Source organism: Astatotilapia calliptera, chromosome 14 (genome assembly GCF_900246225.1).
Source record: "Astatotilapia calliptera chromosome 14, fAstCal1.2, whole genome shotgun sequence".
NCBI lineage: Eukaryota > Metazoa > Chordata > Actinopteri > Cichliformes > Cichlidae > Astatotilapia > Astatotilapia calliptera.
Window position 1 is genome coordinate 25302024 of NC_039315.1, and position 144179 is coordinate 25446202.

The window sequence follows — 144179 nt, forward strand, 5'->3', positions numbered from 1 at the left end:
ACATGATTTTCATGCAGGACAATGCTCCATCACACGCGTCCAAGTACTCCACAGCGTGGCTGGCAAGAAAGGGTATAAAAGAAGAAAAACTAATGACATGGCCACCTTGTTCACCTGATCTGAACCCCATTGAGAACCTGTGGTCCATCATCAAATGTGAGATTTACAAGGAGGGAAAACAGTACACCTCTCTGTACAGTGTCTGGGAGGCTGTGGTTGCTGCTGCACGCAATGTTGATGGTGAACAGATCAAAACACTGACAGAATCCATGGATGGCAGGCTTTTGAGTGTCCTTGCAAAGAAAGGTGGCTATATTGGTCGCTGATTTGTTTTTGTTTTGTTTTTGAATGTCAGAAATGTATATTTGTGAATGTGGAGATGTTATATTGGTTTCACTGGTAAAAATAAATAATTGAAATGGGTATATATTTGTTTTTTGTTAAGTGTCCTAATAATTATGCACAGTAATAGTCACCTGCACACACAGATATCCCCCTAAAATAGCTCAAACTAAAAACAAACTAAAAAATACTTCCAAAAACATTCAACTTTGATATTAATGAGTTTTTTGGGTTCATTGAGAACATGGTTGTTGTTCAATAATAAAATTATTCCTCAAAAATACAACTTGCCTAATAATTCTGCTCTCCCTGTATGTGTTTAAGTGAACACAGAGCAAAGCATTAACGGATACGAAGGACAGACATTTAATCAGAGAGCAAGGACCCCGAGGCTATGAAAATTTAAAACACACCTACTAGAAAATTGTAGTAGACACTGTAGAAAATACACACAGTTGTGCAGAGATGCTCAAAATTCACATGCACGTTTCAACTTACTGGCAATTACAAGGAGCTAAACACACACTAATACACTTGTCTGTGGGAAACACACATTCAGGTGCACATGTTAACCTTGGCTAGAGAGTTAAAGTAAGAATCCTTGAGTGAAATCCTAATCTTATCAACTCATAACACCTTCAGCTGGCAAGCAAGTACAAAAAGAGAGCAGATTTAGTCTTCTGTTGAACAGATACATACACACCCCTAGCAGTGTTGTAGCTGCAGTATATATGGACAACTGGCACACGGCATCGCTTAAAGCTGTGTTGTTGTTTCCTCTATATAGCTATGTTTAAAAAAATAAAACAACACAAATAGGCATCACATTTATACTGATCTATAATCTATCCTGCTAATTTATGATGTTGTCTCTTGTTCATGTTCACTCTCATCTGCATCAGTAGAAGATCTACAGCCAGCTTTTGGGCTTTTATGTATCATCTGCCGTAACAGGTCTGCTAAGTGATTTTTAAATTCTGAAACAGTGAAACAAGACCAGGGATCAGCAGCAATTTAGTTTGCGCCTTTGTTTTATGGTTATTCACTAAAATAGAAAAAAAATGTGTGCAGTGCAGTGAGACTAATATGGATTTCTTTTGAATTGGAGTCGTAAAAGTCTGGCTTAGTGCAACTGCTGTGTGTGAATAATTTATAGATGCTGGAAAATCCACCAAAGTTATAAAATGCTGCATGAAAAAGGATTTTATTATTTGACGTAGAAATTATTGAATTTGATTGGAAAATCTTCCCGCCGACTCTTTGAGACCCAAGAAGAGTGCTGCTAATTTCGGAATTGACAGGACAGGTTAGCCTCTGTTGCTGCGCCCTACGTAACGAACCTCCACACACGCTCACGTGCACATTTGCCTTTCTTCAGAACCTGTTCCAGTGAGTGACATCGTTAATCCACTTTTCTCCGCGCTACACCTTCGTCTTCTTCTCTATTTTGTCATCTTCCTTCCTCCTTTTCAATTTGCTAACATCTCTACTATACCAAACGCCTGTTCATTAAAGAAATTCAGTTTAGCGTCATAATATAAGCCCTTCACCTCAAGTCTGTAAGTTAGCCTTTAGGTTTTTAAGAGATCCTCTCCCATTTTATAATTTCAAATATGCATTGCCTTATGTTAATATACAGCAAACCTCTTGTCCAACCCTGTCAGACTGCTTGCTAACCAATCTTCACACCCCAAACGAAAAAAGAGTGTTCCAGCTAAAATTTACAACCCCGTGCATCTTAAGCTTGTATGTTTATTGCCTGAAATGGCAGGATGAAATCAAATTCATTACAAGGCAGTGCATCATTCGGAGCTGCCTGCCAAAGGCTTTATGTTCGCGCCGCAGCTTCCCACCATGGAAATACTGAGCAATAGGTAACACGGTGTCTGTTTGCTTAGCGCATTAATTTCTGAGGGCTCCATGTAATTCAAGTGTCAGACGAGGGCTGTTAGCAGGGGTTTGTAAATATTTTCAGCTGGGGACTGAAATGTAGTCTCTCCCTGTAGTTTCCCAAGCTCATTAAAACATATTGCTTTTCTTGCCTGTTTCCCAATTTGGATCTAGACCTGGAGCAGCGTCAGCCAGGCCAGCATTGAATGTGTAGCACATTATGAGTTATGAGATGCGGCACGGTGCGGGTTTAGGATTAAATTCCCTATATTATCTCCCTCTCTCTCTCTTTCTCTCTCATTTTTTCTTGTCTGTGACAAGAAGCCTTTCTGGCCAGGAAGCAAAACTTGTGTATGTCAAGCGCTTGTGTTTTTTTCCCCCCCTCTTCATTTATTTCCACCTCAGTCTGTATGGGCTCCTATTCATTGCTTTCATCCCTCTCCTAAACCTACACCCCTTCTCCTCCCCATCCTTCTATATTATGCATCATCTCGACCGCCTTCCTTCTCGTCCTGCTCCAGTGCTCTAGATGTTCACACTGAACTGTGTAGAATAGGATTTTTGCTCCTGTCAGATTTACTAAAAAAATCGCTCTTCACTTCCTTCACCTTCCACCTTTCTTGACTTCATCTCTCCTAGTTTTGCCATCCTTCTTGCCTTTATTTCTGCTTCCACAATACACTTATCTTATAAAACTCCATCTTCATGCATTCTGTCCTCCTGTGTCTGCTCCCCTTCTCTCTCGTTTTACTAGGCTCCCACGGCCCCCACCTCACCCGCAATAAGAGTGACAAGATAAGAGATTGCATTTCCCCGCTCGGCAGTCCGAGCTTGAAGAGGGTGTCATGTTTAAGGGGGGGGACTACCTGACATCACACATCAAACCTTTGTAACATTTCAGTGGGCTTCCTATTTCTTTCCGCCACATCTTGTCAGGCATCAGCCTATTATTGACAGATTGTGGATTAGAGAAGTGGAGGGGGGGAACCCAGTGCTTTCTGCAGATTGCTGCTATCTGTGTTTGCCGCTATCTACATTAGAGAGAGCTATGGGACAAATGCTCGAGGAGGCAATATGATTTGCTTTGCTTTGCTTGGATAGCAGTGTATAAGCAATGTCAGGTTGTTGTACTGTGCAGTCTTGACATAGGCATGCAGAGAGGTAGGGCTAAAGGGGCAAAGACGATAGATGAGGATGGATGGATTTAATCAGAGCATGATAAAAAAAATCTGATGTGCGAAAGACAGAATGAGATTGACTTTAAGTAACTTGTAAACTGATAAACTGGTATATCTGACGGCTTTTACAAATACAGCTCAGTTAACTCAGTTGTGCTTGAACTTTTGGCTATAATGCATTCTCTTTGTTAAACTGACTGTAAGAGGTTTACATGAAATCTACTGGATGGATTGAGAGTAAAATGACTTCTAAAATCCTTACCCTTCTAACTGTGCCCCTGAGCTTCATCCATCTCCAAGCAGGTCTGATGTACAGTTCAGGAAGGCTGTCCAAATTAGGGAAGAGTCACAACAAGAAGTGCTCTAAGGAAATGATCACATTGGAAATTTGTTTCTACCATCTAAAATTACCCATGAAAGCCGCTTTAAAAACTGCTTTACTGTGGTGCTGAGGTCCCTTAGCTTTAAAATGTAACTAAAGGTTAGCACACATCCCGAAAGAGGAAAGTCTCAAATTAGAATATCAATATAAAGCACAGAGATAGCAGGAGGCCAGACTATACAAACACAGACGAACTGTTCCTGTCTGGTCTCTTGTGATCTGGATCTAAGATGTCTAGAATAAGGCAAAGAAAGAAAGGAAGAGAGAGGTTTCAGAAAAGCTTGTCAACCACTACAGAAAAGAAAAACTATGTTTTTATGGTGTCTCTTATCATTTAAAAAAGCAATCTGCATCTGACACTGTTGATGCAAAAAAGTCTGGATTAAACTCTGGAGTGGGGCTTTGCCGATGAAACAAGCGGTTTGTCTGCACTACGCCCAAATGAACATCTGAGCCCAGTATTAGCCAGGGTGGATCATCTCGCATGTGGGCTGGCTTGCTTGAGTCCAGGGATTTGCTAATGTGCTCTGGCATAAAACACAATCATCCTAAAAAAAGAAAAAGAAGACAACTGAAGTGTTACCCAATGCCGATGGCAAAAGTTGAGGAAAGGAAAATGAGAGAATCTGGTTGGCAGGTGGGTTTGAAAAATTCAGAGAGAAAATGATAAAAATTAGGAAGGAATGTGAGGACTGACCGATCACCAGGAGGGGAAGAAACACCAGCAGGTAAGTTTAGTAGGAAAATAGGCATGCAGGATCTGGAGCGTGAATCCTCATGCAGCAGGAAAGAAAGAAATCTGTTAACTATAAATGAGTTTACCTTAGATAAATAATTGACCAGTATTCATAAAGTAATCATAAATGCCAACATGTACATTTTAGACAGTGAAGACTTTACCATGTCCATCCATCCATCTTCATCCGCTTTGTCCGGGGCCGGGTCGCGGGGGCAGCAGCCTAAGCAAAGAGGCCCAGACCTCCCAGACTTTACCATGTCTTTGCTGTCAATTCTAGACCTTGAGTTTGTGTGTTATGTGTATCTGCCACTGGCCAAATCCCCTTTAAATATACTGCGATCTGTTCATACCATTATCCATTCAACAGCTCAGGAAGTAGTAAATGTCTAGTCGCAGGTGTCACAGCTTGGCCTAGATCTGCTTGAGTTTGGCCCAATGGAAAACTTCCCCCCACCATATCCCAAAATAGGACTGTGACTGCTATCATCCCCAAGAGACCAGTGGAAGCCATCAAAACACATCAGAGTTAAAATGCTTGAAGTGTCCAAAGAGTTTAATATCTAGGCAGGGCATCAGTGGGCACTGCCAATGGTGCCTCTCAGTCAGAGCCAGAATGGTGGAGATGAGAGATGGTTCACGACTGCAGTTTCACTAAATGATTGAATTTTGAAAGCAGAGTGGTGACACTGTGCAGAGAGATTGCACTGGAACAGCATCAGTCACAGTGCAGATGACAGAGTGGATGCTTGGTAAACAGCTAGACCGAGGACATTTTGGGGGGTGGGGTGTAAAGTATAGAGGTAGGTGCAAAGGCAGAGGGAAGATGGATGGCTAGATGGTAGAAAGGGGGGTAATGTGAAAGCAGGAAAGAAGGAGGCAAGGGAATGAGGACAGATTGAAGAAATATAGGGATGTTTAGTGAATGAAAAGAGGTTGAAAAAGATGGCATGAAGGAGAAGTAAACACAGAAAGGAAAACTGGTTCAGAGAGTGTGGGCCCGATATTTGTCACAATCTCAGTTGCCACAATCACACTCGAGTATGAACGTAACTGTGACTGGAGTGGAATGAGAGTGGAAACAAGCTGCACAGCCTGTCCTCAGATTTTTAGTTGAGACCAGTGTAATATTAATACAGTCGGGCCATCTGGGGACATCAAAGAAGCTAACTCCTGACGAAGAATGATTCATAAAAAATGGAACTTAAATAAAACCATAGTTGATTTATTTTAAATTATTTTTGTCTTTAGCAGAGAGGACAATTAATAAAGCATTTTAAGAATAATTCAACAATGAGTAGATCCATTAATTATGATTTCTTACCTGAAGAAAAACTCACTCAGCTTCTCATTCCCACCTGAATCCAACTTGTAAAACTGTTTTTTTTTAAACACAAATGTCCTCTAAATGTCTTGAAATAAATTATTCTTTATTTTTGTGACCCACTCGACTTTTAGAGGCTCTTTGCTCAGCCGAGCTACTGCTTGTTCTTCTTCTAATAGTTGTTTCCTTACATTTCACCCTCTGCCCCTTTTTTCTTTGCCACAGGTTGTACGCGTCCTTTTCGGCGTCATATGTTAAGCTAGGACACACCGACTGTCTAATCCCTGGTCTCTGTAATTGGATCTGATGGAGCATGCCCAGATGAGAGGTGATATCTCCAAGGTTATATTGTGACGGGTGCTTCCCTTATGTTTATGTTGTCTGTCATTATCCTTTAGGTAAGAGGGGCATTTCTTGGAACCAATACTGTTAGACAACTGGACGATATCATGACCTTAAAGTTAGCTTTTAAGAGCAAAGTTTGAAGGAGGAATTAACATAACATCATAAAACAATGACCATGACTGTATGATTTCTCTAAACGAATTGAGCACACTGTTAAAGCAGTCCATAAAGTCGATCCAAGCTCATGTCAGTGCCACATCAGCTGATAACCTTGTGCACATCCTATTGACAAATGCTGCATGGGGCACAGTCTAGCCTCAGAACAGCTACAGCTGACTCTGCAAGCCCCTCTGCAAAACTACCTCTACCACAGTTTGTATTGAGGCCTGCTCTGCTCTGTACAAGGGGTCTTGCTGCCTTTTAGTGCATTGGTAGATCCCAAATCAGAGCTAAACAGTCAAATATAAAATTACTGTAGATGAACTCACGCTCCTGTTTTGAATAAAGTGGTCCTGACAGAACTATAAACATAACATTTAAGCCAGAAATAAAAAGCTCCGCTGTTGCTTCTCATCATTCTCTTTCACTATATATCTTCTGACACCTTTTATTCACTGGTATATATGCTATCTAAATCAAGATGTATCTACAGGGACAGGAATATAAAAGAGTTAACAGAAGAGGTTAACTTTGAAGCAGTATTACCCTGTCATAATCATCTTCATATTTTTACACACCCACGCAATATAATCCATAAACCTCTTTATTATAATTATTAGTACTGTAGATTCAGACCTAAAATAAAGCACAAAACATTTTAAGGCTTAAAATAAAATTTAATCTTCCTGAAATACCCTGACCAGTTTTTACCCTTTAACTGTAAGTTTCGGTCTGGGATGCCAGAAGCCACTGCAGAACCTCCTGCAGGTGTCATGGGTCTAATTTAACACAACATGTGACGGGAAGTGCCAGCCCTATAACCCTGGTGTGTAGGAGCTTAAGTGTGGGACTTAACACACTCAGTGCTGTAACATTCAGATAAGACGTCTGGTGAATAGGGCTTCCTGATGGTCTTGTGGATTTATAGTGGCTGTGTGATGTCCTCTATAGTCACCATCTGGGAGTAAGTACATCATTCCCTGAAAATCTGAATTAGGATTCAGTATGTGAATGCAGTGTCTGGATGATTGCACAAAGGATTGTAACATTAAATCCTTTGTGTTCCATGTACTCTGGCTTTTCTGTCTTTTCTATCCCCCCAAAAATGATTAACATAGTGTAATATTTTATATTTTCAAATGATTTATTCATGATAATAATCTTACAGGGGCTCTGGTGTCGAATGTAATCATTTCTTTAGAAGATCTGTCAGAGTGACTCTCCAAAGTTTTTCACCGACTGCACAACTTCAAGTATATGAGATGCACAAAAATAAGACTTGGCATTGTCTTTCACAACCTGTTTAACAATAACACAGGGGAAATTTAGCAGGTGCTCAGATCCAGAATGATTTACAATATGTGGAGCAGTTCAGCAGCAGAGTAGCAGCAGTTTGGATTAAGGCGAGCAGGTGGTAAAGGAGGAGTGTTAGGGCCCAATACAGATGCAGCTGAATAACTAAAACCTGTCCTATACGTGGTGCTTAGTAACAAAATAGTGCACACGCATGAAAAGCAATAAAAATTAAGTCAATATCTTTCATTTTACAGGAAGACCTGTGACTTTAGTAGCCACATTTTATGTTTATTACTCCTATTATTGTTGCAGTCGATAATTAATATTGTGCAATCCATCATCTCTCCTCTGGTTTTTACTATCTTTCAAGCTATAGAAACGAATAAAGCAGAAATACCTTGAAAAGTGTGAATAAACATCAGTGAAATCTCATTCTACTAGTTCCTGCTGTTAGTCTTTTCTGTATTTTTTAAAATATTTTTTACATATATGTTTTAAAGGGTTAACGCAAGTCATTGAAGACAAGGATGCCTACTGAGAATTTGAGACACACTAGAAAGATATAACGCAGTTGTCAATAATGACCGGCAATTGCCTGGTTTAAAAACAGACTAAACCATTGTACATGAATTGCATGTATAGCACGGGGACACACAGAGATATTATCTTGTAAACAGATAGTCTGTCTTTGAGAGAAAACACAGGAGCGGCTTCTGTGTCCTGCTGGCGCAACCAGATGGCTTTAAACATGATGTCTCGCTGTGTGTGTGTGTGTTTCCTCGCCGCTGATCTTTTTTCACTCTTAGAATTCATGTGCATTCACCATGACTCACGAGGATATGTGGAAAAGAGGAGCTAATAAAAGTAACATTGCCTGAGTCTAATGAGAACTTTGGCTGAGTTCAAAGGTTAAAGGGTGAAAGATTACAGTTAGAGGGTGCCTAGTCATAGTGTGCATGTGTTCATACATGTAGCATTTAACAAGAAGCCATAAATTCCATTTCTCCACAGACTAACTGAAATCCTCAGTGAGAGTATTTAGTTGGCAACTCAGAATAAGTTTACTTGCGCATCAATCTCATTTCTGAAAGTGACAGTGTTAATTTGCATGTGTGTCCGACCGTGTGTGTGTGTTTTGGCAGATCGGGCATGTTAGAAAGTAAACAAATCAGGGGAAACTCAAGTCCCTGCCTTATCATAAATCATACTGAAACTGCTTAGCTTCTTACTCTTACACACATAAACATATCCGTCGGGTGCTCAGTGAATCAGATGGCAGTGAGTTTGTGCACCCAAGTAACATTAGTCCTAAAACACATCGTGTGATGTTTTAGGAGTTGGGTAAAACTTCGTCTTTTGAAAAGAAAAAAACCCCCCAAATATTATAATGCTGCATTGACACAGACCTTTAAATTAAGCCCCAAAATAAAATGACAAAAATAAACAAGTAGCTCAACATCTGTCATTTCTTGTCATCCCTCATCAATCGCTGTTGCTCTTTTTCACCTCAATCAGTCTACATCACGCATAGAAAAATATGGCCACCAACTGTAGCGCTTTTGTCAAGGTCCTTTTCATCCGTTAATTTGTATCATTTTCACTTGTGACATGGGCTCTGAATTGATGGAGGGTGGGGGTGGGTGGGGGCTTTTCAAATTAATCATTTGAAGCCATAAAAACCTCTTCTGGTGTCACATTTACACACGAACACACACAGCTGTGCTAGTCATGCACATGCACAAAGGTTTGTATAAAGCTACAGTCTCACTAGGGAAAACAGTGGTTGGAGACAGCAACCGTGTGCACTGAATTTGCGATCTCATTCCCTTTATTGCTTCGAAGATGGGGACCAGACTCCAGTCAGAACCTCATAGGTTTGAATTAGAAATTCTGACCCCCATAAACAGTCACGTAATTGCTGTAGGATGACAGTTTAACATACAGTGGGGCAAAAAAGTATTTAGTCAGCCACCGATTGTGCAAGTTCCCCCACCTAAAATGATGACAGAGGTCAGTAATTTGCACCAGAGGTACACTTCAACTGTGAGAGACAGAATGTGAAAAAAATATCCATGAATCCACATGGTAGGATTTGTAAAGAATTTATTCGCAAATCAGGGTGGAAAATAAGTATTTGGTCAATAACAAAAATACAACTCAATACTTTGTAACATAACCTTTGTTGGCAATAACAGAGGTCAAACGTTTACTATAGGTCTTTACCAGGTTTGCACACACAGTAGCTGGTATTTTGGCCCATTCCTCCATGCAGATCTTCTCGAGAGCAGTGATGTTTTGGGGCTGTCGCCGAGCAACATGGACTTTCAACTCCCGCCACAGATTTTCTATGGGGTTGAGGTCTGGAGACTGGCTAGGCCACTCCAGGACTTTCAAATGCTTCTTACGGAGCCACTCCTTTGTTGCCCGGGCGGTGTGTTTTGGATCATTGTCATGTTGGAAGACCCAGCCTCGTTTCATCTTCAAAGTTCTCACTGATGGAAGGAGGTTTTGGCTCAGAATCTCACGATACATGGCCCCATTCATTCTGTCCTTAACACGGATCAGTCGTCCTGTCCCCTTGGCAGAAAAACAGCCCCATAGCATGATGTTTCCACCCCCATGCTTCACAGTAGGTATGGTGTTCTTGGGATGCAACTCAGTATTCTTCTTCCTCCAAACACGACGAGTTGAGTTTATACCAAAAAGTTCTACTTTGGTTTCATCTGACCACATGACATTCTCCCAATCCTCTGCTGTATCATCCATGTGCTCTCTGGCAAACTTCAGACGGGCCTGGACATGCACTGGCTTCAGCAGCGGAACACGTCTGGCACTGCGGGATTTGATTCCCTGCCGTTGTAGTGTGTTATTGATGGTGACCTTTGTTACTTTGGTCCCAGCTCTCTGCAGGTCATTCACCAGGTCCCCCCGTGTGGTTCTGGGATCTTTGCTCACCGTTCTCATGATCATTTTGACCCCACGGGATGAAATCTTGCGTGGAGCCCCAGATCGAGGGAGATTATCAGTGGTCTTGTATGTCTTCCATTTTCTGATGATTGCTCCCACAGTTGATTTTTTCACACCAAGCTGCTTGCCTATTGTAGATTCACTCTTCCCAGTCTGGTGCAGGTCTACAATACTTTTCCTGGTGTCCTTCGAAAGCTCTTTGGTCTTGGCCATGGCGGAGTTTGGAGTCTGACTGTTTGAGGCTGTGGACAGGTGTCTTTTATACAGATGATGAGTTCACACAGGTGCTATTCATACAGGTAACGAGTGGGGGACAGAAAAGCTTCTTACAGAAGACGTTACAGGTCTGTGAGAGCCAGAGATTTTCCATGTTTGAGGTGACCAAATACTTATTTTCCACCCTGATTTACGAATAAATTCTTTACAAATCCTACCATGTGAATTCATGGATTTTTTTTTCACATTCTGTCTCTCACAGTTGAAGTGTACCTCTGGTGCAAATTACTGACCTCTGTCATCATTTTAAGTGGGGGAACTTGCACAATCGGTGGCTGACTAAATACTTTTTTGCCCCACTGTAACATAGGGGCTTGCCAGCTCTGCTTTTATGCAGGAATATAACCAGAACACAGCCAGATACCAAACAGCTGAGCTGCAAAGGGACACACCGTGGGCAGGTTCTGTCTGAGAGTGACTTCAGTCAGTCCAAGTAGGAGATTGTTGGAGACACGTTGCCTCCCACCAGGCAACCTGTGCAGTTCCCTTGCGACTGAAAATGTTCACCCAGAGGTAGATAGTGTTTGCATGCTCAACCTCTGGGTGACGAACTGGATGTCGCAGCTACTTGCAATTTGTCATCAAGCATGAAAAAAATCAGTGTAATCACGGAGCAACCGCTGGTTTTTCCTAGCTGCAAAGAGGTGCCGTCCTGTTTTTACTCAGTGTGACTGAAGCATAAGCTCTTCTTTATACCTGCCTAAAAACTTTAATCAAATCAGTGATGAAACACAGGGGCAACATTGAGCTCAAATGCTGGAAGGTAAATTAATAGGCAGGAGAGGTCTGAAAAAGGGGCATGAAAACAAAAGACAGCAGGAGAAAATATATGACCAATAAAACAAAGTATGCAGACAAACTCACTTCAAATAATCACCTGTAAGAGGTCTAAAAAAATGAAATCCATGTGATGCAAAATTCTTTCATTCCCAATATGTCAGGTGCCAGAAACGAGTCGCAAACCATGAAGCAAATCGAGTACTTGTAGTTGTTTGCGAGTGTGGAACTATCCATGGTGCTGATCTTCCTCTACACTAGAAATGTCCTTAGCAAACGGGTTTTGGCTGAGAATTGAAAACTCTCCCCTGTGAAATACACAAAGGAAAAAGTCACATGAAAGTCAGAGATCTGCAGATGAAGGAAAAAAAAAGACTCATTGAATATTTATGACATTAAAGCAACACAGAGCTATTTTCCTTACCTTTGGGGTTACGGAAGCTAAGGGAAACTCAGTTCCAAAGTTCAACCGGAGTTCAAAAACATTTGACTTTTTGCTTTAAGCAAAATCCATGTCAGGAAGAGCCAGAGGTTTCTTTAGGGGGGTTCAGACAAGAACAATGCTGTTAAAATCCCAGCTTTGTTCAGTTTCATTCTTTTCAGCAGCAATCTCTCCTTTAACTTTGAGGTAGTGTGCACTAATACACTCACTAGAAGACAGGTGCGTCACAGCTCCCCAGAAATGTGCACATGTAAGTTTAATTGAATGTGTGAGTTTTCGCTCATGCATGCATTTATGTTTGCGCACGTGTGTGTAATGTGTGTGTGTTTGTGTACACGCCCTCCCTCCTCCACAACTCCACTTAGTGTTACCGCTGTGAAAATGAAACCCCACTTCTCATTCAACCGTGGCCAGTTAAATAAAGGGGTAGGCAACGTGTTATCAACCGCTTGCACGCGTGAATGTCACAAATAGTGCCAACACGCTGTCACTCAGCTCTGCAACTATGAATTGTACCGCTGCAGCTTACCCATCACTTGTGATAATGATGAATAGATGACAGAGGGAACGTTCGAGAGGAACAGTATGGTCGTGAACCTGGCGTAGGAGGGAAAGTGTGTGTGAGTGTGTGTGTGTGTGTGAGGCTAAAACAGTGACGGAAAAGTTTGTGTAGAGCAAAATCATATGTGAGAGTAAATGAGAGCACCAAGTCAGATAACAAAAGGCTATAAATAACAGGCAGTTGAGAGAGAAGTGAAGGGAACGTGAAAGAGTTCATTATTTGATGAAAGCACAGAGTGAACATGGAGATAAAAAGCAGAAACTCTGAGAATGGCCTACCAAGGATGAAAGGATTCTTTGGCTTGCTCTGTCTTGGGGCTACAGTATATGTCAATCAAACTTAGATGTCAGTCATCCCGCCCACACTTTTTGTCTGTGAGATGCAAAACACGAAGTGCCACATACGTGTGTGAACATCCTGCTGGGCATGTTGCTTGTATAGATGAAGGTGAATCAGCGTGCTAACAGCTAAAATAGCGCACTTATTGAAAAGTATTAGGAGCTAGAGAGAAGGATGGAGGAGCTTCAGGAAAAGGGAGAATCCATTGGGGTAGGAAGCAGAGAAGAGCAGAGGGATGAGAAAGATATAGGATGGTAATTGAGAGAAAGCTCGGCATTCCCCTAAGAAAACATAAGCACCTGAGCACAGAGCAGAGCGAGTATAAACACACATTTAGACAATCAGTTCAATGCAATTCAATCAAGTTTTATTTTATACAGTACCAAATTACAACAAGAGATGCCTCAAAGTGCTTTACTTACACATTGTAATGGGGAACTAGCTTATTAACCATATACTGCCTTGATGCAGCCCATATGGAAAAGATATATATAAATCTTATAAAGTTTGTATCTGTCTTGTGTGAAACTTGTATGAAAAGCATATAAGAGTGAAAACAGATATAAGATCCCTTGAAAAATTATATAATGAAACTTGTATGTTTTGGATACTTACTAAAACAATGTATGAAAGTAATGTGAAAGTGGCCACTTTCATGAGTAATCACATATAAGTTTTTACTATTTCTTTTCCATATGGGAGATCTCTAAATTTAATACACGCATTTCCTCTCCCTGGATACAGGGATTGATTGTTTGTGCAAATGTGTACACAAATGTGGAGAGCAGGTTGGAGTGTGTGCATGCGTGTGTGCGCTATTGAATGTTGATTTTAGCAGCATGCCTGTATTTATATAACACATCTCTATCTTGGGAAACATGCTCAGAAACATTCTGGTGCAGTACAGGAGAGAGTTTGTGTGTCTGTGTGTGTTTGTGTGTAGAGTCCAAGCAACCAGTTAGAAACCCTTGTGTGTTTATGAGGCTGGAATGCATTAAATGTTTCTGCACTCACATTAAACTGCCTCATCATATAGCTACATATGTTTTCACCCATTGTAAGTGTATAATCAATCCACACACGAGTAAGTGATGTGGGCGTATAGGTGTGTGTGTGTGTGTGTTTGTACTATCCCAACTATAAAATCACTATGAGGACTATATCTGTAGCTTGTTTCCATTCGCCTTCATTTGTATTCCATTATAAAGTACATACCGCTTCTCTTTCAATTTCAAATCGCCTGGCTTTGCTCCGAAATTGGATGCCGTGCACTCTGTGTACTTGCCCTCTTAGAAAGCATCGGCTACAGTATTAATAGAGATTATCTCTTGACACACCAAAGTTATTATAGCTGTTGGATAACGGCCATTGTCTTATGTGAGGAAAGAGATTTTTTTTTCTGTACTTTTCTAGAAGAACTCTATCTGGCTGATTGAGCACTACTACATGATTTCATTATATCAAACTGATATCGTATTGGTATGGGTTGCAAAACTTGAAAAGCCAATAATTCCATAGTGTGAGTTTGTCTGTACAAATTGACTTGGCTAACAGGTTAGTTGGCAAGCTATTGAGCCTTATGAAGCTGTAATTTTTAAACTAGATAATTATGGTGGAATGTAGAGACAGGGGAGGAACTAAAAAAATATACATGAGTTTATTTGTGTGTGTCGGTGTGTGTATGTGTGTGTGCAAATGAAAGATTTAGACAGACGCACTATGATTAGGCTGCAGTTTCTTCTAGCTGTTTATCCCCATTACTGCTGCCAAGGAGCTTACCAGCTAAATTAGGCAAATTCTGGTCGCCTAAACAAATTACTCGCTCTATTTGAGGAGGGAAATCAAATTAAGAAATTAGCACAGATCCAACACTGTACCCTAGCCAGTAATACCATTAGCTCTTAGTTTAGATTTCATCTTCATTCCATCCACTAAGCTCAGGAATTCTAATACTTATGGATTACCTTAACTTTGCCAAATGTAAGTAAACTCTTAAGTTTTGATTAAATAAAAAAAAAAAACAACAACTTTTACCTAAAGAATCTTGTTAAACTGGTCAGTGTGTCAGTGCCTCTTCCCTTTTGTGTTCTAATTTCCCCCCCTCTCTATTCAACCTCAAATACTAATTGTTTTGGAAGTCCTGCTTTAATAATAAAGGGTGAATGCATAGTGATGGACTTGCAATGCTTGCAGCAGCCATAATTAAAGTTCTTGTTTGACTGAAAATGAATTAAAATCACAGACTGAAACTGCCCTTGAATAAAATCAGAAAAGCAATAAAAATGCCTCTTTTTGATTTCATTGTTAAACCTATTGAAACATCTCTACTTTCCCTACATTAGTGTGGCCTTTACAAACCTATGTATGGCGCGTCTTTGTGCATTTGAACACATAAATTCTTCAAAGTTTGAATAAAGTGCACCTGAATGTGCTTTTACAGTATTTGCACAAGCCTGCGCATTGTATGCAGGTCTACCAGGTGAAATGATTTTGTTGCTGCCATTTGGTTGGTCTACTGATTACTGCAGGCCTTTGTACAAAAGCATATGAAAAAAGGTAACATGGAACCAAAGGATGGAGGAAATGATTAGATCTGAGTAAAAAAAGAGTAGTAAACTTATGAAGAAAGATAGAGGCAGAAAGGGAGTGGGAGACAAGAAATCACCAGCCATACGTCATCTGCTTCCCTCTCTTCTCTTTTCTTTCCCCACTTATATTTAAACTACCATCGCTGCCCATCTCTCTTTTCCCTATTGCCCTCCCTGTTTCTCCCAACGCACTCTCACCTGAGCAAGATTAATCGTTCCAGTCGAATCACATTACCTCCAAGCCCAACTCCAAACTCCCCGCCCAACACACACATACATGTGTGAGAGAAAGTGAGAGCGAGAGAGAGGGTCCGTGAGCCAGAGACAGAGGGAGACGGTGGATGGCGGGTGGGGAATTGAGGGATTTGAATGCATGGATGGTCTGCTCATTTAACTCATCACATTATTTTAGCCCTGTGCTTTATTACACTTAACTGGGACACTAGGCACTCAGTCAAACACACCCACACTCACACATACACCCAGACACCTTCACACATAATCCTGTCTACACATCTATCCTGAACTGCAGGTTTGCCATAATGTGTTTATGACGTTGCATGTTTAATTTGTGGAAGAGGATGATTCATGGCCCCTGATAACAATGCTTCATCATCCCCATAGCACCTATGGCATAAAGAGGGTTTGTGCAGGGCAGGAAAACTGTTGTTAATGGGATGGTAATCATCTCATAACCTGGAAAATGGGCAAATAGGCACAACCCCTTATGCAAATGTGCTTGTGCATTTATTTGTGCATGTTTATTAATGTTCACGTGCATCCCCCCATGCATAGCTGTGGGAAGGTGTGGCATCCACATTGTTTGAGCCTGAGTGTCCTGTTTGGTGTGTGTGTGCGTGTGTGAGGGTGAATATTGATCTATTGCTATGTGCTCTATCACCCTGCCAGGCATAATAAGGAAGAATGGGACACTAAGCAGGTGCTCACCCACTGCTGATTTATAAAACATATGCACCGGAGTAAACACCTCAATCACTCCAAGGGGCAAGGCTATGGGAAATAATAACATTTACATGCTAGAAGGATAATGCATTCTTAGTTTATTTTTTAATGCATGTGACCTCTTAAGGTATACAGTATTCTTCTTAGTGAAGGTGCAGTGAATTGATTCTGGGATTATCTATCCTTGGGAAGAAAATAATCAATGTATAGGCTAAATGGGGTCAAAATAGCCAAATGTGAACTTGGCAAGGCTTTGATATGAAGGAGTGTCTCAGCAGCTGCACTTCAGGCTATTTTTTCACAACTGAAAACAAAGCAAATGGATTCAATGTATTATTTCCTTCATGCTTACTTATCAATCCACTTGGATAAAAATGTGAAAATACGATTTTCTTTAATGTCTGTAAACTAGCATCAGACATGTACAAAGTTCCAGCCACAAATGTTCTTGTGCTTATAAGATCAACGTCTGTTCTTCTGTCAGTTCCAAAGTATACTTTCATCTATACTTGTGTATGATGCATTAAGACCACCAGTGTTGGTCAAGTTACTTGAAAAAAGTAATCAGTAACTAATTACTTCCCCCAAAAAGTAATCCAGTTACTTTACTGATTACTTATTTTCAAAAGTAATTAATTACTTAGTTACTTTTTAAAAACACGAATTACAACCTGAATAGGTGATAAAACTTGTTTTATTAGTTTTAATCTTTTAAAAAATGTAATTATATGCAACATTCTCTGACTGGAAGAAATTTGTTTAACATTTAAACCTATTTAAACCTGCACATTCCAGCACATAAAATAAAAAAATATTTTGTGTTTACACTCACTCCTTCAAATAGATGCAAGTAAAACACAGCAGAAAATAAATAAAATCAAAGACTAGCGGTCTGAAATGTGCTGTTAGCATGTTAGCAGATCGATGCTACTGTGAACTGAGGAGCTATTGTCTTGATGTGAGCTTCTACTCAGGGTTTTTTCTTCCAGTTCAGAGAAGAAATGTTTTTGTTAAGATACTGGATGTTGTGTTTTTCTCCACAATTTTAATTATTAGCTAGATATATTATCAACAGGGATGAGTCAGTGAGTCAGTTGGGCTCGTGAATCGTGATTCATGAGTCAGTAAAGTGATTCTCGAGTATTGAACGATTCGTTCATGATTCGCGCATCACTAAAGGAGGCAGTGGTGGAGGAACACAGAGTGGTGGAGTTTGAAATATTACTCTTTCTGGGTCACAAAATAAACTTTTAAGATATTTTCATGCGTGAATGGTGCTGTGTAAACTTCAAATATCTGCTCGATTCATCAAGACGTCACATATTTACGGTGGCCCCTAGAGACAAAGCACGTACAAACTCCAAAACACATGCAAAATCCAAAACACGTACAAAATCCAAAACACGTGCAAACTCCAAAACACGTGCAAAATCCAAAACACGTGCAAACCCCAAAACACGTGCAAATTCCAAAACACATGCAAACTCCAAAACACGTGCAAAATCCGAAACACATGCAAATTCCAAAACACAACAGAAGTGCTCCAGGACATTAGGGGCAGTGTTGAGCTTTTGTTACCCAGTAACTACACAAGCCAGGAAGTACCAATGACCGGATTTGGGGTCTTCATTTTAAGCCAATTACGTCACAGCGATACAACAAAGGCTGTCCCAATTCAAAGGCTGCTCGAAATGCGTCCCTCAAATGCGTCCTTAATTTCCCTGAATTTTAAGGATGGGTCGGTGTAGCCTTCATGGCCCGACATATCCCAGACTTCATAGCGCAGCAGTGGTGTGGATAATTTTGTCGAAAAAACCCCAAAAAAAACGGCGGAAGTGGAGCGGACGAAGAGTAAACTTTCAGAAGTAAGTACTGAATATTATGTCACTTATTTATGCGCAAATGTTTTTATAATGAAGAATATTAAAACATTACTGTTGGCCACATGTCGGGAAAGTTATGTGACATTAGTGATGTTTGTACTAACTTGGTTTTAAGGCCTTTACTTCAAAATATACGCCCGTTCAATAGTTGACTTTAATCTTACAGAGAATGTGATGATTTTGTGAATAATTAAAGTCAGTCATATATTTCACAAACACAACAAACTGAAAGTCAGTGATGCTGCTCGGTTTGCAGTCCTGAATATCACGGCACAAGCAGGATTCACTGCACTGTTAATGTTAGATATGTTATATTGCTGCCTCTGTTCGGTGGTGTCGAGCCAAACGGACTTTAACCCTTTAAAGCCGGTGGGAGCAGGCACGCTCTGTTTTGCGCAACTATTTTTAAATCCCGGTAGCACTGCAACCACGTAAGCTAGCGCAATAATTTTTTTTGCATATGAAACCAGAGGAGTTGTACTTACATCTTATGCCATCAGCTTGTCCTAAGTCACAGTTTCCTTCCACATATAGCTTTGCAAAAACTGGATAAAAAGCACTTGCAGCAACAAAAACATAATATTCCAGAAACGCGCTTTGCCGATCCGATCAGCTGTTTGTAACACTTCCTACGTCCATCAGCGCGAACTATCGCATGTCCTCCATGTCCTGCCCGAAACCGGAAGTGACGTCATTTTGCGGAAATATAGTATTTTACCATCAGGGCCTTATGAGCCTATAGTGGTGTTTTTAAAAGTTATGTTTGAGTTTATGACTTTCTGTGTCGTTTCTGGGATGCTTAGGACTCATATTGCACTGTTGGAAATAGTTTATTTTGATGCATATGTTGTTTTTTGTGCAAATTTGCATTATAATATTTATTTTCGTTTTTCCTGCAGTATATAAAAATTGGTGTATTTCAAAAATAACAAAAACATAATATTCCAGAAACACGCTTTGCCGATCCGATCAGCTGTTCATAACACTTCCTACGTTGGAATAGACGTCAGCGCGAACTCTCGCATGTCCACCATGACCTGCCCGAAACCGGAAGTGACGTCATTTTCGTGGAAATGTAGTTTTTTACCATCAGGGCCTCATGAGCCTACACTGGTGTTTATAAAAGTTATGTTTGACTTTATGACTTTCTGTATTGTTTCTGGGATGCTTAGGACTAGTGATGGGATTTCCGGCTCTTTTTAGAGATCCGGCTCTTTCGGTTCGGCTCACTAAAAAGAGCCGGCTCTTTCTGCTCCGAACCGGCTCTTCAGGTTGTTTTGTTGCTTTAATTAATTTATTGTTAACAGTAATATAAAATTATGCACAAAAGGAATTACTAACGTAAAAAAAAAGTGGTTTTATTTATATATGTTTATATATAAACATATGTGGTTAATATGACATGCAGCCTAACAAGTTACAGAAGACGTGCCTACACGCTAAGACTTAACACGCACAACATGCAAAGAGTGGAAGCCGTATCAACAGGGAATGGTAAGTAATAGCACGCTAAGCTAACCAAGCTACCATTCCGGCTACTTGAGTGCTGCATGAGGGAGTACAGAGGAGCAAAAAATGTTGACTATAAGCGCGTAAATGTAGTTTGAAGTGACTCAGGAACAAATATAAGAACACTATAATGACATATACTTAATTCTAGATGAGTAAAAGGTTTATTAAAGTGTAAATATGTCGATTTAAAGTCACCACGCCGTTTTGCTGAACATACTTGTGCATCCGCCATCTTTGCCAGCCGAGTCGTAAAGAGGCCTGTGTATGCGCGCGACGGACGGAAGACACCGAGGTACGGGAAATGACGTTCATTTAGGCGAGGCTAAAAAAAGATATAACAGACTTTTTTTGGACTAAAATTACAGAGTTATCGTACCACTTTACGTTCGGTAGGGGACATTATAGTTTTTCCCTATTTCTGTTGCCTATAGTTCTATTTGTATATTTGTAAATTAAACTAGAGGGTGAAAAAGTGAGGGTGACAAGTGCCGCCCACTGGTACGAACAAATAACTGTTATCACGTGATTGCACGGGAACCAGAAACGACCCAAACAGAAAACAAGATGGCATCACACCCAGGAGGATGTGATCAAGGTAGTAGCAGCTATCATCAACAAATAAAATACATATATTTCGACTCTGACAGAGTCGGTGGGAGTCCAATAGACACAGATAATGTGGCGCTTTAACAGTTAGCAAGCAATAAAGCAGCAAACTGAATGTTAAGTGTATCGTTAACATGGATAGGGCTTAGCTTAGCAAAAGTAGCTAAACGTTAGCTTTGCGTTAGCACTGCGTTGTGTAGATGTTCGCGTTACAAAGAGTAAGCAAACGCGTTTGACCAAAAGCGAAAGGTACACATTTGGAAACAGCATCCGTTTGACATTAAAAAAATGGCAAATTTCCTCACCCAGTAAACACCAGTATGTGGGCCCCACATGGGCTATGGGGGTTCCAAGTGGGGATGGGCTTACAATGGGCATCCATCTGGGACCCACCTGGGTTAACCAAGTAGGACCCATCTGAGACAGCCCAGATGGGCTATGTTCTATGGGCACCATATGGGTAATATATGGGAAGTTGCATGAACAGGCAACTGAGTTTAACGACCTTAGGTAAGTATAATTATTAGTCATGTGTAAATATAAACATGAATTAAGATGAAATAACTGATAATAAATTATGCCAGAGGCAGCATATGTATATTTAATTAATAACAAAATATACATATAAAACATATTAATATAAGTGAAACACAAAGAACAGATGTGACTTAATAAAGACGCTTAATAAAATAAAATAAATGGTTTTACATTTAAATGGGAAAAAAAATTCACTCTATGTAGGAGTGCTTTTCGAAATCTCGCGTTATTTAATGAAATATCACGAGGTTTTCTTAAACCCGTCACCCCCATTCTGGAACATTCTTCATTTCGCGCCCTTGGACAAAGCTGACAGTTAAGCTGGCAATTTTTGGATTAAGTGCATCTTTGATAGTGATGTGCGGATCGATCCTGAAATATCGATTCCTCCGATACCAATCATTTATGTTCTAGAATCGATTCTCACATTAGAATATCGATATTTTAGTAATTTAGAGTAAATTTGTAGTTTATCATTAACAGGAACACAGTGGAAAGAAACTATAACATTCGGATTGTCTACATTCAAAAGAACTACTTTCTCTTCCGCCTTTCATAGTCATGTGCGTAATACGGCTGTATAAATGTCTCGCAGCCCCTTGGCGCGCGCACTCACAACAATGGCTGAGCATAATTGGAGTCATGTGCGAACGTATTTTACCTCCACAAAAGCTGAGACGTGGTTTGCGATACATGTGGCAAAAACATGAGGTGTTGTGGCCACACTATGGAGATATTCAAAAGGGCTGTTGGGGGGGGATAAATACATTTTACAGTGTTTATTTATCGGATAAAATACGTTAAATGTCCGGAAACAGCGGGGTGTCCAAATTCAGAGGCTGCTTCTACCTGAGGACCCGGCCTTCGCGGTCTAAAGAAAGCTGGGTAGTAGGTCACGAGCTCCCTCGGTGGAGTGAAACTCTGCCGTCTGCTCCTTGCTATCTAAAATATAACTGGGCACTGACGTAAACTCTCGACCGTTTCACTTTGTTTAATTAGTTTTCTGTTTGGCGTTTATTCAGCTGTGTGAAAACCCCGGAGGAACCCTCCCGAGGGATTAATAAAGTTACATTTTATTTAATCTAATCTAATAACTTTAATCTCATCCAAACCGATTTACTCACGAACAAATAAAACACTGAAAAAGCCAAACAATAACATTTTTAAGTTATCAAAGTGACTTATGTTTAACCCGAGTAGTGAAAGACCGCGGGGGTTTGAAAACAATGTGTGAGTCAGCTCAGATATTTGAAGTTTACACAGCTACATTCTCACCTGAAAACATGTTAAAAGTTTTTTTGCGACCCAGAAAGACAAATAAGAGTAATATTAAAACTAAGTCGCTGCCGCCGTTGTTGGAAACTGGAATTGGCTGGGCCGCGCTATGAATTCTGCGATATGGTTTTTCAATTTTGTTGTCCGGGTGGAAAATCGGGAGATTTTCGGGAGGGGCACTGAAATTTGGGATTCTCCCGGAAAAATTGGGAGGGTTGGCATGTATGCCACAATTGTGGCAAAATCACTAACCTTGTCAAACACCTCAGAGTAAACCATATCACAGAATATGACGAGCGTATTGTAACGTTGGGTTGTGTTGTGTGGTTGAGAAGAGGCGGCAAAACACCTAGCAGGCTAGGCGGAAGGATACACACCCACACTGGTATCAGTAATCCACGGTGGTTCTTTAATACGCATTCTTCAGCAACCGTATAAAAGCCCGGCTGAACGGCTGCGGCTCAACAACAAAATGCCCAGCGTTCATACAACCCAAGCGCTGCAAACAAAACAAAAAAAAGGGTCTCGAAAAGAAAACATAAGTCCGTCCCTCGTTAAGCACGAGCGTGAAGGCATGTGTCCTCATAATCACAGAGAGAGAGAGCGAGAGAGCAGTGGCACACACTGATAACACCATCAACCCTCGACTTGGGTGTCTTAAAGGGACACCACACCATAACGGCTGTTACAGTATGTTGAGATGAACTGAAGAGGAGGAGAGGGACAGGTGCTGCTAGGGCGAGACAGACGTCTCTCACGGGTCCTTTAGTGCTGCAGGCAGGCAACATTTCAAATAGCACACAACTTCATTTTTTTTTTTATTTCTATATGATGAACCCTACATTATTAAATTCAAATTCAAATTTTATTTGTCACATACACAGTCATACACAGTATGATATGCAGTGAAATGCTTACACAACTGCTCGTGACCTAAAGAAAAAAAAAAGGCTATGAATAAGATAGGAAATAAATATGAAAATTAAAAAGGGTCAATTTAACTAGGAAGGAATAAAAAAAAATATAAAAATGAAAGTTAAAAATGAAATAACTGTACAACAACAAATTAGAATGAAGGGTAAATTTAACTGGGAAAGAACAAGATAAAATATATAAATTAAAGTTGAAAATAAAATAACTGTACAACAAAATACACAGTATAGAAATATATAAGAATGTATGAAGATTATGAATGTATTATGAATGTATTAAGTGATAAGAACAAGTAATCTGATGTCCTGTAATCATTATGATGCTATAATTTCGGTATCGGATCAGTATCGTCGATACCACCCTGAATATTACTTGGTATCGGATCGGAAAGGAAATCAGTGGTATCGCACATCACTAATCTTTGAGCTACGGACTTATCTGCACTAAGGGTAAGAACTTTTTTGACTTAATTTGAATGAGTATAAATGAAATGTTTACAAAGTTATGATGCTGCAAAGTAATGTATGGCACAAGTGCTGGCGAACTTTTTCCTAGCACTCAAGCAAGGCTAAGCTAGTTGAAATTTTTACGTAATGTTGGATTTAGCCAATTTTCACAGTTTGAAAGCATTGTCTGGTGTCCTGTATACTGCTTAACTAGCACCAAAATTAATCACTGCGTGTACTTAACATCAAGTTGTACTTAAACATTATCTTGGTTTTTCTCTATGATTAGTATTAATAAAGGACTGTATTAGACCAAATTAACGAAGTTCAAATTTTTTAAGAGGAATACGGGAGGGTATTTTCACTATCAGAGCAACCAAAACTGCTTTGGTGTTGTCTTTATTAGCTCCATTCCTCAGCTTTTGTCCCTGTGTTAGGAGCATGCACAGCAGTCAGAGAGGCAGATCAGTGAGCACTCTATTTCTGTAGAAGACATCATCATTTTTCTTGCCATTGTTCTCATTTTTCCAGAAAAAGCAAATAAAATATAGGTGTTCTTGATTTGAGGTGTTGTTGATTTGTTCCAGACTGGGAAGAGTGAATCTACAATAGGCAAGCAGCTTGGTGTGAAAAAATCAACTGTGGGAGCAATCATCAGAAAGACCACTGATAATCTCCCTCGATCTGGGGCTCCACGCAAGATCTCATCCCGTGGGGTCAAAATGATCATGAGAACGGTGAGCAAAGATCCCAGAACCACACGGGGGGACCTGGTGAATGACCTGCAGAGAGCTGGGACCAAAGTAACAAAGGTCACCATCAGTAACACACTACAACGGCAGGGAATCAAATCCCGCAGTGCCAGACGTGTTCCGCTGCTGAAGCCAGTGCATGTCCAGGCCCGTCTGAAGTTTGCCAGAGAGCACATGGATGATACAGCAGAGGATTGGGGGAATGTCATGTGGTCAGATGAAACCAAAGTAGAACTTTTTGGTATAAACTCAACTCGTCGTGTTTGGAGGAAGAAGAATACTGAGTTGCATCCCAAGAACACCATACCTACTGTGAAGCATGGGGGTGGACACATCATGATATGGGGCTGTTTTTCTGCCAAGGGGACAGGACGACTGATCCGTGTTAAGGACAGAATGAATGGGGCCATGTATCGTGAGATTTTGAGCCAAAACCTCCTTCCATCAGTGAGAACTTTGAAGATGAAACGAGGCTGGGTCTTCCAACATGACAATGATCCAAAACACACCGCCCAGGCAACAAAGGAGTGGCTCCATAAGAAGCATTTGAAAGTCCTGGAGTGGCCTAGCCAGTCTCCAGACCTCAACCCCATAGAAAATCTGTGGTGGGAGTTGAAAGTCCGTGTTGCTCGGCGACAGCCCCAAAACATCACTGCTCTCGGGAAGATCTGCATGGAGGAATGGGCCAAAATACCAGCTACTGTGTGTGCAAACCTGGTAAAGACCTATAGTAAACATTTGACCTCTGTTATTGCCAACAAAGGTTATGTTACAAAGTATTGAGTTGTATTTTTATTATTGACCAAATACTTATTTTCCACCCTGATTTACGAATAAATTCTTTACAAATCCTACCATGTGGATTCATGGATTTTTTTTTCCACATTCTGTCTCTCACAGTTGAAGTGTACCTCTGGTGCAAATTACTGACCTGTCTTCATTTTAAGTGGGGGAACTTGCACAATCGGTGGATGACTAAATACTTTTTTACCCCACTGTATGTCCACACGTACAGGGGTCTTTTTGAAAACAGAGATTTTACCTTTTTGTTTAAAAACAAACAAACAAACAAAAAGTCCAGTCCACACGTGCAGTTTTGAACAAATATCTCCGTCCACATGTAAACGCTAAAAACTAAATGTTGGCCAATCAGAAGTCTAGAAGCCTAGGAGGGAAAGAGTAAACAGGGTTTTGTGCCCTCACAAAACTTTAAGTACTTCTGAAAAGTTTTTGTATTTTTCTGAAAAGGCAGCTAATTTTGTGTTACTTTTCAAGTGCCTTCATCATTTCAAATGTTATTAGCTAAAGACAATATTTTGGCTGATGTAGACTCGCAACTTAGGAATGAACAAAATGCATACAGCATAAGTAGTTTAATTAAAAAAAAAAAAACATTTATTCAAAACTGATGTCGGGATTTTGGGTTGTGAGAGCGTCTGTGTTCAATGTAGAAGTTCACTCTGACGCCTCTGTCTTTCTAAATGCAGGGACAGTAACTGCATGTGTATATGTAAGCGTGTAAACACTGCAGATGGTAAGATTAACAGCAACAGTATTTATTTATTGTAGAAATTAATCTCATGTAAACAATAACGTGGCGTACAGCGTGACGTCAAAAACGGCACACATCTTTGACGTTGCGTGACTAAATCTGCGTTTTCCTCATCCATACTTAAACACAAAAACTGAGTTTTCGAAAATCTCCACCCTGGCAGGAGTTTTTAAAAATCTCTGTTTTCAGTGACCCAAAACGCCGTTTACATGTGGAGGAAAGGCCCAAACGCATAGAAACTATCTGCGTTTTCAAAAATACCCATGTTCGTGTGGACGTAGCCTGAGATTCTGGCGTTTCTGGCAAAGTACATTTAAATTTAAAAGTCAATTCAGGATTTTAATGAATCCATAGCACTTAATTCAAACTAAAATCGATTTTAATCTGACAATCTGTTATTGAAACCCACCCCTAATTGTGAGTAAGCTTGAGAGATGGTTCAATTCAATTCAGTTTTATTTATATGGCACTAAATCACAACATCAGTCGCCTCAAGGTGTTTTATACTGTAAGGTAGACCCTACAATAATACATACAGAGAAAAACCCAACAATCATATTACCCCCTATGAGCAAGCACTTTGGCAACAATGGGCAGGAAAAACTCCCTTTGCAGGTGCTGTGCATAGTTCAAAGGCTGCTTTGCTGAAAGATGGAAATAAATCATGAGCTGAAAATAATAAAGATTGATGCACTAGAGCTTATTATATAGAAGCAGACCTTTGCCCACATTGACTTCTAAATATCTAAAGAAAAATATCTATCTTTGAAAACTGTAATGCCTTTTTCAGCTATCCATTGGACTCAACATGCCTTGGAATTTACTTTGTTTTACATCTGTCTAAACAAATGCATCTTGTATTACTTGATGAATTAAAACAGAAAATGGTGCTTTTGCCAGTGAAGTCTGGATATATGGCATTGCCACTGCTGTACTAGTTGGCTTCTTTTTGCTTTCTCACCAGCATGCATCCATTTGCAGTTGTTGATTTTCTGGATGGTGGAGGTGTATCCATAATTCCTTGCAAGTGGTTTACAGGACCAGCGGAAGATTCTTGTTTCTGGCCACCAGGGAGAGTCAATATCAATAAGGCTGTAAAGGATGGAGTTACTCCAGATGCAAACTGGTCACAGTACAGAGTTCGCATCTTGGGGAAAGCTGGTAAGAAGCATTTTTGTTTATTGCTACCAAATATTCTGTCATTAAAGACAGAACAAAAAATTTCCCTGTAATTTCACTAACAACATTTTGTTGATGTATGTCAAAAATTTACAGAAAACTATGAAAATGCCAGGGTGAAACTGCGGAGGTCTGAAGCAACCTCTGATCTGCAGACTGAGTCAGATTCTGGAAGCAGATTGGGAAAAGGGAAGCGGAAAAGGAGGTAATTATGTTTCTTAAAAACGCCTTAAAAGCAACAATTTATCGTGGTGATTATAAGAAAAACAAAAAAAAATTGACAGTGTCTTTAGCAGACCATTGCTGCTCACCAGATTTAGATATGATCTTAAAATAGCACTTTGTAACTTTTTGACTTTTAAAAATCAGTTTTAGACTCCTTTTGATGCCGGACTATACATTAATGTTTTTAGTTTGTAGGACTAACCAGTAACTAAATTGTTTGTGGGGTTTTTTAATATTTTTTAAAATTCATTTTAAGGCCAGTGATCCAGTCAAGCTCGGATGAGGATTGGGACAACGCTGCGGAACAGCCAGAGACCTCATCACCATCAGCAATGGAGAATAGACATTCAAGTGAAACTCCCCACCAGAACATCACTCATCCATTTGTTCAGCTACCACCACCCTCAACTCCTTCACCTGTGGTTTCACAACCAGTTCCAAGACAACTTGTACAAGCCACCAATACCAGCATGTTTGTACGTGTTCTAACCCTCCTGGAAGACATTAAGGAGACTCAGAGGATCCAAAGTCGAATGCTACAGTCTCTCCTCAAACAACGTGATGGACCAGTTGCTGCAGTATTACCCGAGGGTGCTGTTTTTCCTCTCCGGACAGTCGCAGACGTGGAAGTAGTGGAGCAAAAACTGATAGACCCTGTCTTCCTGAAAGAAGTGGTAAATAATAATGATGTAATAACAATAGTCATTGATTAATGCCTCAATCTGCGTTTTATGCTAGCAGTTATGACGGGCGATCGTGGCTCAAGAGTTGGGAGTTCGCCTTGTAATCGGAAGGTTGCCGGTTCGAGCCCCGTCTTGGACAGTCTCGGTCATTGTGTCCTTGGGTAAGACACTTAACCCGTTGCCTACTGGTGGTGGTCAGAGGGCCCAGTGGCGCCAGTGTCCGGCAGCCTCGCCTCTGTCAGTGCGCCCCAGGGTGGCTGTGGCTACAATGTAGCTTGCCATCACCAGTGTGTGAATGCGTGTGTGAATGGGTGGATGACTGGATATGTAAAGCGCTTTGGGGTCCTTAGGGACTAGTAAAGCGCTATATAAATACAGGCCATTTACCATGATCAAGGAAAGTTGGTGTTTGTTCAAACATGGTCAGTTCAATGAAGTAGTGGAAGGTGAGCTTCACAAAAGTTGCTGTTTTTGAAAATAAAATAAGTTGTACTTTACAAGTTGTGCCACGCCAAACCTTAAGAAAATACTTTTGGTGGATCAGTCATTTAGCTCTTTGCATTTAAGCCTAATTACTGTGTAGCTATGCAGGTTTTCTTTTAGGTGTGACTGATGGTACTACTGTCAGTAAAATTATTGTCCTTGTGTGTCCTAAGGTTGCTGTTGTGGCAGAGATCGGAGGGAGCACTGTTGATGAAGCCACCAGAAGAATGATGGCTTTCATTATGGACAATGCTCTATCCAGGCAATATAACTTCGTTGGGCACCATGGAAAGCGGGAATTTCGAGGGCTTAAAATTTTTGAAGTGCTATATGGTAAGCTCATTAGTTTGTAAGATATTTTGTTGATGTTTGAATAACAGATGCTCACTTCAGCTGTAGTCAGTCTTCCAATCAATTTAATCACTGACTTAAGGTTTTTATACTTTGGTTCAACATTTATGTGACATCTTATGCTGTGTCACAGTATAAATATAAGTATGTAACAAAAAAAAGAGAATTACAGCTGTGTCTAGATTCAGTAATAAAGTCTCACTTTCTTGTGGTCAATATCTGTGCTTTACAGGCAGCTTGAAAAAAAATGCTCTTACAAGCCAGATTACCAGAAAAGAGGCAGAAAAGGCAGCATCTAAGTGGTTTATTGGTACAAGAGATAGAGGAGGAAATCGCATGGCAAGGGCTAGGGCTGCTCAATTAATCGAATTTTAATCACGATTACGATCTGGGCTTTCAACGATCATTAAAAATGACGGAGCCGATTATTAGCCCCTCCCTCATTTATCCGCAACACCTTAAAGGCCGGTCCGTGAAAATATTGTCGGGCATAAACTGGTCCGTGGCGCAAAAAAGGTTGGAGACCGCTGATTAAGAGGACCCGAGGGAAGCTCGGAAAGCTAAGCAGAAGTTATTTGGAGAGGAGAGAGTGACTGCCGTTGGCTGAAAAGAGAGGTAAAAAAAAAACTTCAGTGGTGTTGCACACTATTTTATATTATTTTTTAAAGTCATTGTTAACCCTTTAAAGCCGGTCGAGCAGCACGCTCCGTTTTGTGTAACTATTTTTAAATCCCTGTAGGACCGGAACCGTGTAAGCTAGCGCAATAACCCGGAGGAGTTGTACTTACATCTTATGCCATCAGCTTGTCCTCGGTCACGGTTTCCTTCCACATAAAGCTTTGCAAAAACTGCATAAAAAGCGCTTGCAGCAACAAAAACACAATATTCCAGAAACACGCTTTGCCGATCCGATCAGCTATTCGTAACACTTCCCACATTGAAACAGAGGTCAGCGCGAACTACCGCATATCCGCCATTTCCTGCCCGAAACCGGAAGTGACGTCATTTTTTACTCGTAGGCCTTAAAAGCTTATACTGGTCATGTTTGACTTTTCTGAATAGTTTCTGAGATGCTTAGAACTCGAATTGCACTGCTGGAAATAGTTTATTTTGATGCACATGCTGTTTTCTTTGCAAATTTGCATCATAGGATTGTTTTTTCGTTTTTCCTGCAGTATATAAAAATTGCTGTATCTCCAAAATAAAACTATGAAGACACTCAAAATAAATTTCCTGTTGTTGTAAACTATTTTTTGCAACTTTTTTGTATTTAAAGTTTTGAGGGATAAGCCTCTTAAATTTCTCCAAGTAGAAATATATGTAAAAAAAAACAAAAATGATTTTCAATTTTTTTTGTAGTTTATTGCACTTTTTTGCAATTAATGTAGTTACTATGGACTTAATGCATACATATTATTAAAATATGGGCTATAACAGTTGCATAGCAAATTAAAATGCTCCCACAAATGGCACTACAACATGTAAAAAAATAATATAAGCTCTGGCGGACTTGGTTCTATAGTAGGTCTTAAAGGGTTAAATAAATATCGTCAAATAATCGAGATCTCAATTCCAGTGAAAATAATCGTGATTATCATTTTTGCCATAATCGAGCAGCCCTAGCAAGGGCACAGTGTCGCGTGCAAGAGAGGTATACCTTAGTGACTCGGTTTAGATAGACTGTGGAGATGAAATTAATTAGAAATACTTTATTATTGAGGGAAATTATGTTTGGGTTGTTTTTTTTGGAGGGGGGGGGGCTCATCAGCTCAGGTTGTTCTGGAGGGTGATGGCTGCTGCCAGGAATGACCACATATTTCTCTCTGGTTTGCAGCATACTTGAAGACGGCTCTCACTAAACCATTTTTTGGTTCCTCACTGTGTTACGGTATGTGAACAATTTCCAGTTATGTTTAGCAGTTTGTGCAATATTCTTCTTTGCACAATCAGCTCCAGGAACTCCAGCGCCAGCCTTCTTTACCAGTGTGTCACCAGTGTGACTTCAAACTCACAGACTCTGATACTGCTGCCCTAACAAATGGCTGGGAAGCAGATTGGAATTTCCACAAGAGACTTGTAGAAGATATTCCACATCTTGGTGCAGACATTAAAGTAGTAGTTCCCAAACTTTATCTGATGGCCCTATTTTTGTTTTACATGAAAATCTTCGGTGCCCATCCAGCACACACCTCAAGAAGTAGAATCTGTTCTCTCCTTGGTAGATGTAGTCGTTGTTACATTTCCAGTCTTCTCCCTCGTCTCTCAGCATGTAAACCGTGCTTTGTTTACTCCTGTTCCCCCTGAAATCCACAATCATCCATTCTGTTTTGTGTTTACTATGAGGTGATTGTTTCTGCACCATGCAACTGGTTAACCACGTGCCTGTTCTAAGCTTTGTCCATCACTGAGACACCCCACAACACTTATCAATGTAACTATGTAGATGTCTTTTAATTTGATTTTTGAGTGCCTACTTGGTTAATCCTTTTGTAAATAGCTTTTCTGTTACCATGGATACTCATGGTCTTCAAAGAGTTCAATGTAGGAGGTCAAACAACTTGTTCAGCACAACTTTCAAAACAACTCCAGTAGTATTGCAAATCTGATGTTATTTGTGAAAAAGTGCACTTTTTTTCAGGACCAATGGATCAGTGAATGAGTGAGAAGCTGTGTTTCAGTGCATTTCTTTTTCTTTTAAACTGTATAACATTGATTTGTTATTGTTTTGTGTATACTAGGGACCTTTTTTGTCAAAATGTTCTCTAAACAAAAAAAAATATTTGTATAGTATATAAAAAATTACTGTTATACTGCATACTGTTTTAAAATTTCATATTAATCAGTATTAATAAAAAAGATAAACTGACTTTGTTGTACAGGTGATTTAAATTTTAGCTTACTGTATTATCCAAAATCCCATCTGGGCAAGCACACTTGGGGCCACCATGGAAATGGAGGACAAAAATAGCTGGGTCCCAGGTGGGTAACCCGTGTGGGCCCCAAATATCAGACCCGCTTCTATGCATATGGGCCCCACACATGTTTTTTTGATTGGATCTGGTTTGGGGCCCATTATTAACCCATCTGGGCAAACACATTTGGGGTCACCATGGAAACTGAGGACAAAAGTAGCTGGGTCCCAGGTGGGTAACCCAGGGGGGCCCCAAATATCAGACCCGCTTCTATGCATATGGGCCCCACACATGTTTTTTTGGTTGGATCTGATTTGGGGCCCATCATTAACCCATCTGGGCAAACACATTTGGGGCCACCATGGAAGCTGAGGACAAAGGTAGCTGGGTCCCAGGTGGGCCCCAAATATCAGACCCGCTTCTATGCATATGGGCCCCACACATGTTTTTTTGGTTGGATCTGATTTGGGGCCCATCATTAACCCATCTGGGCAAACACATTTGGGGCCACCATGGAAACTGAGGAAAAAGTAGCTGGGTCCCAGGTGGGTAACCCAGGTGGGCCCCAAATATCAGACCCGCTTCTACCCATCTGGGTCCCACACTTGTTTATTGGCTGGGCCTGATTTGGGGCCCATCCAGGGCCCGCCATTAACCCATCTGGGCAAACACACTTGGGGCCGCCATGGAAACTGAGGACAAAAGTAGCTGGGTCCCAGGTGGGTAACCCAGGTGGGCCCCAAATATCAGACCCGCTTCTACCCATCTGGGCCTCACACTCGTTTGTTGGCTGGGCCTGATTTGGGACCCATCCGGGGCCCATCATTAACCCATCTGGGCAAACACACTTGGGGCCACCATGAAAACTGAGGAAAAAGTAGCTGGGTCCCAGGTGGGTAACCCAAGTGGGCCCCAACTATCAGACCCACTTCTACCCATCTGGGTCCCACACTTGTTTATTCGCTGGGCCGGATTTGGGGCCCATCCAGGGCCCGTCATTAACCTATGTGGGCAAACACATTTGGGGCCACCATGGAAACTGAGGACAAAATTAGCTGGACCCCAGTTGGGTTTCCCAAGTGGGCCCCAAATATTAGCCCTGCTGCTCCCTATTTGGGCCCCACATATGTGTGTTGACTGGGCAGTTACGGCAGTTTTTAACGTGAATTAACTTAAATTAATACTATCAACTAAATAACTAACACCAAATTTGATGTATTGCCTTTGTATATGTTACGGACAAACAGGTGTCTAGAGTTGAGTTCAACAGGAGATATAAATAATTTACAAAAACAATAGTTTTAAAAACGTGTTTAAACTAATTGTTACGAAAAAAAATACGTACGATGAAACTGAGAATTGACGTATAATTTTTCTGTCATCTAAAGTGATCTCATAATAATTTGGCGCAATGCTTATTTATCAGCATTTGAGTCATCTAATGAGTGTCTACCTTTGTCTTTCATGGAATTCCGGAGATCAGATACTGGAAGTCGGAACTATTTTGTTACAGGAGTGAGTACACACTACACTCTTGGGTAGCAGTTATATGTGGAATATATCATTTTTGTGAAGGAAATCAACTTGATATAAGGGGTTGGGTGTAAGGAGTTTGAGTGCCTTTGTTGACTTGTTTCAGAAGGAAGAGCTGATCGCCTACCAATTGCAAAGCTGTTTGTTTGATCTTCTAGGTTGCATGTCAACATAAATAGTGAATCTCATGTTGACCTTGGCACATCCGTCAGAGTGCTAGTGTCCTAATGCTGGGTTAAAAGTGCTTTGGCACAGAGAAAATATGTATCATATGTGAACGAGGCTTGTTGTAAGAAAACACATTCGACACTCAAAGAGAGTAGTAAAGTGCTATATATAAGTAACAGTCCATTTTGAAAGTGCTAATGTGCCAAGGTTCAATGATGACAACCAGCTTAGGTAACCAGATCATCTTAACCCCTTCACTTTGGTTTCTTGCTGTTGAACTAGAGAAAGTGTAAGATGGCTTACTGTTGTGTATTTGTGCTGTATAGTTTCATCTATGAGCGAGTTCAGAGGCAAAGAGATGGCAATAGTGCAGTGACGAGAGAACAGCTTGATGGAAGCCAGCTGACTGACCCAAAACATAAGAAGCTTGCTCAGTGCCTGCAGCATATTGGAGACGAGCTGGATGGAAATGTAGAGCTCCAAAGGTTGGTAACTTGTCTGTGTGCCTCTTCAGGCAACTTTAAAGGCGTGGAGTATTATGATATGCATGTTTGTTCAACTATAACTGTAATAACTAAATTATTTGCTTACCATTATTCAATCTTTTTCCCTAGAATGATAAATAACTCTTCGCTTTGTCCCACAAGAAAGGTTTTTATGAGAGTGGCCTCTGAGATCTTTTCAGATGGAATATTTAACTGGGGCAGGGTGGTTGCACTGTTCTACTTTGCATGCCGACTCGTTATCAAAGTACGTGAAACTGCTATTGCCGATTCCCCCGTTACTACCCTGTGTATATAAGCCCTGTGTTTTCCCATGCTCGGTGTCGCGTCGTACCCTCAGATTATGCCTGTGTTCCTGTTCTCCGATTTCAGTGGTCACTTCATGTTTTGTTTTCATACCAGCAATAAAGCTGAGGTTTTTGAGTTTCACGTTAGTGTCTGAGTCCTGCGTTTGGATCCTCCTCTCCGCCTGCCCGCACACAGAGCCCTGACAGAAGCACAGGGCACACGGCCTTTATTTCCTTTCTTAAAGAATCATGTATAATATGTGTTAAATTGTGTGTGTGTATATATATATACTAGAAAGCGAAAATTTCAGAAGAAATTTTAAGTGTGCCTATTAGTGATGGGATTTCCGGCTCTTTTTAGAGATCCGGCTCTTTCGGTTCGGCTCACTAAAAAGAGCCGGCTCTTTCGGCTCCGAACAGGCTCTTCAGGTTGTTTTGTTGCTTTAATTAATTTATTATTAACAATAATATAAAATTATGCACAAAAAGAATTACTAATGTAAAACAAAGTGGTTTTATTTATATACCGGTATGTTTATATATAAATATATGCGGTGGCCCCTAGAGACAAAACACGTACAAACTCCGAAAAACATTTCTAGCATGAACTGAACTTCCAAAGCAGAGCTACTAGATCACTTAAATTACACAATTGAAAGCATGTGTGTATTGTTTGTGTATTTATACACAGGCACTCATATATATTCAAATAATTTAAAAAAAAGTTCATTTACCTGTTACTACCACACACCAAATCCGGTTGTTGGTACTTGCTGGCTTGTGTAGCCACAAGATACCAAAAGCTCCACACTGCGCCCAGCATCCTGGAGCACTTCTGTTGTCTTTTGTACGTGTTTTGAGTTTTTATGTGCTTCTGAGTTTTTACATGCTTCGGAGTTTGTACGTGTTTTGGAGTTTGCACATGCATCAGAGTTCGTACGTGATTTGAAGTTTGTATGTGCTTTGTCTGTAGGTGCCACCGTAAATATACTTTTATTTATTCACTCCACATAAAATGTAATAAATAAATCATATAATACAAAAATCAACTATTCACATTTCAACTTTTAACTATTTAAATTTTCAGCTTTTTCCTTTTACAAATTTAAAGTGAAAACAACACAAAACACTGCAAACCACAACCCAATTAAATATAAATTAAAATATCAAAACAAAAAGAACATGCATATTCTCTGTCATATGGGCCTGGATGAATAAACTTTCTGAATCCTTTATCATCTGCAACCGAAAATAGTTGTGGATGATTACTATACCTTTCTAATGTCACGTTTTTGTCCCTGGCTCTCTTTGTCTCTCTCTCTCTCTCCCTCTGGCTCTGTTCCTGCTACTGAGTGTAACTACCGCCCCTCCCCCCTCTGCCCAGCGTAAAGCACAAGGCTCACGTGCAGGCGAGAGAGAGAGGGTGAGAGAAAGAAAAAGAAAAAAAACCCCACGTCGCGGCTCGCGATAAGGAGCCGGCTCGCGTCGTTCACGTCAAAGAGTCGGCTCTAAGAGCCATTTCGTTCGCGAACGACCCATCACTAGTGCCTATGCCGCTGCTAATCAGTGTAGTTTGCCTTTCATACGGCTACAGAGAGCAAAACTCAGCAGAGCAGCCATTCTCCACCATGAACTATGGTAAAAACAAACACCGCTCGCGCCTCACAGATGACAGCTTACAGTTTTGTGTAACGATGAGGGGACTTCGTACAGCCCCGATTTGCAGACGCTGTGCACAGAGGTTCATGAGCAGAAGTCGCATTGTACCACGGCAGACCCGACAATGTTAGCATGAACATGCTTTGAAGCATTACGTTATGGACCACTTTTCACACATGGTTGGTGTACCCACACAGCCAGCTGTAGCTTTTCAACGCACAGCCCAACACACACCAAAAAAACAGCCGAGAGAGCACAGACTTTACGCCCGTGGGTCCACCTCCCCTGCAGCAGCACTGCAGACCACGCCCTGCCACACACATCAAACAGGTAAAATAAATATTTATGCACTTTTATATTCACTTTTTGTTTTTTGTTATTTTACACAGTGTTCTGAATGATTAACAATGGTCTACAGCCAATCTTGTGTATTATTATACAAGCTTTGGTTGTAAGATTCAGATAACTATTTAATAAAAGCTAAATATTTTATATGAGAGCAAGAAAGAAAAGTATATCTTCGTGTCCCCCTTTCCCTGTTAATGCCCTACCTGGCCCCCTGGCAAAAGCTTTGCTAGATCCGCCCCTGCACAGTTACCAGCTGTCAGCTACACAAAAAAAGGAGCTTGGTGTTATTTGTCTCTCAGAAACAGTTCATAACTTCCCTTCAACTCATTCATGTCACCTAAAAGGTAAACCTGTTTCTCCATCACCAGTTCAGCTCTGATGATTCAGTAAGGACATCTCCTGGTTTCGACCAGCCCTTTTTTACAGCTGTGGCTCCAGCAAACATCAGCTGATACTAGAAATTAAAATCAAATGAATTCTAACAACAGCTGATCAAGCTTAAACGTGCTGCTGTTGTTTAGCACAATAAACAAACGAGAGAAAAGCCGATCATTGATCGGTTTCATGATTGAAGTTTCAACAGGCGAGAGAATGACATGGGAGCATGTCATAAAGTTCAACATCAGTAACTTAGCGCGCACACAGCTGTATAGAAACTCCGTCGTGCTAGCTAGCACGCAGTACGAGTTATTGTAAAAAGTCAACACAACGAAAATAAACTACACCTAAACTCGGTTTATATCTGACACAAATAGAGTGCGCAGTTCATAACTTCTTACCTGAAATTCAGTTCACCTCACGCTCTGACCGGCAGCCGCCTGCTTCTCCTGCCTTCGGTTTCCCTGATCCACAATTGAGAACTGTTGCTAATATGGGATCTCTTGATAAAACGAGCAGATATTTGAAGTTTACACACCTACATCCTCGCCTGAAAATATCTTAAAAGTTTATTTTGCGACCTAGAAACACTAATAAAATACATATTAAAACGAAATGGTGGCCGCCATTGTTTGAGTCGGTAGAGGCGTGCCATGACTTGTGGGATATGGAGTGTTCCACCAAGCATACACCCTTGCGGTTACCGTAACTATTCAACGGTTCGCGCAACCTTAAAAATTCCAATGGTTCCTTAAAGCAGCGACGCTGTGCGCGCCGTTGATATTCTCGTCATTACGGTAATCCAAATACGGGTAGACAGGCCATACCACTCCCGACATACCACTAGAGAGAGCCAACACACCACAAATGAAGTTTGAAATCTGTTTTTAGGGGGCCAAAAGTTAACTAAGTGCGCCTCTGCCAAGAGGCACACTTAATTAGGTGAGAAGACATGTAAATAACTGCAACTTGAATCTGTACTGAGGCTCAGTATTTGACACAGAGTTCATGTTCATGTATTAACTATAATATTGGCCATATTATATTTAAAAATTCAAATTCAAATTTTATTTGTCACGTACACAGTCATACACAGTACGATATGTAGTGAAATGCTTGGACAACTGCTCGTGACCTAAAGAAAACAAAAAAGGAAAAGGCTATGAATAAGATAGGAAATAAATATGAAAAATTAAAAGGTAAATTTAACTAGGAAGGAATAAAATATAAATTAAGGTTAAAAATGAAATAACTGTACAACACAAATTAGAATGAAGGGTAAATTTGACTGGGAGAATAAGGTAAAATATATAAATTAAAGTTGAAAATAAAATAACTGTACAACAAAATACACAATATAGAACTATATAAGAATGTATGAAGAAATATAAATAAATATATACACAATAACAGCAGCATATACACAATAACAGCAGCGTGATTTAAGTAATGAAGTGAAAACAATGTCCAGAATGTCCAGTGTGTGTAAGAACTGTATGTGTGGGTCAGTACTGTGTGGTGGTGTGATTGAGAGACCGTATCGCCTGCGGGAAGAAGCATTACATTACATTACATTACCAAAGTGATATGACTTTAGTCTCATGAAAAACATTAGCTAATTGTTATTTACTAGCTAATCTTAAATGACTGTTCAGTACAGAAATGAAGCCCAACAATCATGTTTTACTGTCCTGTGGTCTCAGCCTCAGATACTTATTAAATCTCACAAAGCTCTTGTAGAAACAAACAAACAAATGAACAAAATATGTTCTTCTTCATTTCTGTCAAACAAAGTTGTATGACACGTTTCCAGCGGTTAGTATCATGGTTGCTAGGCAACCTGGGAAGCGCGATGGAGACTAGACTGTCCCATACAGCCCATGTGTTTGCAACAAACTTGCCGTTTATTTTGCAAATCGAGCTCAACACTGCCCCTAGCGTCCTGGAGCACTTCCGTTGTGATTTGGAGTTTGCATGTGTTTTGGATTTTGCATGTGTTTTGGAGTTTGCATGTGTTTTGGATTCTGCACGTGTTTTGGAGTTTGCATGTGTTTTGGATTTTGTACGTGTTTGGATTTTGCATGTGTTTTGGAATTTGCATGTGTTTTGGAGTTTGCATGTGTTTTGGAGTTTGTACGTGTTTTGGAGTTTGTACGTGTTTTGGATTTTTCATGTGTTTTGGAGTTTGTACGTGTTTTGGAGTTTGTACGTGTTTTGGAGTTCGTACATGTTTTGGAGTTCGTACGTGTTTTGGAGTTTGAATGGGTTTTGGATTTTGTACGTGTTTTGAATTTTGTACGTGTTTTGGATTTTGCAACGGTATAAACAATGAAAGGTGGTGGATTAGCCAATTGGTCATGATCAACTGTGGGCTGGACCAATTACAATACATCCGTATTGAGGGGGAAAGGAACGCGATTAGTCCTGTACTTCAGCTACAATGAAAAAGACACAAAACTGGAGTTATTCTGTCTTTGCTGCACAGCTGCCTCTTCTTCTCTTTCTCTCCCTCTCTCTCCTGTTGCTACTTCAATCATGAAACTGATCAATGATCAGCTGATCATCTCTCTTGTTTGTTTATCGCCCACTTTGTGCCAGAAAGAGGAAACCAGTGGATGTTGCGCTAAACAACAGCAGCACGTTTAAGCTTGATAAGCTGTTGTTATAATTTATTTAAAATTAATTTCTAGTATCAGCTGATGTTTGCTGGAGCCACAGCTGTAAAAGCTGCTGCTCATGATATCGGTTTGGATATGAGGTGAGAAGGAAACATGAAGGTGATACAAATCATACATATATACCATAAAGCCAGTGTACGTCACTGTCACAACAGCGTTTGTTTTAGTTCAAAGGCTTTATGGTTTTTCCTATAATACCTGGTGGTGTAGTCGGTGATCTTTTGTCAGTTCAGCCTTATATATATTATATACTATATATTATGTTTAACCCGAGTGACCACCCGGTCAGCTGGTGGGTAACAGGCATCTCTGAAAATGTTTAGAGCACTTGTGCAAACATGTGATGTCTTGATGAATCAAGCAGATATTTGAAGTTTACACAGCAATAGTGATGGCCTGCTTGAAGCTGACGCTCTGGTGCGTGTGTCAAAAAAATCAACACACTGCTTCAGAAGCACTGTGTCGAAGCTTGATTCGTTTGGCCAGAGTCAGGTGATCAGTGACGTCCGAAGCTTCATTTAGAACCTAACTGCTTTGGTATCTGATTCAATGGTTTATAAGGAAGCGAATCATTCGCGGGATTTGTGGAGTGTTTGATGGTGACAGATAGCAAACTACTGATATTTTTACTAAGAGATTTGGAGCAAGCGAGGAATAGAGGAGTTTCTGCTGTGTGGAAGTATTTTGAGTTGATTTTGGTCAATCGGCTTGGTTTTCCAGCTTTGTGTTCTTGTTGTTTGCTTTTGTTTTGTGCGTGTTTATTTTATCTGACAACGGGAAAAACTTAAAATGTCAAAAATCTACAAATGGAAAAGGGTTACCTTAAATGCATGTTTTTAATTTGCAAGTTCATAAACATTTTCCCTTTCCAGTTCACAATCAATTCTACCCCCAGGTCAAAAATATGTATAGGAAAATTTCCCTAATGTAATATTATTTATAAAAATACCCATCTAGCGATTAACTGCATAACTACATGGAGGCGGGACCTCACAGCAGAAGCATACTCCATAATGGTTGTGTCCAAATTCATGAGCTGCATCCTCCTGAGGACCCGGCCTTCACCGTCTACGTGGGCCGGGACCTCAGAAGGTCGGGTAGGCCGGAAGTAAACGACCGTGAAATTGGACGGTCTAGCCTTCTGATTAGCGTCACCGCTGTCTCGGTGGAGTTTAATAAACTCAGTCCGCGGTGATCTGAAAATGATGTGCCGGGAGTTGTGCCGTTCTTGGCCGCATCAGTAATCCTCGAGCTCCCGGCTAGCTATGGAGCTGGTGGGTAGCAGACGTCTCCGAAAACGTCAAAGCACTTTTGCAAATATGCGATATCTTGATAAACCGAGCAGATATTTGATGTTTACACAACTACTTTCTCGCCTGAAAATATGTTAAAAGTTTATTTTGTGACCCAGAAAAATTAGTATGAGTAATTTTAAAACTTAGTAGCGGCCGCCATTGTTGGAAACTGGAGTTTGGCTGGGCCGCGCTATGAATTCTGGGATATGGTAGGCCACGAAGGACACACCCAACCCATCCTTCAAATTCGGGGAAAAGGAGGACGCATTTGTCGGCTGCATTCAGAGGAGTCTACAAATTTGGACAGCCTTCGGCGCGTTGCTGTGACGTAATCGGTCTACAAATGCGGACTCAGTAGGATGCAGCCCATGAATTTGGACACTACCAATGTGTTGTACATTATTATATGTATATTATATGTAACGTGGTATTTTTCATTTATTGTATTTACCAACATCAAGACGTCACAAGCAAAGAAAGACCACACCATGGTGCATGTTTAAACAAGGAAAGTTTACTGGTCAAAATTATTTATTAAAGAAATAAATAACATTTTTGTCACCCCAAAAAACACACGTTTAAAGCAACACAACGGTGGCCCAATATCAGACAGAATTCCATTCTGTAGAGTGGGCAATCATTACGAAGCAGTTGGTTTTAATTGTGGATTCAAGCTGCTCTTCTTATTTTTGGCCACCAGATGTCACCAGAGAAGACTGTGTTGAAAAGCTTCAAGTAATGAACCGTTTTTCAATACAAGCTTCAATGCTTCAGAAAGCTTCATTTGGCCATCACTACAAAGCAACATTCACGCATGAAAATATCTTAAAAGTTTATTTTGTGACCCAGAAAGAGTAATATTTCAAACTCCGCCACTCTGTGTTCCTCTGCCACTGCCTCATTTGAGTTTTGGACGAAATAGATTCTGCAATATTGCATTTCGTCACTTCGAGCTGATTGGAGACCAAAACAGCCAATCAGATTTTTTTGAATCCAAGTCTGTGATTGGCTGGTTTTGTGGCACAAATATAACGGTGTAGAGAAAGAGTTGAGCGCGCACGGGCAGAAATGTTGAGAGCGCAAGCAACACATTGCCAGCAAGCGCAAATGCAAAAACTGAGCGAGTGGGGCTGCTATTGTGCGTGTGTATGGATAATAGCAAACACTGAAATACATTTTTTGCACGCAGCAATGAAGTTTGTTCACTCAAATTTAGCTTTTCTTTGCTCAAAATAAATTTCGCCTCAAAATGCAACACTTGCAACTGCAAATTATTTTTACGTGCGCTCAATTTTTCTTTACGTGCGCTCAGAATAGTGGCACAAAAATAACGCCATAGGAGGTTTGCCCTGGTGCAGGTGTGCCGCAGTGGTCAGTAGTGATGGGATTTCCGGCTCTTTTTAGAGATCCGGCTCTTTCGGTTCGGCTCACTAAAAAGAGCCGGCTCTTTCGGCTCCGAACCGGCTCTTCGGGTTGTTTTGTTGCTTTAATTAATTTATTATTAACAATAATATAAAATTATGCACAAAAGGAATTACTAACGTAAAAAAAAAGTGGTTTTATTTATATATGTTTAAATATAAACATATGCGGTGGCCCCTAGAGACAAAACACGTACAAACTCCAAAACACATTTCTAGCATGAACTGAACTTCCAAAGCAGAGCTACTAGATCACTTAAATTACACAATTGAAAGCATGTGTGTATTGTTTGTATATTTATACACAGGCACTCATATATATATTCAAATAATTTTAAAAAAAAGTTCATTTACCTGTTACTACCACACACCAAATCCAGTCATTGGTACTTGCTGGCTTGTGTAGCCACAAGATAACAAAGGCTCAACACTGCGCCCAGCATCCTGGAGCACTTCTGTTGTCTTTTGTACGTGTTTTGAGTTTTTATGTGCTTCTGAGTTTGTACGTGTTTTTACGTGCTTTGGAGTTTTTACGTGTTTTGGAGTTTTTACGTGTTTTTACGTGTTTTGGAGTTTGTACATGCTTCAGAGTTCGTACGTGATTTGAAGTTTGTATGTGCTTTGTCTCTAGGGGCCACCGTAAATATACTTTTATTTATTCACTCCACATAAAATGTAATAAATAAATCATATAATACAAAAATAAACTATTCACATTTCAAGTTTTAGCTATTTAAATTTTCAGCTTTTTCCTTTCACAAATTTAAAGTGAAAAGAACACAAAACACTGCAAACCACAACACAATTAAATATAAATTATAATATGAAAACAAACAGAAGATGCACATTCTCTGTCATATGGACCTGCATGAATAAACTTTCTCAATCCTTTATCATCTGCAACCGAAAATAGTTGTGGATGATTACTATACCTTTCTAATGTTGTTGTCCCTGCCTCTCTTTCTCTCTCTCTGGCTCTGTTCCTGTGCTACTGAGTGTAACTACCGCCCCTCCCCCCTCTGCCCAGCGTAAAGCACAAGGCTCGCGTGCAGAGTGAAGCGGAAAAAAAGTGCGAGAGAGAGGCTGAGAGAAAGAAAAGAAAAGAAAAACCCCACGTGACGGCTCGCGATAAGGAGCCGGCTCGCGTCGTTCACGTCAAAGAGTCGGCTCTAAGAGCCATTTCGTTCGCGAACGACCCATCACTAGTGGTCAGTGGAAGAATCCGGGAGTTTCTAGGTGAATTTTCCATTAGGTCATAGCGCACTCGGTGCTTGCTTGGAAGTTTAGGGGTTTTTTTGCTGTAAAAAGAAGTTTTCTTCCCACGCACAACGGACACTAATGTTTTTGTCACTTTTTATGGAATCAAACTCAAAGTAAGGTCAGTACTTCCACGCTTTAAACGCTGCAGGCTCATACTCTCTCCCGCACTCGATATTGTTGATCCATTGTTGATCTGCACACAGCTCTTGTCACTAAAATCGCACTCGCTTACGTCACTGTCGTGAGACATTCTCGCAAAAAAATTCACGGTTTTAGTAACGCGGTAACGCAGTGTGCTTACGGGAAAGTAACGGTAGGGGAGAGTGAGGTAAGATGAGCCACTTTTTACTCATGTTGCCCTGGATGTGAGAAAAAATGACACAGAAATAGAATGATAACATATTCCTTTATTTCAGGATGTCTCCTTTCAAATGTAATGATCAGAATCTATGTCTGATGACGCTGCCCAAAATAATGACCTATTAAAAAAAAATGCTCCTTTGGCTCAACTTGCCCCAGATTAGGGGTAAATTGAACCTAGTCAGTGGGTAAACTGAGCCATCTTGGGGCAAACTGACCATGTAGTTTTTAAAATGTAAAACTGATCATATTGTGAAAACAAACCATTTTAACAGTTGTAAACCTGTGAGAACAAACCTGGAAACTGGTGGTTTCTAAACAAACCACCAGTTCAAAACCATTTATTCAAAAGAACTATTCAATATTCCAATGATCAAGGTTGCAGGGGAATATGAACTGTTGCTCCCTCCTTGCAGTTCCTCCAGCCTGTTGAGGTTGAGGTAGCTTCTTCAGCACATCCTTGCGTGGGAAAGATGCCTCATCATTTTCCTTGAACACAAACGTGGGTTTCTTACTGCTAGTGATCCCTCGGATTCTTCTGAGAAATCTGGCACTCACTTCATTGTCTGCAAAGCTGTCAACCAGGCCAATGTAATGGTGGCTCCTGGATTTGGATGCAAATCTTACGATGACAAAGTCACCAACTACCAGGTCTGAGACATCTGGTTCACTTCTTTCATCGCTGGAACTCAGCGTGTCAGAAGTGTACTCAGAAGTGTCTTCAAATGGGATGGGAACATCACTCTCCTCAGAGCTGCTTTCCACTGCAATTTTTGTCTGGGTTTGTTTCCTCTTCCACATTCCTTGCTTTTTGTGGATTATTTCTTTTTTGCCTTTCAGTTTATTTGTCCTTTCTTCATGGGCTCTCTCTCTCAATTGCCTGCTTTTCAGGTGTATCAGTCAGGATTCGTGTCTTCACACGCTTTCGATTTGTTTGTTTCCTGGGCTGCTGACTTTTGGGTAAGGGTAGAATATCAGTGGGAGACACATATCGAGCATGGTTGGGGTCACTTCGTGAACCACATGCATGTACAGGGTCTGGTAAAAATCTGGAACTGCTCTGCAAGCTTCTTGATATGCTCTGCTAGCTCCTTCTCCACCTCCTCAGAGAAGACTCTCTTTGCTGAAGCTGTTCCACTATAGCCAACCGATTTGACCTCCTATGTGTCCCTCTTTTTAATATATCTCCTGAGGGTTGACCTGTCAATTTGTCTTTCTTTAGCCACTGATCTTATGGACTTTCCTCCCTTGACTTCACTCGCTGCCCTTTCAATCTCCTCCAGGGGTGTTGAGCCCCAGCTGGTCTTCCGTCTGTAGGTCCTTGGCATGATATCTTTTCTATAATAGTTAACATATGACAAATACAACAAAAGGGTTCAGTATACTGAACTAAAATACTATTTAATAAGTCAGAGCCTTAAATAAATTTCAGTGCCTTATGGTGGGGTAGGTTGAACCATTGGATCAATTTACCCCATAGCCTTTGGCTCACTTTGCCCCATAGCCACCATTTTGAAAAAAACGGGCTAGCTTAGCAATTTAGGCTAATCTTTAGAAAACTTCTTCAGATGATATTATATTTTAGAAACCCACCAACATGTATAATATATCATTTTAGACACAGATACGTTTGTTTTAATATTACAGTCAATTTACCTGATATGCAGAAATTTTACTTTGACAAGCAAAAAACATTTTTTTGTGTAATACAGACTTACCCCTTCTCCAATGTGCTCCTCTTTAATATAGCAGGATGGAAATGATGAGTACTTCCTGGATTTATGGTCACATGACAAAACATGTACACAGTTACCTAGATACAAGGGGTGGTTCAACTTACCCACTGGCTCATCTTACCTCACTCTCCCCTAATCTAATTACCGTTTTTGCAACCCCTTACTTTACTCGTTACTTGGAAAAAAAGACTGAAGACCACTGAGAGAATAGATTTACTTTTTCTGACACTCATTTTGCTGAATATAATGAATATAATATGCAAATGGGTGCCCCTCCCTGAGCCTGGTTCTGCTGTAGGTTTCTTCCTGTTAAAAAGGAGTTTTTCCTTCCGACTTTCTGAAATTGGAATTAATATATTGCTGGACAATACCTTTTTTTTCTTTTCTTTAAAGACATAATCATAAATAATTGTATATGCAAGAAGTCTAACTTAGTCTTTGACCTTAAGTACTCAGGGTGTTTTCCTGTGTGTGTGTGTGTGTGTGTATCTGAATAAAAAGGCAACATGATGGACTATTCTGGTCCAACAGCTACTGTCCACTCTTCTCTGTTATATGAAAAACACTCTTCCCTTTCTAAGTTGTTTTTCTCTCACATCTCCTATGTAATTTTTTGCTTCTCATTCTACCTCAACATTGTCCTCTATTATCCATCAGTATTCTTTTTAAATTAAGACATTCCCCTTTTACAACTGCCACTGTTGTGTTTGCCCCTCTCCTGTCATGCCTTTTTGTTCCCTTCTCAGTGCAACACCAACATGTTCCTCTCTGACTCTCTCTTTCCTACCTTTTATTCCACCTCTGACATGGTTGTCCATCTCTGCTCCGTGTCTTATAATCCTGCCAATATATCAAAGGTAATATAGTTTTATTTGACATGTGTCCTGGTGTCATTGGTCACAGATAGACAGGGCTACACCTGCTACAGACACTTTGTAAAATGAACAGGCCCCTCAGGACGGAAATAGATATTAACATATAGATCAGACTGTTGTTATATTGCATGCTATAAACTCCTAATGCACAGAGTACTATAGGTGTGGATGCACTCAGAATAGCATTTGTACTATGGAAATGTTACTCACCACAGCTAAGGTTTCTATGGATCTTAACCTGGTGGCAAATGCGAGATTGAATAGGCATGCTAGCTATAACTTAGACTGCGTGAAAATCATGGCAAAACTGCATTCTTTCTGCTTCAATGTTTACATATTAATATTGTTAATGAGGATTAGTATAGCATTTTGGAGATTCACCTCCTAGTAAAGCTTTTGAATTTTCCCTTTTTCTTTGGCTGTTATTTAGTTTTTTGTTTTGTTTTTTTAAATATTTCATTAACTGTTTAGGGATTGCAGTCAATGCCTGCCTGAAGTCAAGAACCAATGCCATCACCAAATGCTGTGTTTTCTCCCTTGAGATACTCTGCAAGCCCTTTACTGGAGCTTCCTTCTATTGCTGCTTGTTTATGGGTCTCTCTGCATTCAGTTTTTTTTGCAGTATCTGAAAAGCATGGTCTGTCGGGTTTAGGTCAGGTAAATTGGTTGCCCATTAAAGAATATGCATTTATTTGCCTTGAGAAACTCTTGAGTGCTTTTCGCAGTTGGCTTTGGGTAATTATCAATTTGCACAGTGAATTGCTGTCTAATTAATTTTGCAGTATTTCACTAAACAGAGAGAACAGCCTTGTAAACGCCAAAATCCATCCTGCTGCTTCTATCAGCTGTCACATCATCAATAAATATGTTGACCCGATTCTACTGACAACCATGCATCCCCATTGCCTGCACAATGTTTGACAGATGATGTGGTGCTGTGATACAGGTCATAAGCTGTTTCTCTCCTTTCAATACTTTTCTCTTCCCATCAATCTAGTGCAAATTAATCGTGGTTAAATTTGTCAAAATATATGTTTTAAAGAATACTGCAGATTCATTGTTTACTGCTAAAGTGTAATCTGGCCTACTTACTCTTTTTCATGAAGGTGGCTCTTGATTGTACATTCTGACAACCTCCTCAAGTGTTCTTGTTATGAATTTGTAATGATCCACTTCGGTTGTTTTCTGTGGTCTTTTAGACCTTTTAGTGTTGCTGAGTTGCCCAGTGCATTCTTCTTTTTTAAGAATTTACCAGATTGTTGATTTGGCCCCTCCGAAAGTACTGTATTTTCACTTTCTCCCTCTGATAGGTTTATTTTGGTTTGTCAGCCTAATGATGGCCTCCTTCGCTTGCACTGACTTCTCTTTAGACCTCATATTGAGAGTTCCAGTAAACAGCTACCAAATGCCAGTTTAACACATCTACAGATCTTTTCTCTGCTTATTCCCAAGTGGAATAGTGAATGAACAGACCTTACCTGGCCTTGCACCTTTTGCTCAGTCAATTTTTCAATAAAAATTAAGGCTCTGGAAATGTGGGACTATGAATAAGAATGGCTTTAATTCCTAAAATCTTAATGCAGTATTTTTGTTAACCTCCTTGAATTAAATCTTAAAGTCTGTGCTTGACATCACATCTTGGGTAATTTAAAATCCACTCATGTGGATCCACTAAGGCAATATATGAAAATGGTCATTGTCCAGAAATGGACCTGGATGTATGTTACACTTCTTTATACATTCAGTTAATCAGCAAAGAAATTATTTGTGAGACTCATATGGAATTTTTGCTTTGCATATGAAATTTTTTAACAAAGCAGTTTTGGGGAAAAAAAAAAATTAAAATTTCAAAACCTGTTGACTATTCTGGCGACTTCAGTCTCTTTCAGGATGTGTGTGTTTTCTGATGTTAAGTGCTCATTGCCAGATCATTTTATACTGACTGTGATTTGTATTTATTTAATATGTCTCACTACGCTAAACCTGTTAGTTTAAATAGTTGAATTCACAAGATTCAGTACTTCCCGCTGATGTCTTCGACAATTTGCTTTTTTTTTTTTTTTTTTGCTTTTTTTTTTTTTATCTTTAACCTATTAGTACACATTTTTGTTTCATTTTTCTTCTCACCATTTATGTTTCTGATTGCTCTTGAATACGGAGTTAAGAGTCTCACATGCCACACAAAAGGACAAGACAGTGACAAGAAAGTGTTTCGTGTTTTAAATATGTCTGTGAAGGTTCTCAGTCATCCAGGTCATCGTAGTTAAAGGAGCTTGCAAAGAAAAGCGTCTGGACTTCTTTAAGTTACTTGAAGACGTTTCACCTCTCATCCGAGAAGCTTCTCCAAGCATGACATCCCGGTGCATTTCAGACCCAGCAACACGCTCAGACAAAAACTGGTTCACCCGAAAGACAAAACGCCAAAACACAGACTTAACAATGTGGTGTATGCTGTACAGTGTATCCTGTACAGTGCAGCGAGGAATGCCCAGACCTCTACATTGGAGAGACCAAACAGCCACTTCACAAGCGCATGGCACAACACAGAAGAGCCACCTCCACAGGACAAGACTCAGCAGTCCATCTGCATCTTAAGGATAAAGGACACTCTTTCGAGGATGCCAATGTTCACATTTTGGACAGAGAGGACAGATGGTTTGAAAGAGGAGTGAAAGAAGCCATCTATCTCCACTGTGAGCGACCATCTTTGAACAGAGGCGGTGGTTTACGACACCAACTCTCTGCCATCTATAATCCAGTTTTGAGATCCCTTCCCAGACGCCTTAACGCCCACTCACATCCTGGACCATCTGATCTCAGGAATTCGCATGATAAGGTGGGGCCAGGTTTCACAATGAACACACCCGAAACTCTGGCTGATTGGGACCCACACCCAGTTTCACACCTTGGCTCAGGCGATTAGAGGATCATCAGGGGTCCTTTTGTCCCTCTGTGGGGGGTTACTCCCACTAGGTTTATATCTGGGACTCTCCACCATTTGACCTTAGAACTGAAGAAGCTTCTCGAATGAGAGGTGAAACGTCTTCAAGTAACTTAAAGAAGTCCAGACGCTTTTCTTTGCAAGCTCCTTTGACTTCGTGTTTTAAACTGCATAAAACCTTTGGGATTTAATCTGCAAAAAGGGGATGAGAATTAAAACAGACTTCACCCAAGCTGTATCTTTGTATGGATAGCACTCTGCCCTTATAATTACATGATGGCTGCCTGCACATACAAATGTATTTCAAATTCACGTATGACTCAGTAGACAATAAAATAGTTTATTTAAACTACATCTTGAATTATTCATGGTATAGGTTCCTGTCAAAAGGTAAATTTCCCACTGTGCATTCATTTGTATTAACGAGCACACATGAGTACATGTTCATTTGTCTGTGTTGCTCAGCGTGAATTTGGTCAGTGTGTGTTTTTGTGCATAAACATATCTGTGCGTGCTTTGGTAAGTACATTGCTCACTAATGTGTGTGTGTCTGTCATCAAATTATTGTCATCAGCTCAGGATAGTCATTTAAGCTTGACCTCACGTAATGGGGTTTGACAGCCAGTGGCTAAGACAATAATTACACAACACACAGACAGCCTGTATCAAAGCGTGCTGACTAGAATAAAAATCATCTCTGAGCTGCTGTTACTAAAGAGAAGCAATTATCTGCACACAAAAGTAGGCTGAGGAACAAAAATCTGGAAAAAGGAGGGGAAATTTCAATTGGTTTCCCCCCCTTTTTTAGAAAGGTGCTGATATTAAATAACCGAGTTGAATACTTGGCAGTAAAGGTTCAAGGGGGAGTTGCTTAGTTGTGACTTCTCTTGGATTTTCAATAATACAGTGGCTCATCTGTCCATTTTTACCTCTCCTCTTTTCTCCTCTCCTCTTCTCTCCTCTCAGTAGATGTCACTGCAGTTCCATCACCCACCAGGCGAGCCGACGGATTGCAATGCATCGTGGGACGTAGACACCCTCAGGTTACGATAGCAGTGACGAAAGGGACTGGAGGGGAGGAGAGAGGTGTGGAAATGATATAATGAGGGGAGGAAGAGGACTGATAAAAGGAAAAAGAGAGGAGACAGTCCGGTAGAAACATTTCATCCTCACAGGTAAGCCCTGCACATGCAACGTGCACATCTGATCCTAAATCCCAAATGTATACAGTAGCACAAAATTGCACGCCACAGCAGTTGATGGTGATGACCTGTTCAAGCACACACACTCACACACATACGCGTGCACACTCACATATCCCAGTGATGCAATTAACTGTCATGGCCCATCTCCTATCAGTTGTTAATGAAGAGATAAAGTGTTGTGGCATCAGGGGAAATGTGAGTGAAGATAGAGGTGTTGTTGACTTGCCTCTGTCAAACAGATAGCAATCTGTCAGCTCTCCAGTGCTCCACCACTTCTGCTGATTGGACGCCACTATAATTACTTTATTCAATATGGGAAATGAAAAATATCACTGCTCATCAAGTGACATTTCAAGCGCTGTTTTTACTTTGCTCAATACGTGTAACTTTTTTTTGTATGTCAGTTTGGTACTTCTCAACAATCCGTTTTTGCTGTATATGTACCACGTTTATTGCTAATGTGTTCTGCCTGCCTGTCATGCAGTTTCAGAACAGACTAAATGCTGAGAGAAGTGATTTTTCATGGGTTAATCCCCCACTTTTCCTCTAAATAGTTGGCCTCCTCAGTGAAAACAACCCTTAATTGAGTCCAACTGGCACTGTCTCTGTTCTGTCTTCCCTGATGGTAGACCATTTACCAGCAGATTGTTTTAGACTTGGCTCTTCCCCAGCAAGTTGGGAAGAACTCTATCGCTCCTCTCAGGAAAGATCAGCTGCAAATTTTTGAACATTTTTAGGAAGTGAAGCAAGACTGTGAGGTTGGGCAAAAAAAACGTAAGCGCCACTACTCTATAAGCATGATCCCTTGCCAAATTCAGGCTCTGGGCAATAGCCTTGCTCCCTGCCTTTCTTCATCCCATTTTCTCCCATGGTGAGGGAATTTCCACATCACAGTAATTCTACTAAACATAATTACACTGCTTGTTTATAGCGTATTTTAACTTTGACAAAAGCATCCCTGGAAGAATTAGTACAATTATGTTGGGATGACTTCTCTTTTAACATGCGTTTTCTCTCTTGGGTAAACGCATTGTTTGAATGTTGGGTTGCACTCACTGGATACTGTTAAATTCTTTTCAAGTACCTGTTTTGGCAAAAAGAGAGAAAGAGACGTGAAACATTAGTGAGGAGCAGAGTAGGTTTGTGTGCGTGTGAACCTGGTTTTCCTTTTGTGCAAGAGCAAGTCTGTGTGTCGAGTGTATGCCTGTGCAGTTGTAAGCATTTTTATGTGTCACAGTTCAGCAGCAGACAAGTGGAGACAAGCATTAAACGCCCTCTTCCTCTACTAATCAGGGATTAGACAGTGTTAAAGAGCATAAGAGAGAACCATAAAACAAATGAGTGTGTGAAAGAGACTGTTGAAAACGCCGATGAGGAAAGGAAATGAATGGCTGTCTGATGTTTTGTCTTAGGCATTTGATAGTGCCAGTGTTTGATTTCCTGCAATTTCTCAGTTATTACGAGTTTCATTTCCATTTTGACTATTCGTTTCAGCCAGTGACCATCAGAAACGTTGCATAAGTGTTTTGAAACAAACGAAAAAGAAAATAGTAAAGCAAAGAATTTTTTTGATAACTCTCACCTTTTTTTAAACTACATGTTTATGAACATCAAACAATGTCATCAGATCAAAGAAACTTAAAGAAAAACAATACTGCCATTTATTAGAGACTGCTTGAAAAACTGACAGTGGCAATTAGACAATGCACACTTTAATTATTGTAAGAAATAACGCATTGCACAGATATAATGCAAATGAAAAGCATTTACCTCAATTGATTTAAATGGATAACGTAAACTTTTATTTGACTCTTCCTCAAGGGTAGTCAGTGTTGTTGCGTAGTGAACTGTCGAGTCCTCCAAAACTAACATTGTCCTCAGTAACTATTTCATCAACTGATTTGCTGTTAGAAGAACACAGAAAGGTTTTTTTCTCTCTCAATCTTCTGATTATGGTAGCCGCAGAGAGTGTGCTGTGACTGGGTTGTACTCTTTGTCCTTCTTACCTCATTGCCATTCCATGGATGAGATCGTTATCTATCACAGTTGCTTGAATTTTATCTGCAATTACTATTATTGGTCTTGCTCTTCTTGTTGCCCTCTTTCTCCTCATCAAAATTCACATGCACTCCTACATGCTTATATTAATCTCATCATCCTCCTGTCCCCCAGATGGTTTCCATCCATTTTTGTACTAAACTTCAACTTTCTGGTGCTGCCTGTGCACTCTGAACTAGTATATATTGGTTTAATTGCATCATTGCCAACAGGTGTGAACACTTTTGCATCATTTTGTGTAAGCAGTGACAGCTGTGCTGTAATTGTGTTTAACTTATGCCACCTGTGGCTACCAATGTGCATCACAAGTGTGGCACAGTGAAAATGTGTTTTAGCGAGTGAGACTTTGTTTAAAGTTTTGCAGAAAGAGTAAATTAGATCTGCAAATTGCATCTAACTAGATGAAAGCTGTCAAGGTTTGCCAAAGGGAGCGACTGATTCAATAAATGGGTTCACAGCATTGAGAACTGGCTTCAGAGAATGGTATCTGCTGTTTTATCAGTATGGCTGCTGTATCCATTTTTATGAGAGCACAGTTTAAAGTCAAAAAAGTAGTGTACATGAAATTGTAGTAAAGCAACCAACTGCAACGGTCAATCAGCTACAAGCAAGTGAAAATTTCCAGTGAATTACTTTGCAACAAGAATGATTGAGTATAGTCTTTAAAATGCATTCACGAAAAAATGTTTCAAATGTTTTTTGCACAGTAGCCCAACTTGGTACTGGCAAAGTCAAATGATACACTTTTCTTAAAAACACATGAATGCCAAACACCAGTTCTCAACTGTCTCAGGTGGAGAGGAACAACATTGCACATGCTAAGTGGGTTAAAATGCCTGAAAGCCAGCATGTGCTGGCTGAGCAACTTTTACTGGAAATTAATGAGGTGCCATCTTGAAACGCAGTAACAAGTTCTCTTGTTATGTCTTCAGAGTCTTAAAAAGAGCTGTGTAGTGTCCTGCCATCTCAAAGAGCCATAAAACTTGTGGATGTTTCACTCACACCAGTTAAAAAGGATAATATTTCATTGTCTCACCAATACTTGAGGCAACACACCCACACCAAAGCAGCCACTTGTGTTCTCTTTTTGTTTTTTTTAAACTCAGTGCTATTTTTGGTCTGAAGACTTTCCCATAATATTCTCTTACTTCGAATAAATCATTCTGCCACACACACACTGCCATTCCGCTGCTGCTTCAGCGAATGCAAAACTTGGGAAGCGTATTCCACATGTGATAAGTTAATACAACTGGGAGATGGGTGCTAGCGTTTTTGTTGCACGTACATAAATAGGGATTTGATGAGAAGTGATAAAAAAGAATGAAAGAAGCAGTTTGTAGGGAAAACGTGACAGCGGGAGAGCGAGTGAGACAAAGATACATGCAGAAGAAAGGAGAGAAAGAGCTAGAGTTGAAGAAGGCGAGTCTTCCTGGGGATATAGGAATGATTAATGTGAAGCTGTCAGAGAGGTGGAGAGGGGAAACCACAGTGATGGGGGAAGAGTCATGGCCAGGTGCAGAGAAAAGAATATGACAGAGATAGGGGGGGGTGGGAGAGAGAGAGGGAGAGAGAGAGGGAATCAAAACGGGCTTTAGAGAGTGAGGAAAATGTGCAGAGAGAGAGAGCGGTGAAAGCATGAAAGGGGTTTTTAGGAAAGACTGCTTAGAGGGAATGAGAGGCAAAAAAAGAGGTGCAGAGTGAGTGGGAGAGGATGAAGGTGTGAAAGAGGATACAGCAGAAATTGCTGAGAAACAGAAAGGGAGGCAAAGAGAGCAATACAGAGACAGGCAGGGACACCAAGATGGAAAAAAGACACAGCGGTACCTACTAAGATGAGAGACTTGTGATAGAGTGTCTTACGGTTTCTGTATGAGAGCCTACTGTGTGTGTGTGTGTGTCTCAGAGAAGGAGAAAGAAAGAGATTAACTATCTGAGCAAAATTAACTTGTGCTTTTTTAAGGCTTTTTTTTCCCTTTAATGTTCAGCATCATAGTGTTTGAGTATGCGTGTGTGCGTGTCTGTGTGTGTGTGACACCTTACTGTTAATTAACCTGAAATTATATTGGTCTGTAACCAGCTTTAGTGTTCAGCTTCCCCTTTGACCTTGCTCTGCTTTTTTATCCCATTCTATCAAATGTAGAAACCACTTCCTAGTTGGTTCACCAGTCATGGTTTACTGTGTGTCTTTGTGTGTAGGTGTAACAAGGTGTAGCAAGGCTAGAATTTGTAGACAGGACCGTAATGGGAAACTCAGTCATAACAGCTCTATTTGTTTAGGTTCCACTCAGTAACTGATTGATTTTCTATGAGAAGAGGTGAATCCATCAATGTGTACTTTGAAGCAGTATGAACACAGGTAGGCGATGATGGTGTATGCACATACACAAAAGGTCAGTGCAAATTAAACACCTGTATTTGTTACCCTGAAGATTACTGTAATTTCATGATGACAACTGATGATGACACACGTGTCATATGTTGTTGTAATGGGGTAATGTGCTGAGCCCCAAGTGGCCAAAAAACTCTATAACTAACATGGTAACTTTTTCTTTTTTCTTTAACTTACCAGCTCAAAGTAAATGCCATTTATACAGGGTATTCATTATACAATTATAAAATGTTGTATAAAGGGCTTGCCTATAAGTCTTGCTTTCATTAAGCAGTTCTGTACATGTGACATTTATAAAATGTTCCAAGGAAATATTTTAATTGGTTAAAATAAGAATGGGTTTAACTCCTTACAGCATGCTGTTTTGTGTGATGATAAGTCCAGATGAATTTCTAGTTTGATTTGTGCACACCTACATATGACTTTACTATAAATTTAAGCAAAGCTGGTCAAACAAGTCCTTCTCTCCCTCCTGGGATCAATATTTCTGCACTTTGGTTTGGTTTAATCTCATAATCCCCAGACATACATTTCACCATTCTATGTACCCTTGACATTACTGACATTAATGGCCCTCGATACACCTCATGTTCATCATTATTTGCTGTGATGTTTTAAGTGGCAACTAATAACTGGCACCTTCTGTCTGTGAGCTTCCTTCTGTGAATCACCACCTTGTCATGTTTTTTTTGTGTGTGTCCCAATAATCCCTGGGGTTATGTTGCTGGGGGCTTATGCCTCAGGTAGGGTTTCACAAGGCAAAGTGGTGATAAGCCAGACAAAGGGCAATTCACATTACACGTATGGGAAAATGAAAAACATCTAGAGACCATTTTTACTCTGCCCAGGACAGTTACTTATGCCCTGCCACTGAACTTGGCTTCAGGAGAGTGCTTGAGGGAGAGTGTCAGTTTGCTGAGCTCTAGCTTGAGGGAGCCAGCCTGGGGTCAAACCAGAAGTGACATGGGTCCACCCTTCTGTGGATTGTTGTATTCCCACAGTCACTGCCTATATGTTGGGGTTTCTTCCACTGGGCAAGAGGGTTGTCTGCACTTTTGTGCCAGATGAAAGTTCAGAGTACTAAGCTTTCTTGGAGTCACTACTTATGGTGCTGGAGGGTGCCCCACCTTGTGACTCCATTGTCACTGGTCGGAGACTTCAACATGGGCAATGGCAGTGAGACCTGGAGTGGCGTCATCAGTAGGAATGGCCTACCTGATCTTAATCTGAGTGGTGTTCTGTTTTTGGACTTTTGTGTCAACCACAGTCTATCCATAAAGAACACCTTCTTCAAGCATAAGTGAGTTCTTTTGGGCTCCTGGCACTGAGACAACCTATGTAGCAAGCTGATCCATTTTGTAGTTGTATCATCAAATCTTTGGTCATATGTTTTGGATACTTGGGTGAAGAAGAGTCCACTGACTATTACCTGGTAGTTAGATTGGGTGGTGGGAAAGACACTGGACAGGCCTGGAACATCCAAACGTATAGTGATAGTGGGCTGCCCCAGTCTGTGAGATCATCCATTTCCACCTCCAGTAGGTCTTTGACAGCATTCTGAGGACGCTGACGATGAATGGACCATGTTATGCACCGTCATTGTTGAACCAGCTGCACAGAACTGCAAGGTGGTTGCACCGAACCGAATGATGGACACTGGAAATGAAGGGAGCCATGTAGCTGAAGAAGGAGTCCTATTGGGCTTGGTTAGCTTGTGGGACTGTAGGGGAAGCTCACATCCTTTGGGAATCTCTTCAATACTTTGAGGATCTCTTCAATCCCACTTATATGCCTTTCAGAGTCTGGTGATGAAGGGGATAACTCGGCCATCACTGGGAATGAGGTCAGGTACTTAAAACTTCTCAGTGACAGGCCCCCTTGGGTGGATGATTTGCTTTAGAAGTTGTAGGGCTGTCTTGGTTGACACACCTCTACAATGTCATGGGGTATCTGGCTTATTGTGTTGAATTTCGCAAGAGTTTCCCTGTCATTAATTCTGTTTATAATATTTATGGACAGAATTTCTAACTAGAGGCAGGTGGTGTAAGTAGGTGTCCTCAGGATCTTGTCTCTGCTTTTTACACATGGTGGTGGTCACCAGCTTGAACTGAAGTGGTTCATATATGAGTGTGAAGCAGCAGGAATGAGAATAAGCACCTCCAAATCTGAGATAATGGTTCTTAGTAGGAAAAGGGTGGAGTGCCCACTCCAGGGAGAAGGACAGCCTCAATACACAATGAGAAGTTCAGTCATTCAGAGGGACTCAGAGTAGAGCTGCTACTCTCCTGCATTGAAAGCAGCCAGTTGACAGGGTTCAGGAATCTGATTAGGGAGCCTCCTGGGCAAGGTGTTCTGAGCATATCCTACTAGGAGGAGGCCCTAGGGTAAACCCTGTACACGCTAGAGAGATTATGTCTCTCAGCTGACTGGGAATACCTCTGTATTCTCGTGTATGAGCTGAAGTAATTGGTTAGGGAGAGGGAGGGCTGGGCTTCTCTGTTTAGGCCACTGCTCCAGCAACTCGGCCCTGGATAAGCAATAGAAGATGGATTAATGCAGTGGTTCCCAAACTTTTTTTGCTAGGCCCCCTTTGTTTTACAAGAAAAATGCCCCCCCCCCGCACGTGCACGCACACATGCACACGCACAAACACATCCTCCAACCACACACACCCTTATTTTGCTCCATTGCTGTTTATTTCACAACTCAAACATTTAGTATACAATTAAGCAAATGCAAGTAATCTGCAATAAATTACAGGTAGTAATAAAATAAACTACTAACTCTTTTATGCTACATCCACATCTACACAAGTATTTTTGACAACGCAGCTGTTTCGTCCACACGTAAACGGTGTTTCGAATCACCAAAAACAGAGATTTTTTAAAACTCCTTTTTTACGTTTACGTGTGGACGAGGAATACAGAGTTCGTCATGCAACGTCAAAGGTATGTGCCTTTTTCCATGTCACGCTGTCTGCCACATTATTGTTTACATGAGATGAATTGCAGAATGGCAGATAGAGACAAAATACTGTTAATCTGACTATCTACGGTTTTTACAGGCTTACATACACACACGCAGCTACTGTCCCTCTAGAAAGGCTGAGGCGTCACGGTGCGATTATTTTACGTGTAGTTGTTTGTTTTTTTCCTGTGTAATAATATTCAGCATTGCTATCAATTCATTTTCAAAAAATGCCTCTCTGTGCAAAATAGGTTTAAAAACATAAACAACTGTGAGATACTGTTAGTCCGTGATTTAGACAGGGGGAACAAATCATGGCAGGATCAGCCTGATGTTATTTGTATCCCACTGTAACTTTACTGTATAAAGAGCTAACATCTCCAAAATGTCAGGAGTAGTTAGTCATTAAACAAGTGTTTGAACTAAAAATCAAGAATGTGGGATACTGTTTGTCCGTGATTTGAAGAGCCCAGCGAAAACCAATTCTGCAGGGGAGACCTACCTTGGCACTTGTGCAGGTAAAGCCAAAGGGAAGATATGCTTCACCATATTTTCTAGTCTTTGGCTTAGAATGAAGTTGGTTTGGAAACATATTCAGCTATGCTTCATCTCCTGCTTTGCATTTCTGTGGGCGCCCTGTGCTAGCAGTGTCCAAACGTTTTGTCCCCCCCCCCCCCCCCCCCCCCCTTTTCATACCACGCCCCCCTGCAATGGGGGCGGGCACCACACTTTGGGAAGGTCTGGAATAATGGATGGATGTACAGGTAGTGCTGTATGACTCTGAATCCAAATCCAAAATAGTCCATAGTCAATTCAATTTTATTTATATAGCGCCAAATCACAACATAAGTCGCCTCAAGGCGCTTCATAGATACAGAGAAAAAAACCCAACAATCATATGACCCCCTATGAGCAAGCACTTTGGCAACAGTGGGAAGGAAAAACTCCCTTTTAACAGGAGGAAACCTCTGGCAGAACCAGGCTCAGGGAGGGGCGGCCATCTGCTGCGACCGGTTGGGAAGACAGGATAAAAGACATGCTGTGGAAGAGAGACAGGTTAATAACAGATATGATTCAATGCAGAGAGGTCTGTTAATACATAGTGAGTGAGAAAGGTGACTGGAAAGGAAAAACTCAATGCATCATGGGAATCCCCCGGCAGCCTATGTCTATTGCAGCATAACTAAGGGAGGATTCAGGGTCACCTGGTCCAGCCCTAACTATATGCTTTAGCAAAAAGGAAAGTTTTAAGCCTAATCTTAAAAGCAGAGATAGTGTCTGTCTCCCGAATCCAAACTGGAAGCTGGTTCCACAGAAGAGGGGCCTGAAAACTGAAGGGTCTCCCTCCCATTCTACTTTTAAATACTCTAGGAACAACAAGTAGGCATGCAGTGCGAGAGCGAAGTGCTCTAATAGGGTGATATGGTACTACCGTATTTTCACGACCATAAGGCGCACTGTGCTAAAAGGCGCAGTCTCAGTTATGTGTGCCCTTACTGTATTTAACACACACATAAGGCGCACTGGACCATAGGGCGCATACAAGTACCGTATGCGTATTTAAAAATAAAGCGGGAGCAAACGTGAATTCGGTACCTTACTCACATTTCTATTGCCGGTAATCGTCATCATCAACAACACACAAGCATACAAGTGTGCATATTTAAAAATAAAGCAGGAGCAAAACTGAGTTTGGTACTCACATTTTTATTACCAATAATCGTCATCATCAACAACACACAAGCATACAAGTGTGCGTATTTAAAAATAAAGCAGGAGCAAAACAAAGTTTGGTACTCACATTTTTATCATCAATTAAACCCATCGAAGTCCTCATCCTCTGTGTCTGAATTGAACAGCTGCGCTAAATCTCCATCAAACATGCCAGGTTCACTGTCTTCACCGTCAGAGTCACTTTCCGTGCCGTGCGGCTCCTCGGAAACGATGCCGGCTTTTGCGAAAGCTCGAACAACAGTGCCAGCAGACATGTTAGCCCAAGCATCTACAATCCATTGGCAAATTGTGGCGTAACTCGCCCGGCGCTGCCTTCCACTCTTAGTGAAACTGTGGTCTCCACCGGTCATCCATCGCTCCCAGGCCGCTCGCAGCCTTACTTTGAACGGGCGGTTCACACCGATGTCCAGCGGTTGGAGTTCCTTTGTCAGGCCTCCCGGAATGACAGCAAGCTCACAGTTCATTTGCTTCACAAGTTTTTTCACATCGGCTGTGAGATGGGCACGCATAGAGTCACAGATCAACAGCGATGGTGATGCGTGGAAAAAACCACCTGGTCTCCTTACATACACCTCCCTCAGCCACTCTTTCATCATTTCCTCATCCATCCAGCCCTTTTCATTTGCCTTAATGATGATTTCTGCTGGAAACTTCTCTTTAGGCAAAGTTTTTCTCTTAAAAATCACCATAGGCGGCAGTTTCTGTCCATTAGCATGGCAGCCAAGCACAACAGTAAAAGAAGACTTTTCATACCCCGTTGTGCGTATCGCTACCGTGCTGGTCCCCTTCTTCTCCACAGTGTGACTCACCGGGATGTCAAAAGTGAGCGGGACCTCGTCCATGTTTGTGATGTGGCTGGGCTGGATGTTTTTGTCGCCGATGTGTTTGCTGCAGTAGGAGCGGAAGATGGCCAGCTTTTCCTTATAATCCGCTGGAAGTTGCTGCGCTATCGTAGTCCTGGTCCGGATGGAAAAATGGCACCGTTTCATAAAACGAAAGCACCAAGACGGACCTCCTTGGAAATGTTCAATGTTCATCTCTTCAGCTAGTGAAACTGCTTTTAGCCGAATGGTGACCGTCGAAACGCTTCTCCCGCTCGCTCTTTGCTCGATGATCCACCGCTCGAGTCTTTCCTCCAACTCGGGCCACCTCGCCTTATGTCCGCGGAAACTCAGCTGCGTTTTCTTGACCTGCCGGAGCTTGTTTTCCAGCTTCCTCCATTTGCGAACCATCGATTCGTTTATCTTAAATTCTCTCGCCGCTGCTCGATTTCCATGTTCCTCCGCGTAGCTGATGGCCTTCAGTTTAAACTGTGCTTCGTAAGCGTGTCTCTTTGCCATTTTCAGGGTTGTTAAAACAACGATGTCCTGCATAATGCACATACCTGTTCTTTTATACAGGTATGTGCGATTGTCCCGGTATATACGATCAACGCCCACACTTCACCCTTTAACGTTCTCATGGTGTTCTCTACTACGTCCTCCTTACAACACATAGGGCGCACCGCGCTATAGGGCGCGCCGCACTTTTTGAAGAAAATCTAAGACTTTTAAGTGCGCCTTATGGTCGTGAAAATACGGTACAAGGTCATTAAGATAAGATGGGGCCTGATTATTTAAGACCTTGTATGTGAGGAGCAGGATTTTGAATTCAATTCTGGATTTAACAGGAAGCCAATGAAGGGAAGCCAAAACAGGAGAAATATGCTCTCTCTTTCTAGTCCCTGTCAGGACTGAAGGCTTTTCAGTGAGTTTTTTGGACATCCTGATAATAATGAATTACAGTAGTCCAGCCTGGAAGTAATAAATGCATGAACTAGTTTTTCAGCGTCACTCTGAGACAGGATATTTCTAATATTCATCCAACTAGGCCTGAATGCAGTCCCTTTGCAGTTTGTGTTTTTAAATCCCTGTAGGATTGCAACCTAATAACTTATATCAATAATTAGTTTTGCAAAGAAGGAGATCCACTTGCATATAATGTATTGAACAGGTCCCAGTCCGCAGTTTCCTTTCAGTAAAGGGTTTGCAGAAGTCATGTACAAAGCACATGCAACAACAAAAACGTTATAATCCAGACACATGCTTCGTCAACCTAATCAGCTAATCAAAGCACTTCCTATGTCGGAATAATCGTCATCACTTTGTCAGCATGAACTATCACATGGTTTAATGTGTGCCATTGTCTGCTTGTAAAAACAACACTGCTTATTGACAGAAAAGTTCAGGATATCCTCAACAAGTCACATTACGATCACCGTCAGCAGGCAGAAGTGAGCTTCATTGACTCAACAACCTCTATGAGACCCCTTTCACAAATTTTTACAGCCTCTTCAAGAATAAATACACATGGATGCTTCACATCTGGCACTTTGACAGGTGAGGTAAACAGCAGACTGACAGTTTACACTTAGGATAGATGAGGTGACTCAGAGATAAGAAGGTAAAATACTGCGAAATAAGCAGCCACATATCAATTTTTTATGCCTTATTTATTGTTGAGTGTTCAAATACATTAAAATGTAGTGTGTACACAAATGTTTGTAGGCAAACTGCAGTAGAAGCTTGCCAGCTGTCCACGGCTGGCAAAGCAGCCGGCTGAAAAAGGTCTTCATACTTTTATATGATGAGCTGGGAGTGACTTACTGTGGCATACAGGCCATTACAGAACTCAGCCTAAAGGACACCATTGACTTTAACAAAACCAAATTAGGGTGCACAAGGAGTGAAAACAGACTACTTTTCATTCACTATAAAATATGTGAGATACACTTTCAACAAATAAGACCTGACTTTTGTTAGGCAATTATAAAATCAGAAGTTATATTACTGCTGTAATCGTATCTTCCCATAAGAACAATAAAGTGCACTGAAGTGATCTGCAAATGCTGAACTGCCATATAGGTGACCGTCTGCCCCAAGAGTTTTGAATTTTATTCATTTGAAACTGTAAAATCATTTTTATGACATTTCCATTTTCCTGTATATTATGCAGCAGATGGAGATGGAAAATATGGAAAATAAAGACAAAAAAGCGACACACACTGTAAGCAAGAAGTGAATTGTTACTAGTTGTTTTGCTGGAGAGTTTACACTAAAAGAAATCAGTATGTGAGTTTTGCATCACCTAATAATAAAATAAAAAAAAATAACAGTTATTTTATGTACAGCTTTGGTAGGAAATAATTCAAATTATTATTATAAGTTAAAACACAAACAAACAAATGCCTTAGTGGAAAAAGTCCCCTTTCGGACAAGAACTATGCCAGTGGGCCAGGAGATCGACACATTTTTATGTCATTAATGATCATCTATGCAATGCAGTTAAAAGAATATACACTGTTTTATTTTCTTCTGTATTAGGAACTTATTTATTCACAACACCTGGTACAACATGGTGCCAGAGAGTCTCAGTAGCTTTTTATAAGCCTCTGAAGCTAAAAATGTAAGTTGCACTGAAACAGAGTGAATCTGCAGCTCTGTGTGTCAGAGGTACCAAAGGATGTCTGTCTATCTATCTTCTGTCTGCTTCTCTCTCTCCATCCCCCTTCCCATACTTCAGTTCACACTTTCTCCCTCACTCCCATTATCTCAGTGCAGAGTGTGTAGGTGGTACAGAGTACATGATGACTGATTAAATAGTACAAGCAGCCTATACTAGAGGTTTCATTAGTCATAAAAGACCAATTCGCCAACAATTAAGACCAGCTTCACTGACTTTAATGACGCCACACAGACTGCATGAGCTCCACCACTTTACAAGATAAAAGGACCCCAAGACTATTAAAGAAAATATGGAAAGTGAGATGAGGTTTTAGAAGGGAGAGAGCTTTGAGGGTGAGTACAGTACATGCTTGGTGGTATGTTTCTTGCAAAATAATGTATTGTCTGTGCACACTGCGTAACGTGAAGCCAATTAGAGCAAAGCCATGCTTGGGTTGATTGAAAGGAAAAGGATATAATAGTGTTCTTGTGCAATATACTTCATTATATGCTGTTACAAGATAGGCAGAAACTTAAGCAATGCACTGCAAATGAAACTAACTATGGGGCCCAGAGCTGTTTCTTGTACCAAGCTGTAAACATGTTCCTGCTGTACATTTGGGCAATTTAGCACAGGGGCCTGTGGGTATTTCTCAAGATTGTTTCTAACTATTTAAGGAACTGCGGTGTTTGTCACTTCCATGTTGTCCGTTGTTGGAATATTAGTGCCTTAGTAAGACATATGTGTGTGACATGGCAATGGCTTGTGTTCCCAGTAAAGTTGTGCCCGTCAAAAAATCCAGTAGAGATGTTCTAAATTAATATACGTAGCTGCTCTTTGGATGGTCTAATACACTGTCTTACCCTCAGAGTTAAGTGTCTAAAGAAAACTCATCTTATCCAGTTCTATATTTTTTGATTAAAAGCAGAAAAGAAGATAATAATAATAATAATAATAATAATGGATTGCATTTATATAGCGCTTTTCAAGTCACCCAAAGCGCTTTACAGCACCACTATTCATTCACTCTCACATTCACACACTGGTGGAGGCAGCTACGGTTGTAGCCACAGCTGCCCTGGCTGCCATATCGCGCCATCGGCCCCTCTGGCCCACACCAGTAGGCGGCAGGGTAAAGTGTCTTGCCCAAGGACACAACGACCAGGACAGAGAGCCCGGGAATCGAACCGGCGACCTTCCGGTTACAGATACGGATGATAAATAAAAGTAAAGATTAAAGTATTTCCAACTTTCTTAACGTCTGGATATTCATTATGAACATTATTTGGATGTCCTTGCTGGACTTTTAGCAAAGGGGACCTTGTTTGTCATAACCTTTGCGTATTTTCCTTCTGGCATTAACAACAAAGCAAGCAAACAAACAAACAAATGGGACGTTCAAGGGGAAACAATAATACATAAAATAATTTATTTAATAATTTCTCCCTACTTCTTTGATAGTGTCTTTGGGTCTGAGCAGCATTTTCTGGATCTGTGCTTAAGGATAAATTATGTTTGGTTGTTTTTGTTATTATGATTAGTTTTTATTATCACATTACATCCATAATCTAAACAGGTAATCTCACTGACATTGAGATCTCTCTTTCATTCTCTTTCATTGGCAGCAGTGTACTTATATACAGTTTTTTTCAAGTCGAGTGTGAATAACGAGGTACAGCTAATGTTAATATGTCCGGTGACCTGACACTGTAAGTTAGTAAGCAATCTTTGTGGTAGAGTTTTGTAAATAGACACCATATATGTCTTCTCTCTTTGATTCAATTGGAAGGATACACCTTTAAACAGAAGATGCAATGATGAGTAAGACACGAATTGCCTGTAATGAATCGTAATGCACTTTGATACACAAAATCAACACCTGACTACAAAAGTTGTGTGATATATGCAATAGAGCTGGGAGTATAGATTTGATTGACACCAGTGCTAGTGTCATTAACACCCTAGGGAAAAAGGTTGTCCCCTGGATGTCCTTGTATAATTTCCTACTTGCCAGTATTTGAAAAAGGTTCCAAAACTGGATTGCTGTCTCTTGTCTCAGAGTCTTAAGGCATCATGTTCTCCCTCATCTGCTCCTGTTATACACTGATGGCTCTTGAAGTTATGTGGTACAGTGTGGAATGTGAGAATTTTAGACACGCTGGCCCTCCTAATTTAGCATGCAGGACCTGAGGAACAATGCCTTTCGATTAGACCCAGTTTTGTAGGAGAGGGAATGACATTGATTGGCCGAGGGAATGGGGATTGACATTGATTGGTCCCGGCTTGTTTGTGCGGGCAGGAAGTGATTTGCATAATGCAGACATTTGCAGTCTGCTGAGGCTCTGTACGTGGTAAAGGAGGCCAGAATATAAAAATCTGGACTTAACAGTAGAAAAAGGGCACGACTGAGATGAATGCACTGTTGTCTTCTTTTATGCACATATAAGCTCATTATATTTTTGGTCAGTTTCACAACTTATAAGGACAGAAAAGGACTTGTTGAATTATTCAGGGGGTCTGGTAACTGCAAATAGAGACAGATAAACAGGACAGAAGGAGGTGAACAGAAATGGCTTTTCCTATATATTGAAAGCAGCCAGTTGACAGGGTGTGTGTGTGTGTGTGTGTATATATATATATATATATATATATATATATATATATATATATATATATTTGTCATAAGGCCAAGATGAAGGAAAAACCAAAAATGATATTTTTATGAGTGAGAAACAAGGGGACAGTAATAAAGAGTAAGGGGCGGTGCAAGGCAAAGAAGGGGAGAAGGGGAAGAGAAAATCAAGAGAGGAGAAAATAAAAGTTAGAGAAGAAGACAGGGAAGAAAAGGTAGCAGACACCAGAGAGAACAGGGAGAGTGCTGTGTCTCTTGGTTGTCTTTGTTTATGGTGACAGGGACAGGTGGAGGCTGACAGCAGGACCTTTACAGACAGCCAGTTAAATAAAGAGGGGATGGAGGGATGGAAATGAGCTGAAAGAGAGGAACAAAAGAAGAAGGGAGACGCGGAGACTAAATGCCAGTCCCCAAATGGCTGCCAACCCTTCTGTTTTCTTCCGGCTCAGAGTTGTAGTGCCATGTGGTTGATCAGCTGCATAGATCAAACTGCTACAATTATTTGACCACCCCTTTGTCTGTTCAGTTTAAGCATTACCTTTTGATTATGGTGTCAACAGTGCAGGGGCATCATGGTTGCCTTGTTCCCTGGATGATTAATTGGAATAAATTTGATGATCCTCCAACTTCTCATCTACAGCCATCACTAAGTCAGTGTTTTAATTAAAGCTGTGTTTTATGCCTAAATGACGGCAAGGCTGTAGACATTCTATCTCTCCAGCTTTACTTTATGTTCAGTGCACAATTTGGAAATAGTAAGCCAACTTAGTAAACTGAGTTTGCCAGAGTTTAGTGGTGTTTACGTTAGTGTTTATCTCAAAGCATCGCCACATGAGGATGGTTATGACATGATGCCACTAGCATGGCTGCATACTTTCTTTTTAATGGAATATATGTTTGAAGGGTGCTTCAAAGTCAAAAGAGTTAAAAGAGTAAACATCTCTGTCACACATAGTCTATTTCTCACACACTTACAGATGAGCCTTTGAACCTATGGGGTATTACAGGATTGTCTCACAGTGATTACAGAGGATCAGGGTTGCAAAAGGGGGGGGGGGGGAATCCCCCCACAAACAAGAACAACAAAAAAGAAGAACAAAGATGCATATGCGTGTGGACATACACATGCAGGAATATCCCTCACACGCAGATAGACTCACTCGTCAAGCCAGGAACTCCAGCCACTTTGACAGGGATAATCCTGTGGCAACGAGAGAGGGTAAAGTTAGGAAGAGACAAACCCAAACCCAGAAAAGCCGATTAGAGGCTGAGGGAACAAAACCCAGGCGGTGGGAGAAGGAAGAGGAGAAACAAGTAGCAGAACACCAAAGCCAAGCCAACCCTGACACAAGAGGCTGGTTATGCCTTATAGACTGGGAGAACAGAAGGGGAGGGGGAGTGGATACAGAGCACAAGAACAGATTGTGGGGAGGGAGAAGGAGATCTACAGGGAGAAGGTAGAAAAGGTAGACGGTAGTCGGTGATGAATTTTGATAGAGAACCTTGGAGGGAGCTGGGGGGAGGATTGTGAGATCTTAGGAAATAGAGACAAAAATGACGTTTCCCATTAAATTTATAGATATTGAATATTATTGATAGGTTTGTATCATAAACCTATTTGTTGGAACGTTCAAGACAATTTAACAACACAGCAAAGCAAGACACGAGTAGGCAAAGTTCTTTATGTTTCTCGTGCACGGGAGAGAACTGGACAAACGCCGTTCCTTCGCTTGACCCCAGTTGCTCTCGTCCGCTCCCCCGTAACACTGCTCTTTTATTGAGGTTACATGAATATACATAGGTTCATTAACATATGACGTATACATACACACAAAGAGTACCTTGCCTGTGCGTTGTGTAAGTATGTGTGTGTGTGTGTGTGTGGGGGGGGGAGTCCAGCAGTTCATCTAAACAAATGGCACTTAGCGTAGAATAGATATAGATGTGTTTGCTTTACCATATATCAGCAAGAAAAGATACAACCTTGCTCATGATCCCAAGAGGTGTGTGATCTATGCCAGAACACTCTGGAGAGGAGTGAACGCACCCCCCTCTTCATGCTACACAGGGTTGTTACAGACCTCCTAGGATGAGACATTCTTTCAATCTACAAATGATTATATACTTCTAAGCATATATGAGTAGATATTTCTAAGCATAAATGACAATCAACAATATAAACCAGACAGACATCAGGCAATGCACAGCGTTCTGTGAAGCACTTTGGCATACCTGTGTTTTTTTAAATGTGCTATATAAATAAAATTGTATTGTATTGTCATAAATGGAACGAGAAAAAGGTGAAAAAAGTCAGTCCACGTAGATGCATTTGTCCTTGTCACAAAGCTACTCTATATCTCTCTTTTTCTCTCTCGCTCTTTTTCTGAAGTCACACACACACACACACACACACACACACACACACACACACACACACACACACACACACACACACACAGCCAGCAGAACACACATTCTCTTACTTGCTCCCTGTGCAGCTATGTTTCCATGAAAATGTTCATATATAGCCAATTTACAACAGAATATGTATTTTCCACAGCAGGGTTACATTATGTCCTTATTCATGTCCAGGGGTTTAGAGCCGCCCTTAGTATCCACAGCGAGCTAGATAGGAAAAGGATAATGGCAAACAAAACAAAAACAGAAAAGAAACAAGAAAAAAAAATACCCTGCAATCTTTCAGAGACATAATGAAATAACTTCATTTTGTCTCTTTACTTCTCAGTCTTTGTCTTTTCCCTTTACTATTCCCTGTGCATTGCCTGATGTCTGTCTTTCTATTACACTGTAAGGATTGTAGAGTTGTTTTTCCAGTCAGTGATAAGGACAGGTCTGACACTGGAGGAGCCAAATGTGTTGTAAACAGGAAAACACAAAAACACATGTCTGTGCACATGTGGACACATATAAAGAAAATACTTGATCCTATCTCTGTATAGTAAAATGGTGTGCCGAATTCAGCAGCGATAGATGGATTGGGGAGCCTTATGTATGTCATGATAAGCACTGGAAACATAAACTTATAGGTAGAAAATGGAAGGGCTGGATTAGATATTCCAGCAGGCTTCTTAACCTTTCCATCACCACAGCTCCAGATGATCTACATTCAGATGATATTTGGCACCTATGGTTGCATGTAAATTTTTTCAATCTGTTCTCTGATCATTTCGATTATATTTAATGAAGGCGCTGTTACGGCATTTGCTCACTGGGTACAAACAAAATCACGTGTGACTGCAAACACAGAGAGCCAAAAGAAGAGGGCTTTTTGTTGTGCTTCTAGCCCTGTCACTTCCTGATGTCCTGCTGTGATTAGATGATAAATACTGCAATTAGAAACTCTGACAGAGATAAATGTTGTTGGCCATTGTATGTTTGGGAGAATACGTGCATGTCTAAACCATCTGTGGCACTTATCACTTATCCTTAAATTGCAGGCTACAAGGGCTCAAACTAAAGAAACAAATATACAAACAATCAAGCAAACAAACAAACAAAAGTTTCTTTCAAGTACATCCCACAAGAACCTCTTTACACACTGAGGAACGTTTCTGTTAATGTTTTCCGTCTTGGCTCTTACGCGATATTATAGTCGCTTCATAAAAGTCACATTTATTACCTAAACCACATTTAGAGCAAACTGTACTAATCATTGTTTTCATACTGCAATTTATAGCACTGTGCAAAAGTTTTGAGCCATCCCCATGTCTTTATGTTTTTCTTGGAAAATGGGAAATGGATGCAGTGATTTATTGAAAATGTGCAAACAGAATTTGGATAAATCTACAAAGCGTATAAAGGAACAATTTCACAAGATGATGCCACGCTGCTTCAGTAATGTTGAGGTCCGGGCTCTGGGGAGTCTAGTCCATCGTGTGTTTGTATATGGCACGCTTTTACTGCACTGGGAGTGTGTTTCTAATTATTGTCATGCTGAAAAATGAAGCTGTTGCCAGTCAGATGTTTTTTAGATGGTACTGCATGGTGGATCAAAATCTGACAGTAGTTTTCTGAGTTTATAATTCCATCAATTATAACAAGATCTCCAATATAACTGGCTGAAATGCAGCCCCAACCAAGACAGTCCAGTTTTTACGCACATCTCAGCCTTTTCTGTTATCCTTCCTTAAGAATGGCTTCTTGACAGCCATCCTACCACTGAGACCATATCTGATGAGGCTTCAGTGAACAGTTTTACAAAATTACTTTCAGGTACTATTCATCCATTTTTATTTATTTATTGTAATTTTTTGGTAGCTCTTTTTCTGTGTCTTTTTTGGAGCTATCTTTATCTTAACAAACTGCTTTTTTATACCCTGAAGACTGCAATAGTAGCTGAATGTTAGAGGAAGAACATGCTGACGATGAAAAACTGGTGGACAGCAATTTTGTGTGTGGATGTGCAGATTTCTAATATGAGCTCATATGTATTCTTTCCTTATACTGCTCTTCCTTCTCATGTTTAATATGTGATTTTACTTCGTCATAGGTGAGCTTGCAGGTGGAATTTATAAAGGCAATAGTCAGTATGACTGTATTCTGGAAGGAGTCATGCAGGAATTGGAAAAACACTGCAAATTGAAGTGTCATAAAGATATAGAGACAGGATGTAGCTACCAAAAGCCAGGACAAATTGGCTAGCAAACAGAAACAAGCTTATCCAATGGAAATGACAGGCTAAATACATCCTAAACAGCTGCTGGGATACAGAAAACTGCATATGTATTGTGCTTGTGTTTTTATGAATGTTTGGTCAGTCTTCGATTACAATAGAAAGAGTTAAAGTTTGTGACAAAAGCTACACTATCTATTTTTTCAGCCCCTTGTGGGGAAAAGCAATTTCAGTACTAACAGTTTTAGACAATTTAGGCTGAATGAGAGCAGAGAAAACAAACAGACAGTAATATTAAGAAAAAATAGGGAAATAGAGGCAAAGCTATTTTGACGAAATAAAATTCTGAGTGTCAAAGTGGGAAAATTAAATCATGATGGTGAGGGGTATAACCAGGGAGGGTAGGGAACTTAGAAGTGGGAGGGAAAGAGTTGAGTATAAAAAGGATAGGGGGATAGACAGAGACGGAGACAGAGGAGTAAAAGTATTGATATTTCCAGCATAAACACTCGTCCTAATGGACCTGGAGAGCTGAAGCTAGAGATCGATCAGAAGACAGAAGTCTCGGCAGATGTATGGAAGGAAAATATACCTCTCACCTACTGTGAAGAGGGCATAGGAGGGGCAGAGGAATAGAGGGTGGAGATTAGGATATGACTAGACGCAGTGGGCATACAGAAAGAGGGGGCCGAGACTGAATCCTAATGCGCAAAATGTATTTTTCATGAGAGTGGAATCAATAGTGATTTGGATTTTTCTCTTTGTAGCTGGAATGAGTCAAGTCTGAGCAATCTAAGAGGTAGGCTATCTGGAAATCAGATAGCAAGGATGGAGAAGACGAGGCAAGGATGGAGAAGAGGACTGGATAAATTAGTGGATAGATGGATGGATAACTGAAAAGATAAATGACAGCAGCAGTTTATTAAAAGGAAGTTCCTGGAACTGGATGTGGGAGGAGGACAAAGTAGGGTGGCGGTGTGGGAAGGTGATGGGCGAATTGGAGGTGTACCTATGTCTTGGAGAATTTGACCTTCAATTAGGGTCATTCTGAGTCAGTCTTTACTTTCTCACAGAAAGTTTCACAGAGCATGGTTTTGCTGCAACAGGTGCTGTTATTTCTACATAAGAATGGGTTGTTTGCCTTTCCAAAGGAGGACATTAAAAAAAAAAAACATTTGTCACGTCTAAGATTATTTTAGATTATGTATAGGTATCTGAACACTCTTTTGTGAAGTAAACTTTGATATTTTTTTGGCAATAAGTCTTTCTTGTTTTGGCCCAGACAGACGAGAACATAAATAAGCTTACCGCTGTTATGTTTGTGGAACTAGCAGATCATTAGCTTAAGTTTGCTTCAGTCTTAAAGCAGTTACAAACAACTAGTCTGGCTCACAGCAGAGCTAAAAAAATATGCCTGCAAGCAGCTCTAAACCTCTGAAAATGACATGTTGTGGTTTTATCTGGAGTTATGTGCTATATTTTCTTCACTCTATGTCTACTGACATCCTGGAGCTAGTTACCTCTATGAAGTTGCCAGGCAACCAACAGAAATACTAGGAAATCTTGTCATTACAGTGTAGTTGCCAAGCAATAATAGTTACATGTAACCCCCCACAAAAGGTAAAATTTTGTTTTCACAAATCTGTTTAAGTCAAATATAAATTGGAACACAATCCAGAGTGAATGTTAAGATGCTAAAAGTGATCATTCAGGTTTAGTGTGTCGCCGTGACATCACCCACACGTTTGTAATGGTGTGTTTTTGAAGCCTCAAACCATCATCATTTTAACCACTGCCATCTTTTTTTGTAATGTACAGTAGAAATAACTGAATCTGGACAAAGGGGTGGATTGTCAAATTATCAGCTAACGTTAGCATGCTTGGTTAACAAGGCAGATATATAGACTCTATGTGTGCATGGGCAGACACAGATAGCTGCAAATATTTGTTCAAATATAAAGTAAAGATGAATGTACCAAAAATAGAGTGCTGTCACCTCATACCAAAGGCCTTTCTGTGTAGAATTTGTTCTCTCCGTGTCTCCTTCCTTCAGGTAATCTGACTTTTTCCTGCACTTCAAAGGCGTGTTGTAAGATTCAATGGTTTCTAAACTCCCTAGATGGATGGATTCTCCAAAAGTTAAAAGGTTCAGTTTAGTGGCTCCAGTAAGCTTGAGGCAAAGTCTAGAAAGTCAATAACATTCAGCAATTTCAAGTGACGACAGACTGGCGATGCAAAGTGGGTAGGTCCCGAGTTACACTATTCTCAACAGGAAGGAATGTGATCAATGAGAGTGAAAGGTGCTGATACATTACAGTGGTGTAAATAAATACATCTGAGGGAATCACTTCCTCTGTGGACGCCCCTTAACAGAGATATCCTGGCTATAACTGCCTATGTCAGCATCTGTTTGTCAGTCAAAGTGTCAATGAATATAATAATGCAAACCTTAAATAGGTGAGTTAGTTAAAAACAAATAAATTTAAATACCTGGGATCATCCAAGACAGCGGACAGTGCAGTGCAGTGACAAAGAGAGGACAGGTGAAGCAGGTGGAGACAAGTGTTAGGAGTTATTGTAGACTGAAGGATAGCATCAAGAGTGAAAAGGAACGTTTATAAGATGGTTATACATGGTTTAGAGAAAGTGGCACTAACAAAAAGAGTAGGAAGAGGTGAAGACGGTAAGAATTTCATCGGGAGTGACCAAGAGGGACAGCATTAGAAAAAAGTTCATCAGCGAGATAGCTCAGGTTGAGCAGCTTGGAGACAAAGTTGGAAAGGAAAGGCTTAGGTTATTTGAACACTTGCAGAGGATATATTGGACAAAAGGTGTTGAATATGGAGCTACCAAGCAGGAGGAAAACATGAAGACCACAGAGAACACATGTACAGGGGCGGTGTGACAGATGAGGATGCTAAGGATAGAAAGATGGAGACAGTTGATCCTCTGTGGCATCCTCTAAAGGGAGTCGCTGAAAGAAGAAGTATTCAGAAAGAAAAACAAAATAAGGTAGTAGAGTTAACAATAGAAAAAAAATAGATGTAGAGACCTTTTTGTACCAAATAATGACTACATTTTAACACTGGTGTCTTTGTAGATTGCTCACTTTTACACTCAGCCTCAAGTGGCCGTTTGAGGAACTACAGTTTTTGGCACACCCATTTTGGCTTAATTTTAGAAGGTTGACACTTGCTGCAATTGCAGTGCAAAAACCTTTATTCAATTTATTCACAGAAGGTGACAGAACATAAATTTGTGCCAATGCCTGTCTTCACCTTCCTCACTGAATTGCAATAAAAACAGGTAATTTCACACCCGAGTATGTGTGTTTCAGTTTATGTTAATGCCTTCACATCTTTCGTTAACACAGAGGAGTAACGTGTGGATGAGAAATGGTGGGGGAGTCTTTTTCTCATATGCTTTCAGACACATACATGCGCATATGCAAACACAGACGCAAAACTACTGCTGCTGTTTCTTACATCTCAATCCTCTGCAGTACGTTCACACAGGCTTTATGCAAATCATGTGAGGAAATTAGATACATGCTACAGTGCTTACACATATGCATATACACACACAGTAGAGTTGCTTACAAACACAGACACAGACACGTGGACCCAGACAGTCTCTTATTCTTTTTATGGCAGCACCTGAGCTTGGCTTTAAGTACATATTTCATGCTACATTACCCCCTATGGCAGCAAACGAGGAGAAGAATCGAGGAGACTGAAGGAGGCAGATAGATGAGGCTCGGCAATAAAATGCAGACTTCTTTCTCATCCAATGCATGTCTGCCTCAACATCCCTTCTGCCTCTTCTGTCCTTTCTGATCCATCTAATCTTTATCCCCCCGTTTCTTCTAGCTTAACATTTTTAATGGTCACTAACCTGAATAGGCCACAGACGTGTTCCTACTGGGTCGCCACGACAAGAGTAGTGATATGTTTTAATGAGCCAAGGACACAGGGCAAGAAAAGAAATTTCTCATATGGGTCTTATTGCAAAAAAAAAAATTAAAAATCTAGCCGTCTCACTCTCTCTTATGTTCCGCTTTAAATGTTTCACATCATTTTCTCCATTTCATTGTGGATGTATCCATATACATTAACTTTTATTGTCATCATTTTATTCTTATTTTATATAATGTTACTTTGTGTTTATAATCGTTTAGCTTATGTTTTGCGGGGTTAGCTGGATTGAAGCCATGCTAATAAATAAATAAATAAAATTGACATATATAGATCAATTGGCTTGTGACTGCACTCCGACAGCTTTCAGGTGATTGGCCATGACCGGTGGCAGATCAATCAGTCTCAGATGTATTTGATTCTGTGCCAATCAAATTAGCCTGACGTGCACCTCTCCAGGAGTGTTACTAAATGGTGCACTGTAGACCACAACAAGTGTAAATGGCCAGCTTGGTAGCAGAATGCAGTGAAAACACACAAATCAATATATCCAAGGGATATTGATTCTTGATTTCTTTTCTAAACGAAGTATAATATGTACAAGTCTTTAATTTTTTGTGTACATTTTCTCTGTTTAGACTTAGTTGGTTCTGAATGTTTTTTTCAGTTTCATGCAAGGCAGTAATTTTAGTTACAGTCAGTAAATGCTGTTTGATATCTATTTAATCCAACTTCATCAGGATTCACTAAGTTTCTGTCAAAATTGCACAAAGAGATGCATCACATTTCTTCTGATTTGGAAAAGAGCACTGATGTCTGTATACTTGACTCTGTTTGGGTACACAGCAACACCAGTGTTTGTTAGCTTTCAGGGAGAGGGACAAGTACTCTGTTCATACTGGTCTATTTCACTGTTCACAAAACCATTTCCTTTTTGCTCTTTTGCCATTCACTTGTTTTAAAGGTTTGTAGGGCTGTGGCCTGACTATAGGCTGCATCTGGCATACTAAAACACTCACTGTGCTTTAAGAGTAAGCAGAGTCACTAGCAGAAGCGCACGGGCAGTCATGTGATGTTCACTGTGTAAATGGTTTGGTGGTATTTTAATTGCAGCAGACTTGAGGCATGATCAGTATAACTCCTGCTGGACCTTGGGGTCTCTGTAAACAATAAAGTAAAATTCATACATTTTAAATAAAATATCAAAATAAAATTTCTTTTTTCCAACTTTTCCTTAATTTGAAATAAAATAAATTTATACTCTTCAGGACATAAAAGAAGCATTTGAACTCTTAGGCTCCCACAGGGCTAATGGAACAGAAAGCACCCTAACCCAAAAAAAGTTTTACAAAAATTTAAATTAAAAAAATTAAAAAAGTAACAAGTACATTCATTATATTTATGCATTCAGAATACTGGACGATGGCTGGATGGATGGACTACCAACATTACAGCTGATGCATTTGTGCAGTATTTTCTGTTACGGTAGAAACTGTAGATAAAATGGTATAAAAAGATTGTTTTGTTTTTTTTATCAAACCTATCAATTAATTGAAACATGAAAAAATATGGATACAAGCAAAGTCAAATAATGCATAGTCTTTTAGGTTATTCTGGCTAATGAAGAAGCAGCCAGAGAAACTGGAACCCATCTTCAGCTGAATAGATGGCTAAGTCTTTCTTACTCACAGAATTGTGAAGGTGATACGCGTGACTTCTTGGCCTTTCTCATAAAACATTTAACAAGGATATAAGCTTGAACCTCAGTAACCTATACAGTGAACTCGCTGTGTTGGATGAAGCCCATAAAATACTTCTAGAATCGTCCGTATGCACATGAACCTTCACACACCCACACATACTATACATATATTGAGAGTAGTAGTCGCCCATCCATCAATTTCTTTTCTGAACTGGATTTTCTGCTTATCCAGTTAAAGTTACATGGGGACTGACAGCGGGCCAAAGGCAGAGGACACACTAAGCAGGTCGCCAGTCCATCACGGATCAACTGACAATCAGTTTTAAAGGAGGACTAGAGGTAGCATATATTGTATAATGGTATGTTTTTAAGGTCATGTGAGAAAACTGTATTTTCCTTCTTACTGGTTATAAATACATCTGTTAATAAGTTGATGAATTGTTTTAGTGTCAACAGGGTCAGATTTGGAGCAGTTAGCACTGATTAAAGCACAGTACTGGGATACTGTTTCAGTTTTTCTCTCATTGTAATCAGTGCAGCATAGGGATGGGTATCGTTTAGGTTTTATCCGATACCGGTGCCAAACCGGTACTTTTGAAACGGTGCCGGTGCTTAAACGGTGCTCAAACCGGTGATTAAAGAATGGAGAACACAAAATTGGTCCAAAAACCTCTCATGTTCAGCTGTTTTTTTGTAAAAAGATAACAATGTTAGCCTTTTCTGCCGCTATGGGGCATATATGGTATCACTCTTGGCTGGAAGCAGTGCTTAAACAATGGAAAAAACACAAACTTTGTCCAAAAACCTCTCATGTTTAACTGTTTTCCACTTTTTCTTTGGTCATTTTAGCCTTTTTGGCCAGAGTGAAGGGAGCATCTGCCATCAAACAAGAAGACAGCCGCATGTAGCTATGATGATGTTTGCTAGTTCACCTTACATGCATTAATGTAATAACGTGGTGAGCCTACTCAACGTAAATTACACACGAACAACATTAAGCTACTCACACAGAGAAGAATGGCTGCTGCTGCCATCATCATCCGTCATCATTTCTGCTACACTGGCAGGGCTAGGGGCCAGGACTCTATTCTTCGGGTTTTTGGGGATGTTGCTAACTCCGGGTCCGATAACAGGCAACCCACCCGCAGTAGATGCGCTCGGTGTGAGGTCTCACAGCAAGCTATCAAATACGGCGCATTTCTTGGCTTTTAAAAAAAATGCTATACGTCGCCAGGTGTTTCATCGGATTTGAGGTGTTACCTCCTTTGACAGTATCACTGTCATGATCCGGAGTCTGCGACTCCGTGTTTATGTTTAGTTTATTAGTATTCTGTGGTTTTGGTCACCTTGGGTGTTTATACTCTTCTGTTTCATAGTTCATGTTCATATGTTCTGTGTCCCCCAGTCTGTGTTAAGTTGGTGTGTTATGTCATTGCTAGTATGTGTTTCCTGTTTTATTGTGAAGGTCTGCGTCTTATGTGAGTGTTTTCAGTTTGTCTCCCTACTCTCGTCACGTAATCACTCTCAGCTGTGTTCCTCACCTGTGTGTAATCTCCCTGTGTTCTCTGAGTGTATTTAAGTTTGTCTTCTGTCATGGTAGTTGCTGGTTCGTCTGTGTTGTTTCCCCTCGGTCTCCCTGCGTCTCTTCATGTGTATTTCCCCGGATCTCCCTGCACCGTCATTCCTGGTTTGTGTTGTTAGTTTACCCAGTTTAGGTTTTCGGTTTCATGTTCACACCCCGTTGCTGTTTGTACCCACTCCTGTAAATAAATACTCACCTGCACCAGAGCTGCCGCCTTTTGGGTCCTTTCTCCACCTCCACACGGCTTGCCCCGGCAAACCGTGACAATCACAGTATCAGCTTAAAGCACTTGTTGCAGGCTGCTGAGTTTGCATATTTTGCTGTGAAGTACAGCCAGACTTTTGACCGCTTCGCCTGGGGCATTTTAATCTGTAGCTCTGCTCTAAAAGAACGTACGTACCTGGCCCCGCCTACTATCCTCGGAAACGTAAAATGATTGGCTAGAATCTAAAGTGTATCACAGCTCAGGAAAAAAAAGCACCGAAATAAGGCACCGAAATGTGCGCTGCTTTTCGGTCTGGTTACTACCGTTTGTGCCATCCCTAGTGCAGCATATTGCCAACAGAACTAAGGAATATGTTATAAAGCAGTCAAAATAAGCCTGACATTAATTATGATTTACTGTTTCTTATGAAACTTAATGAATGTAGCCCCTGTATGTAGAATCTAAAAGCATTTAAAGGGTTTGGTTCCTCATACTAATTAATGTGTAGTTTGTACAAATGTAAAGTAGATGGGAGAGCTCACTCGTTTTGACTTCATGTAAATTGACTATTTTGAAACAGTATAGATCGTGCAAGCATTTAGTTAGTAATCATGTAAAATAACAGAAACTGAACAATTGTAAAACTTAACAAAACTTAAATGAAAAAAGTAAGGTGCTTTTAGCTGGTCACTTATTCCAAAAGCGTCCCCACAGTGGGTAGCTCTGTATGTTTGATTTGGTAGCTTTTTTCAATGAATGTCCATCCTAAAGCAACCCCCAGGGGATTTTGTAGCTACACCACATTAATAAATATGTTATAAATACAAGAACTTTTACTTCACATGTCAAGGGCGGATGCTGATTATTTTTTGGAAGTCATAGCCAGTAAACACATTACATAAAACATGCCATTAGAGTTAGAAATATTACTTTTTGATGTTTCATGAAAATAAGAAAAAAAGAAAACAAAGAAAAGAAGAGTAGCGCTACTAAATCTAGTCACAGCCTAAAGTTTTTGCAAAAGTCGGTGTGTGCAGTGAGTTAAACTTGCCTCCAGACTTAGACAAGCACCTCTTGTTTGTCACAGGTTTGTTACACGATTAGAATACCAAAGTCTAAATAAATGAACATGAGTGAACCAGCCAGGTCACAGGCCAAACACAATTAATGCTATTTCTTTTAGGCAGAAAAACACAAGGAAGAGAAACAGCAGGGAGCTGGTCATTCTAAAAATAATAAATTGACATTCATCACCATAACAGCTGTGGTAAAAAATGTTGCACGCTGGTTGGTGCAAACAACTGGAGATGTGTCCAACTGATTGTATCTAGCGGTGGGGCAAAGGAGGAGCAATCCAGGGGTGAAATTCAGGGTGAAGGACAAGTACAGGCGTCAATTGAGGCAACAGGCTACACAGAATAATTAGATTGCAAAATAGACACGTGGTAGTCTGTGCAATGACCTTGAGCCTTAACAATGTAGATATATTTTACAGTGACATTTTTAAACCTGCACACTGCTTCAGTCCAGTACAGTTACATTTAAATTGCTGGAGACTGTCTGTGCAGGATAAACTAAATTAGGTTTAGGTTTATTTGTTTTTAATGGTGAGAACTGATCCTGATTTAATTGTATGGGTAAGTAGAGCATGGAGTTACAATCAGGCAAGACAGTGAGGCTGAAATAGTGGTACTGGAATGAACACTCAGTTTGAGCTATTTGTATATTTGTTTCTCCTTAGTTGTAGTTGCAACCGGATTTTCAACATTCATACTCTTTTAGGATCTTCATCAATCTTATCACTTGTTATAGAAGTTCAGAAGTTCTTACTAGCATTAATTAAAATCATTCCTTCTAACTAAAATCCTTAATCCAGGTCACTTAAAAACATTATGATTCATGTCTAGAAAGCAAACCAGTAGGAATATGTTGATTAAACAGTCATATACAGTCTGATGCAAACATCCACAAGAGTAGTGCATGTACTAACTCTGACAAGTACTGGAGAGAATTTCATGCGAACTGTTTTAGTTAAATTTTAATCATTTGTTTTTTAATATAAAATGAAATTATTTCTATTTCACATATGTTTCTGTTGCAGAATTGGACTGTTAGGAAAGTTTAAAATTCATTCATCTACAGTACATTATCAAACTAATCACAAGATTATATTGCTTGGCTATTCCAGACTGTACACTTTTTCTGGTGTGTCCCTGTAGCTTTTGTTCTTACAATTGAAAAGGGAATTGTCTTTGGACTGTCGGTGTGCTATGACCACTTAAGTAATTATTTGAACAGGTCAGCCTTGGTGCTAGAGAAGAAAAACAGCCTGAAAATACAGACAAATTTAGCTGATGAAGCCCTGACGAAGTGTGGGTTAAAGCTCATTAACTTTTGTGAACAAGTGCCAAGGCCTTGTCTCATGGTCAAAAGACAAGATTCATATGGCTTTGAGACATGCTGTACTCATTTGTCTTGTGGCAAATATGTCTGTGTGTATTGATGTGCACTTTTTGGCAACTGTTGTTGTGACTTGGTGCTATATAAATAAAATTGAACTGAACTGAATTGAATTGATGTCTGATGTATTACATAAATGATAATGGATAATTAAACTGCAGAATGCTAATCAACTATCATATACAGGATATAAATATGAAAACATACTGCCTCCATTCCTTAAAATTAAAGTTATGTCCCACTCTTTTTTAACAATCCCATAGGAAAGATAAAATAGTTTGTTCTATAGACCCTATTTATTCATCTATTCATTTATTTGATTTAACCAAATGAGGAGCGTCCTCAAAATGGTTCTCTGAAAACTGACTGGTAACACTAGGGGGCACTTTCCACGTGAGCTTAACAGAGAACCTAACAGAACAGAAAGGACAACATTGCAAATAGCTCACAAAAGTATAACATAAGCACTGCATTAGCCTTGTCATTTTTTTACGAGTTAAATGTTCAACATTCAAAGAAAATATAAGCCTACAAAACAAAATGAAAAATAAATAATAGTAAGTTCTAGCATGTGAGATTGGGACTGCTACTGTACAGTCCTTTTGTCTGTAATAAAAACAAATGTTTTAGTTTTAGTTTCTTTTGCTTTCAAACTAAACACTGAGCATGATGAAACAGCTGACCTGACATGCACGTCTGTATTTTCTCTCTGTCCTAAACGCCCGTTCTCTTCCATTTTACACATGCTAATGATTTGTAGATACAGGGCTTGTTATAGAGATGCTGTTTTGTGTGTGTGAGAGTGACTGCACTCTAATGATTAGTAGAGATCTTCACCTGCATAACTAGCTTTTTGATGTCTGCTGTTCATCTGCTTTCTTCACCACATATTTGTTTCTGTCATGGAGAAGGCATACCGCTCATTCACTGTGTCTCCTTTTCTTGTCTTTTCCTTTGCCAACCTGTCTGCCCCTTCACTGCATCTATATATAATCATTCTCTTTGACTGTCTCTCCTGTCTCTTTCCCACAATTCATGTGTTTATCACTGTTCCTCTTCTTTTTTCGTGTCCCTGCTTCACCTTCTTGCTGCCATTTCAGTTTCGCTCAATCTGTCCTTCCTAATAATTCTCATTCCTCACTTTATGTCTCCGTCTCAGGAAAAGACCCAACCCTCTCTTCTTCCAGAAGCAAGTCATTAACTTCTGTCCCAGGTTTGTGAAAGATTTTGTGCAGTAATGGTGTTCTGTTCTGTGTGTCTGAATCAGCTGCAAAGATGTGTAAAATAATTACTACTGAAATATCCATCCCGCTGTTGACTTCTTTGAGAAATAGCATTAGTTCCCCCTTTTGTTTCAGATTTATTCTGAAGTCACTTCTAATATAGTTAAAAATCACATCTTCTTTGTGTCCTGTACAATTTAGTCTATCCATCTTCTCATATCTTCTTTCAACAGTAATGAGTATGAAATGATGCAAGTTTCATATAGTCATATTTTGAAAAGTTGATGATACACCATTGTAAAGATTCTCCTGCCTGCTTTGAAGATGAAAAAAAAATCTATTGATCTCTTTTTGCTGTAGATTCAGGCCTAGCTATAAAATGATAAAATCTGATTAAATAGCAGCCTAATAGTGAAGTTAAACATTACCCAAAAATGACAGACAACCAACAAAAGATGCATAACATTTTAGCTTTAGATGTGCCTGTGTGAAAAATAGAAGAAGAAAACCAAAACTTGCATGCATGGCTGCTAAAAGTGATATATCTTTGCTGACCGACCACCGTAGCACAGGTAATTGCATCTGTGATTTAAGGTGTGGGAGAAGCAGGTGTAGAATTTGTGGCACTGTTGTAGGCATGGCAATTATTTCTATTCATAGCAGACATTGTTAGTGTGGTGGAGTTAGGGTTGCCAACACTATCTGACAGAAATCCAAGAGATTTTAGTGGGGGGTGGGGGGGGGGGGGGAGCTGTTTGTGTATACATAACTGTTTCATTATATCAGACAAAAAGACAGAGAAGGCAAGAGTTAGAGTTCAGGCACTGAAATTTAAGAAACCTCTGTAGTGTTATGACACTAAAACCACAGAGAGCAAGAATTAAACATGCTCTTTACAGTTTAGCTACACAGAACCACAAAACAAGTAAAAAAATATATATATCCCAAGAAGTCTTTGGCTTTCCAGACATGTGCAATGTTTTACATAGTCCACCATCAGGACTTAATTGGCAGTCTGCAGTCAGTCAAATTAATTCATTGGCAGATGTGCTCATTTACATCATCTGTGTTTGTAAATAAAACATGTGTTGAAGCAAAACCTTCCAGCCCTAATGATAATTTGTGGTAGATTTATTATATCAAACCCTGAAACCCTTCCAGCCTTTCCCATCAAGTTCTTCCCAGCTCAGGGGTTCTGTTGGGGCAGAAAATTTAACAGCGCTGAATCCAATTACACGATATATATTATCTAAGGAGTGCTTACTTTACAGGTAAATTTGGTGAAATGTTGTTAAAACAAAGGTTAAAAGTGATTAAAAAATAATTTTGACGGTGTCAAATATCTTCTTGTAGTGTTTCTTACTACAGTAAAACAGAAAAAAAGGTGCATATTAATTTTTTAAAAATCTGTTGACACAGTGTTTGTGTGTGACAGGTCTGGAGTGTCACCTGTTTTACTGTTACAACAGGATGCCAAAAGGTTGTCAGTCATAATCATTTCCTGCTTTGTTATCTAATTTACTCCAATTGGGATAATTTATAAGTGAACAAAGGATCAAGTTGTGTTCAAACTAGTAAACAAAAAATTGAAACTTATCAGCAAAAAGTTACCTGGGCCATAGATCAATTGAATAGTAGAGTAATTTTCTCATAGGGTTTTATACAATTCAACACTTTTCACATTGGCTTTACTTCCAAGGCCCTGAGGCAACATCCATTTTTTATAAACAATCTGTGCTCCCAAATTCGCAATGCAAGGCTGTTTTAAACAATTTTTCTGTCCATTGATTAGTTCTATCTATTTACATTTTCAGCTAATGCTATTAATTAGAACTGGGATTCTCATGTTTTTTTTTTCAATTATACATATGACTCACTAATCAGTAGTTCAACTTTTTTTTCTCAATTTTCCCAAACTCTAGGTATCTGACCTCAAATTTAAAAAAGTGATGATATGGAGCTAGTTAGCATTCCTCCTTCCATCAATAGACTGCACTGACTGTGTGCAACTCAGCAGAACATACTGGAATGCAACTTTTCAACCTTATATCCTTCATGTCGTTCTACTTACCTTTATTATTTTCCTGTCAGTTCAACTGGGTATTAATTATGTCTGCTGTTGTAAATTCAGTCTATTCACCAAAGGATCAGGGCTTAGAGGCACAGTTGTACTGAAGGCCGTTCAGTTGAGACTGCAGCAAAATGAAGAATGGGCTCTACTCTCCAGAATCTTTCCTACTCAAGCTTTTTAATAAGAGTTGCAGAGAAGATCGAGCTGGATAGTCAAACTCTTAACCGTCTGTCTTCCCTGTCCTTTCAGTCTATTTGTCCTCTGTGGCACACTCAGCCCCATGCTTTGATTCTCTAAAATTTCCATCATTACAACCCTTTATTATCCTGGTTAATCCCTCTTGCACATGTCCGGTGTAGACTGTAAGATGGAATTGAACAGATCTGTTCACCGACTCTCTTCTCTTCTCCTGTGTCGTTCTTTTCATGCCCTTTGAAAGAGCAGAATTAGCTTTTCCCTGTAGCAGCAATGAGACTGGCTCTTGTCCCTTTCAGTCTCTCTTTCTGCTGTCAAATAACCCACTTTGCTGCTCAGCACTGATATGATTACGCTTCTTTTTCAGCTGGATTTAACACTGAAGTCAGGGTACGCCGCTCTTGTAATACCGTGAAAGAAATTCTGGAAACACTGGACAGTCATGTTTCCTGTTCAATGCGGACGGTGAAAGAAAAGAAAAAGACAATGCATTAAGGAGAAGCAGAAATAAAATAACATGGATTTGTTAAAAAGGATGTGAAAGACACGAGGCAGCAGCTAGCTGGATGAAATTGTCAATAAGTGGCTATTTTCACTCAGTGAAAACTTTAAGTGCTTTTTTTTAGCTACTTCAGCAAACTGAGAAAGAAATGAAACCAGAGTGAAAAACTACATAACAGCCTTATAAGAAATGGGTAGACAGCTAGTTAGAGGCTAAAAGAGACAAGAAGTAGACTAAGAAATACTGGCCTACTTTAGTATACTTCAGCAATAGTTTAGCTAAAAGTACTTTATTTTAGCAAAGTGAAATATATTTGTGAAGTTAATTTTATATAACCCAAGCCTACACACTGCTAGTCTAATTAAGAACCATTTTCTCATGAGAAAATTAATTGCTCTTTGAACGGCACTCTTATTCACATGAACATCAATTGCTTGCAACTTGCAAGGTTATCTTCATGGTGCATTATAGTGAGAAATGAGGTGAGAAATAGGATTGGTTGTTTTCCTTTGTTGTTGCTTTTTTCCCCAAGTCCTTGCGTTTCTATGTGTTGGCATGGCACACTGGTGCATATCTCTTCTAAAATGACTTGAAAAGAATGCCAGCAGAGTATGGATTAGGGATTTTCTGAAGCCAAATTTCCAAAGCCAACTTTTTTATGATATTATGTTGTTTTGTTAACACTGACAGCATTTCAAGTGCATTTTATGATTTTCAAGTTCAGCTCGAGGGTTTGTGTGCCCATGAATGTGTAGTAACACAGACAACTTACATAAGATAAAGTTTTCTCCGATCTTGTTCTCCAGCAAACTGCTGTCTGGAGTGCAGCTGCACGAGCTTTCAGCAGATGAGCTCTATGTGTGTGTTTGTATCAATGTGCAGTTTTTGTGTGCTGGCATGTATAGGAATGCATATGTGCTCATGCAGCTGTGACCCCTCCATCAAACTCATTTGTACTTGATGCCTTTAAAACACAGGTTTGATTTTTGAGAAGGGATGTCTTGACACACCCCCGCTGAGCTTGCTGACTCTCATGTCTCTCATGTCCCAGCTTACCTTGTCACATCGACGCGACACGCAGACACATAAAAATGTAGACACAAGCGCACACATTCGTATCTCTGCAGCTGTGTTTATACTTAACTTGGAAAGCATGCCATATACTGGATGAACTATGAATATATCTGAAACCGGTCATTTTGCAGCCTGCATCATTTTATCTGATTGCCAGCCTGGTTGGTCTCCCTTTTTCACACTCAGTTCTTTTTTTCACTGTTTAAAAAAAAAAAATCGTACTTCCATTTTTAATCATACATTGCTTCTCTTCCGTTATTTTCCCTCTACCCTCGTTCTGCATGGAGCCACAAACAGGAAGAAAAGAGGTCAGTTATGTATTAACAAGACAAAACTGTGTTCTTTTGTTTTTTCTTCTTTTCTCACTGTCTGCCTCTTATGGTATTAACCGTTTGTGCTACTCATAACTGTTCCTACTCGGTACCCGTTCTCCGTACATGGATGCAGCCACATAACTACCAATACTATGTTGGACTTCAGACAACATTGCAAGCCTGGAAATGACATGGCCAATGACACTAGCAAATGACCTTGCCATACTGGTATCTGAAACTGTTAGGTTTGTAGCATAAACCTATTCGCTGGAACGTTAAGACAATATAATTACACTGCTAAGCAAGACACAAATAGGCAAAGTTCTTCATGTTACTCGTGCACGGGAGAGAACCGGACAACCGCTTGACTCCAGTTGGTCTCGTCCGTCCTCCCATACACTATCCTTTTATTGAGGTTACATGAATATGCATAGGTTCATTAACATACGACGTCTACATACAAACAAAGAGTACCTTGCCTGTGTGTGTGTGTGTGTGTGTGTGTGTGTGTGTGTGTGTGTGTGTGTGTGTGTGTGTGTGTGTGTGTGGACTGCTGATCAAAGGGTCAAACATCCTTGGTCAGGAAGAGGGTAGCCTCCCCCTCACCCTAGATGGTTCATCCTAGATAACACGGTGAGGAAGTCCTGCAGTTCATCTAAACAAAGAGCACTTAGACTAGAACAGACGCAACTACGTAAATCGTACCATAAAACAATAAGACACGGTATGACCTCTCATGCTCCCAAAGTGCTGTCTAATACACACAAAGTTTGCAGACTATCAAGGATCAAAACCTCTACCAATCTACAACTAATTACAAAACTCTAAGCATATATAAGTAAATATTTCTAAGCATAAATGACAATCAACAATACAAATCTAACAGAAACAAATTCAAGTGAAATTTCTTCTGTGGTACTGGTAAATGTAAGTTCTGAAGTTATCCCTGATTGTTATCAAACTAATGTCTATCTGGGTCTATTTAGGGAAATTAACCTTACCTTAACCTGTCTTCTTTTTAGAAGAGTTACATTGGCTAATTTTTGTTTATTATGGAGAAACACTGCACTAAATAACTCAATATTTATGAATTTCATAGTGATTTGTAAAGTAAACCCTGATGCCCAAACATGCACAAGGTGAATATATAAGGGAACACACACACACACTTCACCTTGGGAGCCTACCTAAGCGGAGGTGTGCTGTGACCCTGTGTTCTAGCAGATGGTGCTTGTGGGCAATACCAGCAATAACCATAGCAATGTTATCTCTGTTTCTCTCTCTCTTTCATTTTCTTTTATTTTCTTTTCTCTCTAAAGTGATTACCTTTTTCAGTACTATGAATAATGTAGAATAAAATGCTTAAACGCTCTCATACAGCATATTTGTGTCTGTTTGAGTGCATTTCTTATGGTAAATTTGCAACATAAGCATTTATTTGATTACTTGGCAAATCTCATTACTCCTCAATGAATTTAATGCAAGGCATAGCATGTGTATTTAATTTAAGTGTGATAGACTTGCATGTTCTCAGAATTGCAATTTCCTTTTAAAAAAAGCAGATGTGAATTTGTCTGCCTGTGAACGGTAGACATTGTGGACGATGGATTTATGCCCAGACTGTTTACTGATGTAGGAATGGAGCAGAAGGACGTACAGGAAGAAGCAAAGAAAACAAATGAGCAAGAAACAACACCCAGCCTTTATCATGGGATACTGGGGGAGATAAAGGATGATATTTTGGCTCAAAGCAAGAACAATATATATTTATTCCCATAATCTCCTGAATATATATAATATATACGTGTTTCGAGAGTATGAATATCTGTGTGTTTCTGCCAGAGAGAGGGAGAGGGAGAAAGACAGAGAGAGGGAGACAGCACTATAATGGCAGAACAGAAATACCAGAGTATGCTTTATCACTTACCTAATTATGTGAGTTTGCAAAACTAATCTACTACTCTATTAAAACAAGAGACCCTACAGCTCAGGGTTAAACAAAAGCAAATTACATTACCCTGTCACACACACACACACACACTTCACTTTTCCTTTACACTGCGCCATTCTGTCAGCCAGACTTGTTCCCATTCACCCATATCTCCTCTGAGATTTTAGAAGAGCAGTCATGCATAGAGTTTAAGTCGGCTCCGAGACGATATGGATATGTAGTTGCTCTTTAAAAAAAATCCCTTGTTTCTTTTGAACTTTACAGTTTCATTAAAAGTTGATTTGATTGAAAGTCAGAGACGTGCTTCCTTTTGTTTTTCTTGAAAGTAACGGGGAAAAAAATGCACATGGGATTGATGATATTGTAGACGTTATTTTCCTATACACATGAGTGACAGTGAGGTCCTGTTGTGGACACGTGACACAAAACATGTAACATTTATAAATTCAATTTGTGATTTATCAGTGATCAATTTATTATTATTATTGTTTAATTAATTTATTGAGCCAAACTCTAATTTTATATTTCTCTTTTATCCGGTTGATCTTACATACTTTTTGCTAAATCTAATTCACTGGATTATGAACATGACACGAAGTGGTCATTCAGAGTGTTGCAACAGAAGGTTTTTTCTTATATTGAGTGCAACTATAGAGCAGACCAAAGACAACAGATGTTGATGTAATCTGTAGCTATGATTGGCATTTAGAGTCTTTATTACTCTTTCACATCAATAAGTCTGCTTCTTTTCACAGTTAGTTTATCTGATCATGTTGCAAACAAAGGTGATACACGTGCCTAAAAATGAAATATTTACTTATAAGGCTTAATGGTTAATTTGGACGCAAGTGATAACTTAGGAATTAGATGAAACTGATATTTTATTGCATCGATAAAATTAACCGGAAGAAAACGGATGAAGATTAAATTAAATGCTATCTATCTCACATTTCGTCAACATGTATGCCAGTTATTTTCCATTCCTGCAAACCAGCCAAACAATCAACCAACCAACAAAAAGAGAGAATACAGAAAGACTCATTCACTAAGTGATGAAACTGAATGAAAGGTTGTAAAACAGGTTTAACAGATTATCAGTGTAAGATCTAAAAAAAATTTCAAAAAGCAAGGATTCATTTCTACACTTTATGTAACAACTTTAATGACCATGGGGGAAACAAATTCATAAACTGGTGTAGGAATTCCACAGTGGATCACAATACAGTAGTATACACCACATATATCACGTTTTCATCCAACCATCTTCATCCACTTATCTAACTCAAGGTCGCAAGGGGGCTGGAACCTATCCCATCAGTCACAGGCCACCCTGGACAGGTTACCAGTCTATCATTGTGCTAACACAAAGTGACAATGGTTCATGCTCAAATTCACACCCAATTTAAAATCAGCTATTAATCTAACCCCATGCATGTATTTGGACTGGGTTAAGAAGCTGGAGTAGCTGGAGACAATCCATGCATACATGGGGAGAACATGCAAACTCTACACAGCATGGCTCACTTTAGTGCATGTGGGCTGATATATGTGAAAGTTAGTTTCACTAATGTGATGGTATAGTGTACTGGATTGAGTAGGATATTGTATTACAAGTTCTGGGTTTGAGTCAGCCCTGAGGCTTTTTACTGCATGTCTTCCCCCTGTTGTTCTCTCTCACTCTCCTTTCTACACTGTCCTCTCTCGATAAAGGCTAAAAAATAATATAATAATAATTTTAAAAAATCAGCTGAGATTCGTACAATTCTCAAAAACTTTTTGTTCAACTTACACATTTTCAGTAATTTTCAATATTTGTTATTTGTTGTTGTTGAATCATAATCTACTACTTCTTCACAGAGTTTGCATTTACAGTAACCTTTCTAAAATTCTTCAACACTTCATAATTCTGCATAATCTTCCTTAGCCTTGCTCATTAGCTCATTAGTAACCTTTACTGTTTAGGTTCACTATGTAGTAATGAAGGTGAACCAAAGACAGACACAGTCTTATCTTTGCAGGAACCAGGCTTGTATTTCCTTTGGCAGTAAAACTGGTGCACAGCATTTTAGCTTTTACCCTTAAACTTCAGCATATCCTGACAATTAATGGCCGACTATTATAATTTTATCACCTGTCTGCATGGTCACTTACCAAAACATTCCCATACTTTCACAAAACAGTATCCTTCCGCCTTTCATCAGTGAACCAAAAGAAAAGTAGCTGTAGCAATACTGACTGAACAAGCGCCCAACTTTCAAAGTAAAATCTGAAATCTTCGAAGCACTGACTCAACCCAACTAAAAACATGTCTCCAGCTACTGTTGTCACCAGGGCAAGAAAAACTATTTTGACACCCAAATAAATAAAACAGTTTTTTGCTAGATTCACACAACAGCACTGCATGACACAGCCCTCTCATTAGCCACCACATTGGCTGTGTAGAATCTGGTCTGTCATGCAGCAGTGCATTGCAAAATTCACTGTAATCTGCCAACATGCTGTGTTGGTCAATCAAATATAACTACCACTTGTGTTATATTTGTAACGTGAACTTTATTCCGCAGTGGTTTGGCATCTAATAAGACATCATATTTCAGGTCATTTCATTAAAAGTGGACTTCCGGGACCATAATCTAAGAAGTACTTCAGGAAAAGTGTGCCAGCACAAAAATGCAGACTCAGATCAAGTTAGTTCTGGGGATAAATTCCCTGCCAGTGTATATCAGTGCACTTATTTGCAATCCCCCTGAGTCAAACTGCAGCTGTTGACACTTGTTTAGTAAGGTTACAATTTAACTCCCCAGGTGAGGACACAATAAACTTGACAGCACTGGTTATTATGGGTCATATGGGTCATTTTGGAAGGAAATGACAGCTTATTTTGTCATTCAGGTTGGAGAACTGAGGTTGTCCTCAGTGGGGTACCAACCCCAACTATTGCTGCCACGGATGACTGAAAAATACCAACTGAGCCAGGCAGAATAACAATAGCAGTTGTAATACATCCTATACACATTTAGTAGGATGGGTATTTGAATGTTTTCACTTATGCTGGGTGCCTCTGAGTTTTTGTACCAAGGTTTTGTGTCCTCCACAATCCTCAGATAAATATTCTAAGAAAGCTAGTGCCCGGGAGCAAATTTATCTAAGGTCAGCCTACTTATCCACATTTCAACAGTGGTCATTTTGTGCCTGAATGCTTACCCTCATATCAGTTGACCTCCATATGAGAGTAGCCATTTTGTGTCTGATAGCAACAAAGATTCAGTCCGTGTGGGCCAGAGAACAGTTGGTACTACATAATCATTACAACTATGAAATGGTATGGTGAGACAATAATTGCTGTTCTGACCAAAGTCTGTAACGGAGGTGTGTCTGTGTGCATATGTGCCCATATTAAGCTGAGAAGTCTACATTTTATAGATATAAGTGTGACAAAATTATAATTACTTTATACAGACTAGAACCAACATTTAGGAATTAAATGTTAATTTGAAGAAACGGAAGAAAGATGACATATACTTGCTGTGACCTGCATAAATGAATCTTTCAGCTTCTATATACTTGCTGCTGAATTAAATATTTGCTGAATGAACTGTGCACAGGGTATAATTAAATTACTAACATCGGGATATGCAACACTGAGCTCTGACATGAAAACACACAGAAACAGGAGGGTTTGCAATATAAACCATGGTTCATGGATTGATTGATTATAGCACACACCCATCCATCCTTTACATTACACAATGTGCAGGGAGCATCACAAATAAAACAAACCCGGAAAATAACCATACTATATGTCAATCATGTTCAGTGGGTAGAACGGTTGCCTATATATATATATATATCGCTTTCATAAATGTCTTCATATATATATAAAGACAAAAATGACAAGTAGCAGCTGAGTGACAAAAAAGACACCAAGGAGGAAACATATTGGATAAAGAGGAGGTAGCATCTGGCAAAATAACAGGGGGTTTGGACCACACACAAAGTCCAAGCACAGATGAATGCTCATGTTGGCACCTGATTTTAAAATTTGTATATGAAGTTATATAGGTACAACAAAAATGGGGCAAAGCAACCCTAAACATGCTGTGGACAGGCACGCATGCATGCTAATATGCATATTTTTAAACCTGCCACAACACATTGGCATCTGTGAAACTGCCATTTCCACTGGGGTCACTCGACCCATCAACCTCTACCTCCTGAGTCTAGTTGGCATTTTCACAATAAAAGGCAGAAAGCATGAAAAGAGAGTGAGAGGGCTTTTGACTGTCAGCTAAAAACTCAGAGTTGGAGGGTGGACAAACAGTTCATGTCACTGCTGTGCGAGTTCTTTTTTTTTATTACGCTGCACTGAAGAAATTTTTAAAAATATCAATAAATGTCTGTTACAGCCAGTGGCTTGCCAGACAAGCTAACAAAATGCTGATTAAGCTTACTGACTTTTGCAGCTGCAGTTTAAACTGGTATTTGTGTTTACATCTATGTGTTTGTATACTAGTAGTGTTTACATCAACCAGAGTTGACGACAGGAACTGTAAGACGGTTATTTTGCATTAGGAGGAATTGAAAATAAAGTCATGGCTAGAGAGACTGCTGATGTGATTTAGCTTTTCCTCATCAAAAAACGTGTCAGCATGTCATGGTCCTGGCAGATGTTGCTTCTCTCTCCCTCTTGCGCTTGTTTTTTTATCTTTCTGTCTCTGTCTCTTTCACTTTTTATCTTTTTTTCAGTTGGCATTTGGGAGAGGCTCTGGCTCTGGTTTACAGTGGGTGAGGCTGCTCCTGCCTCATGGGTCCAGTGGGTACACCTGTTCCTCTCTACTCATTACTTCTCTGGATTTAAGGACCGGCTGGAACCTCCATTCTCCTCCAGATTGTTGACGCCTGTGTGGGAGTAATCAGGCTCAGTTACTATGATCTCATCACTCTTTTGCAGTTCCCTGACTGTTCTCTCAGCCTATCTCCTAGTTATTCTTCTGGCTTGATTCCTGGTTGGACCCTGCAAACAAAGAAATCTTTTACTTACTTGCAAGTCCACTCTTCACCAATCTCACCCTCTGGAAATCCTTGCGTGTCTCCCCCATCAGCAGCTACATGAAGAGATTCAAGTAAGAACACAAATCTGCTCTCAAATTGTATAACAGCGGCAAATCACATTAGTTCTTTACTAACCTGTCCTCTCCACTCTGGCAGTCCACTGGTGAAATGCTGCCCAGTCCCTGAAAAGACACTCTTACAACAGTAATACTTGCCTGCCTCAAAGCTCTTGTGTTCGAGTTCCTTGCTGCAGATAATAAAATTTGCAAACCTGCCTTTGTCTCTGGGGTCTTTCAGCTGAATTGAATAACCCAACATGTGTCCTTTTGCTGCCTAGATACTTACACTTAAAGTATGTTTACCTGCAAATGTACACTGCTTCTCCACTGGCAGGGGTATTAATACAATAAATAAACACTTGCTATATTCTATTTGATTAACTTTCATACAAAAAAGTTGTTTTTCACCCTCGAGTGTGTGTGTGTGTGTGTGTGTGTGTGTGTGTGTGTGTGTGTGTGTGTGTGTATAAACACTGCTAACCCTCTTTGACATTATTCTTCCTCACATAAATAAAGAATCAGTGCATGTATATGACTTACTATTGACAGGATGCATTATTAAACAGTCTGGTGGTCAAAGACACAATTTCCTTATTTTGTCTGCTGTTATTTCCCAGCTTTATTGTTGGTGAATGTGTGGTGCAGCATGAATATCGACAGTGAGCAGCATTATTTTTTTCATCTGACCTTCATTAATATGGAATAATATACATACTGTAGCAGTAAGTGCAGCTGCATTTGGAAGTCAGAGATTATTAGGCATCACTCTGCATCACTGTAATGCTTGCTGTGCTCTGAATGCAGCTTTTCATTATATGTTTATTTATTTGTTCTGCAAAGCAAACAAATAAAAAAAAATGTGTTCTGTTCTAATCATTACAGACAAAAATACAGAGAAATTGGGAATGTGATCATGTGAAGTAAAAAAAAAAATCTGCATGTGTAAACACATGACGTGTGTGAGAGAAAACATTTAAAGCATATGCTGTTGGTCCCATACTTAAAAATCCAATACAACATGTTGATTTTGGGCTTTATCATATCCTAGACCTGCACAGTCACAATATATACTTTATTTTGAAGAGAAATTGACTTTTATTTCTGTACAATGTATTTCTGCAACATAAAGGTCAACTAAGAATGACATAGTAAAATGATAGACAAAGACAAAACCAAGAATTACTCATTCTTTAAGCTTATGAGCTGATCAATTTAGAAAATCTGGCAGAAATGAATGCTCTGTGTAAACCAGTGATATAATTCCTGCGACTTTTTGTTTTCTTTTTCCATTTTTGAACCTGTGCTGATAATTTATGAGAACATATACGCATAGACGAACAACTATTCCTGCTTTTGTCATGTTTACTCTATTTGAGAAAAATCCCATCTTTAATAACAAACTGCTCTTTCATATTGCTCAGGTAAGTCAATAACTTGAACTTATTAGAGAAAGTCAAATATACACAATATATATCTGGCAGATATCAAAATATATTATCAGTGTTGGAGGAAATTAATGATTACAGCCCTGATAAGGTAACTAGTATCCGTGATAGTGTGCACCTCTAAAATAACCTCGGCAGTCCTGTGTGTTGCAAAACATGTTTGTGCGCTTGTAGTTGAATACATTTGCATGCTAATACCTCTACAAAATGACACGTGTGTGAGTGTGTGTCTGTAATGTGTTTGTGAATGTGTCATACCCTCTTCCACTCATTATAGTAGGACATACTCATGTGTGGCATTTACCTCTAACCTCTGCTCCGCAGCAGGCACAATTACTGAAAGGCCAGACTTTTCAGCTAATGTCCATCATATTGACTCTCTCTTCTCTCTCAGTTCTTATATATATATTCATTTTCTCCTCGTCAGACTTGGTAGTGTTGCTAATCTGAAGTTAAAAGAAGAAGAAAAGAGTGGAGTTAATTTGACATGTAGTTAAAAAGGTGAAGATCAATCTTTCTAGGACTCTCGTTAATGAACCGCGGCTGTTTTATGTCATTTAATTTCTGTTTCTTATGTCTAATGCATCTTCCCTGCACTTCAAATCAAAGACCAAGCAAAGTCTCCAAATCCAGTGAACAAGATAAAAAGAGAAAGATGGAGCAAAAGAGCAAAGGATGGAAAAAAGAACATAAAGACAGAACGGAAAGGGAAACCTGATTAGGGGCAGTCACAGGCCACCCTCCTGTCCCTCTACCTGCCTTCTTCTCCGCGTCCCCCACCCCTCCTACTCCCTCCATCCCCTCTCCTTCTTCGTCTGCAGGTAACAGAGCTCTTTTCCGGAGAGGATGGGATGAAGAGATTAAGAGAAAATTACACCGAGTCCTTCTCTTTGACAAGACAAGGGAAGTGGAGAGTTGAAACTTCTAACAACTTTTGAGAAGTCAGGGTCAGAGGTCAGAAAGAAAGGCTGAAGAAGAGAAGGACAGACGGATGCACACAGAGAGAAAGGGATAGAATAAGCTGTCTGGGATTTGAGGTCGTAGTAAATGAAGGAAGGAAGACAGAGAGGAGTGAATTAGAGAAGACAGAGAATCTCTACGTTGACCCTTATTGTGGTGGCAGAAATAAATTGTGATCTAAAGGTCATGAGACTGAGGACCAGCATTTCATAGACACAAGAAAGTCCGCCTTTCCATTATTATTACTATTTTACTAGGATACCACTACTGGTATTACTACGACTGCTACTACTGCTATAATAATAATAATACAAATTTAATTAAAACAGGGTTAAAGAAGGATATGTCAAATTCAGGATATGGCATTTTTGTCTCAGTATAATGAACTTTGTCAAATCCTTGTCAATATATAAAAGACAAAAACATTCTAACACACTATTACCGTAGATGTTCTTTGTTTGCATGTTCATTTTGTTACATTGTGATCAGGCACTTTTTTTCTCTGCCATCAGTTTTCTAATTTGTGACTCAATTAATAAACGCAGGAGAGTAATTTTATCATAATAATTAGTCAAAAGGATGTGAATTAAGGCCTCTGTTGATGAAGAAATTGGAGAAACGACTCTTTGTGATTACAGGTGGTGCGAAATATCAACACAACAATATATCATGCGAGCTTCCTTTTGTAACACATTATTGGTAAACTGGCACCAGTTATTGATAGAATATTTATCTAAACATGCAGGCACTTTAAATGGATTCCCCCACGAATATCATTTATCCAGAATCACTACCTCATGACTCATGGTGGCGTATATCAAATCAATTAGGGTATTGAAAGGAAGTTAACTAACTTGGAGTGAAGAAGAACAAATTCAGACATGGCACACAGCAGGGGGAAGCAAATCAGAGAACAGATTAAATGACTAAAATATTACTAAAATTGAATGAATATTTTATTTCTGCTTATTCTTCCATTATAGATATTGCATTTGCTTTGCAATTTACTGTGTATTCCTGACACTTTGACAGTACAATTACCCTCGTAATTGAAGGTAATATACTGTAATACAGCTGAAACCAACATTCACCTATGGATTCAAACATGCAGTCAAGCGTCGAGGTAGCTGTTTTCTCTGTAAGAAAAACATGTTACAGGCATGCTAGGCCCTTATAATCATGGAAATGTCTAACAGAATAAATTCATGATTATATTTAAAAGGTTAAAAATGATCTTTACTGCACTATCATAATGTTTTATAATGTAATTTGGACCTTTATTCAGAAATATCTTGTGAATGGATTCCACATGAGTTTAGATACTAATTTAGTAGTAGTAATCACTGATGCCAGCCTTGCAAATGCGGGGACTGTAATAGACCTTCTGTGCTAAGATTTTAGCATTCATAGTTTCTTGGCACAAATATTCATATTTGAAAATTTGAATCATTGCACTGTCATGTAGAGAACATGGCATTATATCAGAATTAGTTTTATTGATTGATAATATGATGGGTTTGCCAATGCATTTAGGCATAAGGCTTTAATTGTAGTGTTTATGTGGTGAACTGAATGCTTCCTCAGACCCTTTCTTTTTCACACTGCCAAAAATAAAACTGTCGGCAAACAACCACACACATCACCACGTGCTTTTAGTATAAACAGCCACATTGTCCTATTCTTTGTGTTCAGCATCTTCAGCATTACCATATGAATGTATTCGTATATAAAGTAGTAAGATAGTGAGTGCCAATTCACAGATTCATAACAAACGAACAAACAAAGCAAAACACTGTACTATGCAAAACCACTGAATGGCATCCTTAAGCAGAAGTGACGTGGCACAAGCAAAAATAAGCTCTAAGTAAATGCATTCCAAATTTGTGAGATTGAAGTTTGGAAAGTCAAAAAGGCCCACACAAAGGTCTCACAAAGGCACACATCAAAATAGCTTTAAGCAAACGAGCTTTGCTGAGACTGAAACTAGGGAGGGTTGAAAGAAGTCCTTTCATGCATAACTCATCAAACCAGCACCGCTGTTCTCTTATCATTACCCAGCAACCTAATGTTATGTGATGTCATTCACAATGCAAAAAGAGCAAAGCGAAGACAGTGGGCTTACATTTATTAATATTTATGCATTTTAGGACTTTGAAAGATGCTGAGATATAGCTTGCCAAGACCTTAATCAAAACATGAAATATGCATACCAATATTTGTTAAAACTGCAGTGTCTCATTTGGAGCTGAAATATTTCAGAATGAATATATTATGTATCTGTGCAAATTTATCTGGGACTTATGACTTGACAAATTACACCGAAGCACCATTTTTGAGTAATTTGTTGAAAAAAAAATTAGAAATTATTTTAAATTAAACATTACAGTGATTTGGTGGAATGTGTTTCTATGTTGTGCATTAAAGCTGCTTAATTATTTATAGGATATTTGCCATACTATTTTTTTGCCAACATGAACACAGCATAAATGCACTAGCGTTTGTGTTTCCTGTCCATGTGTGCACATTGTTTGTATAATATGTGTGTATTATCAGCACGTGCATGCAGAAGTTCCTGCTGTTTTGTAATTAAAGCTGAAGTAAAGTCTCATTTCACTTACTTTGCAGTTCTGGGGGTTAATTGCAAAAGCTACACTGCCTCTGGCAAGCTCTCTTCCATTTTAGTACTTTCCTGTGCAAACTACAGAGAAGACTGTCCATAGTAAATGAGAGGATGTGAAGATGCAGATAATAACAACACCATTATCCTCATGATACAATGAACAAGTGGAGGGAGGATAACTAGTTAGTCATGCAAATATCAGAGGGGTTGAGAGAAATGCTAATAGTTTTTTTAAAAAAAATGGTTAAAGAAACTCTGTGTGCATGATTTCAAGTATTTATGCAGCTGTGTTGAATTTGTCCTTGTCGGTGTTTAAATTCTTATCAGTCAGCAATACAGTGAGGGAGGTGAGTCATATAGCTCATGTCAGTGAGTTCAGCAAAAAACATAACAAAACAAGTAAAATACTGTCTCCAAAAAGCCTTGATTTCAACATTGTGAAGTCAGTGTGGGATTCTATGAAGGGAAAGAGGTAAACTCAAGGGCCTAATACCAGAAGGGATATGGGGGGGGGGGGGGAGTTATAGCACCTACCAAACTAAGTTGAAAACCTGTGTGCAAGAGTACCTCAAGTGTACCTAGAAGAACCCATACTGTCTCCAAAGTGTGATATGAGATATTTATTGTTACTGCAATGTCTTTTTAATAAGCAAAAACAAAAAATCTTTATTACTCAAAGTTAAAAATTGTTTTTAATGCCCCAAACGTTTTCTGTACATTAGGAAATATCTCCATTTGTTTGTATGGGTATTTAGAGTTTTGTATTTTGTAATTATTTTTTTTTTTTTTATTTTGGACTTTTTTTGCACGTTGTTAATTTAGTTTAGTTTCAGTTGGTTTCCAGAGTGGAGTTTCGTGTTTCAATTTAGCTTTTTTTTAGTTTGAAAATGTTTAGCTTTAGTTTAGTGTTTTGTAGTTTCAGTGCTATTTGTATGTAATGTAGTTTTTTATGAAGTTCTGTAATTGTTTCTGACAGAAAAATCATACCATGGACACCAAGCACCAGACAGAAAAATAATGTGTGCACTCAAAAAGCCTGAATTCATTATACACATAAACTGGTATTTATACCAGAAGAGCGTGCAATATGAGAATGCTCATACTCGGGTAGACTAATTATCCTTAGTTCTAAGTATACATATAGTTCTTTTAAGTCAGAAGAAACAATGCATTGTGCAGCTCAGCAGCACCAAAATGCACCAAAGACCATACAAGACAATTAGCACGGATAACTGAGAAGTATTTAATAAAAACCCTCCGCAACACAAAGCCAAGTCAAGAAAACTCTCAAGAAGGAAGGCATATCATTACCAAAAGTCAGAAAACATCTAAGGAGTGTGTCCAGTTTAAAATAAAATTTTTGGACAGATGAAAAGAGTAACTGTAACAAGATTAACAGATTGGTGAGGGAAACAAAATAGGGAGATAGAAAGGAACAGCTCATGACAGACAAAACATTATCTGTCAAAAATGGAGACAATGTTGTGGCATGAATAGCCTGAGGAACTGAATCATTAGTATTTACTCATGACGTGGCTCCAGATAGAAATCTGATGTACACAGGGCTATACTCTCTTTTCAGATTCAGGCAAATGCTGCACAATTGGGTTAATGACCCAAAGGATACAGCAAAAGCAACCCAAGAATTTCTCAAGATAAAGAAATGTGATATTCAGGCAATCGTTGACTGCAAAGGATTTTCATCCATGTATTAAAAACCATACTTAACCATACAATAAAATTATATTATTCGTTTTATTAATTTTGAACCTGCTGCTTTAACTCCTAAACAGCAAAATAAAATGTTTTTGTTAAAGCCCTTGAATTAAAGCTGAAAATCTGCACTCAACCATACAATAAATGTTTAATGTGAAAGCCACTACGGTGGTGTAGCGAGTTAAAATCATGCACTGTATACACTGTCTTAGTTGGGAATCTGCACATTTTGCATTTGGGCCCTGGAAAAGCCAACGTGAGCATGCTGGGTGGTGTGAGCGACATTGCATGTCTGTACACGCTTGGTGCCTGTAGGCAGTTAAAGTTGTGGAACTGACAGACAGTCTCTAACCTTCTCGCCATGCAACCCTGTGATTGACGTCTCCATGGTGAGAAAGTGGGCGGCAGGAGGACCAGATATTACTGCGGAGGTCAGGGTTGAGCTGAGTGAGCAATCACTTCAATCCATGTGTGTGTGCGTATTTCTGTGAGGCGATTTTTGTGCAGCTGTATCTACCTTCCCATAGCAATTTCCCCCCAGTGATGATATCAATTTAGCTGACAGATAGCATTTGCCATTGAACTGTAGAATTATCATCTGATGCCACTCGATACCTACATTTTTCCCCACAGTGTATCAGAAAATAAACAGAATGGCAAACGGGCAAATGGACAGAGGAGTGATGGACATAGGTTTGAGCGCTGCTGAGCGTAGTCAGTACCAGAGAAAATCTGACTGCATATTTAGAAGACTGGGATGCCATTGTCTCTCTTTCACTATTGCCTTTTTTTTGTTGCTGCCATCATATGTGCTCCATCCTACATGAGGGAACTCTTATGTATCTCCATAATTCCCATTTGCCTCTTTCTCAGCTCATAATAACCTCTATCCAACTACTGTAGCTGTGAAAATACAGCTGTGGGCCTGTGGACCCCCAGAATACCTTTGATGGTGAAAAGAATACATCTATTCAAAAATTAAATTGTAGAATCGAGGAGAAAAAGGTAGAGGCACCTATGCCAGTGTTTGAATCTGACTAATGCTTTTGACTTTGTTCTAATAATACAGCAATTCCACTGTGTATGCCAACATGCTGATGCCCATTTTGGTTATTATATTTCTTGTCCTGTTTGTTCATCTGTGGTTTTCTGAATGTGAGCAAGTATCAGATCATCGAAATGAAATTTGATGGAACATATCAAAGTCAGGTCTCTGAGATTAAATGCAGCAGGCACAAACATCTGTACAGACCATTTCACTGCATTTACAATGCCACAAATATTGTTTTGACTTTGATTAAAAATGAAAATGGCATTGAGGGAAAAAAAACAAAGTAAACGGAGTAAGGTCTCAGTGGAAAACAAGTTTAACATTCAGTGCTAGTACTTTCCCCCCATGCTTTTAACTGTGTCTTCTAATTAGACCTTTATATGAGCCCACCTTGCTCTTCTCTCATGGACTCTGGTTAGCACAAGGTAAATGTGTCATTTGTGTGTGTTTGTGTATATATAATGTGTGTGTCTGTATTAGAGAATAGATGGAGGCGTGTATATTGTCTAGTGGTTTGAGAAAAGCTCTTTGCTGTCAGCTCATTTGTCTTTATCATACACAATCAGAATTTCCCTCAAGGAGACAGCCATTGCCGTCTAGGTTCTCAGCCTAACAAAGGCATGCAGATATACACGTGCAATTTCAGCCGGGTCGAGCTGCAACCTTCAGTTTAGATTCATGACACGTGTAACACCAACATTCACAATGACAACTTTTCAAACACACTTTAAGATTTAAAGGAATTCAAACAGACAGGAAAAACATGCACAATTATACCATCACTCAGTGAATAAAAAATTACCTTTTACATACACAAATGTGTACAGTCTAAAGGCGCAGCCACCCAAGAATGAAATATTTCCTGCGGGAGACAGACAGTAAGTGTGATAAAGCTGATTCATAATTTATTAGGACTAATAGCCACCTGCCACTAGCTGTTATCTGCCACAAATTATGAGCTCCGAAAACCCTATGTTTTGACTGTACATGTGGAGTGACAAGCTGAAACAAAATGAGGTGAAAATGAGCCTCAGACTGTAAGATAGTAATAACTGGGTCTATTCTCTGGAAGTGAATGCTTCGAGACATCGGTTGCAGATTCTTCACGCTCTTGTTTAGGTTTCATGTGCCAACATGTGCTACACTTCTGCTTACCTGATGCCATTTCAAAGTACAGTATTTCTGTAGAGTATATTATTGAATGTGTTAATGGATGATGAGATGAGATGAGATGAGATAGCCTTTATTTGTCAGTTGCAGGTCTTTTGCCCACAACCGAGATGACAGACCTTGCCGACCGTACATACAATACACAAACATCACATTGGGGAGACAGGTCAGGGTAGCGAGGAAAAAAAACAAACATCGAAATGTGTAACACAGAAGGATAATACGGGAATGCACAGATATCAACACACCATAGCACAATAAACACAGACAGCAACATGGGAAAGATAATTTCACTCCTAGAAATTGACAGTAAAAAAGGAGGCAAGAGAGGAAGATGAATAAATATGTTAGAGACTGTTTTGAATAATAACTGATTTGAGGGTATTTTTAACGATGTTTTGAAGCTACTGGTTACGTTGTTATCTGTCTCATAATTCATTAAATTAAATGGGATTTTGGATGCTGCCAGATCGCCCATAACATGATAATATGATAGCCCAACTAATAATGTACTGCACTGCATTAGGAATTGGTATTAAAAACAACAAAAAAGAAAAGTGCTGTTCAAGTCCTTCTGGACTTGTTTTAGTAATTCTACTTTAGCTGCAATAGCAAAACATATAGTATTTTTTCCTTATTAGGGTTTTTTCTCTATTTGCCCTCCAATAACAAAAGTACTATTTTGTGTGTGCAGAAGTAATGCCTGTTTTTTTATTTAAACGTAAATGTACATCTACTAGTGATGCTGTTGTTATCAATAAATAGGAGATATAGACCTTTACTAAGTAGACTGGAAATCAGAATTGTTTTTGTATTGTGCTTTTGTAACTATTTCATTCAGTGTATTACAAAATATTTTGCATTGCTCTATATCAGTGCCAGATGTAGTGTAAGAAGCAGTGACACTGTGCATAAAAAATCAAAACTGACTGACAAAATAAAATAAAAAATCTTTTCATACCATTAATTATTTTTTCTTGTCTAAACATCCCACGTACATTACCCACAATCCTACTTGAGTCAGAGATTTGGGGCTTTTCTGCTTGTAGCGGCTAATGTTGCCTGAAGCTGTTGGCCTCAAGCAGAGACGAGGAGTAGGCTGGAGTGTGCTTGTAAGCTCACCTCTTTCTCACTCCACATCCAAATTTCTCATTCATTTTTCAACTTGTATTCTTCAGTCTCAACCAACCGTGACTCCCTAGGGGCCGGCAATTTGTTGGAATTTGTGCAGCTTCCTTTAGAAATCCAAATGGTTTCATACAGTTTTTTTTCTCTTTTAACATACTCAGTTACTTTTACTCTTTAATTCCCCATAAATGGAGTAAGATTTAAGAAAAACTTAAAGGTGAGCAACATCTGAAAACCTTGATTAAGTGACATTTTTATCATTTTTGATGCCTTCCATTTTGGGATGTATTAAAGCCAGCCTGGGTTTACTTTATCATTTCTTAAGCGCTTTACCCATTAAACCTTTGACTCTTTCCAACTACAGTACATCCACCTCTTTAACGACCCATGTCTTAATTTATTCCATGCCTTATATGTATCTGGAAAATCTGAATTAGTGATATGCTCTATAGCTCAGAAAAGGAGATACAGTAACCTGAACTTTCAAGCTCTTAATCAAAAGTTCATGAAAGTCCATCAAGTCTGTTCCAACACACCTACATAATGCGGATAATTTGACATCACCCATAACGTCATTGTGATACGAGAGGAACACACTCCTTTTTCTGTTTTTTCTTCTATTGGAGCAGAAAATTGCTTCATGATTTACAGCTTATTAACTGAAATGATTGCTATAAAACTTAATGAGAGGAGTAAACCAGTGAAATGTGTAAAATGTCGGATCCTGGTGGTTAAAAGAATAAAACTTGTGGGTTTAATGGGAAGCAGACACAGAGTACACGGTAACTTGGATCATAATACATTTTATATCGGAATTCAGTGAATTTTTTCACGAGGTCCAATATAGGCCAAAAAAAGCAATCTCTCTGAACAGCTGTTCACACAGTTGCAAAGAGTCATACATTAACTTTCCTTTAATATAAGAAGACCTGCCGACTGCAGGAGTTTAGCAAGACCAAGGAAGTCCCCTAAGCTGGTACTGAATAGACTCTGTACTAAATATGCATTTTCACTGCTGGACATCAGTCCCCAGATCCAAACTGGCAAAGTCAATTGGAAAAAGTAATTTAATTTTGTTATGGGTTATCAAGATTATCCCAAGGGAGAGTAATTAAATGGAGACCTGCAACAAACTTTTTCCAAAATAATTTCTGAGTCTTCTTCAATTTATTTTCTCTGTCAAGATAGTTCAACATCTCAATTTGACCAGAGGAGCCTCCATGTGCCTGTTTGAGTGTGTTTTTAAAACGTGTCACCTCAATTTGTCCCTTTGCTAAGTACTTCAAAAACGCCCCCATGTTCAGTTTCGTCCATGTGTGTGTGGACAATCTTGGATTTAATAAATAATTAAAGAGGTAATTACAAAATGTAATGTGATGACTTTGAACATCCCTGATTTATAATTTACCACCATTTCATAATCCTCTTTCCTACATATCTTATCCCTGTTGAGAGCTGGATAGGTATTAAAAATGTATTGCTATAGAGATACAGACTGAAGCAGTAATAATGATGCCTGCATCCTATACGGCTTACATAAATACACCTCCATGTTTTTTACCTTTAGATATAAATTCAAAGACCATATATTGGCAGATTTAACAGAAACTGAAGTGTATACACAAAAATGGCCCACAAAAAACTGATTTACAGACACTATTAGTTTTCTCTTTTAGTCTCTTGGTACCAGTGCCAACAACAATTTGTCAGGTGTCAGTATTTGGCTAAATTCTAGCCTGATGCACTGGGGAACTTTGCCAATCCACTACTAGTACTCCGGCATCAGAACTTAGCTGATCACAGAATATAGGTGGAGGTACAAGAGGCAGAAGGCAGAGACACAGAAGTATGAAAGCAACTGAGTCTGCATAATTGTGTTTGCATTTGACGTTACGTGGATGCTTAGTGTCCTTTTTATTGTATGTGCATGTGCCAGGTTGTGTAGCATTTGTGTTTGTATGAATGTATATCTCTCTTTTTCATTGGAATAAGTTGTGTATGGAGATGAATATGTGATTGATGCATAATAATGCAATCAAAGGCTGTCAATCTTTCCACTGTTAGGTGACTGCTCTGTCATACTGGTTGTTAATTCTGACTCTGTGACAGTCTTTATAGTCTATTTGCCTTTGTTTTGACTGCATACTAATCATGTTTGGAATGTGAATGGGAAGTTTAGGTCACCCTGCCTCATTGTCAAGAACAATACAACAGGCCTGCACTCCCTCAGACTTGAGAGGAGAATTTGTTAGCAAATGCTGGGACACTAAAAAAGCATCCATATGAAGAGACACAAGCAGACATGCCAACACGCATGCACACACACTAATTGAAGCTTGTACATTGGACACCTGTTCATTATTTCTCTCAGTAGGGAACTTAGTTTCCTGCCACTCTCCATGTTGTTACACCCACATTCGTACTGTGCATCATGGCTGTGTAGATGTATTTAAATTTGTTGCTATATGTGTGTTATTTGCATACCTTTTCTGTCAGTAAGCAAAAATATTTTGGATTGCACTGTTGTTTGCAAATCGTGAAATATGCTCTGTTGTTGAAGAAGCAGCAGCAAGATAACAGGCCACTTGCTAGATAGCGGTCCTTGGAGTTGGGTAAATTGTGGAAATCCAGTTTAGGACTATATAAAGTCTGGAGAAGTGAGGTTAACAAAGGACTTTTGTGCAGCCTAATAACCAACGGCAGCAAAACCAAGAAACACACACAAATCGTGTTGTGGAAAATGGGACCAGCTGCTTTGGACTGAAAATTCAAAATCTGGAGTTATTTAGATCTTAGTTAGTTAGATCCTAAGTGAATTTTCCTCAATTAAGTTTTTCTTTTTAATCTAATCTAAACAAGATAAAAGCTGTATTTCTGACAAAGTTAAAGCCCCTGCTCAAAAACCTAGAACCTGGTTACATAAAGAAAGTGAAACTGTGCAAGGTCAATGTTACATAGTAGAAATATAGAGGCAAACAGTAGCTTTGACCTTGAAGATGATTGAAAAATCAGTATGCATACGACACACAGCTTTACAATTATGAGTGAAGGAGAAGAAACAGCACCAGCTATCAATGCTGCACAGTCCTTGCTCCGAGATCCCATCCAGAACTCAATCATATCTCTAACATAATCCTTCTTTCTAAAATGAGCACCACGCATGTTTTGTTTGTGGCAGATGCAGCAGTGTCCCATCACCTCACATGCACAAAATTCACCCGGGCATGAAAAAAAAAAACTTCTTCTTCCTGTCATGAAAAGCTGTAGACTTAATGCTCTGTAAGGCCCAAGTTTGTGCTACTGGGACACACAGTAATTCATTGTGATGAATTATTACTCACAATTACTTACAGATACTTGAAAAAAAAAGAAAACAGGACTCAAACTCACTACCATCTACTACTGGACAGAGACAGAGAGCATAGAGTCTTCTCAGTTACTTAACACAGTGTGATGTGTATTGTGTTTTTAAGAGAGCCGCAATTCAATTTGTCATCTGAATTTTAGCCTTCTTCTCTTAAACATAAATCATCCATCAGCTTTTCAAACATTCATTTCCAAGAAATATTATATATATATTATATATGAATAAAAAAAAAAACAGAATAAAATCCAGGTTGCCCTTTAAGGAAGGTAATGTATTAACAACAATAAGTGGTCTGTGGACAATAATGAAACATGGTAAAGACGATCAGTAGGCATATAATGGTGTGGAACCCCATGGCTACCTACAGAGCTATGGTTAGGTTAATATAAAGACTTTAGCAGAGCGAAGATGGAGGATAAGGATAAACTTTTTTCCTCTTAATAAAAGTCAACACGAGACTGGGCAGAAACAAATGTAGTCATATGGCAGGGAAAGGACACTGACAACGGACTTAACATCAATCAAGAGAAATCTGAGATGATTCATCCAAAACACAAGGTTAGTCATTAATATGCTGCTTTGTGGTTTGGATGACTCAATTTAAGAAATTCCAGATCCCAAGCTTCATGTTACCATTGAGATCTTAGTTAGCCTTGGAGTGACTCTTTTCTAAACCTTTCAAATATTTGGTTTCTGGCAAACCATGAACCCATGGGCTGTAGCTACACTGTAAGAATTTAAGAACTAAGCTTAAAGGTGTGCTGCAGAGGAATAGTGGTAATAAAAAGATAGAGAATACAATAATGATCAGTTTTAGGGGATTTTAGGGGATTGTTTATATGAAATAAAACAAGATACACAGCAATGCGACACTTTAAAAATACAACAGGATTAATGCACACTATAGGAGCTTATCAACATGGCATCGTTTGACAAGCAGATGATGTCCAGTCATTCCCCAAAAAAGTCACCGACCCAAAACATATAACTAGGGACTCGAAGAACTATCTTCAGAGAAAAAGAGAATTACTAGTCTAGAAAGAGATAAAAAAAAAGACTTGACTTCACCTAAATTGATGTGGATTTACATTAAGACTGAGACAAATTCAGTCCTGTAGAAAAAAAGAGAAAGAGGCAACTTCTCTTAGATTTCTGAAAAACCTAACTGCTAATGACTTGAAAAAATATGTGCAAGTACAAGTGTACCTTAGAGGATACGTGCTGTTAGTAAGACTTAGTTGTATTGATTTTGAATGCATAGACTCCTTTAGACACCCATATTGTAACTACATGTAACTAATTTACATTTCACCAATTTCTGCTTTACTGGACCCTGAATCTCTTCCAGTACTGCTGTTTTTTAATTTTTTTTATTTTTATTTTTATTTTTTATCATTGCCAGTTATTGCAAATACTTGATTGCAGTTGTTGCTGCTAAGGGTGGTCCAACCAGTCAGTTGGTCCAGAGGGCAATTGCTTTTTCACACAGGGACATGTAGGGTTGGATTTTTCCCCCTTAATAAGAAAAACACCTTCACTTAGAAACAGTTTTTTTTTTGTGTGTTTACTTGCGTTATTTTTGTCTAATATTTAATTTAGTCCCTTTTTGAGTACAGTAGTTTATTGCCCTGTGACAGTCACATCCCCCCCAGCAGAAGTTAAAAATCTAAAATCAATGATGCAATTGCCTATTGGTTTAATAGGGTAAACAGAGCTGACCTATTTCTTATGACCTCATACTCTGTTCTGGGTTTAATCTGTGGTGTAATTTAGCTTGGTGCTGATATGAAAATGGGAAAAATATATATATATTTCTATTAAGCCTGAATAATGAGAGTTACAGAATTGGAAATTGCTGTCTAGCCTTCTTAGCCAGAACTCTTCTTCTTCTTAGTCTTGTAGAATTAACTGAACACTTATGGAGGGCACATGTATGTTAGTGCATTAACTTCTCAGGGTAATAAAATATGGAACAGGAAGACTACTGCCAAAGGGAGACTTGGAGAGACGGACAAAGAGACAAGTGTTAAATCTATGAGGTTTTTTCATGAGAAATAACTCTAATCATCTCTGCCTCATTAAATCCTACTTTTCTCCACCTCCTCCTCCTCTATACAGGCATTAAGATACCTGTATTATACCAACTAAAGAGGATTTTGTTCAGAGATATTGGCTTACGTTTAATTGCAGGTGCAATTAAAGCTTTCTTGTTGCAGTGAGAGAAATATATTGCAATGGAAGTTGAGAATATGGAATATGAGGCCAAAAAAAATCTAATGGATTAATCTATATCATCAAAATGTGTGTATGCATTTATGTGTGTATGTGTATTGGGCTTCACCTTGAAGCAGCAGCAGGCTGAACAATCAGATATTTGATCTGGGCTTAGAGGGAAGATTTAATCCCCGGAACGGTGAAAAGGTTTTCTCCCAAGTTGCATTTATGCAATTTTGCCATCTTGAGCAATTCTATAGAATTGTATTACTGCAATTTCAACATCCCAGCTAGGATTAGTGTGTGTTGGCATCTATTTGTGTGCATTTGTGTATTCGTGTGTTCATGTGTGTGAGGTCTGGAAATCGGTCTGGTCTGGCTTGTGAGCTTGTGTGAAGCGGCAAATACCTCAAAGCAACTGTCAACCAAGTGTGAGCGGGTGCTTTGAGAAAGGATGGAAACATGAAATTCCTTCTTTGAGTGTAACTCCTTAGGGCAGATGGCACACACATGCACATATGTACATGCAAAGAGAAAAAGACAGAGAATATGAAGGCATCCAGAGATTAAATCTCTACAAGAAAATGATCTATGGCTTTACAATTTACTGATTGATAAGAGCTTAAGTAATAGCAATATACCATTAGATATTAGATAGATATTAGATATTATGTGTGAAAACTTTAATGGTAAGAACCAGCCATAATAATGATCTATATTTTAAAATGTTTAAATAATGCCAATGAAGCACTCTTCCGTAAAACAGTTAATCCCAATCCAGAGTGGAATAAATATGCTTTTGAACTCTATATACAAGCCAAAAAACCTCTAAAAACTGGGTTTTATCCAGTAAAGCTAGACATGAACCAGAATTAGAACAGGAGAAATGTGAATGCAAGATTTAAATAATCTGTGTGGTTTATTAAAAGAAATGGGCAGACCATGAGGGCTAAGTCCATGGCCAAATAGCTGCTGCAGACATTTTTTAATGAATTTTGGAAAGAAGCAAATCGTAACAATGCCTTTGCCATCCAGTATCGATGGGGTCACTGAGGCTGAAAATATTGTTTAAAGGTGAAGAAAGCATTACAGGGGTCTTTTCAACTGTGTTAAGCGATAAGTTCAATGTTGTTCAGGTTTCAAACAATATCTGTGTTGTTATTAGGCTGGAGGAAGTGAGCTGCACTGCTGAGAACTTGGCAGTAACCAAACACGTGGCCATTATGGAATAACAGTTAAACGTCTGCCATTTGCCTGGAGAAGAATCTCAGTATCACTTGCATTGTGCTTTCCTGGATTATTAAAGATGGCATCCTATTGAACTGTGTTAAATGCTCTGTTGGTGCCTCCAGTCAAAGGCAAAACTGGTAAAATATTCAGCATTGAAAACTAAGTGTTTTTACAGGCCAGTTGCTTTGGCTTACATACTGTCAATAATATTAGAACAAATTATTTGGGTTTGGCTTTGATAATATATAACAACCACGGCAATTAGATTTTAAAAGTAAGCACAACAATGATTTGTGCATCAGTGCTCTGAAAGAGGTTTCCAAGAACAGGAGACAAGACTTTACAACGATCAAGCATAACATTATGACCATCTCTTCATCATGGTACCTGTTAGTGGGATTTAGTCGGGAGCAAGTAAACATTTTGTCCTCAAAGTTGATGTGTTAGAAGTAGAAAATATGGGCAAGCGTGAGAATTTGTGCAAGTCCTACAAGAGCCAGATTGTGAGAGCTAGACGACTGGCTGGTTTGAACCCATCCAGTAGATTAGTTTCTCACTTAGTCAACAAAGCTAATGCTGGTTCTGATAGAAACACCCTCAGATCTAGCAGTTTGTTGCACAGCCACAAACCATACAGAGGGGGCCCATGTTGACCCTTGTCCACCACTGAAAGCACCAACAATGGACGCATCAGAACTGGACATAGGAGCAATGGAGACAATGACCTGGTCTGACGAATCCCTTTTTTTTTTTTTTACATCACATGATGGCCAGGTGTGTGTGTCACTTACCTGGGGAACACCTGGCACCTGGACACACTATAGAGCCCATGCCAGTGGAGTCAGTGTTGTAGTTTAGGCAATATGCTGTTGGGAAACCTTGTGTCCTGCAGTCTGCATGTAACAAACGAGTCAGATCCATGGTGACCTCAACTCGAAACTTAGATGACTTAAGGGGGGTTGTTGCCGAGGATGCCTTGGTGCCGAGGATGCCTTCAGGTGTGTCGAACTTTCTGGGTAACGACTGTTTTGGCAGCAAAAGGGAAACCATCACAGTATTAGTCAGGTGTGTCACGGTACTGGGTCTGCAACCCAGTATTTGTGTTTTAAATCTTGGTTTAATATTCTTTGATTATTTATATTCCTGGTTTTGCTTATCTTTCGTTTGTGCTTAGTGATCTTAGTTCTTCTTTTCTTTGTATTTTTCTTAGCCTGTGTTTAGCCTCTGCTCCCATGTTTTCTCGGTGCCCGTCCTGGTCCCTCGACTCATGTCTAGTCACCCTTGTCTCTATGCTCTCTCTGTTCCCGAGTCAGTCATGTCTCAGTGTCACTGTGGCGTCATACCCTCACTATGTCGTGTTTCTTCCCTCCATAATTCCTAGGTCTCTTTTCCTGGTTTATTTTCTGGTGTGTTTTAGTTTGGGTTTTCTTGTTTCTAGTTTTAAGATTTATTTTGTATTTGTAGTAGTGATTTCGAGCAATAAAGCTGCTGCTTGCAATCAAATTTCCCGTGTATGAGTCGTGCGTTTGGGTCCTGCATCCTGCCTGCCGCACAGCAAACATTGACAGAACGTCATTGTACCCAGCAGAGTCAGCCCGAGAGAGCGATCTGGCCCACATCTTCAGCCTCTTACCTCATTCAGTTTGGGACAAAACGTTTTAAATATGGTGACCAAAGTTAGGCATTTGGGTCTCATCATCAGGAATGATCTCCGTCCATAAATTCTACTTGTGTACTAATGACATTAAAATATCTTCTTTTTTTTAGAGCTTGTTATATACTGTGGTGCACTTACAGTATGTCAAAAATGAGAAAGTTTCAGGTGGCAAATATAGTAATGATGAACTCAGGATTTTGCTTAAGCTTCCACCATGGAAGTGTAGGTGTAAGCCAAATGTCTGTGATAAGTAATGTTCCTATCTTTCATGTTTTACCAAGAAATTTTATATGCAAATCTATGTGCTGATAAACTGATTCAGAAAAACTGGTCATGATGGTTTTAACTGTTTTTTCTTGAAATGATAAAAGATATTTCTCTCTTCTGAGAACACTGGAACGATTGCTGAGCCATTTTGTATCTGATTATTTCATTTTTGTGTTATCGTTTCTTTTATATTCAAATAGTCTGCAACGTCTGACGTTTAAGAAATAGCGGGGCGCAGAGATAGAAATCCTTCACATATATATATATATATATATATATATATATATATATATATATTTTTTTTTTTTTTTTTTAAATTTTATTTTATTTTAGAACAACTTTTAAGCCTGTAAGCATGACAGCACTACATTCACTAAAAATCAAAACTCCACACTTTACCAGAGGTGCTGTAGCAGTAGCTAGAGCGATAACCAAGTCAATTTATCTGAATACAATAGTGTCTGGGACCTTTGCTGCTGTTTTACTACCTCACTATTCCTTTAACTGCCTTCATAAATTTTTTTTTTGTTGTCATCTGTAAAAATGTCACTTGTAAACTGTGATGAACTTTAATGAGTTTGCCTGTTATTTTGCATTACATTTTTGAGTGAAACATATCTACACTTAGTTCCCTTAATTAGCTTGTTAAGATTGTTAGCGTGTCTATCTTGAAACAATGGGGTACCACTATTGTTTTTCTCGCCTTTACTCATCTCCCCTTTCCCGGTCTGTTGCCTTCTCTTCTTTCACTGCATGTAAACACAGCCAGGACTTGGTGCTTGGTTAAAGGGATGGACACAGTTCACAGACCTTGGGGCCATCTGTTCCCCCTGATTAAAGGGGAGTGTAAATATCTCTCTGGCCAAATATTGATATCAATTCAATGAGAGGTGCCATCTTCTTGCTTATCTGAGCCAAAACTGCGTGTATGTGTGTACTTTTCAATATCTGTGCGTGTCTAGCCATAAGACAGGCTCATGGGCGATGACAGCACAGACTCATCTCATCTCGTCCACCTTTACTCTCCTGAGTCTGTGTTTTCATCATTCAGATGACTGTGTATGGGATTGTGTGGGTGTGGGTGCTGGCTGCTGCCTGTGTGGCTCTGTTTATGTGTTTATGCATAAAACATGTTGATGTGTTTGATTTTGCAGCTCCAAAATGACTAGGTCGCCAGACTGCTATCAGATTTAGTCAGTCCCTGCCTGAGTTGGGTAAATAAGAAGTAATGAAGGAGCCAAGAATAAATTCTCTGGTGGCTTCACAGCACTGGCCTCAGTTTAAGCAACTCACCAGCCAACATATCCACAGCATAATGAGTAAGAATCTCCCTAGAGTATTGGGATGAATCTAAACACTCAGTGTAACCTATCAGCATGTGTATTTTTTTTTTGATGCGCACATGCCTTTGAATGAGGTTCTTCTCTCAAGAGCACTTGGGTAAATCTAAACGCAGCTCATTGGCATAAGAGGATTTGACTTTTTCGTTGTCGTGGTAATGAGCTGTGATAAACACCAGCAGATAAGTTGCATGTTATACACAAACAGTAATAATAAATAAAATAGTAATAATAACACATTGTCAGTGCTACCATGCAGATTTCCCAAGCGCCTTGTTGTAGCAGGAAGTTGGCGATGATGTTTACTTTCCCTCTGTGTAGGTTTAACTCAAACCATTGACTATGGCTTAAATTTGCTACATTTGATGAGTTCATTTATGTTTAAAAAATGTATCTCACAATTATGTAAGGGCCATCATCACCTTCAGAAATTTAACAATTTATATGTTGTTCTTTTTTGAAAGTTAAAGAATAACACACTACTGGCATATAAAGGAGTCTTTCTGCTGGTGTAGAAAACCAATAAATTATCAATATTTGTTACAATTTTCTTCTCTCTAGATATTTTTTCTATAATAGCATCCAGTGAATTCATAAAAATGTTAGATACAACAAAATGCATGCCATAACATTATTGCATTATATTGGAATGTAATTCTTATGTTTCATTTGCAAAAGAGGAAGCAAAATTCCTCCACCCACCACTCAAAAACTAGATTATATGCACTGAAACCTTGATTTATATATATATATATATATATATATATATATATATATATATATTAGGGGTGCAACGATATTCGTATCGATATTGAACCGTTCGATACAGTGCTTTCGGTTCGGTACGCATATGTATCGAACAATACAACATTTGTAATTTATTTTATCAATTTTCCTTCTGACGATGCTGTCTGTGTTGAGCGCTCAGTGAATCTGTGTTCGACTACTCCGCCTAGGCTGCACTGTCCAGCGCAGATCCACTGAGCGCTCAACACAGACAGCATAGTCAGAAGGAAGAGCGCAGGGCAAGCTAGCGAGACAGAAGTTAAGCTCTCCTTTTAACATGGACCTCCCCCACTCTCATTCAGATCTGGCGTTTGGAATTATTTTGGTTTTCATGTGACGTATGACCCTGAAGGTAAGCGAGTCATGGACTAAAGTAAAACAGTATGTTGGATGTGCCATGCAATGCTCAATTACATTGGTGAGAACTAGTGTGTTAGCGCAGTTAGCTCGTTAACGTGTTGGCCGTCTAGCCCCATGCACGGAGCGATTGGCGGTAGCTCGTTAACGGAGATTTGCCGTGTTGTGGCGTTAAGGTCATTTCAACGAGATTAACCTGAAAGCACTAGTGGGAACACAACGAATATGACTGCACATTTACGCCGACATCATCGTAGTGCAAAGACAAGTGGAAGCAGACAAAAAAAAGCAAGCATGCTACTAACTTTAGCCGAGTCATTTAGACAGCTGTTAGCACATGATTCTCCTTATGCTGCTGAGAATATAGCCCAGAAGAAGCGGATAGTATAGCTTTTATTTTGGAAAGAGACATTTCTCTGTAATAAACTCTCTTTTCCAAAGATGAGTGATTCCTCAATCAGATACAGGGCTTGCAATATCGCTAGCCCGACGTCCCGGAGCTAGCGATTTTTTCAGTCGGGCTACCAAAATCTATCTCTTCCCTGCCCGTCGGGCTATTGTAGGAAAAATATATGTCAATGCTTTTGCATTCTTTCAGAAATGTAGCTGGGTAATTATGTCATTGGCATCGGTGAGCCACTGTCAATATGTGACATATTGAAGTCGCGTTTGAATTTGCGCTTGTTTTTTTGCTTTCACTTTGCAATCGTGCGAACTGTGTATAGAGAGCGACAGCACTGATCTGTGAGTGATGATAATTTGTGCACCAATTCCTCTGACATCGTCTTATTAATCGTTAGCTTACTATGCAAACATGACAAGTGAAATCTCCCGCAGCTTAAACATGTGAGAGGTTGATCGCGCAGAGAATCGCTGAGCTTATGTGAGTACGTGTGTAAAAGCATTTCAGTTCTGCTGAGCCAAATAAGACAGGTCAGGGTGAAGAAGTGACAGCCAAAGAAAAGCTTACCACAAAACGGAGAAGTTATGACAAATCAGACTATGAGGCAAAAAGAAAGTGCAGCTTTATGGTTTCATGGACAAAAGAATTTCTGTGGCTGCAATATGACGAGCTAAATAACCAGGGCTGCACATAAGTGGTCCGCAGGTGCGCATTCGCTGTCAAAATAAAAAACACGCACAAGGGTTAGGGTTAAATTTAAAAACTGTACTTTTGAGTTAAAATATATATTTATAATTTTAATAAATGACAAATTAAAAATGCTTGAACATTTTTTTGTATCGAAAAAATATCGAACCGTGACACCAAAGTATCGAACCGAACCGTGAATTTTGTGTATCGTTGCACCCCTAATATATATATATATATATATATATATATATATATATATATATATATATATATATATATATATATATATATAACGTTCTTCTTGAATATCTAGGGCAAGAGGTTGTATTTATTTGTCACGTTAGCCTTCACTTTTTGGCTCATCATGCAGAAAAGCATTTGCAGAACTTTTGCTCTTTCCTCCTTTTTCTTTATTCCGCATAGAAAAATCTGTTGTGAATAGTATATGCTTAGGCTATGGCTGATTTATTCTACAGAAACATTTAAGAGTCAATATAGATTATCCATTGTATAATGCATCTCTAATTGTGTTAATTAATCAAATAAATATGGGCTGCTTAAAAAGCACAGGGATGTATAATCAGTTGAAAGGCCATATTCCGAGGTCCTCCTCTAAAATTTCTTAGACTGTCACCTCCGCTCACTTTTTCTCACGCTCTTTATGATCAGAAGATGTTGTACAAGGAGACAGCCATCATCATCATCATCTCCTGAATTAATTACACATGCTCATCTGCAATCAAATACCTCCCGGTCACGACAGTGTTCTTTGTTCATATCAGCAATCATATCAGTGTTTGTGAATATATATGCATATCAATGCGCATATCTGAGAATGAATTTCCACAAGAGTCTGCAGTTGTGTGCGTATGGGAGACCATGCCGCATATCAGCTTATGATGTACAATAAACCATGGGTATCCCCTAGCACCCAAATGTTAATAATGGAAGAAGTAGCTTTCTTTCTGTTATGTATTATTAAAAGAGATTATGCACACACCACGTCTACAGGGACAAATGAATCAGCACAGAATAAACCTGTGTGTGCATAGCCTACTGACTGTGTGTGTGTGTTTGTGCATGTGTGCATGGAAATGTGATGAATGTGGGCTGAAGATCAAAGATTTAAGATAAGAGGAGTAGTTAACTGTGCATTTTTCCTTCTGGCAGGAACCATAGAACTATCATACTCAGGAATAAAATGCATTTTACAAACTCTGATGTGAGCCGGCAAATGAGGAAAGATACTAAACAGGGCATGGATGTAGGCTTATCATTGATTATTATTAACAGCATCTGTATATTCTAAAGACCCAGGTAAAAATGTACACATAAAGTAACTGTAAGTTGATTTGAACATTTTTTTAGCATTTTTATATAATCATTGTGCTGTGGCAAGGCCTTTATTTAGAATAGACTATTCATGAGAGGTCAATACCAATCTCTGTTAGATATTTTACATCATACCTTCTTTTTATTAATTAGTAGTTTTTTTCTTATCAATTTGTAGTAGTAATAATAATACTAATAATAATAATATTTTAAACATTATCCCCCTCTAGAGCAAACTTTTTGTTGTAGTTGTAAAAATCACATTTACTGCACAATAATGGAGGAATTGCTGTTGACAAGTGGTGAAAGCCGTGAACTGAAGTTAAGACAGTGAATTGGGCAGATGGTATGAAATGAGGGTGGCATTTTGAATATCATTTTATAATTGAATCTACATGGCAAGATTTCTTTTGAAAACTGTCAGATAACATGCTGTGTAATATCAATAAATAAAAAATAAATGCATCCGATTTTCATCTAGGTTTTACATCAGCTCATTGTGTAGAAAGGAAGAATTTTCATTTTTTTAGTATTGCTGACAGAAATTAATTGATTTTAAAGTATGCTGTTATCTTTTCCCCTGGGACCACAGTCGGAATAACCTTTCAGTTTTTCTGTAATTATTTTTGTATTATACCGCATTATTGGATTTTCCGATCTTTTACACACTGTTTACTTTGCTGGCAAACCACCAAAAGCACAGTACAATAATCTGCTAAAAACAAAATATCCCCTCAGAGATGTAAAATATCTTAATGGACACTGTAGTGTAGCTCAAAGATAAATCACAACATTCCAACTTTAAATGAAGTTTCTTGAGGGTGTGTGTGTGTGTGTCTCTGTGTGTGTGAGGTAATGATGTGCCTTTATCTACTTTCCACAGCCCATTAATCCTGAGTGTGGGACAAGCAGTCATTACATATTTAACCCAGGTCAGTTACTGTGGGTGGCAGATAGGTGCTGTGTATGTGAGTATGCGTGCGTGATTAGCTCCAAAGCCTCATCCATACAAACACATATATGCGTGTGAACATGAATACCCCTTTAAAATTTCCCCCTCAACTTTTACACGTACGCTATTTATGTGTTTAACTCTCAACAACTGTGTTTGCGGAATTTCTGTGTGTGTGGATATGATATGTAAAACCTGACCTTAAGATAAAACCCTCAGCTCAAGCGTTCCTAATATTATCCCCCCCCCTCCTCACAGGAGCTGCTAGATAAATTTCAGCCTCAGAGAACAGGTGAGGTTAAAGCAGGCGAATTATGCATATGGGACTTCACCAGCTCCCTCAATACCCTCTATCTTTTTACTCTAAGTTTGCCAGCTAAAATAAGAGTAACTCCTTATGCTGTAAATGTACTTTAATCCAAGGGCCACTCATGTTGTCACAGCATCTGCTGTGTTTTACGTGCGCAGTGCTAATCGGCAGTTGCTATCAGGTTTCACTCCAAGCATATAGAATTCCTATGGATTTTCGGCATTTTCCCCATCCTCTTGTCAGCCATCACATTCTATTTGTTCCAGATGGCTGGACTTAGCCGATCTGGGATTAAAATGCTGGATTTCTGTGGTAGAGTGATGGGCATTAGAATTCAAGGGCTTACAACATTTTGCAGATGAGTTACCCAGCAAGCTGATAACCTTAAGAATCCTATTTAGAATGTATCTGAGTTTCATTTATCTCTCCTGCTGATTTTTTCTATTTCACAGACCTGCCATCTGTACATTTTTCAACATACCTTTGTATCTGTCTGTGTGTTTGCGATTATGACAAGGTGTGTGTACAGCTCAAGACCAAGAAGATAGTCTAATAGTTTTAGTTACCAAGGTAAATAGAGACAAATCCACAATAAGACACAAGTAATGCAGCTTTACACAGCTAAATGATATAGCATGGACACCATCATGTGCAAAGCAGTTGATCTCTGCTCAGTATACTGCTTCTTTCTGAATGTGTCCTTCTACATTCCCACTGGTAATGTTTTGTCCCTCTGGCATGGCATCAGCCTACTCACTGAATAAGGAAAACACACACAAACAGGCTTCTTCCTGTCCCCATATAGGCTCAAAGTCAGTGAATCATCATTGCATTTAGGGCTACCTAAGGCCTGCCTAGGGTTAGCACACAGCTAGCTCACCCATGAAGTGACAGTAATTGGGGCATGATTTTTGTTCTCTTTTTCATTGCCTATATTATAAATGAAGGCAGTGACCCTGCATCTGTCATATCAAATTTAGAGTAGCTAGGTAGAAAGACAACCCAGAGAACACAAGGCCTTCGGACAGATTGGAACCGACTAACATACCCCAATTTCGACCAGAAATTGAGGCCACACGTCTCGACCTTCTCTTTTACTTAATGTGATTGTTTTTAATGTACTCTTAATTTGATCTGTTATTGTATATTTTACACATGTTGGTATGGGATATTGTATTTGTTTTAAATGTTATATACCTATGTGGTATGTGACTTTTGTTGCCATGATGCCAGGTCTCTCTTGGAAATGAGATTTTTAATCTGAATGAGATTTTTTACCTGGATAAATAAAGTACTAATTAAAAAAAAGAAGACTGCAGTTTGATCCTTATTTGGGACTATTTTATGAGATTGAGTTTCACTCGCTGTTTGGTACAAAACCACTTGACTTTGGTTAGGAAAAGAGCACATCCAAACTAAAGCACAGTCTAAACCTAAATGTTCACAGTTTTCTGGGTGCCAACGTCTTCCCCATGGAAATAACAACACCTGTGCACATTTTACATGCATTTATTCACCCGACCTCAAGAGGACGCTTTAAAACATAATTATACACCGTAACTGCAGCTTCCACAAACAACCAAAGGGGTTGTTTTGTTGGGGAGGACAGTCTTTACCTAGAGGATGAATTCCAATGACTTTTGATGACCTAATTACAATCTCTTCCTCTTGTGGCATCCCGAGTTTGATTTTGTTTTCCAGTGAAATGTCTCAACAACCATTAGATCGATTTCCCATGAAATTCTTGATGCCCACAGCGTGAATCCTAAAGACTTTGATAATGTTTTCTTCTTTTCCTTTTGTGCCAACAGGTTGACAACAAGTGCACGCAGTCAGTTATCAGAAGGAAATTTTGTGGCAGTGTGTGCATGACACTGTTTTCTAGTTTCCTTTACAATAGCAGCCTGTGTCAGGCCGACCACCTGACTGCGAGTGTCACTGACTATCTGCTTCTCTAAAGAGCCTCGCAGCCAGGATAAAGATTTACTACAGGCAGGAGGTGTAAACATGAGTGAGAAAGAGGAAGTAAAAGATGAAAGAGGAAGGAGAAAGAAAAGGGAGGGAAGAGGTAGAGAAATGTTTTGAGCTTGAAGGCAGGAAAGAACATTAAAAAAGCACTGACCCATTTTTATCGTCAAATATAGAATATAAAAATTTATCATATATTATTTGTGATCCACGGGATTTTATTAGTAATTAGTTGTAAAGTTGAAATTACGTTATTACACACAGCCACAGAAATGGAAATCTGCCCCCTTATCACTATGCTGTGTTGTCCGTCAAAATGGTCATTAGTCTCATCACAGTGTGCACAGCGCTCCAAAGCATGTACGTGTGTGCCTCTTTTTTCTCTCCTTGAGTGTCTGTCCACGCGCCTGTGTGTTTCAGTTAGATTGACAATACATTAGACACAGACATTGGCTGAAGACCATTTCCACTGATATGATTTTTCATTGGCTGCTTTCCTTGACTTTTCCTTGACAGAGCTCAGCCTACAAAAAGGATAAAAATGTAAAAAGTAATACAGTTTTAAAACTATTCACCAACCTCCTACTGCACCTACAACCTCCTATCAATGAATTAATATCATAAATTAAAATAATAATCAGTTGCTATCTGAGTTTCAGTCCATATAATTTAACACTACTTGTTAAGCACACTTATCTTCAAAACTTTTCTCAGAAGGTTATTTTATTATAATTATTTATGATGCTATTATTTATTGTTTGATTTAATTATTGTTGTTACCTAAACTCTTGGCAAAATTTAATCTAAATATTTAATGGGCTTATTAATATGGTCTTTGATGGAAAAAGACCAAAACAAAACAAACACACACACACACACACACACACACACACACACACACACACACACACACACACACACACACACACACATATATATATATAAATAAAAACACCCAGCACGCCCCTGAGGGCGGTTTATCCTTCAAGCTCGGGTCCTTTGCCAGAGGCCTAGGAGCTTGAGGGTCCTGCGCAGTATCTTAGCTGTTCCCAGGACTGCGCTCTTCTGGACAGAGATCTCCGATGTTATTCCCGGGATCTGCTGGAGCCACTCGCCTAGCTTGGGAGTCACCACACCTAGTGCTCCGATTACCACGGGGACCACCGTTACCTTCACCCTCCACATCCTCTCGAGCTCTTCTCTGAGCCCTTGGTATTTCTCCAGCTTCTCGTGTTCCTTCTTCCTGATATTGCTGTCATTCGGAACCGCTACATCGATCACTACGGCCGTCTTCTTCTGTTTGTCTACCACCACTATGTCCGGTTGGTTAGCCACCACCATTTTGTCCGTCTGTATCTGGAAGTCCCACAGGATCTTAGCTCGGTCATTCTCCACCACCCTTGGGGGCATCTCCCATTTTGACCTCGGGACTTCCAGGTTATACTCGGCACAGATGTTCCTGTACACTAAGCCGGCCACTTGGTTATGGCGTTCCATGTATGCCTTGCCTGCTAGCATCTTGCACCATACTGTTATGTGCTGGATTGTCTCATGGGGCATCTTTACACAGCCTGCACCTGGGGTCTTGCCTGGTGTGATAGACCCCAGCCTCTATGGATCTTGTACTCAGAGCTTGTTCTTGTGCTGCCATGATTAGTGCCTCTGTGCTGTCTTTCAGTCCAGCTTTGTCCAGCCACTGGTAGGATTTCTGGATATCAGCCACCTCCTCTATCTGCCGGTGGTACATACCGTGCAGGGGCCTGTCCTTCCATGATGGTTCCTCGTCTCCCTCCTCTTTCTTGGGTTTCTGCTGCCTGAGGTATTCACTGAGCACTCCGTCAGTTGGGGCCATCTTCCCAATGTATTCTTGGATGTTCGTTGTCTCATCCTGGACTGTGGTGCTGACACTCACCAGTCCCCGGCCCCCTTCCTTCCGCTTAGCGTACAGCCTCAGGGTGCTGGACTTGGGGTGAAACCCTCCATGCATGGTAAGGAGCTTTCTTGTCTTTATGTCAGTGGCTTCTATCTCCTCCTTTGGCCAGCCTATTACCCCAGCAGGGTACCTGATCACGGGCAGGGTGTACGTGTTGATGGCCCGGATCTTGTTCTTACCATTCAGCTGACTCCTCAGGACTTGCCTGACCCTCTGCAGGTACTTGGTGGTTGCAGCTTTTCTAGTGGCCTCTTCATGGTTCCCATTCGCCTGCAGGATCCCCAGGTACTTGTAACTGTCCTCTATGTCTGCAATGTTGCCTTCTGGTAGTTCAATCCCCTCAGTTCTGACTACCTTCCCTCTCTTTGTTACCATCCGACTACACTTCTCCAGGCCGAACGACATTCCAATGTCATTGCTGTATAGCCTGGTAGTGTGGATCAGTGAATCGATGTCTCGTTCACTCTTGGCATACAGCTTGATGTCATCCATGTACAGGAGGTGGCTGACAACTGCTCCGTTCCGTAGTCGGTATCCGTAGCCAGTCTTGTTAATGATCTCACTGAGGGGGTTCAGGCCTATGCAGAACAGCAGTGGGGACAGAGCATCTCCTTGGTAGATCCTCTGTCCCCACTATATGTATATATATATATATATACAGTGGGGCAAAAAAGTATTTAGTCAGCCACCGATTGTGCAAGTTCCCCCACTTAAAATGATGACAGAGGTCAGTAATTTGCACCAGAGGTACACTTCAACTGTGAGAGACCGAATGTGAAAAAAAAATCCATGAATTCACATGGTAGGATTTGTAAAGAATTTATTCGTAAATCAGGGTGGAAAATAAGTATTTGGTCACCTCAAACAAGGAAGATCTCTGGCTCTCACAGACCTGTAACGTCTTCTGTAAGAAGCTTTTCTGTCCCCCACTCGTTACCTGTATGAATGGCACCTGTTTGAACTCATCATCTGTATAAAAGACACCTGTCCACAGCCTCAAACAGTCAGACTCCAAACTCCGCCATGGCCAAGACCAAAGAGCTTTCGAAGGACACCAGGAAAAGTATTGTAGACCTGCACCAGACTGGGAAGAGTGAATCTACAATAGGCAAGCAGCTTGGTGTGAAAAAATCAACTGTGGGAGCAATCATCAGAAAATGGAAGACATACAAGACCACTGATAATCTCCCTCGATCTGGGGCTCCACGCAAGATCTCATCCCGTGGGGTCAAAATGATCATGAGAACGGTGAGCAAAGATCCCAGAACCACACGGGGGGACCTGGTGAATGACCTGCAGAGAGCTGGGACCAAAGTAACAAAGGTCACCATCAGTAACACACTACAACGGCAGGGAATCAAATCCCGCAGTGCCAGACGTGTTCCGCTGCTGAAGCCAGTGCATGTCCAGGCCCGTCTGAAGTTTGCCAGAGAGCACATGGATGATACAGCAGAGGATTGGGAGAATGTCATGTGGTCAGATGAAACCAAAGTAGAACTTTTTGGTATAGACTCAACTCGTCGTGTTTGGAGGAAGAAGAATACTGAGTTGCATCCCAAGAACACCATACCTACTGTGAAGCATGGGGGTGGAAACATCATGCTATGGGGCTGTTTTTCTGCCAAGGGGACAGGACGACTGATCCGTGTTAAGGACAGAATGAATGGGGCCATGTATCGTGAGATTTTGAGCCAAAACCTCCTTCCATCAGTGAGAACTTTGAAGATGAAACGAGGCTGGGTCTTCCAACATGACAATGATCCAAAACACACCGCCCGGGCAACAAAGGAGTGGCTCCGTAAGAAGCATTTGAAAGTCCTGGAGTGGCCTAGCCAGTCTCCAGACCTCAACCCCATAGAAAATCTGTGGCGGGAGTTGAAAGTCCGTGTTGCTGGGCGACAGCCCCAAAACATCACTGCTCTCGAGAAGATCTGTATGGAGGAATGGGTCAAAATACCAGCTACTGTGTGTGCAAACCTGGTAAAGACCTATAGTAAACGTTTGACCTCTGTTATTGCCAACAAAGGTTATGTTGCAAAGTATTGAGTTGTATTTTTGTTATTGACCAAATACTTATTTTCCACCCTGATTTACGAATAAATTCTTTACAAATCCTATCATGTGAATTCATGGATTTTTTTTTCACATTCTGTCTCTCACAGTTGAAGTGTACCTCTGGTGCAAATTACTGACCTCTGTCATCATTTTAGGTGGGGGAACTTGCACAATCGGTGGCTGACTAAATATTTTTTTGCCCCACTGTATATATATATATATATATATATATATATATATATATATATATATATATATATATATACAACAAATATTTTGGTTAAATTCTAACTTCTTTTGTGTTATTTACTTTAATGGAAGTGGGTTTAACTCTTTTTGGAGGAACTACATTCCTTCCTGGGTGTGTTGCTGTTCACCTCCTCTCCGTTTGAAGTCAATAAACTATGAAGGATGACTCATTTGAAGCTAATGCTGTTTTGAATGTACCCCATTTGAATCTAATGTGTTTCAAAGCATGTGTCCTTTGAAGTCGAAACTTGTCCCCCTCTGAGGCCACACGTCTCAGAATTTGTCCTCTCTGAAGTCAATGCGTGTCCCATTTGGAAGTCAATGCTTGTTAAAAGATGGATACTAAAGGCTGAATGCATAGCTGAGTAATAGTCTTTGGTTTGTTGGCTTCTAAACACCGGTCGCTAACTTCTCTTCGATCAGGGAGTTGTTTTCTGTTCTCAATCTCTCACTGTTGTCATTGAGATTATGGTGAAATTGAAAGTTTAACCGTATGCATGGGTCTGTACATTTATATGTTAAACAGACTGAATCCTGTATTTGAGATACTGTAAATGTAGTGCTTTCAGCTGTGTCTTCTGTTGTTATTACAATATTTGCTTTACATTATACAATGAACAATACAGTCAAACTTCAGATTATGAAAGAGGATTTTTTAGATATAAAACAATGTATATAAAACACAAAGCGCTATTCATCTAAAAATTTGTGGACCGTGTATATTTAACAAATTCATGTATATGTATACTCTATGTTTGTTCAAATAGTCCTTTACAAAACCTTTGTTTGTACTTTCTGATACAGATCTATCTATCTATCTATCTATCTATCTATCTATCTATCTATCTATCTATCTATCTATCTATCTATCTATCTATCTATCTATCTATCTATCTATCTATCTATCTATCTATCTATCTATCTATCTATCTGTCATGGTCCTGGGTCGGTGACCCAGCGCTTTTAGTTTGTTATCATTTTCCAGATGATGATGATGATGATTGTTTTAGTTCTGTGTTATATTCAGTCTGCCTCTGAGTCTGCGTCTGTATCTGTCTGTCTATGGTGTCACCCCATCTGTTTGTGAAGCTGTCTGTTTAGATCTGTGTCTTGTTTGGTTCCCCGTGTCTGAGTTTCCTGTTTTATTGTGAAGGTCTCTGTCTGATGTGAGTGTGTTCAGTTTACATTTCCCCTGTCCCGTCAGTTCTGATTTCTCCCAGCTGTGTTGCCCTCCTGTCCCTCATCCCCTGATTACTGGTGTGTATTTAAGCCCTGTGTGTTCTCCTGCCTGTTGTTGGCTCGTCTGCATTCATCCGTCTACCTCTGCGTTCTATGGTGTTCCTGTCTCTGCGTCTCTCTGCCCCGCACCCCTTTTGTATGGTCTCAGGTTTGTCACTTAGTTTCTCCCAGTTTAGGTTTCCGTTTGTAAAGTACTCATACCTCGTTGCCTGTTTTTGTCACCACCACCTTTGTAAATAAAACATCACTCGTATCATCAGTTTGCTGCATCTTGGGTCCTCCTTTTCCTCCACACCACACGGCTCCCTCCGCCAGCCGTGACAGTACGAGCCGACCAACATGGACCCAGCAGCATCCGCACCTTAGTAAAAAGTAAAAGTAAAATTTATTTATATAGCACATTTCACAGATAAAAATCACAAAGTGCTTTACAGTAAGATCAGACATACAAGTTAAAATTAATTAAATTAGTTAAAAGCCCGTTTGTATAAAAATGTCTTCAGCTGCTTTTTAAAGGAGTCAGTAGAGTCTAGACAGCGTAAAGACAACGGCAGAGAGTTCCACAGCCTAGGTGCCAGTGCCTGAAAAGCCCGATCCCCACGTGTTTTAAATCTAGTACGTGGGACCACCAGTAGCCTCTGACCTGAAGACCTAAGTGCTCGGGATGAAGCATGAGGTTTCAACAGGTCAGAGATATACTGGGGAGCTTCACCATGCAGAGCTCTAAAAGTTACAACTAAAATTTTAAAATGAACCCTAAAATTTACAGGCAACCAATGAAGAGAAGCCAAAACTGGAGTAATGTGTGACCTCTTGTTTGTACCAGTTAAAAGTCTTGCCGCTGCATTCTGAACAGACTGAAGGCGATCCAGAGCTGATTTGTTAAGACACGTAAAAAGACCGTTACAATAATCCAAACGAGAAGAGATAAAAGCATGAATAATCATCTCAAGTTCTGCCTTTGACACCAGTAGCCTGAGTTTAGAAATGTTTCTTAGATGATAAAAACAGTTCCGGACAAGTTGTTTAGAGTGTTTCTCAAGAGACATCGAACTGTCAAATATAACACCTAAGTTTCTGAGACTCGACTGAAATGAAGGGTCTAAAAAACTGATATGCTGCCTAATTTCTGAGAGCATGTGATCAGGTGCAATAATCAAAGTTTCTGTTTTATCTGCATTTAACTGAAGGAAATTGTCATTTAACCATTGTTTGATTTCTGACAGACAATTATTTAAACAAGACAATTTATACAACTCAGAAGCTTTGAAAGAACAGTACAACTGAATGTCATCAGCATAGAGATGATAAGAAATATTATTGTAACGTCTGATAATGTGGCCTAGAGGGAGGATATACAGCAAAAAGAGAATAGGACCTAAAACAGATCCTTGAGGTACCCCAGAAGACAGAACTGATGTTTCCGACAGCACATGATTTATACAGACAGTAAAGGATCTCTCAGATAGATACGACATAAACCATTTTAAAACAACGCCAGTAATCCCAAACAAGTCCTTCAGCCTATTTATCATGATGCTGTGATCAACAGTATCAAAAGCAGAGCTGAGATCCAACATAACCAGAACAGTGTACTCTCCAGAGTCTGCTGCCATCAGAATGTCACTAGACACTTTAAGCAAAGCGGTTTCAGTGGAGTGCAATTTGCGGAAACCAGACTGGAAAATGTCCAGAACATTGTTCTTTTCCAAAAAGTTTATAAGTTGTTCTGCAGCTATTTTTTCCAAAATCTTTGACACCAATGGAAGTTTTGATATTGGCCTGTAACTGCTTGGAAGAGATGGGTCCAAATTTGGTTTCTTTAATATTGGTTCAACAATAGCTTGTTTAAAATAGCTGGGAACTGAGCCAGTATAAAGAGAAGTATTAATTATTTCCAGAATACAGGGGCCAATAGAATCAAACACACTAATGAAAAATGATGGAGGAAGTACATCAAGGTGGCTTGAAGTCAGTTTCATTCGACCAAGCAGAGCACTGATGTCCTGTAAGGTAACAGGAGTAAAAGAGGACCAGGTATCAGAGGTAAGCAACGTGACAATGTGATACTGAGAGGATGATGGAGAAATATTAGACCTGATAGCAGCGACCTTATTAACAAAATAGTTTAAAAAGTCATTACAGTCAGATTTAGTATAAACTGGTACATGAGGAATATCAGGAGAGACAATGTTTTTAATTGTATCAAACAATACTCTGGGATTTTTCTTTTTTGAAGCTATTAAATTAGCAAAATATTCCGTTCTGGCATTTTTTATCATGTTGTTAAGTGAGAAAATTGATTCCTTGAGATGTACCCTATGGACCTCAAGCTTGGAAGCCTTCCATAAACGTTCTAATTTGCGACAATATCTCCTAAAATTTCGAATACTTTCATTTATCCAAGGACAGAAATTTGAAGAATGGACAACATTTAGTTTCAGAGGTGCCACCGTATCTAAAATAGATTTACATTGATTGTTAAAAGACAAAATAAGTGAATCCATATCATTTTGAGCCATACGAGGGACAAACATGGCAGAAAACCTTCTAGCAGCATCTTGGTTTATAATCCGCCTTTGGATCATCAATTTAGGAGGTGAAGGATCCACGTAAAATGACAAATTAAAGAATATACAACTATGGTCACTCACATGGACATCTTCCACACATACATCATATATATTTAAACCCAGGGAGAAAACAAGATCAAGAGTGTGGCCCTTCGTATGTGTGGGGCCAGAAACATGCTGCTTAAAGTTAAAAGACTCAGTGATAGTGATGAGCTCGGCAGCAGTGTTACAGGAAGCGTCATCAATATGAAGGTTTAAGTCTCCCAATATTACAACCTTCTCCAGTTTAATGATCGATGTCAGAAGGTCGTTAAATTCAGTTAGAAAGACCCCAGCAGGTCCAGGAGGTCGATAGATTAAAATACAATAAAAGGTTTTCAGAGAACCGACCTTCATCATCTGTGACTCAAATGAAGAGAAGAAGTCCGAAGTCACCAGTTTGCATATGAGTTCCCAGTAGCCAGGCTACAGCAGCTAATCTCTGCCTACTCCTGGCTGCTGGACTCGCTTCACCCGCTAGCACAAGACTTCCTTCTTCACGAGCTGCACCTTCACCCACCAGCCGCTACCGCTTCCCAACCCAGCCCGGCGGTGAAGGTTTTGCCCGGCCCGCCGGAGGTTTTGCCCGGCCCGCCGGAGGTTTTGCCCGGGAGGAAGCGACGATCGCGCCGTCGGCGCGTCACCCGTCGCCCGTCGCCGGAGATTAGGACTTCGGAACTGCCGGCTGTGGTGAGTGAGAAGGACCCTTTTTCTGTTTTTGACTGTGTGACTGTTTGTTCCGGGGCTGTGTTTTTTGAGTCAGCTGCCCTGCCGGTAGCTCAGTTAGCTGCCCAGCAGCCACTAGCTCAGTTAGCCGCTCAGTCGCCACCTCCATCACAGTCAGCCTCACTACCCATAGCCCAGTTACAGTCACAGTCAGATTCATTAGACACTATGTTACAGTCCATAGCCCAGTCAATAGCTCAGTTGGTAGAGTCCATCCAACCCAAAAAGCACTGTTTTTCACCTGTTCATGTCCTGCAGAGAGACACGCCACATAACGCAGTAATCAGTCCCCAACAGCTGGCCAGTACAGAGACTGTGACGCACTCCAGGGCCTCCCCAGAGGCTGGGTTCCAGCCCCCAGCCGACTCTGGACCCCTGGAGGTCAAGAAGCCAGCTGAAGACTGCATCCGGCTGTCGCTGCCTGAGCTGAGTCACTGCTCTGTGCAGCCGCAGTCCGCTTTGTGTTCGCCAGAGGCCCGTGCGCCTGCTGGTTCTGCTCTGTCTCTGCCAGAGGTCCCCGTGCCTGCTGGTTCTGACCTGTTCCTGCCAGAGGCCCGTGCGCCTGCTGGTTCTGTTGCGTTCCTGCCAGAGGCCCGTGTGCCTGCTGGTTCTGTTCTGTCTGTGCCAGAGGTCCCCGCACCTGCTGGTTCTGTTCTGTCTGTGCCAGAGGTCCCCGCGCCTGCTGGTTCTGTTCTGTCTGTGCCAGAGGCCCGTACGCCTGCTGGTTCTGTCCTGTGCCTGCCAGAGGCCCGTGCGCCTGCTGGTTTTGTCCCGTGTGTTCCAGGGGCCCCTGTGCCCACTGGTCCTGAGACTGTTCTCGCTGGAGGGCCCGAGGAGCCCGTCCAGCCTCCCGCCTCGTCAGCTGGAGGGCCCGAAGAGCCCGTCCAGCCTCCCGCCTCGTCAGCTGGAGGGCCCGAGGAGCCCGTCCAGCCTCCTTCCGCTTCCTCGTCAGCTGGGGGGCCCGAGGAGCCCGTCCAGCCTCAAGTTTCGTCTGCTGACGGTCCTGGAGGACCCAGCCAGCACATCTCCACATCACCTCCTGCAGCATCGCTGCCGTCAGGTTTTGCAGCCGTCCCGCTGCCGTCATCCACGCCTAGTCCGGCCTCCGTGTCTTCATCCTCGCCTGGTCCAGCCTCCGCTTCAACCTCAGTCTCGTCTGGTCCGGCCTCCGCTTCAACCTCAGTCTCGTCTGGTCCAGCATCAGCATCGCCTGGTCCAGCATCAGCATCGCCTGGTCCAGCATCAGCATCGCCTGGTCCAGCTTCTGCTTCAGCATCCTCATCAGCATCGCCTGGTCCAGCTTCTGCTTCACCTACGCCGTCGCCTGGACCAGCCTCCGCATCGGCTTCAGCCTCGTCTGGTCCAGCCTCCGCATCGGCTTCAGCCTCGTCTGGTCCAACCTCCGCTTCGCCTGGGGCTGCAGGGGCCACGCAGCCTTCGGGTCCCCTACTACCACCTTCACATCGTCGGTCGTCTGCCAGGCCGCTTGTTGGGCATCATCACCACCGTGGCCGCCCTCCGGACTTCTGTTGCCACCCCCGCCTGCTGCGTGGACGACCTCCTACACGCCGCCGTTGCCGTCTGCACGGTCGGCCCCCGGACCTGCATTTGCGCCGCCGTTGCCGTCCGCACAGTCGGCCCCCTGAACTGTTTCCCCGTCGCCGCCGTTGCTGTCCGCACGGTCGGCCGCCTGAACTGTTTCCCCGTCGCCGCCGTTGCTGTCCGCACGGTCGGCCGCCTGAACGGTTTCCCCGTCGCCGCCGTTGCTGTCCGCACGGTCGGCCGCCTGAACGGTTTCCCCGTCGCCGCCACTGCCTTCCGCATGGTCGGCCCCCGGAGATGAACTATTCTAGGCTCCTGAGTTGTCAGCCGCCGGGCCGGCCTCCTGAGCTATATTTTGGGACCCTGTTCGGGGACTCCAGTGTGTGTTGTGTTTTGGTCAATTCTTTTGGGTCACTGGAGTTTTTTTTTGTTTGGTGTTACTCTAACTTTTTTCTTTTTCTTTTTTAAAAACATTTCTTTTTCTAATTAAGAAACCCTTATTTATTTTAACACCTTTTAGACACCAATATTTTCTTTTCTCTTTTTCATATTTAAATTCTGCAATGCAATTTTCAATAATTGGTGATCACATACCTATTTCACATTTTACCCTTTCTTCTTACAAGGTAAAAACACTTTGGAATACAGAATGATTTATCTTGTTGGGACTGTGGAGGTACTGAAATCTCATGAAATATATAAGAAGCTCATGTTACATTCTGTTTTTAGTCATATATGTTGCAATGGTTCAACCTCTCCTTTCAGTTTTATGAATAATGGGGTTTTTTTGTGTGTAGCACAGAAAAGGTCTGCAGATGTGTAACTGTAATTCATTTTGATTTTGTCAGTTTGTGTTTCCAACAGCAGAGTTGCTGTTGTGTGTGCATATGAACATCTGTACAGAATATATACTGCATGCAGTACGCGTGCATACATTTCTGCATATACAGTGCTTAACAAGTTTATTAGACCACCATCCAGCTTAGGTTTATATCACAGTTGGCCTAAATTAACAGTATTGCTATCTCTGTGGATTTAATATGAGGTGAATTATCTGTGCCAGTGACTTTGAAGAAGGAACTTTGTTAATTGCTGGTTTCTTAATGAAACATATATTTGCACACAGCTGTAATGGTGATTAGAGCAGGAAGCAGAGGAGACACTCAAAGGTAAAAGGAGAAGTAAGCAACAAGAAGCAGACCCAAGGAGGAAAATAATGGAAGATAAATAAAAAATTGCTTGGAAGAATAAATTCTGTGCCCTTTTTGGATGTTTTCTCTCTCTCACACCCTCACTTGCACACTTTCTGTCACATCCCTACACAGAGACACAAACTCTTTTCACCCTTTGATTGCACACACCAGGGCCTGCATATCTGTTCTGACATGAGGGTATTGTTAGGAGAAGGTGGTTAAAAGATAGCAGAGAGCAAGGGAGGAAAGAAACAGAGAGACAGACAAAGTAAAAAGAGAGAATGAGGCAGTGTAACAAGTTATATTGCAGAGAGGTATGCCATATCTTGTCACATCTTCACCATAGCTTCATCGGAGGGAAAAGCAGAAAAAAATGTTTTCCCAAGGTAATTTTCCCAGATGCTTCAGAGCAAATGGTATTTTCTAAGTAAGAACAAGTGAATTAAAGGAAAACAAATACAACAACAGTAGCATCCGTGTTGTAAACAATAATCTGTTTCTGTGTCCCAGCAGAGCTGCGCCCTGCACCTCCCTTGTGCCTGCTTTGACTGTGGCCATTTGAAAACAAACAAATCTATTTTGCTTCTTGCGTATTTCTGTGGCCCGCTGGGATGAGCCAGACTGCTGTGCATTTTTTTTCTAATGTTGCTTGCACATATCTGCTTCCTGTCTTTCTTCCACTTTACTCCACACACAGCAGCATAGGTACACTTACTTACATGTTTATTATGACAACAAGTAGATATTCCTCTCACTGTGCACTGAAAACAATGATGTCTACATGCGTCAAGGCAACAGCAATGTTGGCTCGTACTGTATATTTATGGATTCGGTTCTCAATTGGCTCCTTGTGGGCAGGGGAGGGACAATCAGCATCTTTCTCCTTACAAACTCCTCCCAAAGATTTATATTTGGGAATTTGGTTTGTGAATATTGTGGAAAGTAATGTCTCTCTTTTATAATTTCTCTACTAATGTGCACTGAACTGAACTCTGATATATGTTAACAGTTGCTTGCTTGCTGAGCACAAACTATTTTCAGTCCTGATTATATTTATGCATCTGGTCTCCCTTCACTTGACTCATTTAATTCGAAATTTCTTTGAAAACTCATGATTATTATTTGTTTAACTTTTAGTGTACATTAAAGAAACACAGGCATGGGACAAATTAAAGGAAAAATTTGAACCCTTGAGAATTATATCAGATCATCTGGCTCCACTTCAATTTTGGATATATATATATATATATATATATATATATATATATATATATATATATATATATATATATATATATACCTTCTTCTATCTTCTGCCTGGCAGCTCCATGTTCAACATCCTTAGTCCAATGTATCCACTGTCCCTCTTCTGCACATGTCCAAACCCTCTCAGACTTACCTGTCTAACTTTATCTCCAAACAACTCAACCTGAGCTGTCCCTTTAATATTCTAATCTTGTCCATCCTGGTCACTCCCAGTGAACATCTTAACATCTTCAACTTCAGCTCTGCCAACTGTCTTTTTGTCACTGCCACCATCTACAGACCATACATCATAGCAAGTCTCAGTTTCATCTTGCAAATCTTTGTTTTGATTCATTGCTAACCTTCTGTCAGAAATCACCTCTGTCACTCTTCTTCACCAACACCAACCTTCTCTTGTGCACGGTCGATTGTTTTAGATGGCTGACCTTAGATATTTAAACTCATCCACCTTCACTATCTCTGTTATCTCTCACTTATACATCACCCCGATGTTCCCTCTTCTTGGAGTATGTGCTCACTGCAGCCGTTTCCATCTTTTTTGCAAAAATTTACTACCATTTGTCCTTCTGCTTTTATCTCCCTAACACCATAACTACCCAACATGTGCATGGAAGTCTGCTCTAAACACCACGCTCTCTCCCCTGGCGGCACTCTTTATCACTTCATCCAACTTGCTCCTGCTTTTCTTTTGACATCCAGCTTGTGTAGGATACATGCTGACAATACTCAACATCACACCTTCAGTTTCCAACTTCAAACTCATGATCCTGTCTGACACTTCTTCACCTCTTGAACACCATTCACATAGTCTTCCTACAAGATTCCTACTTGATTTCTCTTGCTGTCTACATCACAGTAGAACAATTTGAATCCACCTCCAATGCTCCTGACCTTGCTTCCCTTTCACCTAGTCTCCTGCACACATTTTCTAACAGTATATCCAGTGGCTTGCAAAAGTATTTGGCCCCCTTGAACTTTCCCACATTTTGTCACATTATAGCCACAAACAATCAATTTTATTGGAATTCCACATGAAAGACCGATACAAAGTGGTGTACACGTGAGAAGTGGAACAAAAATCATACATGATTCCAAACATTTTTTACAAATAAATAACTGCAAAGTGGGGTGTGCGTAATTATTCAGCCCCCTTTGGTCTGAGTGCAGTCAGTTGCCCATAGACATTGCCTGATGAGTGCTAATGACTAAATAGAGTGCATCTGTGTGTAATCTAATGTCAGTACAAATACAGCAGCTCTGTGACGGCCTCAGAGGTTGTCTAAGAGAATATTGGGAGCAACAACACCATGAAGTCCAAAGAACACAGCAGACAGGTCAGGGATAAAGTTATTGAGAAATTTAAAGCAGGCTTAGGCTACAAAAAGATTTCCCAAGCCTTGAACATCCCACAGAGCACTGTTCAAGTGATCATTCAGAAATGGAAGGAGTATGGAACAACTGTAAACCTACCAAGACAAGGCCGTCCACCTAAACTCACAGGCCGAACGCAAAAATGCAAAACGCTATGTGTGGCGGAAAACTAACACTGCACATCACTGTGAACACACCCTCCCTACTGTCAAATATGGTGGTGGCAGCATCATGCTCTGGGGGTGCTTCTCTTCAGCAGGGACAGGGAAGCTGGTCAGAGTTTATGGGAAGATGGATGGAGCCAAATACAGGGCAATCTTGGAAGAAAACCTCTTGGAGTCTGCAAAAGACTTGAGACTGGGGCGGAGGTTCACCTTCCAGCAGGACAACGACCCTAAACATAAAGCCAGGGCAACAATGGAATGGTTTAAAACAACAAACAATGGCCCAGTCAAAGTCCAGATCTAAATCCAATCGAGAACCTGTGGCAAGATCTGAAAACTGCTGTTCACAAACGCTGTCCATCTAATCTGACTGAGCTGGAACTGTTTTACAAAGAAGAATGGGCAAGGATTTCAGTCTCTAGATGTGCAAAGCTGGTAGAGACATACCCTAAAAGACTGGCAGCTGTAATTGCAGCAAAAGGTGGTTCTACAAAGTATTGACTCAAGGGGCTGAATAATTACGCACACCCCACTTTTCAGTTATTTGTAAAAAATGTTTGGAATCATGTGTGATTTTCGTTCCACTTCTCACGTGTACACCACTTTGTATTGGTCTTTTACGTGGAAATCCAATAAAACAGATTCATGTTTGTGGCTGTAATGTGACAAAATGTGGGAAAGTTCAAGGGGGCCAAATACTTTTGCAAGCCACTGTATAAACAGATCAGCTGTCTGTACATAGTATCCATATTTAGTCAATGAGTATGTGCCCTTGGATTGATAATGAGTCCGAAACACATTTTTGTGCAGGAAAAGAACATTTGCATGAACATATTTGTAAATGAGGCCCAATATAGCTACCTATTGTTCTCAATCATACTGTATTACTGAACTCACTCCGCTTACCATAGTAATCCCTACATTTAAAGCTCCTACTCTCACCTCCACACTCCTACCCTTTCCTCTCTCTTGTTGCCTCGAAACATACCTTGCTCTTCTGAGCTTCCTTTGTCTTTGGCCAAATGTAGCACAGTGCTCTGTAGGCCAACAACACTGGAGGTGGTTGTTGTTAACCTGGGCATCTACTGATCTGGAGATCCATTTGTTGGCTCTATAGTAAAGTAGTTTTCAGCTTTGTATATCAAGTAATATGTTGCTGGAAGAGAGACACATTCTTTTGGGTTTGTGTCAGTAAGGGAATTTTGTGTAAAATTCTTGTGAAGCTACCAGCTGTGGTGAATAGTGTTACGTTTTTAGTCTAGGCAAGTAATTAAACGCAACAAGAAGTTTGCCCATTCACACCCCACCCAAGCAAGAACACCAACAATGATACCTTTTAAAGTGCTAAGCAGCCATTTATTTACTTCGGCAGTGAGCAATGCCAAAAATAACAAACAAAACTCCCTCGTGGTCCCTACACTTCCCTACACAAAAATGAAAAAAAAACCAAACAAAAGACAATTCACTTACCTAGCTTTCTAATGAAAAAACAGGAGAAAACTTATTCAACAAAAATGGCTTCTCACGCCTACTACGCTGCTGCAGTGAAGGATATATACAAAGTGAACAAAGCGTACGATCGCTACTTGACAAATCTATTTACAGCTATTTACAAAATGGACATAATAACGCCAGACATACACACGAAAACTCTACACTGCAGTAAATCAACACACAGGTTCTTGGTTAAGTGGTGGAGGTTCGGGGAGAGGGGCCAGGTGGCTGTCATCCGGTAGTTAAGTACTGGAGGTGATCCATCAATTATCCAATCCGAGGATAGGCAGAGATTCCACCCAGATACCTAGCAGCCACGCCCAGGTGTCCACCTCCTAGGAGAGAAAAGGGGAAAGATACCCACAGCCATCCTCTGGTGGGAGGAGTAACACAAAACAAACACATCACTGGATCATAACATTTCCCCCCACCCAAAAAAAATCAAACATTTAACCCCACACAAAAATGTTTGATTCAAGACCTAGAGAGGGCATCAGCCATGACATTCTCTAAGCCCTTTTTGTATCGGACTTCAATGTTGAAGTCCTGGAGGAGTAAGGACCAGCGCATAAGGCGCTGGTTGCTGTTCTGCATCCGAGTTAGGAACTGGAGAGGGTTGTGGTCAGAGAACACGACGGTTGGAACAGGACTGGATCCAAGGTACACTTCAAAGTGCTGCAAGGCCAGCAATAAGGCTAAGGCTTCCTTTTCGATCTTGCTGTAATGCAATTGGTGTTTTAGGAATTTTTTGGAAAAGAAACAGACTGGATGGTCAATGCCATTTTCATCCTCCTGCAAAAGCACTGCCCCAGCCCCCAAGGCACTGGCGTCCACCTCAAGCTTGAATGGACGTGCGAAATCAGGGGCGGCCAGCACAGGAGCACTACAAAGGAGAGCTTTGACAGCTTCGAAAGCAAACTGACATGTCTCAGACCATATAAATGGTGATTTTGGACTGGCAAGACTGGTTAACGGGGCTACTACCTCAGAGAAGTTCTTGCAGAATCCACGATAATAACCTGCCATGCCTAGAAAACGCCGCAGCTCCCGACGGGTCTGCGGAGCTGGGAAATCTAATATTGCCTGCACTTTCACAGCAACAGGGAGGACCTGACCCTGTCCGACTTGTTTCCCCAGGTAGGTTACAACAGCCTTTCCAAACTCACATTTAGCCAGGTTTAGTGTCAGAGAGGCATCACGCAGACGGTCAAATATTTCGCTAAGGGTTTTGAGGTGTTCAGTCCAAGTGGATGAATAGGCAACTATATCATCCAGATACACTTCACAATTTCTGACTCCATGTAGCACAGTGTTCATCAGCCGCTGGAAGGTGGCTGGGGCATTCCGTAGCCTGAACGGCATGACGGTATACTGCAAAAAATGGTCAGGCGTAACAAAGGCACTGATTTCGGATGCACGGTCCGTTAACGGAACCTGCCAGTATCCCTTTAGGAGGTCAAGCTTGGTCACGAAGGTTGCTGATCCAACACAGTCGACCAAGTCATCCATGCGTGGGAGTGGGAAAGAGTCTGGTTTTGTAACAGCATTTACTTTTCGGAAGTCATTACAGAAACGGGAGGTTTGATCGGGTTTTGGGACGAGAAGTGATGGTGAGCTCCAAGAGCTATCACTGGGAAGAGCAAAACCATGGTCGAGAAGATACTGGACTTCCTGCTGCATTATGGCGCGCTTAGTGGGATTTACTCTGTAGGCATGTTGCTTGATGGGCTTGTGATCACCCACATCAATATCGTGACTTAGCACATGCGTTTGAGTGGGGATATCACCGAAAAGAGTTGAGTAATTTTTAATGAGCTCACGGACATCGGATTTTTCGGGATCAGACAGATGTGCTAAATAGGCATCCAAGTCAGCCAAGATTTCAGAGTTCCTAAGACACACACCAGAGACAGAGCTGTGCCTATCCTCCAACCCATCATCGCAGGGACTATATAAGGGTTGAGAGACGGACACCGACACAATAGGTAACACAGCAGGTGACAGACTAGAGCGTTCACGATCAATGTATTCCTTCAACATGTTGATGTGACAGACGCGACTTTTCTTCTTACGATCAGGGGTTAACACAACATAGTCAGTTTCACTTAGTTTGCGCTCAATGACATACGGACCGGAAAACTTTGCCTGCAGGGGTGAACCAACGACAGGCAAGAAAACCAACATGCGATCACCTGACCAAAACATCCGTGCTACAGACTTTCTATCAAAGTGGGTTTTCATTCTGACCTGAGCCTTTGCTAGCGCGCCACGAGCAAAGTCACAGGCATTATGCAGCCTCTCTTTAAACAAACTAACATAGTCCAGAATGTTTTCTTTCGGACGATGTCTATCTGAGAGAAATCTCTCTTTCAAAAGACGTAGCGGACCGCGCACCGTGTGGCCAAAAACTAAATCAGCTGGACTGAACCCCAAAGACTCCTGGCATGTCTCCCTGACGGCGAACAATAGCAGTGGCAACCCCTCATCCCACTCACGGCCAGACTCAGTGCAAAATTTGCGAAGCATGTTTTTCAGAGTTTGGTGGAACCTTTCTAATGCACCCTGACTCTCCGGGTGATACGCGCTGGAAGTGTGATGGGTGACACCGAGCTCTGTCATGACCTGGGCAAAGATTTTAGACATAAAGTTTGTGCCCTGATCCGTTTGGATACGTTTAGGCAGTCCAAAGGTAGAGAAGAACTTAACTAGTGCTTTCACAATCCCACAGGTTTTTAACGAGCGCAACGGGATGGCCTCAGGATAACGGGTGGCAGTACACATCATGGTGAGTAGGTATTGGTTTCCGGACTTTGTTTTTGGAAGAGGACCAACGCAATCAACGATAACATGTTCAAAAGGTTCCCCAACGACTGGGATGGGTTTTAACGGCGCAGCTGGAATCACCTGATTTGGTTTACCGGCAAGCTGACATGTGTGGCACGAGCGGCAGAATGTTACTACATCAGATTTGAGACCAGGCCAGAAGTAGTAACGGAGGACACTGTTGTATGTTTTTGTGATTCCCAAGTGACCGGACATGATATGGTCATGTGCTAAGCTTAGGACCTGGGGACGGAATGACTGCGGAACAACGATCTGCTGCACTCCCTCATGTGTGCAGCCAGAACTGGGAGTCCAGTAGCGCATCAGCACCCCATCCTCAATGAGGTAAGACGCAGATTTCCCACTCTTAGGCTCTGTCACATAAGCCCAACAAGATGACAAGCTCTCATCATTTTTCTGGGCTTCTATGAGCGTTTCTTTATCTACTGACAGTGTCATAGCTTCCTCATCAGCCTGAAGCTCTACAGAAACGGGGGCACTTTCACAGTCGGGTCGCAAGCTTGTTGGATCTGAATCACTTAAGAAGGAGTCGCTAAGATCCACCAAGTCTCCATGTTTGCGTGCCTGCGCACGTGTCACAGCACACACAGGAAACAACGGAGCAGCATTTGGGGTGGCGAGATCAAAACCCCCATTGTCTGTAAGTGGTGCTTCAACTACCTCAGGCAACGGGAAAACTTTGCAGCCGGCTAGATCGTTTCCCAGGATGATGTCAATGCCTGCAACCGGTAACTGGGGTCGCACCCCAAGTTTAACCTCACCCGACACAAACTGAGACGAAAGCTGCACAAAGTGTAAAGGCACACGTATTACACACATCCTAACTCCCCAGGCTAACACATCAGCACCACAATAGGATTGAGCTGAGAACGGTAAGACCCCCTCACGAATGAGCGACTGTTTTGCACCAGTGTCCCGCAAAATACTAACAGGAACCCTCTTTTCTTCTCCCATCAATGAAACAAAACCGTTTGACACAAAAGGCTTGAACTCTTCATCTACTTTATCCTTCTGAATTACAGTCACATCTTCTAATGCATGAGGTTTGGTCTGTAGGAGGTTTATTGGGGAAGGAGATGTACCCTTCCTGATCTGTTCTTTTCTTTTCAGAACGGGACAAGCAGCAATGAGGTGTCCCTGCTTATGGCAAAAATAACACTCTCTATTGTCAATGAATGAGGTGGTGGTACGGCGGGTGCTCTTTGGAGACCAGATATGTGGGCTAACGGAGGTCTGTGGGCTGTGAACAGGGAATGAAAACACCGCTTTGTGTGTCAACACAAACTCATCAGCCTGTACAGCAGCAGCGGCGAGAGTCGTAACCTTCTGTTCATTTAAGTAGGTTACCACTTTGTCTGGGAGTTGACTTTTAAACTCTTCTAACATCACCAACTCACGCAAGTCATCTAATGTTTTTACTTTTGTAGCATGACACCACTTATCAAATAGAGTTTTCTTTTCTCTGGCAAACTCCACATAAGTCTGGTTGGCAGATTTTTTTCCATTCCTAAATCTTTGCCTGTAAGCCTCTGGCACAAGCTCGTATGCACGCAGGACAGCAGCTTTCACAATGTCATAGTCCAAACTGTCCTCCAGTGAAAGAGCGGTGCATACCTCTTGAGCTTTCCCCACCAATTTGCATTGAAGTAAAAGAGACCATACATTCTTTGGCCAGTGTAGTGCACCTGCAATGCGCTCAAACACTGTGAAATAAGAGTCTACCTCAGTTTCTCTAAATGCTGGCACTAATTTGATGTGTCTACTTACATCAAAGCTGTCTTCCAGCTTAGGGGATGGTGACTGCGGAGCTGACCGAGGTGTAGGAGGACTGGCAGATACAGAGGCTCCCCTCTCTATCCCCAGAGCCCTCACCCTTAAGTGCATAGCTTCCACCTCCACCTGCTGCTTTTTTAACTCCACTTCCTTTATGCGCAGCGTTAACTGCAGCTCTTCCGCAGAAAGGCTAGGTTGAGAAGGGAGATTTTTCAGTGGGGCAGGAATACCAGCAACAGCCCCCAGCTCGACGCCTTCTGCAGGACCCGGCTCACCAAACAACCCCCTTTCATTCAGTTTAAGACACAGGAGCTCTTTAAGCTCTTTTTTCTTTGCATTCAATGGCACAGTCACATCAAAGAAATTGGCAATAAGAATGAGGTCAGCCTTTTTACACCTGTCCAACTTTTCTTCAGTTGGGCCTAAAGTGAAATCCTCCAACTTAAATTCCATTTTAACACACACCCACCCACACAAGAAAAAACTGCCAACCAGAAAAGTAGAGTCAACCAAGAACACAGACAGCTGACCCGCGACAACAGCCACGAACAAAGAACAAACAAAAAGAACAAACCAAAAGAACACACCAAAAGAACCACAGAAAAGACGAGCCCCCAAAGGACCTGAGAGTAACTTTCCTATTCCTGATAATCCACATTTTCTATTTGGTAAAGATCTTACTCCAGATTCACTTCCTTACACAATCCTGCTAATACAGCCAGGCTTGGGAGTGACACTAGGAGTTCACTGACTTGTGCACCCCGACACCCAGTGTTGCTTGTCCGATCTGCACACAGACTGAAACGTTGATAAGTAGGATTGCACAGTTGTCTTGTGAGAGTTACACAAGAACCAGTCCGAAAATCTGGCATTGTCAGGTCACCAGTTGCTACATATCAAAGCATTTCTAAGTGCTTGCTGCCTTTATCAATAAAATATAACAATTTAGAGACAGTCTGGATTTGCTTTAATTTTTCTGGAAAGCAGCGGCACTTTTATGCATAACCAACATCTCTTATCAGTGCTCATACATTTCACAGCAACTCTCATTCTCACAGGTTTGATTGTTGAAGCGTCTAATCATCCCACAGCGATGGAAACATTAGGAACAGTTGTTGAAAAAATGATCTGGCTTGGCTGTGGGATGTGTGGTTTTTGATTTAGACACCTGTTTGTTTTCTATAAATTTAATGCAGTGACACTGAAATTAGTAGACGCTATAATTATTACTTTACTGTGCCAACTATCCACCAGAGCATAGTATGCAGTTATCTAAATTGCTGTCTGAAAGACAAATCATTAGTGTTACTGCAAATAGGGACAGTAGATAAAAAGCTAATAAACACATTACACTTTAATTGCTGTTTGATCTCACTTCTGGCCAAAGTTCTTAACCAGGAAAGAAGCAACGGTTCTTTCCTGTCAAGATATTAGAATTGCCGACAGTGCAGACACACATACTTAGTTATGTGCAGGCTTTGTGACTTCTCGTGATATTTGATATAACGCTGAATTCTTAAAGTGCTTGAAATAATGCCGAGTCAGATTCAAAACCGTTAATTAATGTCAGTGGTTTGAGCTTTTTTTTTAAATAGCACCACAGCATGCTTTGTGTTTTAATTATCTAATCTAAAATGTGCCATCAGCAGTTTGCACTGCAACATAGAAATCAATACGCTGGATAAAAGGGAAGTTACTATTCCTGCTTCAGCTGAGTGGTTTGTATTTATATCCTAGCCACACCAGATGGAGATTGAGATAGGCTGACAGTGATGAATCGTGTGACTAGTCTCACAAATTACCTGACAAGTTTTCATTGTTCACTGTGACGCTTCAGAAACCTCATTCACCATTCTTCATTAGTTTTAGTGTGGGTTGTCAAAGCAGAACAAGGTGTTAGAATGACCAGTAGGAACTGGATTAAAGCAGGAGGCTGAGGAGAGAGATGGATGATACTGTAGACCAAGCAGGTGTTTATTCAGCCAGAAGTTAATTGACAGCAAAAATGCAAGAGACAAAATAAAACGTGTTGACCAGAGGTGGGATGAGCTCCTTAAAGTCAGCCACAGAATAGTCCTTAAGCCCTCCCATGGTACAACCTGTCCTAAAAACCCTTCAAAAAACTATAAGCAGATTACATATGCTTATTTAAATTTATATTTATTATTCTCAATTGAAAACTTTTCTCTCTTTTAAATCTTACCTTAATTTTAATGCATGCTTCAAGCCCTTCTTAATCAAACACATAGTGCTGGCTCGAATTTTTAAATCTGTTTTAGAGACACTGCAGCACACTGGACTTATCAAGATGACAAAAAAGCTGCAACTAAAAGTCAAAGGAGCTTGCAAAGAAAAGCGTCTGGACTTCTTTAAGTTGCTTGAAGACGTTTCACTTCTCATCCGAGAAGCTTCTTCAGTTCTAAGGTCAAATGGTGGAGAGTCCCAGATATAAACCTAGTGGGACCTATCTGGGACTCTCCACCATTTGACCTTAGAACTGAAGAAGCTTCTCGGATGAGAGGTGAAACGTCTTCAAGCAACTTAAAGAAGTCCAGACGCTTTTCTTTGCAAGCTCCTTTGACTACGATGACCTGGATGACTGAGAACCTTCACAGACATGCTGCAACTAAAAGTTAACATTTAAAAATTCTAATTATGCAGAAATTGAACCTGAAAAAGGTTAAACCCATAAACATGCCAAACCACTGTGTGCTTCTTTCACAGAACAGCAAACAGCCAACCAAAGCACAAATCAAAACAAAGCGCACAACGTCAAATAAAATAGTAAATAACTGATAAAAGCAATTGAATCTATATGTTTGTGCTGTCATTTCTTAGCATTTGTAATATTTACAAATGACCACAGGGCGTTCAGTGTTTTCTGTTTCCTTTAGTCATGTGAGGGACTTGTAGAGTGTTCAGATTTGAGGGGCGATAGATGGCGTGTTACAGAAAAGTAGGTTTACATTTTTTCATTATACACAGAGATGGCCTTTTCTAAACTGAACTGAAACTGGCTTCTTGCTCAATCTATGGACATCATCTGATGTTAAAGTACTACTTCAGCTGAATTACCGGCAGCTCATATTCAAGATGAACTTCCGTCTGCTCCTGTGTGTTCACTGGAGTGCTGTTACCCACAAGCACAACTGTTTGTGAGTAAAAGTTTCCCATGGGCTGTTAAATCAAGAGCACCCATCTGTCTGAGGACCTTAAGGAACAGTTAGAAGCCAACAAACATGCCTTTGTGTGTGGTTAGAGTTTCTTGTTGGAACTCTAATTTCAACTTTGTAGCAGAAAATGTGCAATACAGCCTAAAACTTTAACTGCTTTTATTCATCTATTTTTTTTTTTCTGGAGAAGGGCCCCTTGTCAATTATGCATTTGTGCTGAGGCATTTTAGGAGAAATAATCCCATTACTCTTTGGAACATGTTGGAAGTTCTAATAACTTCGATCCAACATGGCATGGCAATACATTTAATAAGTAGTGATGCAATTCTGGAGGTTTTAAACAAGTCTGGAACTTTGTAGAGATTATTGCGCATAGATAGAGTGTCTAAAAGAACCCTAGCAACAACAACAACAACAACTGCAAAAGCATCCCTCTTATCCTGGTGCCATCATTCATAGTTTAGGGCCAGACTGTCTCTTTTATGTGCCATGAAGTATTTTAAGCAACAACAAGGATTTGCTCAATATATTCTTTAACCTTTAAATAAAGTGGTTTAAATCCTCTGAATATTTTTGCTATGATTTATGTAAATCCTTGTGATCATGTCATCTCTTTCTAATATGAAGCTGCACCATTTCAAAACACTCTTACAAGTGGAAACAAGAAAAATTCAGGGCAAGTGTTTTTTCTTTCCCTTGCCTCACTTGCTCTGTTTTCCTTTTAGCTTTTTTTCTCTTCTCTCTTTCTCTTGAGGAACTTAAAGAACTCGCACCTTATTGTGTCTCTAAAGTGTGTGAGAGAGAAAGTGAGAGCATGTGTATATGTGTGATGGGAGGGTC

At 40.3% G+C, this 144179-nt stretch overlaps 1 protein-coding gene across 5 annotated transcripts; it reads left to right on the forward strand.

Moving 5' to 3' along the window:
* The first annotated feature begins 26679 nt into the window (after nucleotides 1-26679).
* LOC113036221 (uncharacterized) lies at nucleotides 26680-93156 on the forward strand. 5 transcript variants are annotated; one of them, XR_003274433.1, is made up of 10 exons: nucleotides 26680-27223; nucleotides 27338-27446; nucleotides 27723-28140; nucleotides 28806-28965; nucleotides 30818-30871; nucleotides 50304-50512; nucleotides 81461-81514; nucleotides 85664-85674; nucleotides 92378-92754; nucleotides 92840-93156. XR_003274433.1 is itself a non-coding variant. In XM_026192403.1 (6 exons), exons 1-6 carry the CDS (start codon nucleotides 27028-27030, stop codon nucleotides 50438-50440), a joined length of 1074 nt encoding a protein of 357 aa, XP_026048188.1. In that variant the 5' UTR covers nucleotides 26680-27027; the 3' UTR covers nucleotides 50441-52112. The 5 variants fall into 5 exon arrangements, 1 of the variants encoding a protein (XP_026048188.1); XR_003274431.1 differs by having other exon boundaries at nucleotides 92378-93156; XR_003274432.1 differs by lacking the exon at nucleotides 85664-85674 and having other exon boundaries at nucleotides 92378-93156.
* The last annotated feature ends 51023 nt before the right edge of the window (nucleotides 93157-144179 follow it).

Bases quoted from the DNA above. Each gene is read 5' to 3' on its own strand.
- LOC113036221 (XM_026192403.1), top strand. From the start codon at position 27,028: ATGCATCCATTTGCAGTTGTTGATTTTCTGGATGGTGGAGGTGTATCC. The intron at 27,224-27,337 runs GTAAGAAGCATT...AAAAATTTACAG, and splicing joins TCGCATCTTGGGGAAAGCTG to AAAACTATGAAAATGCCAGG. The intron at 28,966-30,817 runs GTAAGCTCATTA...TCTGGTTTGCAG, and splicing joins AATTTTTGAAGTGCTATATG to CATACTTGAAGACGGCTCTC.